This window comes from Quercus robur, chromosome 4 (assembly GCF_932294415.1).
Source record: "Quercus robur chromosome 4, dhQueRobu3.1, whole genome shotgun sequence".
Taxonomy (NCBI): Eukaryota; Viridiplantae; Streptophyta; class Magnoliopsida; order Fagales; family Fagaceae; genus Quercus; species Quercus robur.
The window spans coordinates 6,283,831-6,428,009 of NC_065537.1; the positions used below are offsets into that span (position 1 = coordinate 6,283,831).

Here is a 144,179-nt window from a genome sequence, read left to right on the forward strand (position 1 = left end):
GCGGTTACTTAACTAAAAAATACACTTCCATCCTAAGGGAAAAAATGCATATGAGAAAATTTTAAGAGAACAACCTAAGAAATAACACTTAAGTACTACACCTAAATCTTGCCCTTTTTTTTTGTAATTAGTAAAGAATAAAAAATTTTCCAATATATATATTTTAGGTAACATAAGCCAAACCCATTTAACAATAATATCTCACAAACATATAAAATTAATTAAAGTGCAAATGAACAACTAAATAGTAAATAGGACTAAATTATCCAACTCCCCTACTTTTTTTTTTACTACATTTAACATCTATATAAAAAATTTTAAGAAAGCAAAACAACCTGGAATTTAAGAGTAGTAATAGAAAAACACGCATACAAAATAACAAATTTACAAAAATAATTATCAATACTTACATCAAGAAGATTCTAATTTTTGACTTCAAAACACACCTAGGAAAGTTTTCAAGTTAGCCTTTAGTCAAAAATTAGTAAAGCTAAGTCCATGAGAAATAGGATTGTTATACCATTGTGCCAAAAAGAAGAAATACCTTCTCCAACACAAATAAAAAAAGCAAGTAAAGAAGGGATTTATACTTGCTTGCCAACATAGATGTATACATTTTTTCTTTTTTATCTAACCTCTGTTCTTTTCTTTTTTTAATCTTATTTTATCTATGTGTAGACTTTTATATTAATATTATCTTTCCTAAACATGCTCGTACTAAAATTTTATTTTTTCATTCATTAATTAGATTTCTTTATGCATCCCTGTTTATATATCTTTATACATTTCATTTGTTTATTTTTCAGCAATTTTTTTAATATTAGAATATGATGCAACAGATAACACAACATAATTTTCGTTAGTTTTAATTATCATGGGCCTCCAATGCAAGTGGGGGTGTGTAGGCAACCCGCCAAAACCGACCCAACCTAACCCAAACCCGCCAGGTTGGGTCGGTTTTTTAGGGCTTGGTGGGTTGGGTTGGGTCATAAATTTTTTAAATAATCTACTCTTCCTATCCTATATAAAAGCCAAATAATTCACACAAACACTAGTAAATTACTCTTGTTGTTTAGCCATTAGTGTTGTTTGCTTTTAAGGAGTTGCATTGATACTAATCTTTCGGTTTTTTTAATATATTTATATTTATATTTTTTCCTGCTTAATTTAATAATAATAGTAATAAAAAAATTGTCCAACCTAGGGGTTTAACCCGACCCCTGTGGGTTGGGTTGGGTTGGGTTGAATTTTTTTTAACCCACCTTGGTGGGTTAGGTCAAAAAATCTCTTTAACCCGACCCAACTTGACCCATGTACACCCCTAAGTGCAAGATATCTTTCATTTACTCTGAAAAAGTTGGTCTATTCCCAAGGTTCACTAGTACATCAATGGCCTCTTAATATTAAAAAAGAAAAAAAGAAAAACCAAAACAAAACAAAAAGGTGATAAGATAGTGACAAAGTGAACATAGATCAATGCTAATTATGTCATAATATTCAATAAAAAATCACATTATTTTATTTGTGATTATATTATGCTTTGTTATATAGGAGGAACGATATAATTAATTGGCTTTCTTTTATTATCTTTTAGTAGTTAAAGGCATGTGTGTTGCACGGTTAATAAGAACAAAGTTTCTCTCCAAACTAGTTTGGGGAGAAACTTTTCAAATTTCTCATATATCTCTTTTTTTTGGGGTGAATTTTGAAAATCTAACCGTTGAATTTCATGTTCCTTATGTTCTTAACATGCATATCAAATTTCATTCAAATTGGATATTATTTATTATTTGATCAATAAACTTATTTTTTTATATACAATTTTAGATCATAAAAATTTGAAATTTTAACATTTGTTTGATGAGATAGCAATTGATCTTTGATATTCTTGAAATTTTACATACATGAAGAATATAATAAGAATATGCAATCTAATGGTTAGATTTTCAAAATTCACACTCAATATAGAGATATATGAAGAGTTTGTAGAGTTTCTCTCCAAACTAGTTTGGAGAGACACTTTGTTCTATTAATAATTAGTTAGTCACATTTTTTTGTTTTTTTGTTTTGTCATAAGAATACTAAGTATTTTTAACATACACACGGGAAGAGGGGGAGAATGTTTTTTAAAGAAACTTATAGTGGTGTATTTCCAAAAGGGGTCTAACTCTTGGATACACAACACATATTTTAAGCCTCTTTAACTCACACTCATTTTTCAATGTGGGATTAACCCACAGTTTTTTCTTTTAAGAAAACTAAGTTTTAAGAAAACTAAGTATTTTTAACACACACACATGGGGAGAGGGGGAGAATTCATATAGTGATGAAGAAAGAATAAGTGTATAGTGATCAAGAGGAAAAAAAGTTGATATCAACAATTAAGCATTTGAATCTATCCAAAAATTAATGTAGCAATAGTTTAAAAGTGGTAAACTTACTGGATTTAGTTGAAATTGAATATTAGTGGATATAGAATTTTATATTGTTAAAATTTTAGCTAATAGTGTTTAATCTCAAGTAAACTATCTTCATAAGACTTTCATTAAAAAGTAAAACCAATACTAAACATAAACTCAAACTCAAACTCAAACTCTCTTAATTCAAGGGAAATAAAAAGTGAATTCGTAAAACTTCAACTTTTTCAAGTTTCTAAGCACAATTGATGAAGATAAATAAAATAATATATTTATCTAAAAAATTATAATAACAGAAAATTTAATGATTGATAAAAATCATGTCTAACCATATTTAATGAAAAGTTGATATGAACAAAAATATAATGTTAGTCTAATTTGTGGAGTTAATGTTAGTCTAATTTGTTGAGGTGTGAAGCTGAAATCTAAATCTTATAACATCATGATATCGCTTAATTATTCTCCTTTTTATTAATAAAAATTATACTACTCAAGAAAATTAATTTAATCTAATAACGCACATATAAACATAACACAAATATAAATGGAACCCTTGTTGTAGGAGAGAATACAAAATTTGATAATTCTTAAATAATTAATAGATAAAGCTTATATATTTATAGAGGTTTATATAATGGATTTCATGGATTTGAAATTGCATTTATGACTCAAAAGCAAAACCTTAAAAAAAAAAAAAAAAAAACACACACACACACACACACACACACAAAAAGAAAGTAGAGAAATACATACCTGTAATAGTTTGGATTGTAGGTTTGATAAAGACTTCTACTATGGATTTCAAAAACATCAAATAGCCTAAGAAAAAAAAAACAAAAAACAAAAACAAAGGAGAGTTAGATTTCTAAACAACATAAAAATTGTAAGAGAATGAGAATTATTGATAATGGGGAGAGAAAAGAAGAAGAAGAAGAAGTTGTGCTTAAGAATATATAATAATACACGGTAAAACAAGAGAGAGAGAGAGAGTTTTCAATTGTGAGAAAATTAGATTTCTAATCATTCTAGGAATTATAAGAGAAGAAGAATTAACTTAGGATGTATGTTTATCCAAAAAAAAAAAAAGTCATATAGATTGAATAAAAAAAAATTAGAAGTAATTATCTTTAAAAAAAAAAATGTCAATTAGATTGATTACATTGAATATGTAGTTGAATACATTGCTTTTTTTTTTTTTTTTTGGTGTTTTACACGTAGTAATATAATTTAAATAAAAATAAAGGATTAGATGAAGATTGTTGCAAATTTTTTAATTTTATTTTTACATGTACTATTTTGTTTTTTTTTCATGTGATAATATAATTTAAATAAAAAAATGATTAGATGAAGAGTTTGGATTGTAATTAAATTAATATATTTATCAACTTAGAAATTATAGGAGACGAAGATAAGAACAATTTTTTTTTTTAAATCTAAAAAAATTTATGCAATTTGGTAAAGCCACTTGGTGCAACCATGGCTTCTAAACCCAACTTTTATTATATAGTATTAGTATTATGCCAGTGCGATGTACGGCTTAATCAAAATTTATATGTAAATAATTTTTATTATTAATTTATTTAAAATAAATAATAAAAATAAATGAATTTTTTACTTTTAAGTTGCATAATGAATGCATGTTGTGTGAAATTAAGGTATCATAAAATGCATATATATATATATATATATATATATATTTATATAATGATTCTCAATAATACATTGAACTTTAAGGCTCAATTAATCACATATATTTAAATAGAAAACTCTTAAAATTAATAGTTGAAAAGCAACCAAAACAATAATTGAGATCATGTTTAGGTGAAACCTTAATTCAATAATTAAGAACAATATAAATTATTAAATGTTTAAAAATTTGAAGTAGAGAGAGACTCACATGAGAATTTAATTTTTGTCCTTGAAAGTATGGAAGAAGGCACTGAAACTTGAGTGAGTTTCATCCTACCAAGTTTAAGTTTAAACTTAAAGTTTAAGTTCTATGCGTTATATACATGAAAAATGATCTGAATTTAATATTTATTATAGAAAAGAGGTGGTGTAGTCTTACCCCAGTCTAGCTAATTATTACTATAATTTCTTCATGTAGCGTGTGTATATGCATGAAAATAATCTAAATTTAACATTTATTATAGAAAAAAGGCGGTGTAGTCTTACCCCTGTTTAGCTAATTCTTGTTATAATCTCTTTATTTTGCAGGGAGGGAGAAAACCCTTCTTTAAAAAAAAAAAAAACAAAAAAAAGTCAGGTTTAATATATAATAGCTAAAACATTAATCTTTGGAAGTGGTATCTCATACAGATTAGTATTTCAATTGTGGGTTTTGGTATCTTTGGAAGTGGTATCTCATATAGTTAGTATTTCAATTGTGGGTTTTGGTATTTAGAAGTTAGTACATAGTAGTTAATAATTAGAAAATTACTTTGAAATTTTTTTAAACCAATCCCTTCAAAAAGTTTTAGTAGAGTTTAAATCACATTAATAAATTATCTCTCTATTCATTTTTTTTTAAATCATGTTAATAAAAAGTTACTAATAAAACAATTATTAGTAAACATTTCTCTGGCTTTTCTATTTAGCTTTGTTGTCAAATTTATATAAACTCTTTTATTTTATTTTATTTCCTTTTTTCCAAAGAATATAACACAACTAAAAACCTATAAACAACAATTTACATTCAATATAAAGAATATAATCAAAATTATTCATAATTTAAATTTAAGAAATTAAGACAAATTAGAAACTAAGATATAAATTTAGAAAAAGAACAAAGAATAAACCTGTTTGTTTTCTCTATCACTTTGAGAGATGAAAGTGTGAGTATGTAACTAAAACCCGAATCAATTATTGTAGAAGAGAATAAATGAGTACAAAATTTTAATATTATGAATTTGTTTAAAACATATATGAGAAGTTTTTATTAATTTTTTTGAAGTTAAAGAAAAATAGCTTAAACAAAATGAAAAAATAATAATGAAGAAAGAGTGCATACCTGTCATGGGATTTAGGCATTCACATATTGGAATAAACTTCACTTCAAAAAGGATATATATAAATATATATATATATATATATATATATTAATATATAGGTAGAGTTTCATTTGATATAGAATTTAAATCCTATTGGAATCACGATTTCTAATCAATTTGTTTGTTGCTATCTCATAAATCCCATAAAAAGTGGATTAAAAAAAAGGTCATATGAATAAAAAGAAAAAAGAAAACATTTTTTATTGGAAAAAGGGAACTTTTCTTTTATAACCAAAATAAAAAACAAACAAACGTTTTTTTAAGAAGAACAAACATTCATTATATATAAATAATTTTTTTTTTAGAAGAAAGAGAAGGTGTTTACTTTAAACTGAAATATTTATTACCTTATTTGCAATTTTTTTTAACTTTATCCAAAAAATCTTTTTGGTAAAATTGGTATGAAAAATAATTATCTAAAAAAAAAAAGTCATGTGTGAAGAGGAAGATTTTGCAGTTGAATACGTTGCTATTTTTTTTTTTATAAGTATTATGTTGTTTTTTTTTACACGAAGTAATATAATTTAACTTTAGAAAAAAAATAGATGAAGATTGCTATTGTTTTTTTACGTGTTTTTTTTTTTTTTACGTAGTAATATAATTTAAATAAAAAAAGAATTAGATGAAGAGTTTGAATTATAATCAAATTAAAATTTTTGATCAACTTATAAATTATAATAATAAAAGGATTAGATGAAGAGTTTGAATTGTAATCAAATTAAGGTTTTTATCAATTTAGAAATCAGCCACTTGGCGCTAGCACGGCTTCTAAGCTCAACTTTTATTATATAGTATATGATATGATATTAACCAGTGTGTAGCTCTGTGCATATACATGGATAAAATTATTAATATATTATATGGTTCAAATTATACATTTTTTTTAGAAGAAATTTAAATTATACATGGTATTAGCTTATATTTTTTTTAAAACCATACATTACACATGACTATTTAAATATATATATTTTATATTAAATTCAAATTTTATTTTACATTTAAATTCTTTATTAAAATCTTGGCTTATCATATTTTTTAATTGAATTTTAAATTTTATTCCCTAATTAAATTCCCCTTTATATATGATTATGTTTTTTATGGTTTATTTATATTGAATATTCGTTTTCTACACTAAATTAATTCATTTGTGTTAGGAGCAGAGGAGTTGAATAGTTGAATTCGAGGACAACTATGCCTCCAAGAACAGAGAAGAGATATGAACAGAGAATTAGAGAGAGAGAAAGGACATAGAATTGAGAGAATTGGAATTTATAATGATTTTTCTGATACCAGCTTCCTCCTTTCCAAGCCTCTAATACTCTCTCAATGCCTCACTCTCTAACTGCCTAACGGCCAAGTCAGCTGTTAACCAGCTGCCAATATTCTAACAACTAACCGTTATTAACTAAATCTTATTTGGTACTATTACTAATGTGAATACAGTATATAGCATCAACTAATCAATTACACTTATTATTCTAATACCAGAGTACATACTGGCAGCACTATTGGATGTCGACCTCATTAGCTACTCCTGCATGCCTCATCAGCAACTTGTACACGCCCCTCATCAGCACCCCACATGCAGCATCAGACGCCCCCTCATGCAACAGCATACACATAGCTAAACATCACCACACACCTCACCTACTCAATAACATATTCACACTCAGTAGCATACTCACACATTCTAACAATTCCCTCCCCTTCAAAGCACCTTGCCCACAAGGTGAGGGAACTTCTGTTGCAAAACAAAAAGACTATCCCAAGTAGCATCATCCTTGCTTTCATCTTGCCACTGTACCAGCACCTGAGTGATAAGTCTACTCCTCAACTGATGTGACCTGGTAGCTAAAATAGCCACTGGTTCAAGGTTAGGAATCTGATCCACATTCACAGCAGGTAAAGCAGGCCTAGGAACCACCTGAGCACCCAACTTAGCCTTGAGGTTAGACACATGAAACACATGATGGATTTGAGAGCCTGCAGGCAATTCTAGCTTATAAGACACCTCTCCCACCTTCTACACAACTTGGTAGGGTCCATAAAAACGAGGAGCTAACTTGCCAAACTTCTTGGACTGAACTGAGGACTGCTTGTAAGGTTGCAGTCTAAGATACACCCAATCTCCCACAGCAAAGGACCTATCCACCCGTTTCTTGTCAGCAAACCACTTCATCCTCTCTTGTGCAGCAGTCAAATTTTGCTTGAGTAATGAGAAAAGTTGCTGTCTATCCTGCAGAATTGAATCAACAGCTGCCACCCTTGTAGTGCCTGGAACATAATCCACAAGCTTAGGAGGAGGATATCCATAGAGAGCTTCAAATGGAGTAAGCTTAAGATAAGAATGGAAGTTAGTGTTGAACCAAAACTTAGCCAAGGGAAGCCAGTTCACCCAGGCTTGAGGTCTGTCAGCAGCAAAGGCCCTCAAATAATGTTCCAAACTTTTGTTCACAACTTCAGTTTGGCCATCAGTTTGAGGGTGATAAGAAGATGACATAGCCAAGCTTATCCCTTGCAGTTTCATCAATTTAAACCAGAATTTAGAGGTGAATACTGGGTCTCTATCACTCACAATGGTAGAAGGCAGTCCAATGAACTTAAAAACAAACTGCATGAACAACTGAGCCACCTTAGCAGCAGTGTAGGGATGAGCCAATGGAATGAAGTGAACATATTTAGTGAATCTGTCCACAACAACAAACACCACTGACTTCTGTTGAGATTTAGGCAGGCCTTCCACAAAATCCATGCTAGTGTCAAGCCAAGGCCTATTTGGAATGACCAAGGGCTGTAACAAGCCAGCAGGGAAGCAAGTCTCATTCTTCAACCTTTGACATACATCACATTCCTTGACCAAAGTCTTCAAGTCCTTGCCCATACCAGACCAATAAAAGTTCTTCTTGAGTCTATGAAAGGACTTTAAATATCCAGAACGACCCCCTAAAGGGCTCTCATGTACTTGTTGCAAGGCAAGAGTTTTTAAGGTCTGATTTGAACTTCCCAAATATAGTCTACCCTTATAAAACAACAATCCATTACAAAATGTGAACCCCACTAGAACATTCTGCCCTGACTCAATAGCCTGAATTGTCTGCTGGATAGCTGGATCAGTGACATAGCTTGCTTTGAGATCATCAAGCCAATTAGGAGTAGGGAATGAGATAATGCATAGAGTACCCACTCCACTGCAGTCAGCATCATCATCCCTAGTGGTTTCTCTTCTTGAAAGTGCATTAGCAACTAGATTTTCCTTACCATGCTTATATTCAACTATAAAGGCATAGCCAAGTAATTTGGTGATCCACTTTTGCTGAGGAGGGGTACCAATCTTCTGTTCCAACAAATATTTCAGACTTTGATGGTCTGTTTTGATTACAAAAGGTCTTCCAAGGAGGTAAGGTCTCCACTTCTTCACAGCTACTACTAAAGCCAACAATTCTTTTTCATAAGTGGAAAGGGCAAGTGCCTTCCCCTTCAAAGCTTGGCTGTGAAAAGCAATGGGCCTTTGGTTCTGCATTAAGACAGCTCCAATACCCAACCCTGAAGCATCACATTCCACAACAAATGGTTTAGTGAAGTCGGGTAAGGCTAGCACAGGTGGACTTGACATAGCATCTTTGAGTAATTGGAAGGCATGTGAAGTTGCAGGAGTCCAAATGAAGGAGTCTTTCCTTAACAAAGTAGTTAAAGGAGCTACAATCAAGCCATACCCTTTCACAAACTTCCTATAGTATCCAGTCAAGCCCAAAAACCCCCTCAAAGCCTTCACATCATGAGGAGTAGGCCATTGCTGCATAGCAGCAGTTTTCCTTGGATCTGTTTTCACCCCTTCACTAGAAATTAGATGTCCTAAATACTCTACCTCCTTACAAGCAAACACACACTTTGATTGTTTGGCATACAATTGGTGATTCACCAATGTCTCCAACACCAATTTAAGATGACTAACATGAGCAGCCAAATCCTTACTATACACAAGTATGTCATCAAAAAACACCAAGAAAAATTTCCTTAAGTAAGGTTTAAAAACTGAGTTCATAAGTGACTGAAAAATTGAGGGTGCATTGATTAAACCAAATGGCATCACTAAGAACTCATAGTGACCCTCATGAGTTCTAAAGGTAGTCTTAGGAATGTCTTCCTCCTTCATTCTAATTTGGTGATATCCGGATCTTAAATCCAATTTAGAAAAAACAGTAGCACCAAATAGTTCATCTAGCAATTCATCAATGACAGGTATGGGATACTTATCTTTAATAGTTTCTTGATTCAAGGCTCTATAATCAATACACATCCTCCAAGAGCCATCAGCCTTCCTAACTAGAAGAACAGGTGAAGCAAATGGACTGCTACTATTTCTAATAAACCCCACAGACAACAACTCCTTAACAATGTTCTCAATTTCATTTTTTTGATAGTAGGGATACCTGTAAGGCCTCTGAGATACAGCTTGAGTCCCCTCCTTCAAAATGATATGATGTTCATGATCTCTTAAAGGAGGCAGGCCTTCTGGAGTAGCAAAAACAGCCTTGTAATCCAGTAACAAGGTTGCAATAGCTTCAGGAATTTGAACTTGACCTTCTGCAGACATCAATTTAGGCTGCAACTGGACTAAAATCTGGAGAATCAATCCCTTCTTTACAAATTGTTTCAAAAAGTTATCACCCTCTTGCAATTGAGAAGTAGCACCCTTCAATCCTTGTAATTGAATATGCTTGTAGCCATAAGTAAAACTCATTGTGAGCAATTTAAAATCCCACTGGATTACTCCCAAGGTCCCCGACCATTGAGTGCCCAAAACTAAGTCACATCCCCCCATTGGTAGCACATGTAAGTGTACCAAAAATTCCACCCCTTGCATCAAGATAGGCACTGCCTTACAAACACCCTGAGTTTTAATTACATCCCCATTAGCAACCTTCACTTCCAGAATTTGAGAAGTGTCTACATGGATATGTAACTGTGAAACCAGAACAGCATCAATAAAATTGTGGGTGCTCCCTGAATCAATTAGGATCACAAAGGACCTTTGATTAATCTTTCCCATGACTCTCATTGTACCTGAAGTCGGAGTGCCACTCAATGCATATAAAGTAATCTCTGCATCTTCTTGATCTGTACATCCATTTTCCTCCAATTCAGTCAGGTGCACCACAGAGTTTGCATTTTCCTGAGTCAATTCTACATAATCCAACAGAAATAACGTAGCACTCTTGCACTTATGGCCAGGAGCCCATTTTTCATCACAATTGTAACACAACCCCTTCTTCTTCCTCTCTTCCATTTGAGCAGGGGAAATCCTCTTAATGGGTAGCCTTGGTTTTGACTCCAATAGAGTAGGAGCTTTTGGAGGAGCTCCCAAAATAGAAGGCTTCCCTTGATCCCCTTGAATTTTGGAAAACTTCCTGCAACTCCAATTATACTCTTCCTGAATCTTTTCCAACCCAAAAAGCCTCATTCAGAGATTTAGGACTAAGCATTCTCACTGGTAGCCTTATCTCATCTTTTAACCCACTTAAAAAACAGCTTAACTTGTGAGCAGCAGATAATCCCTTAATCCTATTGGATAGCACCTCAAATTGGGCTCTATACAATGACACTGAAGCAGTTTGTCTCAGCCTAGTAAGCGTTTCCATAGGATCATCATAAGTCGTAACACCAAATCTGATATGCAATGCTTGAATCAATGACTCCCAATCAACAACGAGACCTACTTCTTCACTATCTTGAAACCAGACTAGAGCCTCACCCTCCATATGAAACGAAGCTAGCATCACTTTCTCTACAGCTGGTGTATTGTAATACTTGAAATATTGGTTGGCCCTGTAAACCCAACCTGCAGGGTCTTCTCTAGAGAACCTTGGAAATTCCAATCTCACAGAACAAGACATAACCATTGTTGATGAATTAACATTCCTAGGTTCACCATATGTTGGAGACTGGGGCAATCCTCCTTGGTCAGAGTCATTACGCCTCTGCACCAGAATTGCGAGTTGTTGATTCATCTCGTTCATAGTGCGTGTATGCACTTCTTGGATTGTATGCATTTTTTGAATTTCTTTACCATGATGATCACTTGCAGTCCTTAATGAAGCCAGAGCCTCCTAAGTCGCAGTAGTAGTTGAACGTGTCTCAGCCATGGCTAAGGAAAGCCTTGCTCTGATACCAAATGTTAGGAACAGAGGAGTTGAATAGCTGAATTCGAGGATAACTATGCCTCCAAGAACAAAGAAGAGATATGAACAGAGAATTAAAGAGACAGAAAGGACATAGAATTGAGAGAATTGGAATTTAGAATGATTTTCTGATACCAGCTTCCTCCTTTCCAGGCCTCTAATACTCTTTCAATGCCTCACTCTCTAACTGCCTAACGGCCAAGCCAGCTGTTAACCAGCTGCCAATATTCTAACAACTAACCGTTATTAACTAACTCTTATTTGGTACCATCACTAATATGAATACAGTATATAGCATCAACTAATCAATTACACTTATTATTCTAATACCAGAGTACATACTGGCAGCACTATTGGATGTCGACCTCATCAGCTACTCCTGCATGCCTCATCAGCAACTTGTACACGCCCCTCACCAGCACCCCACATGCAGCATCACACGCCCCCTCATGCAACAGCATACACATAGCTAAACATCACCACACACCTCACCTACTCAGTAACATATTCACACTCAGTAGCATACTCACACATTCTAACAATTTGGCACCAAAAAAAAAAAAAAAAAAACATAGATTAGATAATTATATGGCGTAAAATTAAACTCCAATTGAAATTCATTTTTTACACTGAATTAACTCACTTTGCACAAAAAATGAAAAACTTAGATTAAATGGGACATATGGGGCAAAATTAGTCTCTAATTGAATTCTAATTTAAAATCTAATTGGATTTTCTCTCAGTTTTACCTATTAATATATATATATATATATATATAGATAATTCATAAATGTTAATAAAGATTTTTATTAGTTAATTTAACTAATTTCATTCAAAAAATCAGATTCTTAGCTGTAGTTAATTTGGCCAATTGAATATTTTAGTATTTTAATCACTTTTCTTCAAAATTACAAGGGCTTTGTTGAGTAATATTTCAAAGGCAAGAAGAAAGGTACATTAGCTACCCCCCCCCCCCCCCAAAACCACCATTTTTGTTTTTGGCTTTTGTTTTCATCTTTCCATTTTTTTTCTTTTTTTGAATGAAATTTATTAAATTCCTTTTTTTTTTTGAAACATAAAAATTAGATTGATTAGATTGAAAATGAAATCGGATTACTTTCACCATCATGATTCTCTTTTATAAAATTATAATAGGATCATTATTGTTGTCGTAAAAAAAAAAAATAAGAAAAAAAAAATAAAAAATGAGAATAAAAAAGAAGAAAAAGAAGAAGGAAGAAGGAATATATGTGCTTTAAGAAATTTTATCATCTCCTGTATTCAAAGACACTAAGAAAAAAAAAAGGAAAAAGGAAAAAAATTAAAAAGTAATCTATGCTCTTTAAGAAATCTTTCCATCTCTTCAATTCATTTCTAATAATCAAGAAAAAAAGAAATAAAATCAAGACAAAGACACTTTGAAGAAGTAAGCATAAAATGTTAATTTTTCCGTTATATTGTAGTTCATCATCACTTTGTGTCCTAAAAAAATAAAATGGTGATTGTATATATATATTGTAAAATGGTGTTTGTAGATATTAAAAAAAAAAAAATGAGACATTAATACATCAAATGGTGTTTGTGTGTGTGTATATATATTTTAAATGTAAAGGGAGGTAAAATATATATATATATATATATATATATATATAAGCAAAATATACTTTGAAAAGTCAAGGTCATTACTGGCTCCCTCGGTCCCTACTCCCTCAAACCAGGAGGAAACAAAATGTTTGAGACCCAAAGGCACACTCGGCCCAACCAAGAGCAGTCCCTTATAATCAACCCAATACTGCCAAGGCCATGAAAGCCCTTCAACAAAAAAACCACCCCATCCAGCCACAACTTGATAAAGCCTTGATTAACACAAAAAAAAAAAAAAAAGTTGCTGAAACCTTTAGCAATCTATTATAATTTTTAGCAAAATTTACTTTGAAAAGTTAGGGTCATTGCTGGCTCCCTGGGTCCAACCAATACCAGTCCCCTGTAACCCACCCAATACTGCCAAGGTCATGAAAGCCCTCCAACAACAAAACCAACCCATCCAGCCACAACTTGATAAAGAATTTATTAGCACCAAAATAAAAAGTTGCTAGAACCTTAAATAATCTATTATAATTTTTATGTTGACTAATTCCAAGATGGAAGTTTCATTTTAATTGTTTTAAAAATTCAAATTTCTTAAGAATCTATAGAGTCCCTTCTACTTTGGCGAGAATTTATGTTTTCTAGCGGCAGCAACTCCTTATGCATATGGGATTGCTTGCCAAACCCATTACACTAGTGACTTCTGTTTTTCTAATCATATATATGCCCATAGCTCTCATCTATCTTTACAAGATAAGAAGATTCTAGTATGCTCTTGAGCCCATGTGTACCTTTTCACTAGGCCTAAGTTGCCATTGGTAACATGGTTCGGACATCTGCATTGATATGGTTGTGCTCCATGTAAACCAATTTGCACCAAATTTTTGATAATCTGATATGACTAAGCTATCTTGAAAACTAAGAAGGAAAGTGGATAGAAAATCTCGGACATGTTGGGTTATTGAGTAAGGCAAAAACATAAACATTACACAGTCTAACAATTACCTAAACATTGCAACCTATGCCCTGACTAGCCTACATTAGCTTAATCTGAAGCGGCATTTGAAACTAATTTAACTATCCATTCTAGTATCCTATATTTACGTATTTAAGTATGTTACCAAAATTCCTCCTTAATATCCATATATCTTCAAAAATAGGTTTCAGTCTCCAATATATGCAATCATCTTTGAGGAGCTTTTGCAACAAGTTTTTATTCTCCATTAGCACAATAACACTGTGAATCCATTTCTCTTGACTGCCATCTTCTAATACTTCCATGCAGTTAAACATTCACTATTAGCAAAATTCTACAATGAATTTAGGTTGAACTTGAACATATAGCCTTCAAAATCAACCTTGCTCCTAAAAGCCATATAAATCATAAAATATCCACTACCACAGCCATAATAACTACATTATGAGATTTATTTTCAGACAGAACATTCAACCATCATTCTAATCACACCCTCTTTGATTGGGGTTGCTAAGTGTAAGGTTGAATTTTATCAACCATCTTGTTGACTTTATTTCATGCCAAATTTGCTTGTATTTTAGCAATTAGTAACCCTATATTTAGGTGAGAATTATGTAAGGGTAGTGAGTGAGAGAGTGTGAAGAAATGTTCAAGATTGTGCAAAGATGCAGAGACTTGCGGCTAGACTCGCAGGTGACTCACGACTAGCAAGCCGCCAAAGTTGGCACACGTGCGGAGCATGCAAGGGAGCCAAAGAGTCATGCCAGCTTTTGCACTACAGGACAAAGGTCCCAGGTTGGCTAGGCTGTTAACTCGTGGCTTGAACTCGTGACTTAGCCTAGTTGCGAGGTCAAGTCACCAGACCACCCTGTTTGGGAAAAACTGACTTTTCACATTCCTTCTCACCCTACTATATATATACCCTTATACCCATGATATAGAAAGAGCTTCTAAAGAGAATTTTGAGAGAGAAACCCTAGAGAAAAATAAGATTGATTCATCCATAATCTTCACATAGAGACTCTTCAAATTCCTCTACTCTTTTCCTCTCCATTGTCAAATCCTTGAGAGGTACATTACCAAAACCTTTTCTCACCGTACCCATATTTGTGAGAATGCCATTTGGTGTTTGGAAAGCAGTTAAGAAGGGACCAATTTCATATTGGTTGATGCTATGGTCAAGTAGCGGAATCCAATAAGCTAAAGAAGAAATCGGTTTGGCGTAACCTCGTTGGAGTAGGAGCTTGAAGGGCTTAGGTATATTAGGTAGATTAGGTTTGGAGGGTCTTCTGCTGCTCATATATCCCAATTACATTCTTTAGTAGATTAAGCTTATGTTCATATTCCGCACATTAATTGTTTGACATTAAGCTTGAATTGGTTATTTGTAAATTGGGGGTCTAAACATTCAAAGTGTTTTATACACTAATTGAACTTTTAATTGGTATCAGAGCGGGTACACTTGTTATAGTTTAAATACCTAAGTGTGATCCTTGACCCCTTGTGTTTATTTGCCATGGATAGTGCTTTGTATGCCTCTTTGTATGATTTGGTTAATGATGAATGTAACATGTCATGTGTTTGTGAAAATGCCTCTATGAGTGATAATCCTCATGATTGTGATGCTATGTTACATGAATCTTTGAATGTTGTTGATATTCCTAACATTAAACTCTTAAGGAAAAAGGCTAAGATGTTTAATAAGAATTTGATCAAGTTATTTTGTAAAAAGGATGATTTGATTGCTAAGCTCAATGAATCCAACAAATTGGTTGAAAAATATAAGAAACTTCCTGAAAATTCTATTGAAAAGCTGAAAGAGTTTGAATGTTTGAATATAGACTTGGATGCTAAACTTGTTTTGTCTAACAAACTTATTGATGAGTTAAAATGTGAAAATGAATCTTTTAAGATGCATGCCAAGTGTTTGATTGCTGAACCTATTGTTAAAAAGGATGAAAATATTTGTTGCAATTATGTTGTGGTACCTGATTTTGTGTCTATTGTGTGTTCTACCTCAAAGGACAAATTGGTGTACATTCCTCCACATAAAAGAAATCAAAAGGTGGAGAGAAAGGCTATTAAGTCAAAGCCTCCATTGAGGTCTCAACCTAAGGTTTTGGATGGATCTAAGTTTGTTCCAACTTGCCACCATTGTGATGTGATTGGTCATATAAGGTCTCAATGTCATAAGTTGAAGAGAGAACAAAATCATGTTGCTAGATGCCTTTCCAAAAAGCCTAGTGGACATAAACACATTGTTTGTCACCGTTGTGGTGCTTTTGGTCATTTAAGACCTCAATACTCTAAATTTCATGCTCTTAAAAGAATCAAAAGAAAAGAAAAACTTGAGCTTCTTGGAAGCTATGCTAAAAAAAGTAAACCAGATTTGAATGAAAATAACATGTTGTTAAAGAAAGTGTTTAATGCTCTTAACTCTTTGTCTATGTGCATCTCCAGTTCTCATTCTTCCAATTCTCGTCTCACTTCTCATGAAACACTCATTCCGAACAATTGTTGTGTTTGGATGAGGAAGGGTTTCTATAGTTGTGCTTTTACTCTTTTGGTCCTTGATCTAATTCTTTTGATCTTTAGAGGACCCTTCATGCATTAGATGTTTCATTGTCATGCATTTGTGCATCATGCATCTCTTTATACACATTGTTTTGATTGTTTTTGCATTTAATCTTATTATTTTGTTTTAATTTTGTGTGAGTAAAAAATCCAAAACCACATAAAAAGTGAAAAATTCAAAAAGTTTGATCGTATATGTTTAAGCACATATCACATGTGAGTTTTGCCTTGTACCTTCGTACAAATGGCTTTATGCATTTACGAGCTTAGGTTGTTCTTTATGCACTTATTTCTTTATGGGAAAAATCCTGAAATCTATGTGTGATTGTTGTAAATCGATCTTCAAGCTTGTCATGAATGATTGGTCAATAGTCTTGATGGTTTTGATACTTGCATAGACTTGTGCCTATATATCTTCCCACACTTTTTATTATTTTTTCTTAAAGAGCTCAACAAATGTAAATCTTAAAATGAAAAGAGATAATGAGCTGCAAAAGTTGTCGCACATACTAGTTTTTGACTAGGAAAAAGGGAAAGCGACTTGTATTGAAAATGTATGATGCCCAAAAGCCAAAGGCTCGTTCATCAAATTGAAATATCGAAAATTTCAGGATCAATCTCAAAATGAGATGTATTGATTCAAAATGATCAAATGTTATGAACTGTAAAGAAGCCAAATGAAAAGCTTCAAAGATATGTAATCATTTTCTTGTGGGAGGTTATATATGTTCATTTCTATAATTGAGATAGACCACTTGACTTAGTACTAGTTGTGTATCACTTGATTGAATTGATCATTGAAGCTTCACTCTTGACTAAGGACTATTCCACATTTGATACACACACACAACACACATGCCTAATGTTCAATTAATGCCTTATTCATTTGTTCAATTGTACTTGTTTAAATGTGATGTGTGTGTGCTCAATCCAAAATTTTTTTTGTTATTTTATATGTTTTTGGAAGTGATTTTTATCACTCTTTGTGTACATGTTTAGTGCTTACTTTGTTTTTTATTGTTTAAACATGTTCTGTGTTGAAAAACAAGTGTTAGAGTTTTTTGCGACTCATCTGGCGACTCGCCAGTTGCGAAACCCCAGCCACGAGTTCATCTAGAAACTTTGGTGACTCACTTGCGACTTACTCGCGACTCACTCACAACTCGCGAAAATTTTTGCGACAAAACCTCGCGACTTGCCCAGTCGCAAAATGGCCAGAGACAGCTTTTTAAAGGGCTTTTCATGGGAAAATTATTTTAAACCTCTCCCATCCTCTCTTAAACCCCTCTTTCAATATTTTTATATCAAAACTCAATCAATTTGAATGGTTTTTCATTTCATTAACATCTCTAAGATTTTTTTTAAACTCTTTTCGTTGATTTGGATCCTTAGATTATGTTTTGGAGAGTTTTGTGCTCTTAGTTGGGATTTTCATTATAGGGATTGGGAAAACTTAATTTTTGTCAAATTCTTGTATGTGATTGGTTTCTTTTGATGATTTGCTTTGGATGTTGACCCCTTGTGGCAAAAAGAACATGTATTAAGGGTGGATTTCATGATGTTCATGCATTGTTTTACATTGTTGTTCATAATGTGCAGGCTAGGTGTTTGATAAAATGCCTCTTGGGCATTTTCTCGCTTGTTGGACTCCGATGAATACCAAACTTTAGGGTTTCTCATGTTTCCTCATTAGGAATATGTTTGGTTCATTGGTTGTGTATTTAACACACATTGGCCCACAAGTGCTTTTTTCATGCATTGGTTATGCATTGCACATAGCCACCTCTTGCACACACCTTTGTTACCCTTGTCATGCATTGGTCTATACCTTACTTCTTCATCCTACCATGTCATGTTTACCTTATACTTTGTAGCATTTTACTTTGTCTTAGGTTTGAGCTTCATTTTTTCATTCATCTCGCACCCCTCATGCATTATTATCATTGTTCATACCTTCATCTCTTACTCTCGTTTCTCCTTGACCCTTTGTCTATTCCAGATAAAAAGGGGGAGTGTATACTCTAGAGAGTATACCAGAGTGTTTTTGTCATTTCTATATAACTCTTATGCACATCTTTAGGGGAAGAAATTCTATTTCTCATACATATTTATAGGGGGAGAGATATTCCATAGGGGAGATGCATATACCAAGGGGGAGAAGACATTGAGTTAACAATAAAACTTTATTTTGTTTGTTTCTCTTTATGTTTGTTTTCTTGTATAGCATCGTGTTTGTGTTTTAGACATGCATATATCCCTATGCTATTGTCCTTCATTGAATGCATGTTCGGATGATCATTTGCTTTGCTATGTGATCATTGTAGTCATTTCTATATGACTGTTTTGGCATTTGATCAAGTTGCTCACATGTTTCACATTATGTTTACTTGATTGCAATTTACTTGTTACATTATACTTGTACTTTTATTATTTGCTTTACCTTGATGATGTAATATGTTTTGTGCAAGTGTTTCGGGTTACAAGTATATATGTTCCAAGTGCATCACAGCTTCTCATCATTTTGAAGGGGAGAAACTTTAAGCACTTTTAGTTTATATTGTTTAAGTTTATATTTAGTATTTTGTGTTTATGCCCATGTTGCTTTTGCAAGCTTTCAGGGTTTGTTTCCATGTTTTGTAGGCTTTTATGATTTGTACCTTACTTATGCAGCCTTTTTGTTTTGTTGTCTAATACTTTTAGCTAAATGTTATGCATTTTCTTTAAGTATTCTCACTCTTGTGCCCTTGTAGGATTTTGTTCCTAGATGCATATACTTTTTTTATTGTGCATTGGTTGAGTGTTGGGCATGCAAGTGATTTGCATTGAGCTTATTGGCTTGTATGTCCGGACGTTCATTCCAAGTGTGAATGAGCATTGTGGTCACTATTTTATAGTGATTGCCTGTTTGGTTAAGTCATGGTTTATTTCTCATTCCAATTGTGCATGATCGCATTGTGCTTGTATTATATGCAATTACAAGTTTTTCTGCATACAATGATGATATTGTGTTGTTATGTTTCAGGAGATTCTTATTCATATGATTCAAGAGTTTATCAGATTCTAGAGTTAGGTGTGAGTGAATTTTGTTTAATTATTCCCAACTCACATATTAATTCTAGAGTTTGTTTCAGGGTTTTGTCGCGGAACAGGCAAAGGGGGAGATTGTAAGGTTAAATTTTATCAATCATCTTGTTGGCTTTATTCCATGTCAAATTTGCTTATATTTTAGTAATTAGTAACCCTGTATTTAGGTGGGAATTATGTAAGGATAGTGAGTGAGAGAATGTGAAGAAATGCTCAAGATTGTGTAAAGATGTAGAGACTCGCGGCTGAACTCGTGGGTGACTCGTAACTGGCAAGCCACCAAAGTTGGCCCACGTGTGGAGCATGCAGGGGAGCCAAAGAGTCATGCCAGCTGTTGAACTACAGGACAAAAAGTCCTAGGCTAGCCAGGCCGTTAACTCGTGGCTTGAACTCGCGACTCAGCCCAGTCGCAAGGTCAAGTCACCAGACCACCCTGTTTGGGAAAAATTGACTTTTCACATTCCTTCTCACCCTACTATATATATACCCTTATACCCACGATATAGAGAGAGCTTCCAGAGAGAATTTTGAGAGAGAAACCCTAGAGAAAAACAAGATTTATTCATCCACAATCTTCACATAAAGACTCTTCAAATTCCTCTACTCTCTTCCTCTCCATTGTCAAATCCTTGAGAGGTACATTACCAAAACCTTTTCTCACCATACCCATATCCATGAGAAGGCCATTTGGTGTTTGGGAAGCAGTTAAGAAGAGACCAATTTCATATTAGTTGATGCTATGGTCAAGTAGAGGAATCCGGTAAGTTAAAGAAGAAATAGGTTCGGCGTAACCTCATTGGAGAAGGAGATTGGAAGGCTTAGGTATATTGGGTAGATTAGGCTTGGAGGGTCTTCTGCTATTCATGTATCCCAACTACATTCTTTAGTGGATTGTTTACCGCTTGGAGGGTGGCAGAGAGGTTTTACGCCGAGGGCTTCAATTTCCTCTTCGATAACACATTATGTGTTGTTCTTGTGTTTGCATCTCTCTTCCCTTAATCTTTTCCATTTAATTTCTGCTATGGATGTGATTTTATTTGGTTTAGATTGTTTATCAATTCTGTTTTAAGCTTATGTTCATATTCCGCACATCAATTGTTTGACATTAAGCTTGAATTGGTTATTTGCAAATTGGGGGTCTAAACATTCAAAGTGTTTTATACACTAATTGAACTTTCACTAAGAATCAAACCAAATTGGTCATGCAATTTGACAAGAGAAAAACAAATATGACACATAAAAGCATTATTAGTTTCCTCATATTCACCACACATCACACGTAAAAAGCATTACTAATTATTTTCCACAAAAAAGAAAAAATTGACACTTAAAAGTTTCCAAATGAGAGGATACTTCCAACAAAATCTATCATTATCACTTAGATCTGCAACAATTTGCACAGAAACTCTCATTGAATTTCATGATAACAAAGTAAATCGAAAAAGAGGTAAAAAAGAAAGAGAGAAAGCAACAGAAAATTGATTGAGGAAAAATGAAATTCACTCAATGATAATTAGAACTAGAGATCTATTTACAACCAGTGCACTGAATCTATTGTGATTGTAACATGTGTTCCAGTTTTGACCACGTGTTGTCATTGCAATAGATCGGTTCACTCCAGGCATTCGACCCAAACTTTACTTGTATATATATGCAATTATGTACAAAATAGAGGCTACATGATTAGCTAGAAATTAACTTCCCAAAAATTGTCCAAATTGATCTACCTAAGTAATTAACTAACAAACTAGCCATTGTGGCTATAACAAAATTTACAAATAATGTGGAGCCAATAAGGCATTGACAACTGGAAAGGACCAATAGCTATCAAGCGAAAGCTATCAAATTAATGAAAGGGCATCACTCTACTGTCATGGCATTTAATTAGTAAAAACTATGCCATTTAAAGAAAGCAGAATCATCAACAACTATTGTACAATTCTATTCAAAAACTGTGTTATCGAAGCTAAAGTTCATAAAGAAGTTAGGAGCAATGGTTGCTAGAGATTGAAGCTTTGTCAAAAGACGTCTGAACTCCTCTCCAAACCCAAAACATCTATCAACTGGTTACTAAACATATGAATGTCCTTCATCAGCTCGATCTGCCACCTCTGTGTTACTTCTATTCCAGCCTCCCTAGTCCAGCTCAAACAACCAAAAATGGACCCATCTTTATGTTTACAATCAAAACTGAATGAATCCCCTCCATTTCGTTCTTCTACCCTTGCAACTCTCCTCAAGCAGGATTGGTTGCCAATTGGAAGATTCTATAAAGGTCTAGGCTTTGTGTATTTTACTACTGTGGATGCTATCCTTTAGTTCTTAACTGTTAGCTACCTTGCACATAGAAATCAAATTTTTACTATGCATGACCATATTTGTGGCAAGGAAAGGATCTCCCTTGCCTTGTTCCTACAAGACCAAATAAACCATTTTTTCTTCGATCATAATCTGCTCGAACAAACTATTCTTAAAGCTTGTGGAACTTGTGAACTCTTTGACAGCCCTTAAAATAATCCTTTTATATGTCTAGGGTTGTGAGAAAAGAAATCCCAAACACATAAAACCAAATTGGAGTCAAAACAGAACTGGAATTCTGTCTTTCATAAAGCTCGACAGATACCTGTCTGTAGAGATACTGTCAAGCAGCTGTCGAGCCATGAGGCTGGAATAGCTTCTTAAGCTCGATGGATAGCTAGCTGTCGAGCTTTAATGAACAACACTTCTTTAGATTGAATCTTGGACAGACTTGCATGTCTTCAACACTTAATCTTGAAACACAGCTTCTTAAAGTATTAAAGACATCCTAGATCTACCCAAATACAAGTAAAGTGTGTTTGTCAAAGGATAGCTAGCTGTCGAGCCATGAGGCTGGAATAGCTTCTTAAGCTCGATGGATAGCTAGCTGTCGAGCTTTAATGAACAACACTTCTTTAGCTTGAATCTTGGACAGACTTGCATGTCTTCAACACTTAATCTTGAAACACAGTTTCTTAAAGTATTAAAGACATCCTAGATCTACCCAAATACAAGTAAAGTGCGTTTGTCAAAGGATTAGTCAATTACATAAAATAGTGACATATGATCCTAACAAGTGAATCACATATGTCCTAACATGTTCCTACAAGAACAAATAGACCATAAAATAAAGACAAATGATACCTACAAGAACTTTAAGTTCTTTAAATTTCCCCTGATCAGCTAGCTTTTGATCCATGCCTGAATTTAGTAGGCTGAATGAAATCAGTTCTAATGGACAGATCAAACCCCCCCCCCCCCCCCCAAAAAAAAAGCCTGTTAACAATTCCAAATAAACAAAACCCCTTTGCATACTTTCACATAAAGCAAACCATATTATATGGAAAGGACAAGAAGGAAATATATAAGAATTAGAATTCTAGTTTATTCAGTTTGAACTACCTGTCAATGTGTCATGCCTGTACTAATGACCTTGTGCTTATGGACTTTTAAATAAGGACAACCTAGAAACCTAGTTCTGAATGTAAGAAAAGAACATGGGATAGAACAATAAATCTATATACCTTTGGTAGTAAAAGCTTCCAGTTTCAATGTTTACTTGCTTTCCAACACATGATTTCTATTGCATTCAAAACAGCACAAAGTTCTTTGTCTTGCCATTTTTTTTTTTTTTTTTTTGTACATTTTGAAACAAAAGAACCAAAACAGCACAAGCATAAAAGTGTATAAGATTCAAAGTTTACTGCATGTTATCCAAGCTAATGTTCATAAAGAATTTAGGGGCAAGGGTTGCTAGGGATCAAGACTTTGCAAGGAATCCATCCACCTGTCAAACACAAACATTTGTAAACTGTTCAATGTCCTTCACCATAGCCTCTCAATTGACCAACTCTGCTACCTATTTGTAAATTCTCATAATACTAACAAAGAGAAATCTCAAAGCTTGAAGATGCCATGAAGAACATGCAGGACAAACTAGAAGGTGCTATGTAATAGCCAATAGGGAACATTTGGAAAGCTGGAATATATATTTTTGTTGTTTAGTTGATATGTGTCATTCTCATGATCCCCATTTTTTATTTTTCCTTCATTTTTTAAAAAAAATTTATTTTTTAAATACAAAAACATACACATTTTATTAAGAAGAGGCTGTCATTTTGACCATCCAAATAGTTTGAAGTTAGAGAATGTATGGTATGTCAAGGAGGCTTTCCTGGAGCTTCTAGATCAATAATATATTCTTTTGCTTATCATTTTTATGTAAATAGCATTCATTTTACAATGCTATGAAAAGGTACAAAGTCACTTTTCTTGGTGTTAGGACTTAGGAGCTTCAATATCTACACTAAGCTTTTGTTCATGTATAATATGTAATGGCTTGCATGCGTGCACATACAGTTAAGGGAATTTAATCATGAAAATCTATGGCAATATCTACTACAGGCAATGTCATGTTTAATTTGTGAGTATCCACAAAAAGATTAAAAAGGAAGAAAAAGCTCAGCTGAAACAACCAACCATGGACATGCACCTTCTCTATTTTTTCAAAAGAAGCTTGGATCCCCTGCATTTCCTTCTCTCTAAAGGTCTACACTTGCTTATCCTACTACTATCAAGACTTTTCTTTGTTTTTTGAACTATAAGTTACCCAGCACATTGAAATTAAACTTTTACAATACAAGACCACATTAATGGCAAAGAAAGGCTCTTTCTTTATGGTTTTCCTTGTTCCTACAAGTCCAAATATACCATAAAATAGAGAAAAAGGACAATGAGAAGTGCTTTAAGATCCCCAAAACTCCCTCCCTTCGTCCAGCTCTTCATCCATGCCTGAATCAAGTAAGGTTGAATGAAATTAGTTCTAATGTATAGATCAAACCAAACCAAATTTCTCTAGATAAAAAGAAAAAGAAAAATAAAAAAAATTCTTTCAATATCTTTGACTCAAAGGACCAAGTCCTTAGATGCCTTCTCAATTCTGCCCTAGATTTGGAATGAGGCCTTACGAGTTTGTCAGCAACACAAACAAGAATTTGTAAAATTCTCTCATAATCATTTGGGCTATAGGGTTTTCAAACTAATTCAAAATTCCACCTGAAAGTATCTTTGATTTGCCACAACATGTACAAAAGCTAAGCAATTTCATTTGACATCCCTTTGCCTTTGGGGACATACAATAAAATAAAAACCCTATATATATATATATACTTGGATGTCAATGGAGGTTTATTATCAATTCACTATGAAATGTATTTCATCAGGCTAAAATGTTGTGACAAAACATAAATTTTAGACTTAATGCACTAACAACAATAACAAGTAGTGCAGGGTTTACAAATCTAAGCAAGCTACCTTCTCCAATTTTCAACCTTGTCTATGCAGTTGTTTGCCTGCATGAGTCTAATTACTAAAAGGACAAACATGTGAACTGAGTATGGATGGTTTGCCTTGGTAATGATTTGAAATAAGTCAAGAAAATTTCAAGAATATCAAGAGCCCGAAGCACAAAAGTCATATGGTAAAAATTTCCATAATTAATGATCAATGTTATGTATAAAATGAGTTTAAACTGTTAATATTATAGATCAACGGGGCAATGCAAGTGATAGGCTAATACCAGCCTTTCCATTCAAAATCGACATTACATATATTTTATTAAATTCCTGAATGTCCAAAAAAAAAAAAAAGGTGGAATCCAAATAAAGAAAAGAACAAAAAATCTAATTTACTAAAAGGTGTATCACTTTTAAGTGAGATTCAAATATTATTAAGATCTCACCCATGCTTGTGCACAAGTGTCACATGTGATGATGGGGTGTAAGACGTTTTCCTAACATTGGAAAACAATGGAAGCACATGGCTAAGGCCACTTTGGAACAATAAGTGTTCAATACTATCTATTATTCACAGTATTTGTCGATTTCCATTAGTGACATTGCTACCTTTTTGAACTTCTTCTTCAATCGTAATTATTAATTCATGGTGCGTGTCTCTTGCATCTTCACCATTTGTTGATGACAATTAGTGACATTATTAACTTTACGAATTTTTTCCTCAATCACAATCATAAATTCATGGAATTCTATTTTATTCATTTTGAAAAACCTGTCATGCAAACAAAATGAGGCTGCGGTTGTGGATTTCTAAAATGAGGATAGGGAAGGCAATGAGAAAGGTAGGGAGGGATTCAGAGTTTGCATACTCTACAAATCAAAGTACTAGAATCCTTAGATTTGGGAAACTAGAAGCAGAAGGAGGATTGGGAAAAATTATTAACTATCAAACTCAGACACTAACACTGTAGAAAAGAAGAGACAGAAAAGCAACCCCATCAAAGGTTAGACCGAGCTTTTCTAAAACATGTGGAATTGTGGTGCGAACCACGTGTCAATGTAGAATGGAAGGCATTTGGTGAAGCAACTGATGCACAATATGCATAGGGTACAAGATTGGAAATAGCATAGTGAAAAGTCCAAATTCTGGACATTATATCCACAAAGCCAAGATTTTGATCCTACCACCCAAAGTATGGGCCCAAGTCAAGAATGGGGACAAGAGTTCAGAGATGCCACCACTCGCTTGACAGAACACTTGGGTTAGTATCACTGAGGGAATTTTTTAAGCAAAGGAGAGGAAACTCTGCAAGACCTCACTCTCAAATTTCTCTGCCTCTCTTTCCTCTCTGCACTTGTGGCTTCTCTCTCCTCTCCACACATTTTTCTACTGATTCCAAGCTCTGACTCACTGTGTGTGAGTTTCACTTTGTGGAGTTTCTATGCTTAATGAAAATTTGAGGGAGTGAGAAGTATTGTTTTAAACGGAAGAAAACAACAATAAACCAGTATAACAAGAAGATTTCTGTTGCATTTCTTTGTTTGTTCTATTCAAATTTCTAGGAGTCTCATGGCAACTCTAATCAAATATATGGTGGGCAATCCATTAATATTTGTACACATGAAAAAGAAGAAAGACAGTGACTTACAGAGAAAAAAGTTGATTAACCTTCAATCACCTAGCTCTTCAGCACATTCCTTGTTCTCACTTGACTCCTCACAGTTAGAGTTACCCTGAGCCATAAATTTTGTGACTCTTTCAATCCTTTTTGGGCAAGGTTCGTAATTAGAGCTTCCAGCCCCATCATAGTCATCATGAGTTCACTTGGCTTTGTAACCTTCCACTGCCACTGCTGCTGTCGCCGCTGTCGAATTGTCGAAATTAAGATCTTCAATGTCTTTCTTGTTTACCATTCGCAACCCGCACTTCTTTACCTTTAATGGGATCATTTTTCTCCGTCCCTCCTTGGAAAAGTCCCATACATGGGATTCAATTTCAATTCCAATCCAAATGAATCCATTTGCATCGCATTCACACAATGATTTCATGTCTTCCTTCTCGTAGAATTCAGGAAGAAAATAAAGTAGCCAAGTGTGATCCGATAAAGGAACAAAGGTGGGCATGTTTGGTACGTCAAGCTTTTCTTTTTCCGTTGACTATCAACCGACAGACAAGTGAACCTTCTTTAAGGATTTGGTGATGTGGATGAGAACAAAATACAGCGCAAACATCAATCCCGATCCACTCATTACACAAAAGAGAATTAGGTTCTTGAATACTAACCTCACCCCCAATACTTTGATGAGTAAACCACTTTGGAATTTCACTTCCAAGGATAAAAATGTCATATTTGTGGGAACAGATATCAGAGCGAGGGCACCGAAGGGAACTTTTTATCACTGCAAAAAACAGCAATCCATTGTCAATGAAGCCTTGATTCTCAGCCAATTTACTGCAATTTGTAAGGTAGAGGTAACCCCCAAATGGAGAATTTGGTGGACATAGATTTGGTAGCATTTCTAGTGAGGTACAACCCATTCCCCCAGTATAAAAAATATTTAATGGACACTTTGGCCATGATCGAAGACTCGTATAATTGTTCACCTCCTACCGCTTAAGCCTAGATAGTTGAGCGATGTTTTCTGGAAGGCAACCAAAATTATTTCCATTTAGATATAATTTTTCTAAAGAGAATAAGTGACAAATATCATTGGGGATTGCATTTAGATTGCAATAACTTAGATTCAGTATGGTCAAAGAACGCAAGCCCGATAAAGAAGTTGATAACAAGCCCATGCGACTAGAACTTCTCGACTTAAATCCACCCAAAGCTAGCTTTTTAAGTGTTTGAAAAAGAGCATTAGAATAAGCCATAAGTCCTGTGGCAGTTCCACTCACATCAACCTCCTCTACCCTTTTCTCAGTCACCAAATTTTCCAGTAGTTTTGAGCATCCGAAAAGATTGATATCTTTAAGCCACTTCATATTAAAAAAGGTATTGGGAAGAGACATGAGATTTTTGCAATCTTTTATATTCAATGAAACAAGCCTAGTCAAATTTTCAATTGATGTGGGTAATTTTGTAATAGCAGTGCCATCCAAGTAAAGCTCTGTTACACTTTCCATATTTTCTCCAAACTCTAGAATTCTTTTTAAATTTGAGCAACCAGAAAGAATAAGGATCTCAAGACACTCCATTTGTACCATAGTTCTCCTTATATAGGAGACCAATTAATGGCACTAAGCTACAAGGATCCTAACATTATCATCTTCTTTTGTATGAAGCAATTGGACTAAAAAAGAAAAATAGAAGAAAAAAATAGAAAAAGAAAAAAGTTAAAAACAGGGGTGGAATTGGACTAATCTCACCATATGGGATGGTTTTAGCATGGTATTTCTTTCTCCTAAGAGTCTAAGACCTAAATTTTTTACCAAACTAATTTATGTACTCTCCAGGATGATGAGATGCAAAGCATTAGAAGTCTCACTTAATTCAGCAATTCTAGATCCAAATGTGAAGGGTGGGTTGAGATGGCCTTTAGGGAAAGCATCTTCTTGAGGTAGATATTGTGTGGTGGGGGTTTGGCACACAATAGCTGAAGATTATAAAAGTTTATCATTGAGCCTGAAAGTGAGACATGCTGATTGATATGATTTTAGAACTTCAATTAGGAAAGCTATGATGGTTTTTAGACCCCTTAAAACAATTGATTTAACCTAGGTAATTAGCCAAGTTGTTACTTAGTCCAATTTAACAAATCTAGGTTATCACAATAACAAAGATCATATCATGCAAAGCAGTGGAAAGATAAATAACACAAGATATGATTACCCAGGAAACCAAATTGGTAAAAACCTGAGGATGATTTGACCTAGTTATCCTCAAGGTAAACTTAAATCCACTATCTTGAAAGAATCGAAGTTCATACAATAAGACTTACAAGCCCCCACGCTTGACTTCTTATTGTTACCAACCAGTAGAACTTACTGACACGACCACGTGCAAGCTTCGAATCTACGGACTCCTTCTTTCTTGGATTCACCACCAGATACAAGCAGACCTGCTTGTGTTTTCTTTAAGCTTCAATGGCAGCAACCGAGTTGATCATCAAGATGTAGATAAATCTTCTCCTTGAAAACCCTAAGTTTGTGTAAAGGAAAGCTCCTTTAGATCTCACAAGAGATTTACACAAACCGCAATATGAGCAACACTAAAACGTGGCTAGGGTTTGCTTTTTATACTTAGGACAAATTAGAAAACCCTAAAATGTTTTAAAACAACTAGGGCTGAGTTGGAAAATTTGCGGAAAAAACATTTTACCCGAGCTTCGATCGATCGAACCTAAGTTTCGATCGATCGAGCTAGGCCGAAATGCATAAAACTTTTCTGCATTAGCTCAATTCCAACTTTACATAAATGCACAACTTTGAACAAGACTAAAACACTTCTAAACACATTGTTTTGATCATGGTTTGCCAACAATACATATTAGAGTTCTAAATATATAAATACCTAACTCTTTAGAACCTAACAAGCTACAATGGAGATAAATCTGAAGCTGAAAAACATTGTCTCATTATTACAGGTAAGTAACGTATATAACTGAGATGCTTATTATAAGTGAATAAGGAGCTTAGTCCATGAAATCTAATTGAGGAACAAATGTCTAACTAGATTTGTTTTGTTACATTCTTTCCTGTAAGGACCATTCCATAACTTTACTTCAAATTAAATTTTGTCATCACATCATTAGATTATACGTTCTATTTCATATGACTTAGATATCATTTGCTATCAAATCCATAAATTCATACATTTAATGTTTTTGTGATTTAGTTAAGTTTACTAGCATTTTATAGGAGATCCTAAGTATTTTAGGTTTTATTTCCTTTGATTCCAAGTTAGTGTTTTATTAGTTATTATCTTATTAGATTTTTAGTTTACTAGTCAAACTAGGAGTCCGACTTTAATATTGCTTATGCTTTACTACAGCATATAGATACAAATTGTGATGGGTATCTTTTTCTCTTTCCTTTATTTCTTCATTATGTGTTATGAACTCCTCTTTCAATTTTCAGGAATGGGAGGTTGAGGTTAGTTCGGTTGCTGAGATGCTTAAAGACCACTTGAAATTGATATGGGATCATTTCTTATGCTATGAACATTTTTTGACATGAAGTAGCAAAAAAGGTGGCGAAAAGATAAAAACAGAAGGGACACCATCCGGAAAAGGGCGGTTTGAATATTTTTGATATGTTTATGGTATATTTTATTACATCTTATGGCAATTTGAAGGCAATGGGCATTGATTCAGGATTGTAGTTTTTAGTATAAGATGATACGTCATCTTGTATTGGACAAAAAACTATTAAATCATAGGGTCTTGTTATCAATTATTATAAAAATCCAATAAACTTTGATAAAGAAAACGATTAAACCCACTTCCAAAGACACCAAACATAATCCAATTGAATTTTAAACATAATTAGTTGCATTAATCTATGGGAGAAAACATCGGTACACTTTTGCAAGCTAGAAAGTATTCCAACATGGCATAGGTTGAGTCCAACTCAAAGTGACAAAATGAACCCTTGTTAGTAGGATTTCACACAATAACTTAGCTTGGTTCTACTCATTCAGTTTTTCAATCACCACTGCAGTCCAACAATCAATAGCAAAGACACATTTCACTCATGGTCAAAGCTACAAAATAGCATGCCCAAGTAAGGAGACAAATCAAAAGAGCTTTATATATTAACAACATTACAACAAATAAGTCCTAACAAAATAAATTGTTGTTGCCACCCGATTAGAAACCTCCCTAATTCATTCCAAAGTGCTAAATCTACTGATTGATCAACCTAGAAGGTAACATTATCCTCCTTTCCATGCACTCTTTAAATTAAGATATGTGATAAACCAATTCAAACCATAACGGAGATGAGATCTTTCATAGCAAGCTAGATGTCATATCTGAAATCTACTTAAAATTCCCAACATTTCTACAAGATTATGAAATTTGAGACAATCTATCAGCAACAATTTAAAAAAGAAATTGTGGATGGCATAAGCATATGGTCATTCCTACTGAAGTTTGAATTTTTAGAATTGGTGCTGACTAGTAACAGACTAAAAAAAAAGTCCCTAATCCACAAAGCTCCCACTTTTGTGGGGTCTAAAAGAGAAGATTGGTAGGTAGCTTTACTCCTAATTTTTTTCTTTTTTTTTGGAGAGGCTGATTCCGGCCTCATGACTGGTAACAAACAAATGGACCAAAATCCTAATACTCACATATTATAACAAAATTAAATGATATGGCCTCCAACAATGGATTAGAACTAAAAATTTAAATCCATCAAGAAGTATGAGTAACTTCATTACCAGAGTGATAGAGATAGATTATGCAATGAAGTGATGAACATGTAAAAGCTTATTTTTATAATTTGTCTAACAATTGGAAGACCTCATCTTCCATATTGTAATTATGTGGAAGGAGGTTCCATTGGGTCTGTAACCTGTTGGTTTCATTTTTAACAACACATTTTAGGCCCAAATCCAAATCTTTGTACGGTTACTAGCTATTAATATTTTACTTGTCCACTGCCTTCTACAACTTCATCGATTTTTTTATAGAATAATTTTGGGAAACAACTTTTACCCTTGAAAGACATAGAATTTAGCAACAAATCACATGATTAATTTCTTTTATCAATTCTGCATTTTCTTTGTGTTAGTTCCTATTTAAATTAGGTTGGTATCCAATCCAATGAATGAGCATCCAAAGATGCAAAAGAAACAATGCAACTTAAAAAGGAGACATACCTTGGCATCAAATGCAAAATAAATCGAATGGAAACAATGAAGAAGAAACTTGTTTCAAGGTTGTTTTCAGATGGAGGAATATTTCTTCCAAGTTCGATCAAGATGTTCTCATTTTCTTCGATGGTGGATACAAATTGAAGTCAGAAGAATCATCATCATTGATAAAGTTCTGGGCCATTGAAGAATAACCCAAATCAAACCCATCACTAAAAGTTGAGCCAATTCCTAAATCTGGCAGACCCAAGCGTAAATCGGACCCATATGATGTCATATTATTTGGAAGCTCCATGCTAGATGGCAAAGAAATGTGGCTTGTGTCATCAAGGACAAGGACATGACAAGGACATGGACTTGAGGAGGCTGCTATTTTCTTACCATATGGTGACAGCCCATCAACATGAAAGCCCTTCAAAGGAGAGTCAAACACATTACTCGTTGTTTCAATACTTTATCCGCTGATTCATTTCTTTTCACGAGCATTTTATTAATTTTTATGAAATGTTATAAATTTTTTTGACAGGTATGAAATGCTATAAACTTTGATAAAGGAAATAATTAAATCCACTTCCAAAGACACCAGACATAATCCAGTTGAGTTTTGAAAAAAAAAAAATGTATTGCATTAATTTTATGGAAGAGAAAATGGTGTATACTTTTGCAAGATTTCCACAATTACATAGGCCGTAGTATAACTCAAAGTGATTGCATAAACCCTTGTCAATAGGATTTCGCACAACAACTTAGCTAGGTAGGATTTGGCAGTGTACTAATAATCTGACTTTTCTATTTAAAAATTATAGTTATTTTTCCAAAGATAACTGGATTACATGTCATATGCTTTCTAATACATATTAAAGCAAATCGAATAAACAAAAGTAATGAATAAATGGTCTAGAGCTTGCAATATTTTAGCACATTGAACACTAAATGATTCAGCTCGCCTTGATAGATCTAAGGCATTTTGTTCTTTAAGAGTTTAACTCAAAAAACGTAAACCTGTTTCCAATTTAATTTAATATTATTACAGTAGGAAACGCTAAAAGATTTACAAAGAAAAGGAAAGCAAATATAGAAATTGTCAAAACAAAAATGATGTAATTGCACAGAACAAAGAAATCTCAATGATCTTTAGCTTTTAGCAGTGGTAGTAATGCTCAAAAGCTGCTTGAAACAACTTGGCCTTCCAATCTTTTCTTTATCCCTTACTATCCCAGACTGATTATTCTTCAAACTACTGCCAAAACAATGAATGAAAATCATTTTTAACTATAGTGATTATACATGGGCATTGGGTTAAATTTAATGCATATAAGCAAACAACTATATATACTAATGGCAGTGTATGTTTTTAGATCCTAATAAACTAGATTGTTTAACCTAATTAATTAACCAAGTGAACACTTAGATTTATTATTCAGATCTAGGTTAAAAAAAAAAAGACAATCATATCATGCAAAGCAGCAAAAAATAAAGAACACAATGATATGATAACCCAAGAAAACCTAACCGGTAAAAAAACCTAGGGAGGATTTAATCTAGTTATCCTCAAGGTAAAAAACAAATCCACTATAAAAGAATTGAAGTTTGTACAATAGAACTTAGATCACTAACATTCTATTGCTACCTTGAGTAGAAAACTTACTACCACAACCTCATGATAACTCCGAGTCCACGGATTACTTCTTTATTAGGCCTTTGCAACACAAGCACCCACACTTGTGATAAAAAATACAAACTCTCCTGTTTGTGACTCCAAGACCACCCTTAAAGGTTTAGATCATTAGCACCTTTAATGACTAGAGAAGGTAGCAATTTCTACAACACCAGATCTTGAGATTCTTCAAGGAATAACACTGGTAGAAGACATGAGAGAGCTTTTTGGGTACAAACCCTAGATACACAAGAGGCACACTCTTCTCTCTCTGAAAAGCCTTATAAAAATGTGTTTAGAGTTTCCTTTATATACTAGAAGAAGGTAGATTTGAAACCCTAATCCTTTTTGGGCTTGAACTATTATTTGGGCTTGAACTATTATTTGGGCTTAATTAAAATTCTGCAGATACGAATCTCGATCGATCGAGCCTTAATTTCAATCGATCGAGCTTTGCAATTTTGCACAATAAGTTTTTGCATTTAGCTCGATTCAAACTATAACAAATAAACTTTGAGCAAACCTAGACTCATTGTTTTGATCATAGTTTGCCAACATATACAAAGTGAAGTTCTAATACATTTAGTTCTTAAATTCTTAGAACCTAACAGGTAGTATTCTAGAGACTTCTGAGTGCAAAACACTGCAATCCAAAAGGTTTAGTTGTGTATCAAAGAGTTGCATCAAAGACAAGGAACTTTTAAGTTAGGAACTCATGGGTTCAATAGGACAAAATCCATTCCTGAAATATATTCTTTGTATTATTTAAAAATATAAATGCTCTTAGAGAATGACAATGATTCATATGAATAATTTTTTTTGGGGTACAATGACACAAAGAACAAAAACAGCACTAGAATGATGATGACAACAATGAGGCTTCTTGAGTACTCATTGAACCCATTGGAAATATGTTGGTAAAGTGATAACTTACTTCAAAAGCTGCTTGAAACAACTTGGCCTTCCAACCTTTAATTTTTCCCTTACTATCCCAGACTAAGGGCCCGTTTGGTATATGTATTTAAACAACAGTTTTCAATTTTTTTAGAAATATGTGTGGGTAAAAAAATGTATGGAAATACGTGTAATGTTATTTAAAAACTAAAAACATGTGTTTAAACTTGCATACCAAACGGGGCCTTTCTTCAATCAATTAGCAAAACAACAAATGAAAAGTATTTTTAACGTGATATACCCTTCCCCATGTAATTGGTTGTTTAATTGTTATGGTTCAAGTTAAAAAATCTTTCTTTTTTTTTTTCACTCAAAAGTAAGACTAGAAGTTATCAAATTTATTTATAAAAAAATAAATAAATAAAAGGAAAGAAAAAAGACCAAAGAAAATTTTTATTCTTTCGGAGAAACAAGGCTAAATCTCTCATCCTGGCATCTTTTAGGAATAAAGCGCTGAAAATGAGAGCTAGGAGAAAAGAACATTCATAGAAAGCCTCTTTATTCTTTTGGAGAAATAGGGCTAACTCTCTCTTCCTGGCATCTTCAAGGAATAAAACATTGAAAATAAGAGCTGGGAGAAAAGAACATTCATAGAAAGTCTCTTTTTGACATCAGTTATACCAATTTAAACTAACAACTGTGCCTCTTTATCAATTATAATTTTTAGGCCAAAATGGCCATATATCACTATTTGGCAAAATATGTATGGATCTACCACTGTTTGCAAAATAATTAGGAATCTACCACTTTTTTAAAACTTGAGTTTGCCATGTAACTTGAGTTTCAAAAACTCGAGTTCCATAAAAAAATAGCATGACAAATTTGAAGGCTATTTTTTTAAAGAACTTGAGTTTCACAAACTTAAGTTTCAAAAAGGTGATAGATTGTTAAATATTTCACAAACAGTGGTATACGGCCAAAATTGCTAAATATTTCACAAACAGTGGTATATGGCCAAAATTGCTAAATATTTTATCACATATGGCCAAAATTGAAAGTTTGGAATTTATTGAGTCTTAAAAAAAAAATAACTGTTGTCTAAAAATATGATTTCCACACAAAAATCAAGAAACAAGCTACTGCTACCCAAACATTATTTTATTATTTATTTTTTTATTTCACTTTTCACATTATAATAGTAAGGGAAACATTTTTTATCTAATAATCTCACAACTGCTACAAGAGGGAAAATTCAGACATAAAACAGGAAAACACAAAAAACCCAGAAATTAATTTTACTTTTCTCCCCCTTTTCCACTGTTTTCCCATCACTCAAACACAAATTGAACACAAACCAAATATAAATTTAATATTAAAAAAAAAAGGAAAGAAACAGAGAATTCATAGAGAGTATTGAATAACAAAAGAGTGAGGACCTTGAGGATGCGGATGGATCATGTTGTCAAGGTCAATGAGATGAAGAGAGAGAGGGATAGTCAATTGAAGAGGAAAACAGAGAAAGAAATTATTTAGGGAAAGCTGAAACGTTTGACAATTACCCAAGAAGTGGACTTTTACTGTTATCAATATATATATATATATATATATATATATATAACCGAAGCCTCTGCTCTCTTCACAATTTTACACATCAACATTATTAAAAAAGAAAAAGAATATATTTTCATTTAAAAAAAAAAGCTAAAATCCTAAAACGTATTGGGTTTTTGAAATTTTTCACCATATTTGTTGAGGTAAGAATTCTGATTTGCTCTTCAATTGAAAATCTATCTGCCTAGTTATTACTTCCTATGTGCTGTTCTCTCTCCACTTCAATTGTTCATGGATTTTTTTTTTTTTTTTTTTTTTTTTGGTGGTTGTGGGTGATTTGCTTTGGTGTTTTAGGTTGCTGTGGCTGAATGGTTGGCCTTTGGTTTGCCGGCATTAAAAGGTTTTTTTTTTTTTTTTTTTTTTTTTTTTAGGTTCTGGCGATTTAAGGTGGAAAAATTTATTTTTCCATCTCTATTTTGAACCAAAATTGGGGTTTGGATAGTTTGGGTTGTTGTCTTTGTCTCAATTAATGAAGTAGCTACTATTGTATGGGAAGTTAGGTATTTAGGTTCCTTTCTACTTTGAAGGCCTTGATTTTGGGATTTTGAATTTGATCTTATTATTGATGATAAATTGATAATGTGTGGTCTATGATAAAATACACACACACACACACACACACACACACACACACACATTTATACCTGATAAATGTCAACTTTGGTGTTAGTTTGCATCTTGGTTCTTTTACAAAAAGGCCATCAATTTCGGTTTGTTTACTTCCTACTGCTTAGAATGGTCCTCAGCCACATGGTAAGGTTGTTTTTGCTCACTTGGTAAGGACTTAAACCTATTTGCTGCTTTACGTATAGAAGGTGTTTGAGAAAAAGCCAAGCCCAAAGTAGTAGTAGAAGTAGGCGAATTGTTAATACATCTACTAAAGTACCAATTCCTCCCTTTTATCAAGAACACTACATACAATCCTTTTCTCATGCTTCCCTTTTGTCTTCATTGAATATCAGGTATGCATATGTGATAAAAACTTTTACCTCTCTATAGGTTTTCTCATTATGTGATTTTAAAATAAAATCTTACATAAATCTATGCTTTAGCAATAACCTTACATATGTGATAAAAACTTTTACATCCCTATAGGTTTCCTCATTATGTGATTTAAAAAAAAAAAAATTACGTAAATGTTTGCTTCAGTAATACCCAGTAACTTATGGAAAATGACAACTTATGGGAGCATCCAATGCAATTATTTTTCTAACTTTTGAGCAGGTAAGATATTAGAGTTATGTTCATGCAAAAAATCAACAAACAAGTTGATATGGTCAGGTCAATTGACAATAGAGGAATATCTTTCTCAAAATAACACTCTTCCTAGACTTAAAGTTACATAATTAATTGAAAACCCTTTTGTATATGGTCAAGTCAGTAAGTTTCCCAATTCAAAGAGATACAAACATGCCAGAAGGCTCAAGTTTTTTAATGTTAGAGCTCAAGCTCTAGGTATGTAGTTTTATGATGTTTTCATCACCATAGAGTAGCCAAGGTGTGGCGAGCCATGCCATTATGTGTTATGTGGAACATGTGTTGTGAAGGAAATAAGAGAAGCGGCATCCCTTTGTTGTCTTTTATTGAGTTTTTCCAACTCTATTTCCCTTTGAATTATCTCCCCCCCAACCCCAAAAAAAAAAAAAAAAAAAAAAAACTCTATTATTTCCCTTTGATTTGTATTCTTTGAAATGGGAGTGTATATATCTTTTAATTTTTCCTCTCTTTTCCTTTTCTAATAAAATTATTTAGGGGAAGTCTCAAACTTTACCACAAGGTAGGGTGTTTCTAAATAATGTCAATGGAAGAACCAATGTGAATTTTCTTTAAAAAAAATAGAAATAAATTCATATGGCATGCAATTGTATGGAGCTAGCTATTTAAGTGAGTCTCTATTTTAATTTGTTTTAATAGTTGGGAGTTAAATTCAGTTTTGATTTATTATTATTATTTGATTGAAAAGGTAGAAACTGTATTACTATCAAAAAGAAAGTATGAAAAGTATAACATGGGAATGATCCAAGCCAATGCAGTGGCTTAGGTTCCAGGAAAAAAAATATATACAGGGAAATAGATAGTATGAGTATTAGAGATTCGACCACTAAGCCCCGAAAGCCCACATTGTTAAATTAAAATACCCACAAAAAGCTATGGTAGCCATCTAAGAGTGTTGATTGTTTATTAATGGATTGTCTACAATGCGTTTGATTATAGTTGTCAACAACTCTCACACTGCTCTATTTCAAAATAAATCATCTTGAAGCAACCAAAGTTTAGAAGATGGGACTTCTATAGCAAGGAATTGGTGGACAAAGGTACTAGTATTGATAATGCTTCTTTCTACATTTAGATTGATGTTCCATTCCTCAATATATTTGTCTCTTTCAATATATGTTGTCAATGTTGATCTCAAGGTTAGCATTTGTGGTTTTTGGAATTAAATAACTCTAAAAAACCTTTATTTGGTATATGTAATTGTAGGCCATCTTGACATCGATATAATACTTAGATTAAAGCCATTTTTAATGTCTATATTACTATATATGCATTGTTGTTGTTGTGTAGCCCCTATCAAGGTTTATGAGAGATATAATGATTGGCTGGCACCCAGTAAAGGCTGATGGGGATCATTTGTTTTTATGTACCTTAGTAAAATTATTGATTAAACTAATTAGACACTACCCAAAAAAAAAAAAAAAAAAAAAAAAAAAAAAACTTAAGACTTGAAATAGAGGAATTGATACTTTTTCATAGAAACCTATTGAACTAGCTCTCAATTGACTTGATTTTCTTTGTAGGTAGAACAAAAATGCTATTCCAATAGACATGAATACCTAAAAGAAATACAACATTTACGGGAAGTTTGGATTAGTTGAAGTCTCCATTAAATGACAAATTATTTGTTGTCCATGAATTGATTCTTACCAAAAACTTAAGGATTACAGGGCTGCATTCTTATTGCCTATAGCTTCAAACAATTTGATAAATTGGATTTGGTTTGTTATCTATCTATGCTTTTGAAAATATTTGATTTACGAAAATTGTGCCTATTTAAGAATTGTAACTATGCTTTTTATAATTTAACATAAAAGCCTAGTTTGAAAATTTTAATGCTTTTGTTCTCATGCTGATTTTGATTGTTTGAGATAATTGTAGTGATTGTAAACACCTTCAGGTAAGTAATTATTTGATGACTTTATAATCAGATCTTTGGTAATGAGTAAACCCCAAGGGATACCATAGTCTGTTGGGAACCCTCTTGAAGTGAGGTTAGAAGTTTGAATCTCCCCTTCCCCTTGGGTCTAAACCTTACTAATAATAATAATAATAAAATTGTGACTAAAAATATCCAGTAGAACCTCATTATGTTTGAAGAATTTGCCTTTTTTATGTAATCTTTACATTTATGAATTCATACTGCAATTATGATTAAGGTTTATTTGAGTTGACTAATAGTTGCTTTGTTATTTTAGGTGTTGAATTTTTTTATGCATGTTGAGGTTGTTCCATTTTGTTAGACATCTCCAGCCAAGAGGCCTTAGGCTTTACTTGAGGACTTGTGTTGTGTTGGTTATCTTCGTTTTTGTTCTGTGTGTTTATTTAAATTTCTCAATGAATAAAATTTGTTCTGCACTATTTTCCTGCATAAAATCTGCGTTTTACATCTAAAATCTGCATGTTTTTACAACCAAAATCTGCACTACATTGCACTGTTTCAAACTTTCTACACTGCACTATTTCTCTTCTATTAATGTTTCTTAAATGTTGGCTGGAAATTGGATTCTTATTGTTTTGCAGATAAGGATTTGGCATTTTGTTATCTATAGGTTATTTGGAACTGTGGATCTTTATCTGTGTAGGACTCTTAATACTATTGCAAGATGAAAATAGTCAGGTATTTACCAGTCTTCTCCTTTATTCTATATTGTTTCTTGCATATTTATTGGTAATATGTTTCTAGAAAGAATTTGAAATTGGAATGCAATTGCATATTTAATTTTCTTGGTTATCTCAAACTTAGTTTTATGTACAAATTTGATATTTAACTTGTATATATTGTAACAGTAACTTATCAAGTGAACAAGGTGGTGATTCTACAAAGTTTCAAAAAGTTGATGTTGAAAGCAATGTACAACTCACACCAACATCTGTAATCAAGAAAAACAATAGGAGTTGTTCAGTGACTTCTACGAAGCAACAAGGAAGAAGATACAAAGATTAATTTAAAGTTTTTTTTTTTCAATTTATTTGAAATATTGATTAATTAGTTCTTTAAATTTTTGTTTCATACATTTAATGGATAATTGATGATGTTAAGGATTGGAAGCCTAAGTTTAATTTTAATTTAAGTTTGATTTCTATTTTTCATTATGTAATTTAATATTTCATATCAAGGATAGGAAACTTTGAGACTGAAATCTTAATGTATAATCAAAGATGAAGAGACAAAATTATTTACATCTTCATACACAATAGATTTCCTCTGCATCGCACGGGTTAGTGACTAGTTAGGTCTAATTACAAAACTTCTTCTTACAAACTGAACTTACCAATAGAAACCTACACTTCAATAAAAGGAATTTAGTTTTCTTTCGTTGATTTTGGTTGGGAGAAAAGTGAAAGAGATGACTCATTAGCTTTGTTAAAAAAAATGAGAAGATAATTTTTTTTTAATAATAGAAAAAAATAGAAAATGTTGTTTATATAAACAAACTCACAACTCACAAGCCTTGGTCACACAACATAAGAATATATATTTTTTGGTGACAAAATAGCTTAGATGTTGTTCCTTAGGTTTTCCATCTTAAAATTTATCAATGCAGTTACTTAACTAAAAAATACACTTCAATCCCAAGAGAAAAAAGTCATATGACAAAATTTTAAAAGGGCAACCTAAGAAACAACACTTAAGTACTGTACCTAAATCTTGCATTTTTTTTTTTTTGTAAATAGTAAAGAATAAAAAATTTTCCAATATATGTATGTATATATATATATATATATGTAAATTTGTTATTTACAACTATTTTATGTTGGCTCTAATTCCGTGCCAAATTTGATTGTAATTTTATTCAATCATTTTTCCTTGTATTTATGTGGGATTTGCATTGTAAGGGTTGTGTGTGAGAGAGTGTGAAGACTCAAGTTTAAAGTGAAGAACAAGTGGAATTTGCAAGAAGATCGCGAGAAGTCATCTCGTGAAGTGGCCATAAGTAGAGCTCAAGATTGGAATGCAAAGAGTCATGACAACCTAGAGTTTTCGCAAGTGTCTCACGGGTAAGGCCTTCCCGCGAAATACTCATGAAACATTCTGTTTGGCTATTTTGTCATATTTGCTTTACCAAGTCTTTATCCACACTATATATACCCTTATTACCCACATATTGTAAGGATGCTTTCAAAGAGAAAACCCTAGAAATTACCCTTGAGAGTTAGAGATTGTTATACCTAAAATCCTCTACTCCTACCTCTCCATATCCAAATCCATGAGAGGTTGATAGCGCAAACACTTACCACACCCAATCTAAGTGTAAAGTGAGGTTTTGGTGCTATTGGGAAGCATTGGAAGAAGCCAATCGTTGGCGGATGCAATCGGGCTGAATTGCATGATCCGAGAAAGTTAGAGAAGACAAGGTTTTGTGAAGCTAGTTGGTAGTAGGAGCTTGGGCTCAAGTACTTGGGGTAGACTAGGCTTGGAGGGTCTTTTGTTATTCGTGTACTCCAACTTATTCTCTAGTAGATCAATTTACCGCTTGGAGGGTGGTGAAGAGGTTTTTTGCCGAGTTCTTCAGTTTCCTCTTTGATAACACATCTCGATGTTATCTTGTATTTGCATCATTCTTCCCTACTCTTTTAGCTTTCATTTTATTGTTATTATTTGATGAATATGGCTTAGAGTAGTTTTATCATTTGTTTGCATGCATTTACTCTTATTCCACACTTAGTTTAAGTTAGAGTAAGAGCAACCGAGCCTTAACTTTTAATTGGGGGTCTAAACAAGCACTAGTGTATTCACACAAATTCGAGCTCTCAATATATATATATATATATATATTTTAGGTAACATAAAACAAACCCATTTAACAATAATATCTCACAAACATATAAAATTAATTCTTTTTTTTACTTTAAAACACACCTAGGGAAGTTTTTAAGTTAGCTTTAGTCAAAAATTGGTAAAGCTAAGTCCATGTGAAATAGGTTTGTTATAATATTGTTCCAAAAAGAAGAAATACCTTCTCCAACACAAAAGAAAGAAGAATTAACTTAGGATGTATGTTGCAGATTATTTTATTTTATTTTTATATGCAATATGTTGTTGTTGTCGTTGTTGTTGTTTTTATTTTTTTATTTTATTTTTTTACATGTGATAATATAATTTAAATAAAAAAATGATTAGATGAAGAGCACAAATACAAAAGAACAAATTTACAGAAATTATTATCAATACTTACATCAAGAGGATTCTAAGTTTTGACTTCAAAACACACCTAGGGAAGTTTTCAAGTTAGCCTTAGTCAAAAATTGGTAAAGCTAAGTCCATGTGAAATAGGATTGTTATAATATTGTTCCAAAAAGAAGAAATACCTTCTCCAACACAAAAGAAAGAAGAATTAACTTAGGATGTATGTTGCAGATTATTTTATTTTATTTTTATGTGCACTATGTTGTTGTTGTTGTTGTTGCTGTTTTTATTTTATTTTATTTTTTATTTTTTACATGTGATAATATAATTTAAATAAAAAAATGATTAGATGAAGTGCACAAATACAAAAGAACAAATTTACAGAAATTATTATCAATACTTACATCAAGAGGATTCTAAGTTTTGACTTCAAAACACACCTGGGGAAGTTTTCAAGTTAGCTTTAGTCAAAAATTGGTAAAGCTAAGTCCATGTGAAATAGGATTGTTATAATATTGTGCCAAAAAGAAGAAATACCTCCTCGAACACAAAGGAAAGAAGAATTAACTTAGGATCTATGTTGCAGATTATTTAATTTTATTTTTACGTGCACTATGTTGTTGTTGTTGCTGTTTTTTTTTTTTTTTTTTTTTTTTTGTTTACATGTGATAATGTAATTTAAATAAAAAAATGATTAGATGAAGAGTTTGGATTGTAATTAAATTAATATTTTTATCAACTTAGAAATTATAGGAGAATAAGATAAGAACAAAAAAATTATATATATATATATATATATATACATATAATTTTTTTTTTTTAAATCTAAAAAAATTTCTACAATTTGGTAAAGCCACTTGACACAACCATGGCTTCTAAGTCCAACTTTTATTATATAGTATATAATATTAACTAGTGTGTAGTTTTGTGCATATGCACAGGTAAAATTATTATACGGTTCAAATTATACATTTTTTTTAGAAGAAGTTCAAATTATACATGGTATTATCTTATATTTTTTTAAAACCATACATTACATGTGATTGTTTAAATATATATATATATATATATATATTTAATTAAATTCAAATTTTATTTTCTACTTAAATTCTCTATTAAAATCTTGGCTTATCATATTTTTTAATTGAATTTTAAATTTTATTCCATAATTAAATTCCCCATTATATATGATTATGTCTTTTAAAGTTTATTTATATTGAATTCCTCATTTTCTACACTAAATTAATTCATTTGGCATAAAAATTTAAAAAAAATTAGATTAGATGAAATATGTGACGCAAAATTAAACTCTAATTGAAATCAAATTTTTATACTAAATTAACTCACTTTGCAAAAAAAATTAAAAACTTAGATTAGATGGTACATGTGGCACAAAATTAGACTCTAATTGAATTCCAATTTGAAACCAATTTGTTAGGTTCTAAAGACTTAGGATTTTATGTATTTAGAACTCTAATTTGTATTGTTGGCAAACCATGATCAAAAAAATGTGTTTAGATGTGTTTTAGTCTTGCTCAAAGTTGTGCATTTATGTAAAGTTTGAATCGAGCTTAATGCAGAAAAGATTAATGCATTTCGGCCTAGCTCGATCGATCGAAGCTCGGGCAGAATGTTTTTCTACAGAATTTTCCAACTCAGCCCTAGTTTTTTTACAATGTTTTTAGGGTTTCTTATTTGCCCTAAGTATAAAAGGCAAACACTAGCCACGTTTTAGTGTTGCTCATATTGCGGTTTGTGTAAACCTCTTGTGAGATCTAGAGGAGCTTTCCTTTACGCAAGCTTAGGGTTTTCAAGGAGAAAATTTATCTACACCTTGATGATCAACTCGGTTGCTGCCATTGAAGCTTAAAGAAAACACAAGCAGGTGTGCTTGTATCTGGTGGTGAATCCAAGAAAGAAGGAGTCTGTGGATTCGAAGCTTACACGTGGTCGTGTCAGTAAGTTCTACTAGTTGGTAGCAATAAGAAGTCAAGCGTGGAGGCTTGTAAGTCTTATTGTATGAACTTCAATTCTTTCAAGATAGTGGATTCAAGTTTATCCTGAGAATAGCTAGGCCAAATCCTCCCTAGGTTTTTACTGGTTTGGTTTCCTGAGTGATCATATCTTGTGTTATTTATTTTTCTACTGCTTTGCATGATTTGATCTTTGTTATTGTGATAACCTAAACTTGTTAAATTGGACTAAGTAACAACTTGGCTAATTACCTAGGTTAAATCAATTGTTTTTAAGGGGTCTAAAAACTATCAAGTGGTATCAGAACGGGTTGCTCTTTTGTTGTTGATCCTTTGATCACTGAGCTGATCCTTGACCTCTGTTGTCATGGAACATGGACACTACCTAGTTATTCCTCCCCACTTTGATGGGAATAATTATGCTTATTGGAAAGTAAGGATGAAAGCATTCCTGAAATCTATTGATGAGAGAGTGTGGAACTCCGTTGAATACAGATGGGAGAAGCCCACTACTCCTATTAGCGAGTGGGAAACTTCTCAAAAAGAAGCAGTTGCGTTTAATAGCAAGGCTATGAATGCTATCTTTAATACTATTTCTATGGAGGAATTTAAGAGAATCTCTAATGTTAAGGTTGCTCATATTGCTTGGAATATCCTCTAGATTGTGCATGAAAGCACAAAGGCTGTCAAAATCAATAAATTGCAGCAATCGACTTCTAAATTTGAAAGCATTAGGATGTCTGATGATGAACCTTTTGATGAATTCTATGCTAAATTGAATGATATTGTTAATTCTGCTTTTAACTTGGATGAAATCTATGATCAACCTAAAATTGTTAGGAAGATTCTTAGATCTTTAACTGAGGACTTTAGACCCAAGGTGACTGCCATTTCTGAAAGCAAGGATGTGGACTCCATCCCTGTTAATGAATTTGTAGGATCTCCTCAATCTTATGAGTTGGATCTACCCAAAACTACCAAATCCAAATCAATGGCTCTTAAGTTAGTTGATGATGTTGAAGGTGGTGGATTTGATGATGAGCTCTCTGCTACAGAGATTGCTTACCTTGCCAAGAACTTTAGAAACTTTCTCAGGAACAGTAACAGAAAGGCAAGAGGCACAAACACTGCTGAACCTAGAAACTTTAGGAAGTATGATCCCACTAAGGTTAACAATAATGATAAACCTAGAGAAAAAGTAGGTCAATCTTCTAATAATTCTTTGGGTTCTCAGTGTTTTGGATGTCAAGGGTATGGACACATGAAATCTGAATGTCCTACCTATTTGAAGACTAAGGGTAAAGTTATGGTTGTAACCCTTAGTGATGGTGAAGTTTCTGATAATGAGTCTGATTGTGATGAGGATGGAAACTTCATTGCTTTCACTGCTATTGCTGTAGTCGATGAGAGCATATTTGTTGAAGAGAACCCTTCTGATGGGGAACTCTCTGAAGATGCAGATCTTCAAGAGGCCTATAATAAACTTTGCAAAGTTGCTGCAAAGGATGCTACGAATGTTGAACTTGGCCTGAAGAAAATTGAATCTCTTAAGCTTGAGAAGAAGAATTTGCTTGTTAAACTGTTTGATGCTAATGAACTTTTGAACAATGTGAAAACTGAGAATACTTTTGCTTGGTAAAATTAAATCTTTGGAACTTGATTTATCTGTTAATAGATCTGCTAGTTCTAAACTTGATCAAATGTTGAGTGTTTAAAAGTCTTCTTCTGACAAAACTGGATTAGGTTATGTTGAAAGCATCTCTGTGTTTGCTCCCCATTCTACAAAGTTTGTTCCTTCATCTTCTTCTTCTGAACCTTCTGTGAGTGAGATAGTGAGTGAAACTGTCAAACCCCCTGTGATTGAGGTTGTCAAATCCATAGAAGTTTCATCATCTAGGAAGATTAGGGTTGATCTGAAAGAGTCTGAGTCTAAGAAGCCTACCCTATCTAAGGACAAGACACATGATAAGCCTGCATGAGTTTGTCACTTTTGTGGAAAGTCTGGACACATTCGTCCAAACTGTTACAAGTTACAAGCTGCAAAGAGAGCAAACAAACCAAAAGTACCTGTGCCTCAAGCACAAGATCCTATGGTACTTATTGGTGAATTGGTAAAGGTTTTAAACCTTTATTCCAATCCTGGAGTTAGTAATCATTCCCATGTGAATAAGAACTCCAATGCTCATGGTGCATTTAAAAGGTTTTGGATGCAAAAGACTCGAACTAACTGAGTCTTTCTGACATGGTCCTTGTGGTTTATTGCTCTACTCTTTGTGACCATTGTTCTTTGGTTTTATTTTTTAGGATTTACATTGCATAACATTCATACATTTCATTGTAGGTGTTTTTTTTTTTAATTAAAAGGAAGCAAATTTTGTTTTGTACTATTCTTCTTGATTTTTGAGAACAAGATTGGTCAATTTATTTTCACATAGCATGTCATTTGTACCTTGTTTAGCTTTGATGAGCTTACTTATTACACTTTACTAGTTGAAGCTTTGTAATGTATGTTGTGTGGGAAAGATGTTTATGGTTTTTGATTAATCTGTCTTAATCTTGAAGTCACATGTTTTTTAATGTTGGACTTGAACTTTTAGAGAAAGGCATAAATAACCATCTCACCACTATTTACTAGCCAATCATGAACACCTTAGTGCATATCATAAGATTTTGTACTCGAGAAAATGTAGCACATGCACAAAAAGAAAATAAGGTGAAGCCTCGGTTTAAAATTTCTTAAATACTTAAAATTGGAGTGTACTATTAGGCTTGATGCCAAACTCACATGATTTAAAATTGGTATGTACATTATGAGGCATAAATTCAAGAAACTTACATGATTGCAAGCTTATGATCTAAGAGACGTGGGAGTTATATGACGTAACTCTTTAGGTGACAGTCTCTTTTAAATTCTTTGTGATGAATTTTGTAGGCTTTGTGATTGATTGCTATTCACATATCATCTCACATGTATCTCAAGTTTTTGCTAGTTTCACACACTACACGAGTTACTCTTTGCTAAACTTTGTACATGTTATTGTGTGTGTTTATGGTTTGACCAACCATGTTTTGCAAATACTTTGAATTTTGTGCAAAATTAATTTGTTCCTTGAAAATTTATGGAGAATGCAAGAAATTTAGTTTTTGGGGAATTCGGGCTTAAAATTCTTATTTTTGAAAATCATATCATCACATACTCATGCATTTTGTTCTTAAATTTCAGTGCTTTGAGTTGATTCTAAATGTTTTTCAAAAAAAAAATGTGTTTTCCCTCAAATTTAGTGAGCCTCTGCCCATTTCGATCGATCCATTCTATTTTTTGATCAATCGAAAATTTTTAAATTTGTTAGAGAGAGCCTCTGTCTGTTTCGATTGATCGAAACTGATTTTCGATTGATCGAATTCTTTTAAAATTGTTTTGTTAAAGTCTCTGTCTGTTTCAATCAATCAAGGCTGTTTTTCGATCGATCAAAACTCGTGAATCATGTTTTTTAAAAGTCAGATTGGACTTTTTCAAAGGCACCTTTTCAAAAGTTTTTCAAACTTTCCTCTCTCTCCGACTTGGCTAAGGCTCCACCAAGGATTTTTTGTCGTTTTCTTCTGAAATTTTTGCAAGGTTTTTGTCTTTCAAGGCTGGTAAGTCCTTTTTGCCCTTCCTTTTGCATTTTATTTCATGTTTTCATGCATATTCATTGGGTATTTTCGACACATTTCATATTTTGGGGTTTTTGATGATTCAAAACTTTTTTGGTGAAATTGATCATTGGGTTTTTGTTCTAGGATGTTATTATTATGATTCTTGTAGTTTAATTTGATCAATTTTGTGGTTTTTGAAAAATTGAAAATTATAGGGTTTGAAATTGCTCCAAATTGGGGATTTTGTCAAATTGGGTTAAATTGATAAAATTAGCTTGTTCAATTGATGTATTTGGTCATTAATTTATGAACTCTACCATGTATGATGATCAATTCATCAATATCTTTCAAATTGATCAAGTGGTTTTCCAAATTTTGGTTTTTTGTGTTAATACCTCTATGTTCAAGCAAATTTTGTGAATTTGAACTTTTTTGGACTTAATTGCACTGCATTAGGACATGCATCATACCATTTAATTTGTTCATGCATCATATAGATTTTTTTTCTATATTTTTTTTTGTGCTAACTTGCAATCTGCCCTTGGTTTTGTTTTTTTTGTTTTTGTTCCTTTGCTCTGTGTTTTGGTCCTTATCCTAGCACCATGCCTAGGAAAACTAGAGCCCATAGGACCCCTTCCACTTCCTCTGAATCTCCCTCTAGGAGTGAGGTGTTTAGGAATGATAAGTGCAGAGAAGCCTTTGATACTTTGAACAGTAAGCGTAAGATATGGGCTAAGCGAGCTGTAGTTTTAGATGAGATTGATCTGGCCATTAAGGCTAACTTTGAGTCTAGAGGTTGGTTGCCTCTCTTAGAGATAGATCATCCACCCCTAACCGCCCTGATTAGAGAGTTCTTCTCGAACCTCTCTTGCCACGTCTATGATTCCAACACCCTTGTTAGGAGTTGGATACGAGGTGTTGAGTTCACCATTACCCCTTAGGTAGTGGCTGAGGCTTTTGGGGTTCCGGTTGTTCGGGAGCCTGACTATCCCTATGATGAGTCAACCTTATTAGATGTTGTCATGTCTTACATCACTGGGTCATCTATCTAGTGGGGTTCTAATCCTCAGATCACGTCCACTGAGCTTACCGAGACTGCCTATCTTTTTTGTAGGATAGCGTGTCATTCGTTGTGGCCTATTTCTCATTTCCACACCATCTCTCTAGAGCGATGTGTGTTTTTATATGCGTTCGTTTCTAGAGCGTCTATCAGTTTTTCTTATTTGTTCCTTCATTCTTTGAATGAGGTTCATAGGAGTTCTGCCGTAGGGCATGCGCTTATTCATCCTATTTTCATTCATAGGATTTTGCTCTTTTTAGGTCTAGATGGTTTCCCATCTGGTGATCCTGTGCATGTTGTTACTCCCATAATTGCCACCTTTCTTAGATAGAGGGCTGCTCACTTGAGAGTTGCTCCTCCGCATCCTAGAGGTGTGTCATCTAGTGTTGTTCCCCTTCCTCTCTCTTCTACAAGTGTTGATGCTGCTGAGACATCGAGTGCTGCTGCTGATGCTGATGTTTCTCTACCGACTGCTTCGAATGATTCAAACATTCGACATACGTTGGATCATGTCTTGACCGTTCAGGCGGCTCATGGACAGATTTTGGTGGACATGCTCGATGAGATCCGTGCCTTGTGTGTGGAGTTGACGCAGTTTAGACCACCTCCTTTTTTATGATGGATTTTCTTTGCCCTTTGGCATTCCATCACAAAAAGGGGGAGTACTTTGTAGAGTTTTTGTTTTCAGGGGGAGAATTTTTTCTTTGGTTGGAGCTTGTGGAGTTAAGATTGTATCTAGGTGCTTCACATTGTATTTTACCTTTTTAGCTCTTGCCATGTTTTTGATGGGATATTCATGTTAGGGGGAGTATTTTTTTTGTTGGTATTTTATATGTTTCTTGTTTCAAACTGTTTATTGATTTATATTTATGAGTTATTCATTGATATATGTCTTTATTGTGTGTTGTTTGAAATCAAAAATTTAATTTGTTTACTTGTATTGTTTCCACACATGTGGTTATGCATTTTGTTTAGTGGTTCAGGAAATATACAGGTTCATTCAATTGAGCTACTGTCTACACTTGCAACTAATGGATAGTAGTTAGGATTGAATTTGTTTTATGAGCATTATTTTTGTAAAGAGCTTTTTATTTTGTAAACTTTGAGTTTCTAGTTGTGTTTTGTCATGGATTGCCAAAGGCGGAGTTTGTTAGGTTCTAAAGATTTAGGATTTTATGTATTTAGAACTCTAATTTGTATTGTTGGCAAACCATGATCAAAATTATGTGTTTAGATGTGTTTTAGTCTTGCTCAAAGTTGTGCATTTATGTAAAGTTGGAATCGAGCTTAATGTAGAAAAGATTAATTCATTTCGGCCTGGCTCGATCAATCGAAGCTTAGGCTCGATCGATTGAAGCTCAGGCAGAATGTTTTTTTGCAGAATTTTCCAACTCAGCCCTAGTTGTTTTAAAATGTTTTTAGGGTTTCTTATTTGTCCTAAGTATAAAAGGCAAACCCTAGCCACATTTTAGTGTTGTTCATATTGCGGTTTGTGTAAATCTCTTGTGAGATCTAGAGGAGCTTTCCTTTACACAAGCTTAGGGTTTTCAAGGAGAAGATTTATCTACACCTTGATAATCAACTGGGTTGCTGCCATTGAAGCTTGAAGAAAACACAAGCGGGTGTGCTTGTATCTGGTGGTGAATCCAAGAAAGAAGGAGTCTGTAGATTCGGAGGTTGCACATGGTCGTGTCAGTAAGTTCTACTGGTTGGTAGCAATAAGAAGTCGAGCATGGGGGCTTGTAAGTCTTATTGTATGAACTTCAATTCTTTCAAGATAGTGGATTCAAGTTTACCTTGAGGATAGCTAGGTCAAATCCTCCCTAGGTTTTTACCGGTTTGGTTTCTTGGGTGATCATATCTTATGTTTTTTATTTTTCCGCTGCTTTGCATGATTTGATCTTTTTTATTGTGATAACCTAGACTTGTTAAATTGGACTAAGTAACAACTTGGCTAATTACCTAGGTTAAATCAATTGTTTTTAAGGGGTCTAAAAACTATCACTATTAATATATACTAGTTTGTAATCCCATGCATATGTATGGATATACTTAACAAATACACATTAAGATGCATAGTATAATTCTTTCGTATATAATTTAAATATTATTTGTAAGGGCGCAATTTGATCCACGGCCCAAAAATGACTCGGACAGTGGCCCAATAAGCCCACCACAATAGATTTGTTAGAGAATGGGGTGGATATTGATCACTCAATAAGTTAAAGTTAATCACAGTGAGATAAGATGCAAATGAAATGACTAAGGCAACAAATTATGAAGAAAAGAGGCTCCTCGATCTAGCTCAAGGAATGTTTGTTTTATATATGTGTGTCTTTCTCACTTGTACAAGTATTTCAATTATTGGTTACAAAGTCTCGTTTTTCTCTTTTTCTCCGATCCCTCACATATGGATCTTAATTTTTCTTTTATATTTAAACACAAATCATCTCAATTTTACACTTGGAGGACTAAGATTGCATTCCTAGGACTTCTGTCTCATCTGGAACATACTAGTAAGCCTTTACCCTGATATATTAGCTGTGCCATCACTGTTCATGGTCATTTCTTCATTAATGCGTCTAGGGGAGTAGTTGTCTTGTATTTAATGCAGAGGGGATGACTTCTACACCCTTCTTCCTTCATCCTTCTCGTATTTTGTGCCGAGTCTGCTTTCTTCCCTTTCTGATATTTTAACTTCATGCACCTCTCATAGTTAATGCTTGTCCCTAAGGTCCGAGGTGTATCCTCAAAAATAATCTTGGCAGCCTATTTAAATTAGATTAGGGGTCCTTGTCCACACATTATTGATAGCCATTCTTATTTATTTATTTATTTTTAACTCTTTAAACAGTCTTGTAAGAATGTTATTAGGTAGAAAATGTAAATTGTCCTTTTTATATATATATTTTTATGTTCATTAATTCTATAATCTTTGGTTTTTGTACACAATAACTCACTTGAATAGATATTTATGATATGGTTCCACATTTGATTTCAAAATTAAGAAATAAAACTCTCTTTAAAAATAAATAATTTATGACACATAATGCAAAATTGGACTTCAATTGTAGAATCTAATTGGATTTTTCTCTAAGCTTTATATATATATATATATATATATATATAAAGAGAGAGAGAGAGAGAGAGAGAGAGAGAGAGAGAGAGAGATTTTGAATTGTTTTTAGTCATAAAAAAGGCTCATAAATATAAAATCATTCAAACTCTCTCTTCCTCTAATTTTAATATAGAGTTAGATATATGATTATGTTTTTTTATGATTTATTTATATTAGCCTTCTCATTTTCAACTTTAAATTAATTCATTTGGCATAAAAATTAATATATATATATATATATATATATATATATATATTGACTTATAAACTTGAATTGTTTTTCGTTCTTAAAAAAAGGCTCATAAATATAAAATCCTTCAAAAATTACGTTTTTTATGGTTTACTTATATTGAACTCCTCGTTTTTTATACTAAATTAACTCATTTGGTGCAAAAATTAAAAAACTTAGATTAGATGGGACACATGTCACAAAATTAAACTCTAATTGAAATTCAATTTTTACATTGAATTACTCAAATTAGATAGGACACATGGTGCAATATTAGACACTAATTAAATTCCAATTTGAAATCTAATTAGATTTTCTCTCAGCTTTACCTATTATTATTACTAGCATGTAACTCCATGCAAGCCCATGGATGTATTTAAAATTAAACACAATTTTTATCATAAAATATAGATAATTAGTCAATTTTTTTTAAAAGTAAACGTAATTAGTCACATATTAAAATTCTTATCTAAATTTAATACTAATTATGATCATTTTTTTTTCTAATTTTTAATGAGATAGAACGTGTGGTGATTTTTGTTACGTAGTGATTTTTATTTTATTTATTTTTTGAGAAACATGTGGTGATTTTTATTGATTATATATGATTTTTTTTTAATTTTTTTTATAGTTTTTTAATATTAGATTCTTAGTATTTTGTACTCATTAACTCACTTGACACAAAAATTAGAAAACCTAAGTAGACACATGGCACAAGTTTAAGTGGATAATTATGGTATAGTTCCCACATAAATTTAGACACATGGTGCAAAATTAGATTATAATTTCAAATTCTAATTCAATTTTCTCCAAGCTTTACGTATTAATATATATATAGATGACTTATAAATTTGAATTTTTTTTTAGTTATATGATTATGTTTTTTATGGTTTATTATATTGGACTCATCGTTTTCTACACTAAATTAACTAATTTGGTACAAAAATTTAAAAATTTAGATAAGATGAGACACATGGCACAAAATTAAACTCTAATTGAAATTCGATTTTTACACTAAATTAACTCACTTAGTACAAAATTCTAAAATTTAGATTAGATGAAATACATGGCGCAAAATTAGACTCTAATTAAATTCCAATTTGAAACTTAATTAGATTTTCTCTTTGCTTTACCAATTATTATTATTATTATTATTATATAGATAATTCATAAATGTTAATAAAGATTTTTATTAGTTAATTTAGCTAATTTCATTCAAAAAATCATATTCATAGCTGTGGTTAATTGGCCACTTTAATATTTTATCATTTTAATCACTTTTGCTTCAAAATTACTAAAGAGGGTAAAATTATGGATGACGGGTCCATTTAAATAACCCTGACAGTGCTGGACTAGTGGGCTAACAATGGACGGATCCAAGATGCACAGACGCAAGGTGGATGGATCTCAAGGCCACGTGGCATCCACATGGTTTAAGTGACCTCCAAGTAATCCTAATTAGAAACAACTTGTGTCCCATGATTAACCCTAGTCGATAGTATCACAATAATAGAATCCTAATATGAGGAGAATCTTGTAATATATGCCCATTAATGATGATCTTCTCCATAAGGAAACGCCTTCCTACGCAAGAAACAGAAGTCGGTTCTACATTACTATAGAAACCCAAAGGCTCTCAGAAAACAAGGTACGCATAATTCACCCCAGCTTTGGCACTCTAGAGTTGTGAAAGGTTTTTTGACTTAACCTTCGGAGGGTCTTTGGCCGGTACCACACCGATACTTTCTTAGGGTTTTTCTTTGTTTTTTTCTTACAGTTATCATCTCGAGCACGTGGGTATCGTGTGGCTTATTGATGAATTTCGGCATCATTAGTTGGTGCTGTCTGTGGGGAGTTAGGAGATACGCCATATTCACCGCTTCTTGGACAAAAAGTTGCATGGTACTTACTTATTCGATGGCAATAACCACCAACAATCAGGGTGACAAACTGTGCACCACTGCCCTGGAGAGACAAGTCCAAACCCTCACAGCAGCAGTGGAACGCCTTACCAAGCAGAATCATGACCTAGAGGAATAACTGCGCTAGAAGAACGTAGCGCTAAATACCCAAGAGGAAGACCAAGAAGGCACCAGCGCTGAGAGAACGAACCAAGAAGGGCTGGAAGGTAGCAATGCCCCAAGTAGACCAGAATGATAGGATACTAGCCGACCATCCATCACCGATAGGGTTCCACCTTACATAGTCACCGAGATGCAGATGATGAAGAAACGGATGGACTTTATGATGAACACCCTTAGAGGACGGGTGACTAGTGACCTCGATGACTTGGTCCATCAAACTGATTCACCATTCACAGCATCCATCACTTCATTCCCCCTTACACCGAAATTTCGTATGCCATAGGTGGAAAACTACGACAGATCCAAGGACCCCTTAGATCACTTGGAGTCTTTCAAGACTCTAATGCACCTTCAAGGGGTGTTAGACGAGATCATGTGCAGGGTCTTCCCCACCACGCTGAAGGAATTGCAAGGATCTGGCTCAGTAGGTTGATGCCTAACTCCATTAGTACCTTCAAGGAGTTAAGCGTCCAGTTCGCCTCACACTTCATCGGGGGGCATAGGTATAAAAAGTCCACTGCATGCCTGATGAATATTAAGCAGCGAGAGAAAGAGATGCTAAGATCTTACATAACCCACTTTAATAAGGAGGCCCTCTCGATCGACAAAGCGGATGACAAGATACTCGTGGCGGTATTCACCAATGGGCTACGAAAGGGTAAGTTCCTATTTTCTCTGTATAAGAACGACCCAAAGACTACGTTAGATGTGCTTTATAGGGTGACCAAGTACATGCACTACTGGCCCGAGAAGAGAAGCCCAAGAAAAGGGAAAGACAGGAAGACATACGGCTGGATAGGGGGAGGAAGATGGCTAGGATCGGAGAACGATGGGAGGACAAACGCTCCAAGCCCCCTACAGGGAAGTTCATAAGCTTTATCTTGGTGACTGCCCCGATCGACCAAGTCTTGATGCAAATTAAGGACGAAGGAGCCCTGACTTTTCCCGACAAACTGAAGGGAGATCCTAATAAAAGGTCTAGAGACAAGTACTGCCGCTTTCACCGTGATCACGGCCATGACACTGCTGACTGCTATGACTTGAAGCAACAAATTAAAGCCCTTATTAGGCAAGGAAAGCTGCAGAGGTCTATCAGTAAGGAGAGAGCGAATCCACCTCAAGAACAGGCTCCCCGACAGGAGAATGAGGGTCCTAGGCCACTAATGGAAGATATAAGAATGATTGTAAGGGGCACAATGGCTACTGGGTCGTCCAAAAAGGCCCGTAAGACTTACCTCAGGATGGTTAAGAACGTCTAGCTAACAAGTTCGGTGCCAAAGATGTTATAGATCGACAACCCCATCATCGAATTCTCGGAAGAAGATTCCTAACGTCTTCACCACCCACATGACGACGCACTTGTCATCAGCGTACGAGTAGGGGATTACAACACACACTGGGTTCTGGTTGACAATGGCCGCTCAGCTGACATCCTTTACTATCCAGCATTCCAACAGATGAGGATTGATAGAGAGCAATTGGTTCCGACGAACGCTCCGCTCATTGGGTTTTGTTAGGACATATGTGATTCACTTGTTAGGACATATGTGATTCACTTGTTAGGAACATATGTCACTATTTTATGTAATTGGCTTATCCTTTGACAAAACGCACTTTACTTGTATTTGGGTAGATCTAGGATGTTTTTAATACTTCAAAAAATTGTGTTTCAAGATCAAGTGTTGAAGACATGCAAGTCTGTCCAAGATTCAAGCTGAAGAAGTTTTATTCATTAAAGCTCAATAGCTAGCTCGACAGCTAGCTATCCATCGAGATTAAGAAGCTGTTCCAGCCCTGTGGCTCGATAGCTACTCGACAACATCTCGACAGACAGCTATCTGTTGAGCTTTATGAAAAACAGAATTCCAGTTCTGTTTTGACTCTAATCCGTGATTATGTGTTTAGGCTTTCTTTTCTTCTAACCCTAGACATATAAAAGGATTATTTTAAGGGCCGTCAAAGTGTACACATGTTGCATAAGTATTGAGCAAAGTTTGTTCAAGCAATTTGTAACCGGAGACAAAATTTTACCCTAGTTCATCATTTTGTGAAGAAGTTGTTGTGCATGTGCATTGTAGGGTTTTGTAACAGAGCATCTTCTTGATCTTCATCGTTGGGATGAACTGAAGAATTTGCAGCCAACAACCTTCTCTAGTTGGTGATTGAAGTCGCGTACTGCAATCCGCGCATAGGTTAGTCATGTACTTGGGAGCCGTGCATCGAAAAGGGAAATTGTCACTACAGAACAAGTCCAATTGGGTATTGGGGTAAGGGTTTAACTGTAGGTTGGTATAAGGTACTGGGATTCCTTTACTTGTAACTGCTTATTGTGATAATAGTGGAATTTCGGGAGTGCTGACCTGAAAATCACCCGGTGGGGTTTTTGCCATTAGGTTTTCTCCATTCGTAAATAAATCACCGTATTATTTATTTTTTGCTACATAATTAGTTTATTGGTGATTTGCTACATAATTAGTTTATTGGTGATTTGTTTGTACTACCACGTGTTTGCATGATTAATTAACTTAATTAATTCACTTGGCTAAATTAAATGGTTAATTTATCACAAGGGGTCAATTCGTTTTTTGGACTATCAAATGGTATCAGAGCAAGTACACTCTGATTAGGTTTTGATCTTTGTTGTGTTGATCCATTGACCCCTGTTTGTCATGGATAGAGGACAGTCTTTAATCATACCTCCTTTATTTGATGGCTCTAACTATGCATACTGGAAAGTACGCATGTGAGCTTTTTTACAGTCTTTAGATGAAAAAGTATGGCAAGCTGTGGAGTTAGGCTAGACTAAGCCTACAGAAGCACCAGCCGATTGGGATGATGCCAAGATCAAGGCGGCAAATTTCAACAGCAGAGCGTTGAATGCCTTATTCAGTGCGGTCACCAATGAGGAGTTTAAGAAGATATCCTTAATTGAAACTGCCAAAGAGGCTTAGACTATTCTCCAGACAACCCATGAGGGAACAAAGGCTGTCAAGGATTCAGCTTCAGAGGCTCACTACAAGCTTTGAAGAGATTAAGATGGTGGAGGATGAGTCGTTTGATGAGTTATATGCCAAGCTTAAGGACATAGTGAACTCAGCTTTCAATCTTGGGGAAACCATTCTTGAACCTAAGATTATGAGAAAAGTGTAGATCTCTACTCGAGAGATTCCATGCCAAGATCACCACAATTAAGGAATCAAAGGATATTGACAGGATTCCTTTGACAGAGCTGGTTGGTAATCTGCAGACCTACGAGCTGGGGTTATCAAGGATTGGCAAGTCAGGCAAGAGTAAGAGTATGGCACTGAAGGCCAAGAGCAGTGAGACAAATAAGTCTTCAGATGATGAAGATTCTAAGATGAAGTCCTACATCATCAAGCAGTTCAAGAAGTTTATGAAGAATTCCAATGGAAAGGGCTTCGACAAGGACCGTAGGCAATCTAGTTCTTCTCAGTTCAAAATCCAAGACAAAGGGAAGAAGGATGTAAGGGATGGCGGTCAGTACACTAACCCCATAGCACCTAAGTGCTTTGGGTGTCAAGGCTTCGGTCATATGAAACAAGAGTGTCCTACATATCTCAAGAGCATTGGGAAGAGCAAGGTACTTGCTGCTACTTTGAGCAACACCAAGCCTGAGGATGATTTCGACAATAAGGATGACGGAATCTTGAATGCCATCACTGCCACTGTTAATTCTACTGATCAAATTATTGAAGATGTGGTTAAAGAAGAGGAATTGATAGAGTCCAAGTTTGAGAAGATGGATGATCAAGATAACATCCATACAGCCTAACAGAAATTATACAAGCTTTCTGAAAAACATGAGAAACTTTACAGGCTAACCACCAAGAAGCTCAGTAATGTGGAACTTGATCGTGAAGAGCTTTCCACAAAGTTTGATGAGGCTAATCAGACTATTGGAGCACTGAGGTTCGAGAACAATTTCTTGGCTAAGAAGACCAAGAAACTTGAAGTGGAACTATTTCAAGTCAGAGCTCAATTGGAGAGGACTTCAAGTGCAAAACTTGATGAAATGCTCAGTCTTTAGAAATTTGCTTCTAATCGAACTAGTTTAGGGTATGGCTTCTCTTCCTCTAATATTGCTTCTACTAGTACTACTGTTTTTGTTCCTCCTAGCAATAATGTTGAAATTGAGAACAATGATGTTAAAATTGATTTAGCTAGTGAGAACTTAGACAAAGGTAAATCTATCTTAGGAGCACCCCCTAAGCAAGACAAGAAGGAAGCTAAGAACCCTAGGGCTAAGAAGGCTGACTCTCAAAAGCCTAAACAAAAGAAGCGGCATCTCTGTCATCATTATGGAGTTGCCGATCATATTCGACCAAATTGCTAAAAGTGGCTTGCCACTCAATAGAGCAACGACATGATAGCATCCGGAAGCCATAATCAGCTTCAATCCTCTCTTGCTCCCCTTAGAGATCTTCTCAAAGCCCTCATGTTCCTTTCGAACTTGAATGGTTTCAATTATTCCCCCTCACCACTAGTTCAAGGGTTTAATCAAAGGAAATGTACTTCCAGGGTGTGGAAGAAAAAAGACTCCAAGTGATTCTATCACTTTTCTCTTTTTCTCTTATTGTTTGTTTTTGCATAACTTGTGTGTTTTGCTTTTATTTTGAGTTAGTCTAGTTTTTATGCTTTGCTTTGTTTAACTTGTTTTTGTTTGGTTATTTTTCAGTTTTGCTTTGTTTTGTTTTTCTTATAAAAAAAATTAAAAAATTAGAAAAATAAAAAAAAGAACGTGTGTTTTGTGTACATTGGTACTTGTGTACCTTGGATGGCCATTGAAACAAAGTTTTCTAAACTTTGTATCTCTTGTAGCTTAGATGAACATCTTTATGCATAACTAAGCAAGTGAGCTTTGTGGCTTGTGTTTGCGATGAGTAAGATTAAGTATTCTCTTGTACTTAACACACGTATCACTCTTTTTGACGGGTAGGACTAGAAAATCCTAAGAGAAAGGTATAAATAACCATCTCATCACTGTTGCCCACCAACCATAATATGACACCTGTATGCTTCGACATAGCAAAAATGCAGTGTTAATGATATTTGTGTGCTTCGGCATAGCAAAATTGGAAAGTCAAATGCTTACCATCATTGGGTATTTCTTTCCTCTCTCTTATATGCCCATGCATGATTTGCTTAAATAAAAATAAGCAAAGAAAATGAAAAGCAAAAAGATAAAAAATGCTTTAAATATGATTGCAAGCGTGTATTCCAGGAGATGTGGAAGTTATAGGATGTACCTCGAAGGTGATAGTCCCCATCAAATAGTTATGATTGTGTGTGAGTTAAAGTGATGTTCTCATATCTCAAATCGTCATAACATGTATACACTTATGCAATCTTATGATGTTTTTCACACACAATACGCAATATTCTTTGCTACTCTTGATACATGTGCAAGTATAATGTGATTTGGCCATCACAAGGTTTTACATGTGTTAATGTATGCTCACTAAACTGTCTTGACTTGTTTTTAAAATATAAAATTGGTTAGACTTGGTTAGTGTGTGTGTGTTTTTGGGATCATTGTGCTTAAAATTTTTGTTGAGGGACTTAAAATGTTGATTGGATCTTTGGTTAAGTTACATGCTTGATTGCATTCATATCTGTGTTTTTCCCTTCTTGAAAAATGATTTTTAAGCAATCTCGACACCTCCTAGATACCTCCTCGACACCTGGCTATATGTCGAGCTCTTAAGGTCTTTTCTTATTGCAATCTCGACAGATCGTCGATAGCTAGTGGATCGAATGAGAAAGTTCCTGGATCCTCGATAGCTTATCGACAGTTGGTGGATCGATGGAGCTTGTCTTCTTGTGTCTTTGCTTTGTTTCTCGACACCTTCTCGTCAGTTGTATTTGTCTACGTTGTTTTTCTCGACACCTTTCTCAACAGATGTCTTGACGCCTCTTGACACCTCTATCTGTCGAGAATTACTGAGGAGCTATATATTCTCTCTTTGCTATCCGGTTCTCACTTCTTCGATCTCTCTCAACCTGTCTGCACCTGTTCCTCTCCTAAACACCATCTCTCTCACTCCAAACCTCTTCCCAAGTGATTTTTCAAGCTTTTTCAAGTTTTCCTTCACTTGGTAAGCTTCTAATCTCCTTCATTTACATGCATTTATGTTTTGAAACCTAGGTTTTGGGGTTTTTGAAAAATTTGGGTTTTTTCAAAATTGATGAGTTATTGTTGAAATTTTGGGATGGGATTTTACTTAAATGAGTTTCAAATCTCATGCATTGCATCACATTAGCATAATAACAGTATTATCATACATTTAAATGTGTGCAAATTGATTGTGTGCTGGTAGGACTGGATTAGGCTGAGCCCATGATGTAATTTCTTTTGCATATCACGTGTTTATGCATTCCCCATGCATACGTACTTTCTTTTCAATATACTTGTTCTATTTGAACTGCTTTGGAGCTTTTCTGATTGTCTTTCTTTCTCTCCCTCTCCTTCTATTTACGTTAGTCATGTCTGTGGTACCTAAGCGTAAGTCAGCTTTGTCCCAGAACCCTTTGCGTTCTAGGACATCGTCTTCTTCTGATCCTACTCCTTCACATATTCGGTTCCATGATGAAGATGCCCGAAAGGACTTTTTGGAGAAATTTTCTTGGCGAGGTGTTCATTTGGAACGTCGAGTCATTTTAACGGACTTCACCAACATGGACCTTCTCACTGTCATTCACAGTCGGGGATGGGAGTCACTGTGTGACGTCCTGGTCACTTGTCCGACCGTGCTGATCCAGGAGTTTTACTCCAACATGCATGGTTTTGATATTTCAATACCTCTCTTTTCTACTCATATTCAAGGTATGCGTATTATAGTCACAATGCAGCTTGTTACGGATGTGCTTCATGTTCTGAAGGTAGAGCATCCTAACTACCCCGATTGTGAGCGTTTGCGGACTGTGTCCAAAGACGAGATGATTTCCGCTTTCTGTAAGCGTCCTACAGATTGGGGTGATCGTCAGTTCACACCATGTAGGCCTTTTGCTAAAGGTCCTAGATTCATGAACATGGTGATGACTTTTGTTTTGCACCCACTGTCTCACTATAACTCTATCACAGAGCCTCGTGCTTGATTTTTGCTTTCTTTATTGGAGCACCTCACTATAGATTTTCGTTCACACTTCATTCTTTCTATCTTAGATGTGTATAGGGATACGGTTACCTGTGGTAAGCTCATTTTCCCTTCAGCTATCATATGGATTCTATGCTATTTTTCTGTTCCTTTTCCCTCTTCCAACCATTTTCCTGTCATGTGTGCTATAGACTACGCTACCGTTAAATGTAGCGAGACACAGTTTCGGTCTCGGCAGTTGGATTCAGTAGCTCCTCCCTCCCATTCTGCTCTGTCTCGTTCTACTCCATCCACATCCGCTCCCTCTTTTTGTTTGGACGATGTGACTCTAGGAGACATCATGGCACAGCTGCAGTGCATGGATACTCGCCTTGATACACTCTCTATAGAGTTGTATCAGGTGAACATTCGTGTTAGTCGTATTGCAAGGTGACAGGCGACCATGGGTGGTTATGCTCTTAAGGCTTCTCGTCCACCACCTCCTCCAGTGGCTTCTGATTCTGAGGATGATGATGATGGTGATGACGATGATGCTTCGGATGATGATGATGGAAATGCTAGCTCTACCGATGAGATGTCTACTTGACACTCTTACCCTTTGTCACTCGTGACAAAAAAGGGGAGTAGTTTTGGATGTGAGAGTAGTCATTCTTAGGAGGAGAGTTAGTATAGGACATTTTGTTAGGGGGAGTGTTGATATTTAAGGGATGTAGTAAGGATTACATGTTTCTTTTTCTTTTCTCTATTTTAGATACATTTGTTCTTGTACATGGGTCTTATGACCATTTTTGACATACATTGTACTTATCTTCTTTATATATGTTGATGTATGTTTCTTTCACCTACCCTTACATGTGTTGTTTCTTTTCTCTCTTTATGCACATGCTTCTTATTATGTGTATGCAATTTATTATTTTTGTTTCACACAAAGATGCCTTAATGAGTTTTGTTTAAAGTGTTTCAGAAATACAGGTTGTCAACGTCTACTTGCCATAAACTCTCTTCTTGCAAACTTTTTCAAGAGTTTGTTTTAGGATAGATTTTATTGTATTCAACAAGTGAATATGAGTTGAGTGATTTATGACTTCTCTCATATGTTCATTTGTTTGTTGTGATTTTGTCATAGATTGCCAAAGGGGGAGATTGTTAGGACAAATGTGATTCACTTGTTAGGAATATATGTCACTATTTTATGTACTTGGCTTATACCTTGACAAAATGCACTTTACTTGTATTTGGGTAGATCTAGAATGTGTTTAATACTTCAAGAAACTGTGTTTCAAGATCAAGTGTTGAAGACATGCAAATCTGTGCAAGATTCAAGCTGAAGAAATGCTATTCATTAAAGCTCGACAGCTAGCTATCCATCGAGCTTAAGAAGCTGTTCCAGCCCCGTGGCTCGACAGCTGCTTAATAGCATCTCGATAAATAGCTATCTGTCGAGCTTTATGAAAAATAGAATTCTAGTTCTGTTTTGACTCTAATCCGTGATTATGTGTTTGGGCTTTCTTTTCTTCTAACCCTAGACATACAAAAGGATTATTTTAAGGGTCATCAAAGTGTACACAGGTTGCACAAGTGTTGAACAAAGTATGTTCAAGCAATTTGTAACTGAAGATAAAAGTTTTGCCCTTGTTCATCATTCTTGTGAAGAAGTTACTATGTATGTGTACCGTAGGGTTTTGTGACGAAGCATCTTTTTGATCTTCATCGTTGGGATGAACTGAAGAACTTTGCAGCCAACAACCTTCTCTAGTTGGTGATTGAAGTCGTGTACTGGAATCCGTGCATTGGTTAGTCACGTACTTGGGAGCCGTGCATCGAAAAGGAAAATTATCGCTACAAAACAAGTCCAATTGGATATTGGGGTAAGGGTTCAACTGTAGGTTAGTATAAGATACTAGGATTCCTTTACTTGTAACCGCTTGTTGTGATAATAGTGGAATTTCGAGAGTGGTGACCTAAAAATCACCTGGTGGGGTTTTTGCTATTAGGTTTTCCCCATTCGTAAACAAATCACCGTGTTATTTATTTTCCACTGCATAATTAGTTTATTGGTGATTTGTTTGTGCTACCACGTGTTTGCATGATTAATTAACTTAATTAATTCACTTGGCTAAATTAATTGGTTAATTTATTACAAGGGGTCAATTCGTTTTTTAGCTTATCAGGTTTGGAGGAACAAGGGTGTTCCCCCTTGGTGTAGTCACATTATCCGTAATGGTGGACAACTACCCCCAGCAAATTACTAAGGACGTAACATTCCTTGTGGTCGACTATTCATCTGCCTACAATGTCATCCTAGGACGACCTACCCTTAATTCATGGAAGGCTGTAACCTTGACCAACCATTTAATGATCAAATTCCCTACCGAGTATGGAGTAGGAGAGTTGCGTGGAAATCAAGTGGTTGAACGCGAATGATACACAGCTATGATGGAGATGGACGACCACCTCCAGGCCATGAACATAGAAGAACACCGGACAGTGACAGAGCCCGTTGAAATGCTTGAAAAGATACTTCTCGACGACTCCAAGGCTGATCAAATGACTAGGATTAGTACCTTCACCAGCCTGATGGTTTGCCAAGCACTCACAACTTTCATCAAAGAAAATCGGGATGTATTTGCTTGGAGCCATAAAGACATGTCGAGAATAGACCCTTCAGTCATGGTGCACAGGCTGAATGTGTCGCCTTCTTTCCCACCCATCCATCAGAAGAAGCGAGTATTCACCCCAGAATGGGACCAAGCTATAGCGAAGGAAGTTTGCAAGCTACAAGAGGCGAACTTCATCAGGGAAGTTTACTACCTTGACTGGCTAGAAAACGTGGTAATGGTCAAGAAAGATAGCGGGAAATGGAGGATGTACGTAGACTTCACCGACCTGAACAAAGCATGCCCCAAAGATAGCTACCCGCTCCCGTGGGTTGACGTCCTAGTTGACTCTATGGCTCAACACCAGTTATTAAGCTTCATGGATGCTTTTTAGGTTACAACCAGATCAGAATGGACGAAGCAGATCAGGAGAAGACTTCATTTGTCACTAGACAGGGCCTCTTCTACTATAAAGTAATGTCATTTGGCCTAAAAAATGCGAGCGTAGTGTATTAAAGGCTTATGAACAAAATGTTCGCATAGCAGATTAGGAGAAATGTCTAGGTCTACATTGACGACATGCTGGTGAAAAGCCAAAGGGGGGAAGATCACTTGGAGGATCTTAGGGAAACATTTGACACCCTTCATTCCTACAACATGAAGCTTAATCCAAGCAAGTGCGCCTTTGGAGTGACGGTAGGAAAGTTCCTAGGATTCATGGTGTCTCAGAGGGGTATCGAGGCCAACCCAGACAAGATCTGAGACATAATAGAGATGGCATCCCTAATGAATGTGAAAGAAGTACAAAGCCTCAAAAGCAAAGTAGCAGTGCTGAACAAGTTCATGTCAAAGGCAACGGATAAGTGTCTACCTTTCTTTCGCACACTGAAGAAATCTTTTGAATGGACAACTGAGTGTCAGTAGGTGTTCAAGGACCTGAAGACCTACCTTTCGTCCTCTCCGTTGCTGAGTCCTTCCCAGCCTAGGGAAGAACTGTTCCTCTACTTAGCAGAATCCTTGGCGGCTGTCAGCACAGCTTTAGTCAGAGAAGAAGACAGGGTATAGAAGCCCGTGTACTACACAAGTTGAGCACTTAGGGGCGCAGAGGAAAGATACCCACCAATAGAGAAGCTCGCCTTTGGTTTGGTTATAGCAGCTCACAAGCTGAAGCCATACTTCCAGGCCCACACTATCGTCGTCCTAACTAACAAACCTTTATGACTAGTAATAAGCAGTCCCAAAGTTGCCAGGCAAATGGCGCTATGGGCAATAGAACTGAGTGATTTTGACATACAATATCACCCGCGTACTGCCATAAAGGGACAAGTGGTCGCCAACTTCATTGTGGAGTTCACCAATATGGAAGGCCAGAGGGCTGAAGAGCCTCCTCACGGATGGGTCATCTAACAAGCACACTAGCGAAATCGGTGTAGTGCTCTGCTCCCTAGAGGGAGGCGAGATTGAATGCATGGTTCGACTCAACTTCCCCCACAACAAACAATGAAGCAGAGTATGAAGCCTTAGTGGCAGGACTAGACCTCGCCAAAGCTACAAGAGCGACAAGTGTGATCGTATACTACGACTCTCAGGTAGTCACCAGTTAGGTAAATGGTGACTACGAGTGCAAAGGAGAAAGGATGAAGAAGTATCTAGATCAAGTGTAGAAACGTGTCAACAAACTGCAAGCCAAGTTCTTCCAAATCCCAAGAGAAGAAAACAAGCAAGCTGATCGCCTTGCCAAAGCTGCATCAGTCGAATACATGCTTCTCCCCAGTAAAGTACTTTCCTTTGTTCAAATTTCACCCTTGATAGATGACGTCAACGTGCAGGAAATGAACTCGGAAAGCAATTGGACTACACCAATAGTTTCCTATTTGAAAGACGGCACACTACCCGACGGTAAGGGGGTAGCAAGAAAGCTGAAGGTTCAGGCAGCACGATTTGTCGTGATAAAAGATGTCCTGTACAAGAGGGGATTCTCTCGACCGTACCTGAGATGTTTAAGTCCCGAAGAAATGGATTATGTCATGAGAGAAGTACATGAAGGGATCTGCGGCAATCACTCAAGGTCGGGGTCATTGGTACATAAACTGATTAGAGCTAGATACTACTGGCCTACTATGTAGAAGGACGCCCAAACTTATGTTAAAGCATGTGATAAATGTCAAAGGTTCAGCAATGTCATCAGACAGCTGACAGAAGAATTGACCTCTATGACAGCCCCGTGGCCATTCATTCAATGGGGACTCAATATCATGGGTCCATTCCCAATAGCAATGCGACAGTTGAAGTTCCTTATAGTCGGTATAGACTATTTCACTAAATGGGTAGAAGCAAAAGCCTTGGCTACCATTACGGAGAAGAATGTGAGAAGCTTCGTTTGGAGAAACATCGTCTGTAGGTATAGGATCTCCAGAGTCTTGGTATCAAATACTGGAAAACAGTTCGACAACGACTCCTTTAGAGATTTTTGCTCACAGTTGGGAATCAAGAACCACTACTCCTTCCTCGCCCACCCACAAGCCAACGGGAAAGTTGAGGTCACGAACCGATCCTTGCTTAGAATCATCAAGACTCGCCTCGAGGGGGTAAAGGGTGTATGGCCAAAAGAGTTACCGAGTGTACTATGGGCATATAGGACGACAACAAGGACGCCTACAGGGGAAACACCATTTCGATTAGCTTATGGAAGCGAGGCAGTCATCCTGGTAAAGGTCGGACTCACGAGCTACAAAGTGGTAATCATGATGAAAGAAGGAACGATGAGACTATGCGTCTACATCTGGATCTACTAGACGAAGTCAGGGCAACAGTTGGACAGAGACTCGCACGATACCAAGATCTCATGGCTAAGCACTACAACTCCCAAGCCAAACACCAAGACTTCAAGGTTGGAGACCTCGTCTTGAGGAAGGTAATGGGTGCAGTTAAAGACCCTACCTGAGGAAAGCTCGGCCCTAACTAGGAGGGACCTTATAGAATCACATTGTGGCAAAAGAAAGGCACCTACCACTTGGAGACATTGGACAGATAGAAGTTACAACATCCATGGAACACCAAGCATCTCCAAAAGTACTACCAGTAGAAGATAGCATGAAGAGTGACACTCCTCATTTCCAGTTTATTTCTTTTAATTAAATTTTTGCTTACATTACCTTTTAAGCTCAAAGGGCACGTTTTTTTTTTTTTTTTAATCCTTTTTAAGAACAATTTTTACTTATGCACATGTTTACCAAAAATAAGAGGAGTTATTCAGATACAAGCAGTGTATATTTTCTCTACTAAACTACTTTCACTATAAAGTCCATTAGTGGATGAGTTCTTCCCATAAGGATGAGTTAATATTAGTCCACAAGTGTACGAATTCAAGATTAAGTCCATAAGTGGACGAGTTCACCCCATAAAAGGTGAGTTAGTATTATTAAGTTCACAAGTGGACGGATTCATGATAAAGTCAATAAGTGGACAAGTTCATCCCATGAAGGGTGAACTAGTATTATTAAGTCTTCAAGGTGACAGATTTATGATCAAATCCACAAATGGACTGGTTCATCCCATGAGGATGAATTAATATTGTTAAATCCGCAAGTGGATGGATTCATGATCAAGTCCACTACAAGGATGCTTTGAATGAAAAGTCCACAAGTGGACGGATTCACGAATCTATCCATAAGTGGAGTTCATCCCATAAAGGTGAGTATTATCAAGTCCACAAGTGGACAGATTCATTATAAAGTCCATAAGAGGACAGGTTCATCCAAGAGGATGATCAAAACATTATAAAGTCCATAAAGTGGACGGTTCAACCATAAACCACACGTTGAATTAAAATTACAAGTCCATAAGAGAACAAGTTTATAATCCATAAAGTGGACAGGTTCCATCACGCGTTGAATCAAAGTTACAAAGAGGACAGGTTCATCCAAGAGGATCAGAGAACTATGTGATCCATAAAGTAGATGGATTCAACCACATTGAATTAAAATTACTATTAAGGTGGACGAATCTGACCATAAGCTCAAAAGATTCTTCTACGGGAATAAAAGTAGGCGGATAAAATAAGTAATCAAATATTACTAAAACCCATAAAGGGAGATGTATACATATAGAAAGTAATCAAATATTATTAAAACATAAACTGTTCTTCAAAACCATTACAATTTAGCCATAAAAAAATAAATCTACTATTGGACGGGAGTTTCATTTTTCTCTTCAACCACTACTTCCTCAAGATGACGGGTGTTGTCCTCAACAGTCTTAGCTTGGCTTTCAACTTGAGCTACCTCTCCGTCACCACAAGGGTCCTCGAAGGCATCATCAGCAAATAATTCGTCCGTGCTCTCGGAGTGGACGGGCTGAACTAAGGTCTAGGCTTGGGCATCAACAGTCACATGAGATAAGTCTAGGTTTGGATAAGAAGCTTTGACTTGATGGAGCCAGTCGTCAAAGCCTTCAGCAAAGGATCCTCCAAGCTCTGCCAAAAGGGCATCGAAGTCACGGTACTTATGTATCGCTTCCTCCTTCATTTGATGGAGCCGATCCTTGGCGTCATTGATCTCTTTCTCCTTGTCTGCCAGGACCTACCTCAACAGCTCCGTCTGCTTTTCCAACTTACCCTGAGCTTCCTCTGACTGAGCAAGCTTCTTCTCTTGGACCGTCTTCCAAGCCTTCAACTCATTCAACTCATCCTCTATCAATCTCGCCTTCGCCCGTATACAATCCAACATAGTCTCATGGTTCAGGCAACAACCCATTAACCCATTCATCATTAACATTGCCTAAAGATGGAAGGGTTAGTAACAAGGCAAGTTGATGGGAAGGAAAAGAGAAAGTGGACAAACGTAGTTACCTGAGCAATGCAAAAGAGACCCGTCTCCCCCATGGCCTCAGTTGCATGGTTGCTCAAGTCCTCATAATCATTAGCCGTGATGATGGACGAGAGCTACTCCAACACATACTTAGAGTCCTCACGGAGGAGGATGGTTGCTTTTTCAGTAGCGGGAACAGAACCCATCATGAGTCCTTTTCCCTTTCCTAGGCTAGGCTGAGTGACTGTCTTCTTGGTCTTAGCTTTCAAACCCACGACAGGTTCAAGGATAGTTTTGGGCTTCTTTGGAAGATGGTCGATCTTCTCTTGCTGCTTCCTCTTGGTGGATGGGTTGGACAAACCTGTCCCCTTAGGGGGCTAACCCTCTTGTTGTTTCTTTAAAGTGGCTTGCTGCTTAATGGAAGCCCTTCTCCTAGCGGTGTCCATTTCTACACAAAGAAGGACGGATGTCAGGAGTTTGATAATATAAAAACCATGAAAGAGTATTGGATGACGGATTTACGCTGGTGAACTTGAACATCGTAGCAATAGGCGGCTGTTGTGGGCTCTGGTCCGTCATAATACTAGAAAAGGGTGTCTAGAATGACCAATTTAGCCCTTGTCCTCTCCTCTAGCTTGGTTTTGTTGAACAAGCAATTAAAAGCGTGAATATAGACGGATGCATACCAAACGGGGGCATTATGCCCCATGTTGTGTCAACAGGCATATATTCATGGTCACCAGGATGACACATCCATTCATCACCTTCCATGAAAAAATACGAACTCTTCCAGTTTCTGTTGGAGTTGGGGGTACCACACACGAGCCTCAACAATGGGCTCCTAGGCACAAAGCTATACATGCCCTTTGATTGAGTAATCTCGACCAAATGGTAACAGTGAAAGAATTCTTCCACCGTCAACCTCCGTGCTCCGTCAGTCATGGCCTCGTACAAGACCTCTATGCCAAGGAAGACCCTCTAAGTGTTTGAGGAGATCTGAGTGATGGCCAAACCAAGGTATTGAAGGAGTTGACGGTGAAGTGAACTTAGGGGGAATCTGAGCCCTGCCTTTAGCATCTGCTCATAGACCCTAACCCCCTTAACACCCTTGTAGTAACATTTCTCTCACTTGTAAGGTAAACGGATGGGTATGTTGACGAGTATCTGGTATTTCTCCCTAAGGGTTTTGAAGTGAGATTCTTTGATTGTAGAAATAAAATCATTGATCGTCCATAAAGGTAGCATGATGAATTCCCTAAATCCATCAGGACCTATGACAGATTGGATTGGGGGCTCAGCACCATCTAAGCCGTCATTGGAGTTACCCTCTAACCTATCCATCTCCAAATCCTCATCCCTTGAAGGAGAGGAGGCCGACAGATTCTCTCTTCACTTGAAGTGTTAGGGTCTTTCTAACCTGACGAAAACACTTCATCATAGCCCGCTCCGCCGCGGACACACGATTGGTTACTTGACACACTAGACATCTTTGTCACCTACATGTGACGGTAAATTCTAAGACATTGACGGATCTAATAGATGACGGGAGTACAAAGTCTAAAAGATAAATTTAACGGAAGGAGAAGAGTACTTACCAGTTGAAGATGAGCAGCAAAAAGGTATAGATGACGAATGCACTAGGTGGACGATATGCTCGTTTGTCAAAGGTGACGGTAGCGCTTTGATTGTAAGATTTCTGTGAAAGTAAAAAAATGAGGGTTAAAAAGGGAGGTTTATATAGAGGGAACGACATGGAAGAAAAAGGGACACTTTGTTCCAAGAGATGGACCACTAAATAGATGCCACGTGTCCCTACGACATTAATGACCCTAGGCCAGCTTGTTAGGTTGGGCGAGCTTCTCAGGAGGCAAGGTGAACCATATCCCCACAGGTCCATCCACTCAGAGATCACGGACCCATGGAGCATGGGGACAACTAAAGAGGGTAAAATTATGGACGACGGGTCCATTTAAATAAACCTAACGGTGTTGGACCAGTGGGCTAACAGTGGACGGATCCAAGATGCACGAACACAAGGTGGACGGATCTCAAGGCCATGTGGCATCCACATGGTTTAAGTGACCTCCAAGTAATCCTAATTGGAAACAACTTGTGTCCCACGATTAACCCTAATTGATAGTGTCCCAATATGAATAGAATCCTAATATGAGGAGAATCCCGTAATATATGCCCATTAATGATGATCTTCTCCATAAGGAAACGTCTTCCTATGCAAGAAATGGAGGTCGGTTCTACACTACTATAAAAACCCAAAGGCTCTCAGAAAACAAGGTACGCATAATTCACCCCAGCTCTGGCACTCTAGAGTTGTGAAAAGTTTTCTAACTTAATCTTCGAAGGATCTTTGGCTAGTACCACACTGGTACTCTCCTATGGTTTTTCTTTGTTTTTTTCTTGCAGGTATCATCTCGAGCACGCGAGTATCGTGTGGCTTACTGACGATTTTTGGCATCATCAATTACAATACCTAAGCCCCCCCCCCCCCCCATTTTTTTTCTTTTGTTTTCATCTTTCCTTTTTTTTTCTTTTTTCTTTTTTTGAATGAAATTAGTTAAATTCCTTTTTTTTTTTTTGAAACATAAATATTAGATTGATTAGATTAAAAAGGAAAGTGGATTACTTTCACCATCATGATTCTCTTTCATAAAATTATAATAAGATCATTATTGTTGTAATCAAAAAAATTTAGAAAAAAAATGAGAATAAAAAAGAAGAAAAAGAAAAAGGAAGAAGGAATCTATGTGCTTTAAGAAATTTTATCATCTCCTGTGCTCAAAGAAAAAAAAAAAAAAAAGGAGGAAAAGGGAAAAAAATTAAAAAGTAATCTATGCTCTTTAAGAAATCTTTCCATCTCTTCAATTCATTTCTAATAACCAAGAAAAGAAGAAATAATTCATTTCTAATAACCAAGAAAAGAAGAAATAACATCAAGACAAAGACTCTGTGAAGAGGTACATTTCTGTTCCTTTTCATAGAATCTAAATTATTTTTAAAATAATTATCCCCTAAATTGAATGTTATATTTTGTGTGCCTTAATCATGTTAAATATTGCTATTAAAATTTATTACATCTAGTAAGCATAAAATGTCAATTTTTCCATTATATTGTAGTTCATCATCACTTTGTGTCCTAAAAAAATAAAATGGTGTTTGTGTGTGTGTGTGTGTATATATACACACACACACAAACACCATTTTATTAGCAAAATATAATTTTTATGTTAACTAATTCCAAGATAGAAGTTTCATTTTAAGAGCATCCACATAAGTTCTTTTAAATTTTCTGTCTATTTTACATGAAAAAACCTACTTTTTCTATTTTATACTATCACTTTTACAAAACACCCACATCAGTTTATTTATTTTACAAGATATTTCAATAAAATATTCATCCTTCTCAATTTTTTTATTATTTCTCTCAACTACCCTTTACCTACATACTCCCTCTCTCTCTTTCTACTCATTTTTTCTGAACAAATCACCTCTCTCTCTCTCTCTCTCTCTCTCTCTCTCTCTCTCTCTCAAAAACTACCAACCCAGATCACTTCTTCACTGGCCAATCCACGAACCAAGCTCCACGATGCAGATCCTTTCTTCATCGGCCCATCCACGAACCAAGCTCCATGACCTAGATCACTTCTTCACTGGCCAATCCACGAACCAAGCTCCACAAGCACCGATCTATCTCTCTGTTGGTTTGTCTGTGTGGGTTTGTTTGTGTGTGTGGGTGTGTTTTTGTGTTGATTTGTTTGTGTGGATGTGTTTGTGTGTGGGTGTGTTTGTGTTTACAGAGAAGAGAGAGAAAAATTGTTGCGAACAGAAATTAATAAAATAATAAATACACATGCTACAGTAACCGTGTAAATATACACAGTTACTATAGCTAGTGAAAATATATACACAAGTTTAGAAGTACTGATGCGGAGCAATTTTAAGGCAAAATGTGTAAAAATGGTGTCTTTTTCTATTTTACACATCTTTAGAAGCATTGATGTGAATGCTCTAATGGTTTAAGAATTGAAATTTCTTAAGCAATCTATAGAGTCCCTTCTATTTTGGCAAGATTTTACATTTTCTAGCGCCAGCAACTCCCTATACATATGGGATTGCTTGCCAAACCAATTGGACTTAGTGAATTCTCTTTTTCTAACCATATATGCCCATAGATCTTGTCCTTCTTTTCAAGATAAGAAGAGTCTAGCATGCTCTTTAGCCCATGTGTACCTTTTCACTAGGCCGAAGGTGCCAATGGTAACATAGTTCGGACATTTGCATTGATATGGTTGTGTTCCATGTAAACCAATTTGCACCAAAAATTTTTATAATTTGATATAGCTAAAGCTATCCTGAACAATTAGAAGGTAAAGTGGGTGGAAAATCTTGGACATGTTGGGTTATTGAGGAGTAAGACAACAACATAAAATTATACCTAGTCTGAGAACTACATAAACCTTACAACCTATGCCCTGACCAGGCTACATTTACTTAATCTGAAGAAGCATTTGAAACTAATTTAACTATCTATTCCAATATCCTGTATCTACATATTAAGTACATTACCAAAACCCCTCCTTAATACCCTTATAACTTCAAAAACAGGTTCCAGTCTCCAGTATATGCAATCATCTTTGGGGACTCCTGCAACAAGTTTTTATTCTCGATCAGCACAATGACGCTACAAATCCCTTTCTCTTGACTGCCATCTTCTAATATTTTCATGCAGTTAAACGTTCACTTTCAGCTAAATTCTACAATGACTTTAGGTTGAACTTGAACATACAGCCTTCAAAATCAACTTTGCTCCTAAAAACAATATAAATCATTAAATATCCACTACCACAGCCACAATAATTGTATTATGAGATTTATTTTCAGACAGAACATTCAACCATCATTTAATCACACCCTTTTTGATTGGGGTTGCTAAGAATCAAACCAAATTGCTCTTGCAATTTGACAATAGAAAAACAAATATGACACTTAAAAAACATTGTTAGTTTCCTCATATTCACCACACATCGCACCTAAAAAACATTATTAACTATTTTCCAAAAAAAAAAAATGACACTCAAAGTTTCCTAATGAGAGGATACTTCCAACAAAATCTGTCATGATCACTTAGATTTGCAACAATTTGCACAAAAACTCCCACTGAATTTTACAGTAACAAAATAATACGAAAAAGAGGTAAAACAGAAAGAGAGAAAGCAACAGAAAATTGATAGAGGAAAAATGAAATTCACTCAATGATATTAGAACTAGAGATCTGTTTACAACCAGTGCACTGGATCTATTGTGATGGTAACATGTGTTCCAGTTTTGGCCACGTGTTGTCATTGCAATAGCCGCTAAATTCAAAACAGGAACTTTGGTTGAATTTTCATGTTTTAAATAAAGCAAAATCATAAACAACTATTGTACTATTCTATTCAACTACTGTGTGTTATCGAAGATAAAGTTCATAAAGCAGTCAGGAGCAATGGTTGCTGTAGATTGAGACTCTGTCAGAAGTCATTTGTCCTCCTCTTCAAACCCAAAACATCTATCAACTGGTTTCTAAACATCTGAATGTCTGTCAGCTCGATCTGCCACCTCTTTGTTACTTCTATTCCAACCTCTCTAGTCCAGCTCAAACAACCAGCCATGGACCCAACTCTATTTTTACAATCAAAACTGAATGGATCCCCTCCATTTCGTTCTTCTACCCTTGTAGCTCTCCTCGAGCAGGATTGGTTGCCAGTTGGAAGATTCTATAAAGGTTTGGACTTTGCTTATTTTGCTACTATGGAGGCTATCCTTTAGTTCTTAACCGTTAGCTACCTTGCACATAGAAATCGAATTTTTACTATGCATGATCACATTAGTGGTAGGGAAAGAATCTCCCTTGCCTTGTTTAGTTGTTCCTACAAATCCAAATAGACCATAAAATAATGACAAACGATACCTAGAAGAACTTTAAGTTCCTTAAATTCCCCCTGATATCCTTCAGCTAGCTCTTGATCCATCTTGAATTTAGTGGGCTGAATGAAATCAGTTCTAATGGACAGATCAAAACAAAACAAAAAGCCTGTTAACAGTTCCAAACAAGCAAAACCCCTTTGCATACTTTAAAATAAAGCAGACCATGTTATATGGAAAAGACAAGAAGGAAATATATAAGAATTAGAATTCTAGTTTATTCATAATGCGTCATGCCTTTACTAATGAGCTTGTGCTTATGGACTTCTAAATAAGAACAACCCAGAAGCCTAGTTCTGAATGTAAGAAAAGAACATGGGATAGAAAAATAAATCTATATACCTTTGGCAGTAAAAGCTTCCAGTTTCAATGTTTACTTGCTTTCCAGCACATGATTTCTACTGCATTCAAAACACCAACAAAGTTCTTTGTCTTGCCATTCTTTTTTCATACATTTGAAATGAAGGAACCAAAACAGCACAAGAAGAAAAGACTATAAGATTCAGAGTTTGCTGCCTGTTATCCAAGCTAATATTCATAAAGAACTTAGGGGCAAGGGTTGCTAGGGATCAAGACTCTGCCAGGACATCCATCTACTGGTCAAACCCAAGCATTTGTAAACTGTTGAATGTCCTTCACCATAGCCCCTCAATTGGACAACTCTGCCACCTATTTGTAAATTCCAAGAATACTAATAGAGAGAAATCTCAAAACTGGAAGATTTCTATGAAGGAAGAGTTGGACAAACTAGAAGATGCTATGTAATAACCAATAGGGAACATCCAGAAAGCTGAAATATATATTTTTGTCGTTCTTTTCTATTATTCCAATAGGGAGCATCCAGAGAAATCTCATGATCCCCATCTCTGATTTTTCCTTCTTTTTTTTTTTTTTTTTTTTGAAATTGATATATTAAATACAAAGACATTCACATTTTATTAAGGGGAGGCTGTCATTTTGACCATTCATATAGTTTGAATTTGGAGAATGGATGGTATGTCAAGGAGGCATTCCTAGAGCTTCTAGATCAATAATAGATTCTTTTGCTTAAAAATTTTGTTTATTTTTTTTATTTTATGTTATTTACAATCCTATTTTAATATTATAGCAATGGTGATCACTTCTAGGTGTGATGCCTATCAATTTATATGCGAATAGCTTTCATTTTACAAGTTATGAAAAGTTACAATGTACCTTGCTTGGTGTTAGGACTTACTACTTAAGAGGTTCAAATGGGAATGCAATGTCTACATAGAGCTTCTGTTCATGTGTAATATGTATTTGACTTGCATGCATGCACATACAATTAGTGGAACTTATTCTTGAAAATATGTGGCAATTTTTAGTAGTAGCAGTGTCATGTTTATTTTGTGAATATCTACAAAAAGATTATAAAGGAAGAACAAGCTCAGCTGAAACAACCAACCATGGACATGCACCTTCTCTATTTTTTCAAAAAAAGCTTGGATCTCTTGTATTTTCTTCTCCTACCCTTACAGCTCAACTCCAACAGGATTGGTAGGTAGTAGGTATGCTCTTTAAAGGTCGATACTTGCTTATCTTGCTGTTGTCAAGGCTTTTCTTTATTTTTTGAACTGTTAGTTACCCTACAGAATGAAATCAAACTTTTACAATACAAGACCACATTAGTGGCAGAGAAAGGTGATTTCTTCACACTAGTCTTGTTCCTATAAGTCCAAATAGACCATAAAATGGAGAAAAAAGACAATAAGAAGTACTTTAAGATCCCCAAAATTCCCTCTCTCATCTAGCTCTTCTTCCATACTTGAATCAAGTAAGGCTGAATGAAATTAGTTCTAACGTACAAATCAAACCAAACTAGATTTCTCTAGATGAAAAGGAAAAAAAAAAAAATGGTCTTTCAGTATCTTTGACTCAAAGGACTAAAAGTACTCAGATGCCTTCTCAATTCTTCCCTCACAAGAAGAAAATTCAATAAAATTCTCCAAAGAATGACAATACATAACTGGTTCCAAAGCTTAGGGCCTTCACATATGGTTTTTTTTTTTTTTTTTTTTTTTTTTTTTTAAATTTGATAGGTAATGAGAAAATTTTTAGGGTCTTCACTTATGGTTGTGCCAATAAAGATTAATAAAGGACTTGCCAGCTTGGTTTTGACAATTTCTAGAATGCAACAACCATTATCCTTTTTCAATCAAATAAGACCCAGATTTGGAATGAGGCCTTATGAGCTTGTCAACAACACAAACAGGAATTTGTTAAATTCTCTCAAAAATTCAAAATCATTTTCAGAATTCCACCTAAAAGTATCTTTCACTAGCACATATGCCACAACATTCAGAGAACCTAAGCATTTTCATTAGACATCCCTTTTCCTTTGGGGATATCCAATAAAATAGGAACCGTATACTTGGATGTCTATAAAGGTTTATTATCAATTCACTATGAAATGTATTTCATCAGGCTAAAAATGACAAAACAACAATGAAAATGTGACAATACTTAAATTCTAGACATAATGCATCAATAACAATAACAAGTAGAGTAGGGTTTACAAATCTAAGCAAAATACCTTCTCCAATTTTCAACCTTATCTACACAATTGTTTGCCTACATGAGTCTAATTACTAGAAAGATAAACATGTGAAATGAGCATGGATGGTTTGCCTTGGTTATGATTTTGAATAAGTCTCGAAAATTTCAAGAATATCAAGAGCCCAAACCACAAAAATCATATATGGTAAAAATTTCCGTAATTAACGAGCAATGTTATGTATAATATGAGTTTAAACTATTAATATTACAGATCAACAGGACAATGCAAGTGATAGGCTGATACAAGCTGTTCCATTCAAAATTGACATTGCATATTTTTATTAAACTCCTGAATGTCTGAAAAAGAGAAATCAGGGGAAAACAAAGGAAAGAAAAAAAAATCTAATTTACAAAAAGATAAGTCACGTTTAAATGAGATTCAAATATTATCAAGATCTCACAGATGCCTCTGCACAAGCATCACATGTGATGATGAGATGTAAGATGTTTTCTCAACCTTGCAAAATAGTGGAAGCACATGGCTAAGGCCACTTTGTAATAATTAGTGTTCAATACAATCTATTATTCCTATTATTTTTTGATTTCCATTGGTAACATTGCTACCTTTTTGAACTTTTTCTTCAATTGCAATCATTAATTCATGATGAGTGTTTCTTGCATCTTCACCTAATTTGTTGATTACAATTAGTGACATTATTAACTTCCCAAACCTTTTCTTCAATTGCAATCATAAATTCATGGAATTCTATTTTATTCATTTAGAAAAACCTGTCATGCAAACAAAATGAGGTTGCGCCTGTGGATTTCTAAAATGAGAACAGGGAGGGAAGTGAGGAGGGCAGGGAGAGATGCAGTGTTTGCATACTCTGTAAATCTAAGTACTAGAATCCTTAGATTGTGAAACCTAGAAGAGGAAGGAGGATTGAGAAAAATATTAGAAAGTCAGAGACACTAATATTGCAGAAAAGCAGAGACAGAAAGTCAGCCCCAACAAAGGTTTAGTAATGGTTAGACCGAGCTTTTGCAAAACATGTGGACAGGTGTTGTGGACCATGTGTCAATGAGACAGCAACTTAGGTTAGTAGAAATGAGAGGGGATGTCGCAAGCAAAGGAAAGGGAACTCTACTAGACCTCACTCTCAAATTTCTCTGCCTCTCTCTACTCTATACACTCTAGGCTTCTCTCTCCTCTCCACACATTTTGCTACCGATTCCAAGCTCTGATTATGTGTGGGTTTGTGTGTTTGTGTTTCACTTTGTGTAGTTTTAATGAAAATTTGAGGGAGTGAGAAGTATAATTTAAAATAGAAGAAAACAAAAAAAAAAGCTTTCAAGCAGATGATTTCTTCTAAAGAAACTTTTTGTTGTAATTCTTTGTTCATGCTAGTCAAATTGCTAGGAGTTTCATTGACAACTCTAATCAAACATATGGTGGGCAATCCATTAATATTTGTACACATGAAAAAGATATTGTAGCAACCAACAAAACTTGAATTAAGAAGAAGAAAGATAGTGACTTACATAGAAAAAAGTTGATTAACCTTCAAGGTCACTTTCACTAGATTCCTGCCAATCACCTAGCTCTTCAGCACATTGAGTTACCCTGGGCCATAAAATCTGTGAGCCTTTCAATCCTTTTTGGTTAAGGTTTGTAATTAGAGCTTCCAGCCCCGTCATACTCATCATGGGTTCGCTTGGCTTTGTAACTTTCTGCTGCCATTCAATTGTCGAAATTATGATGGGGAACATCTAAGCCCTCGTAAAGAGTGATGCTGTTATTGCTTCTCTCAGCCATAGTTTGGTGAAGATCTTTAATGTCTTTCTTGTATACCATTCGTAACACACATTTCTTTACCAAACCTGGAATTAATTCCTTCCCCAAACTATCGATTTTAATTTTAATTCCAATCTGACAAAATCCATTAGCATCGCATTCCCACAATGATTTGATTTTTATGTCTACACTCTCGTAGAATTGAGGAAGCAAATAAAGTAGCCAAATGTGATCTGATAATGGAACAATTTTGCTAATGGATGGTGCTAAGTTAATTTGTTTTCTGTTGACTATCAACCAATAGGCAAGTGAACAGTCTTCAAGGATTTGGTGATGTGAATGAGAAGAACATACAACGCAAATGGCAACCCCCATCCACTCATTACACAAAAGAGAATAAGGTTCTTGTATACTAACTTCATCCCCAATACTTTGATGCCTAAACCACTTTGGAATTTCACTTCCAGGAAAAACAATGCTATATCTGGAGTTTATTATCATTGTAAAAAACATGTCAATGAAGACTTGATAATTCTTAGCCAGTTTACTACAATTTAAAAGAAAGAGGCCTTTCAGTGATACATCTGGTAGCGTTTCCAGTGAGGTACAACCAAATCCCCAAATACAAATAATATTTAACGGAAGCTTTGGCCATGACCGAAGACTTGTGCAATTGTTCACCATCAAGCACTTCAGAATAGATAGTTGAGCGATGCCTTCCGGAAGGCAACTAAAATTATTACCATTTAGACGTAAATATTCTAAAGAGAATAAGCAACAAATATCATTGGGGATTGCATTGAGATTGCAATAACTTAGATCCAGTTACGTGAAAGAACACAAACTCGATAACAAGCCCATGCAATTGGGGCTTCTCAGCTTAAATCCACCCAAAGCTAGTTTTTTAAGAGTTTGAAAAAGAGCATTAAAAGTTATAAGTTCTGTAGCAGTTCCACTCACGCCAACCTCCTCTACACTTTTCTCTGACACCAAGTTTTCTAGTAGTTTTGAGCATCCAGAAAGATTGAGATCTTTAAGCCATGTCATATTAAAAAAGATACTAGGAAGAGACATGAGATTTTTGCAATCTTTTACATTCAATGAAACAAGGCCAGACAAATTCTCAATTGATGTGGGTAATTTTGTAATAACAGTGCCATCCAAGTAAAGCTCTAATACAATTTTCATATTTTCTCCAAACTCTGAAATTCTTTTTAAATTTGAGCAATCAGAAAAAATAAGGATCTCAAGAAACTTAATTACAAACTTTCTTGGAAGACTTCTGAGGTTTTTGCAACCTTTTAGATTAAGAAAAGTGAGTTTTTGATGAACTCCAATTGATGGGTGCAAGGAACGTAAATTTATACAACCCTCAAGAACCAATTTCTCAAGATTTGGGATTTCCTTGAAGCCAGGAGTTTCAATCAATTTTAGTTATTTCTTCAATTTGATGAACTTCAAACTATCAAAAGACTGTAAAAATCCAAAAAGGAAAATAAAAAAATTAGCTTCTACAAAATCATATGGTTTAATGAAAACTTAAAATTAAAGTTGTATAAGGTACTTAAATTACCTTTTGTTGGAAACTTGGTGGAAAATATTTTGAAGGGTATTCACTCTAGTCAAGAAATCTCAAGGCATTAGGAAGATATTTGGGCTCGTGCAAAAGGTGAACGTTATCAATTATGAGCAATTTAAGATCATGAACCTTTGAAAAGGATTCAGGATTCCAATATGCCTATTTTTGTTTATGCAACTTTAAGACTATGCCTTGAATTGCTTTTGTTCCCTAGTAATCATGAAGAGAACAGATTAGTGAATTGCAAAATGTAAGATTACTAAAGCTACTCTAAGTTTACTCTTTTAAAGCTTAAATACAAATAAAATACCTTAAATGCAGTTCATTGGGTTTCCCAATAAAATTCGAACTCAGAGTTGAATTTAATTTAATTATCCTTGAAAATGATAACATTGTATTTTATTGGTCAATCCAAGCAAGCAAGTGAATTTCATTTGGAAAATTAATATATTGAACCTAAAGTATTGTATCTAAGTTTTCACCTTGAATAATATAATAGGATACATAATCTACTTTTCTAAATAACCGCTTACCGTATTTTCTATTAGTACAACGTTAATGTCCTTAAACAACCACAGTTTGCCTCGTTTTCCCGGCTCTTTAGGAAAATTTTCATAAACTATGTTCTTGCCCATTTCTTGAAGCAAATCATGCATCCACAAGGTACGACCCCGAAATTTAACAAGAGATTTATCAAAAAGAACCCCCAATCCAATATCTGGAAAAAGGTCAAGATAATTTAGTATTTCTACTACATCTTTTTTCTCCTTATGATTAAAGAAACAAGCAATATTTAGGAATATTTCCTTCTCTGTTTCATGTAGTCCTTCAAAACTTATTCTAAGTACTTGGAGAATATCTTTTTCAGGAAACTGTTTTAGCCTATTTAATGTACTTTTCCATTGATGGATACTTCTACCAAACAAAAAAGAACCCAAAATCTCAATAGCTAAAGGAAGGTTATTAGCATAATATACAAAGTCTTTGGAAAACTCTAGATAATCTTAAGGTGAATGATCTTTTTTAAATGCTTTCAAACTCAAAAGATGAAGAGATTCATCATGAGTCAATCCATTACCCTCATGTATTTCATCTACTCCAACGATCTGTAGCAAATGCTTATCTCTTGTTGTTATCATAACTCTACTACCTAAACCAAACCAAACATGATCCCCTGCTAACTTGTTTAATTGGTCTAATTGATCTACATCATCAAGAACGAGAATAATTTTTTTATGTCGTAACCTATTCTTGATCACAAAAACTCCTTCATTAACATCTTCTACACCCATATTTTCATTCAAAATTTGAAGAATGAGTTGTTGTTGTAATCGAACTAAACCATCTTTTTCACAAACTCCCCTAACATTAGCAAGAAAACAACAACCTTCAAACTTATCTTCAAACATACTTGAAACTATACGAAAAACAACTCTAGCAAGAGTTGTTTTACCTATTCCTCCCATCCCCCAAATCCCTACCATGCGAACATTGTTTGACCCTAAATCCAAACACGATTCCAATTTCTCCGCTTGAGAAATTATTCCAACTAGGTTTCCGGTATATTCTGAGAATGCATAACTTAATTTATGCCACAATTCTCCCACAATGTTCTGGATAATTTGTGACTCAGGCTTGCAATGAAGAAACAAAAATATATAGTTAGTATAAACCACAATAAATACGTTAATAAAAGGTAGAAAATCCAATTTTCTATTATGCTGATTGAAAATTAACTGGCTCAAGACAAAACTTGAAAGAAATACAAACATATATTTAGGTCTACATAAGGTTCAAAATACTGCTGAAAGTTCAAATAGTGTATAAAACACCCTTGAACGTTTAGACCCCTAATTACAAAATAACCAATTCAAGCTTTATGACAAATAACTAGTGTGCGAAAAATGAACACAAGCTATAAACAGAATTGATAAACAATCTAAGCCAATTAAAATCACATCCATAGTAGAAAATAAAAGGTAAAGATTAAGGGAAGGAAGATGCAAACACAAGGAGAACACACGATGTGTTATTGAAGAGGAAACCGAAGCCCTCGGTGTAAAACTTCTCTGTCGCCCTCCAAGCAGTAAGTAATCCACTAGAAAATGTAGTTGGGATTCATGAACAGCAATAGACCCTCCAAGCCTAATCTACCCAGTGTACCTAAGCCCTCCAAGCTTCTTGCTCCAACGAGATTGCGTCGAACCTATTTCTTTTCTAGCTTCCTGGATTCCGCTACTTGACCATAGCATCAACCAATGTAAATTGGTTCCTTCCCAACTGCTTCCCAGAACACCAAATAGCCCTCTCACAGTAATGGATATGGTGAGAAAATGTTTTGGTAAAAGGCCTCTCAAGGGTTTAACAATGGAGAGGAAGAGAGTAGAGGAATTTAAAGAGTCTCTTATGTGAAGATTGTGGATGAATCAATCTTGTTTTACTCTAGGGTTTCTCTCTCAAAATTATCTCTGGAAGCTCTCTTTCTTTCATGGGTATAAGGGGTATTTATACTAGAGTGAGAATGGAAAGTGAAGAGTCAGGTTTTTCAAAACAGGGCTGGCTTTCGGCTTGATTGAGTCACGAGATCCAACCGCAAGATAACAAAACGGCCAGTTGTCCTATTTTGTCTTGTAGTGCTCCAGCTAGCATGATGCTTCAACTTCTGGCATGCCTGACACCTGTGCATCTTTTGGTTGCTTGCAGCCACGAGTCACCCGCGAGATCCAGTCGTGAGTCTTTGTTTTCTTACACACTTTTGAGCATTACAACACTCTATCTCACTCACTACCCTTACAACAATCTCACCTAAATACAGGGTTACTAATTGCTGAAATACAAGCAAATTTGGCACGGAATAAAGCCAACAAAATGGTTGATTAAATTCAACCTTACAAATGCTATATATGAGGTGGGTGTTATGTGAATATTTGAAAGAAAGAAATGTCAAATTAGATTACCTATCTTGTACATGCCATCCTTTGAGATTGGCTACTTCTCTCAAAGCAGTTCTCCTTGCTTACACCTTCTCTATGTAGTCCTTAAAATGTTCTTCAGTTTTAGCAAATGCTTGGGCAAAAGTACACATTTTTTTTCTTATCGTAGATGGATCCACATCATAAAAAATTGGTAGAACCGCCATTTTCATCTCTTTCATGCATCCAATGATCTTTACAAGTTCATCCAAACACCATGTAGAAGATGCATAGTTTCTTGAAAGAATGACAATTGCAAACCTTAATTTTTCTATTGCTTTCAAAAGCTCTAATGATATAGATTTTCCTGTCTCAAGTTTTTCCTCGTCTCTAAAGGTGAAAATGCCCTTTTGTTTTAAGGCATCATATAGATGGTCAGTAAATCTATTGCGTGTGTCCTCACCTCTAAAGCTAAGAAAGACATCGTATTTCCATTGTGGTGTTGAAGAAGAAACTGATGACAAAGATAAGGCAGTTTGTGTGCTAGTGGCAACCATTAGAAATATATTGGCAAATCTTGAACTACAATAAAGATTAAGAAAAAAGTACATTCAATTAAGTTTAAAAGAGAAATTAAAAGGAAAAAAAAAAAAAAAAAAAAAAAAAAAAAAAGAGAGAGAAGAAGAGAATGATTTGATGTGGAGGAATACATCCTCTGTTTTTAGTCAATTCAACAACTCTTTTTTTTTTATTAAAAAAATAAATAAATAAATAAATAAAAAAACACAAAGTAGGCATGCAAGTGCCCTTTACATCCAAGAATTGACCTTGCAAACTTAAAATTATTTAATTGTATTTATCACTACAAAATAAACTATGTTCTTTTAATAAATTTTTTCTAAGTATCAAACCTATTGACCTTTATATATAGGATAAACCCTTCCCCATGTCAATGCATGCTGCATGCACTCATTGTATCCTCACACCACTGACCAATCATAGCTAAAATGATGCATCCTTCTAGTTGTCCAAAAAGAACACTCCATTTGTTCCAAATTCTTGGCCCTTTAGTAGTCCCGTAAGGTTGTCCTCTATTTTGAAGTCAATAAATAAATTTCTCAACTTTCCCTTTATTTTACCTTTTTAATTAAAGACTGTTAAGTTCTAAAGACTTAGGTTTTATGTATTTAAAACTCTAATGTGTATTGTTGGCAAACTATGATCAAAATAATATGTTTAATAGTGTTTAGACTTGCTCAAAGTTGTATCTTTTATGTAAAGTTGGAATCGAGCTGATGCAGAAGTTACTATGCATTTCGGCCTGGCTCGATCGATCGAAGTTTAGGCTCGATCGATCGAATCTGGGGTGGAATGCATTTTTCTGTAGAATTCCAACTCAGCCCTAGTTTGTTTAAAATGTTTAGGGTTTTCTAATTTGTCCTAAGTATAAAAGGAAAACCCTAGCCACGTTTTAGTGTTGCTCATATTGCTATTTGTGTAAATCTCTTGTGAGATCTAGAGGAGCTTTCCTTTACACAAATTTAGGGTTTTCAAGGAGGAGATATTATCTACACCTTGATGATCAACTCAATTGCTGCCATTGAAGCTTAAAGAAACACAAGCAGGTGTGCTTGTATCTGGTGGTGAATTCAAGAAAGAAGGAGTCCGTGGATTCGGAGCTTGCATGTGGTCGTGTCAGTGAGTTCTACTGGTAGGTAGCAATAAGAAGTTGAGCGTGGGGGCATGTAAGTCTTATTATACAAACTTCAATTCTTTCAAGATAGTGGATTCAGGTTTACCTTGAGGATAGCTACGTTAAATCCTCCCCAGGTTTTTACCAGTTTGGTTTCCTGGGTGATCATATCTTTGTGTTATTTATCTTTTCGCTGCTTTGCATGATATGATTGCTTTGATTGTGATAATCTAGATTTGTTAATTTGGACTAAGTAACAACTTGGCTAATTACGTAGGTTAATCCAATTGTGTTTTTTAAGGGGTCTAAAAACTATCAAAGACAATGCATTATTCTCTGTAAAAACAAAAAATACATAGCATTAAATGTTGTTCCCATAAAAAGTCGAATTTCTTAATAGGACCAATGACATAGAATGGAGGTAATAGAAATTTGATCCATTTTACAATCATTCCCTAACATGCCAATAGTTAGATGTGACATAATAATAAAAATATTAAGAGAAAAACGTTTGTAATTTAATATTTGGTATAAAAGGAGAATATATGGACTCATTTTTATTGTGTTGTTTGTTACATTATAGTGGTCAAATAAGTATTAATAGTCACTACAGGTTTACCGTGAATGGATGACATTATCTCTTACTATAAACATACTTTTTTTATGGAAAAACCAAAAAAAGAAACCAAACCGACCAGTTTTAGAGACAACAAGAAAGTCTTAAGCTAGGAACTCATAGGTTCAGCTAGACAGAGTCAAATCATTGGTCCACTAATATGAATAAACATTTTAACTATAATGATTATATACATACACACACACACACACATATAACTGTTATGGGTCAAGCCAACAATTTTTTTAAAAAAAAAAAAACTCAAAACTGAAAAATAAATTTTTTTTTTCAAATTTATTTGTTAAAAAAAATTAAGGAAATAAAAAAGACCCAAGAAATATTTTATTCTTTTGGCGAAACAAAATAGGTATGCAAGTGGCCATCTCTCTTTTCCTGACATCTTCTAGGAAAAACCACTAAAAATGAGATATAAGAGAAAAGAACATTCATAGAAAGCCACTTTTTGACATCAGTTATACAACGTTTTTACCAATTCAAACTAGCAACTATGCCTCTTTATCAATTATAATTTTTATAAATTTGGAATTTTAGTGAGTCTTAAAAAAAAAAAAGAAAAAAAAAACACCTGCCTCCTAAAAATTATGATTACCAAAATCAAGAAAGAAGCTACTACTACACTATTTTATTTTAGTGACATATTGTTTATTTGACAATCTCACAACTACTACAAGAGGGAAAATTCAGATATAAAACAGGAAAACACAAAAAACCCAGAAATAAATTTTAATTTTCTCCCCTTTTCCACTATTTTCCCATCACTTAAACAGAAATCGAACACAAACCAAATAAAAATTTAATAAAAAACAAAGAATTCACAGAGAGTATTGAATAAGAGAAGAGAGAGGACCTTGAGGATGCTGATGGATCACGTTGTCAAGGTCGATGAGATGAAGAGAGTGAGAGAGAGATAGTCAACTGAAGAGGAAAACAGAGAATAGAAGAGAAATTGTGGAGAGTATAAAATGTTGATATAATTGTAGGAGTGGAGTATTACGTAGAAAGATATTATTATTTAAGCAAAGTTGTGAACATGAGAATTACCCAACAAGTGGACTAGTAGGTGGTCCAATTACGAAACTTCTTCTTCTTATCTTAATTATTGAAGCAAAGCAGAACATGATAATTAAACCTGGACTATCATGTTTGGACTTTTGTGAAGGCTAAATTCCAAGATGGAAATTTCTTTGTAATGACAAGTTTTGTTGCATGTATTTGTTTAAGAACTTCTATTTGTAATCGTTCATTCAGTGTAATTAAGGATGAAGACAAAAGTTTGTTGTTCACTCAACTTCTCTCTACACATTTATAAATTTTGGTCAAATGCACTTATGATCAGTCGAGCGATTATGGGTGAGTTTGGTTCAGCTTTTTGTAAAAGTGCATAATGAAAAAAGTGGAGTTTTCAAAAAGTGCATAATTGAAAAAGTGCATTTTCAAAAAGTTGAGTGTTTGGTAAAAGCTGTTAAAAAGTGCTTTTTGAAAAAGCTGAATGTTTGGCTAGTACTTATAAAAAGTGGCAATTTGAGGGATAATACCAAAAAAGACAATGTATATATAAGAGCATCTCCAGCAGGTTAGACAAATTTTTGTGCTGTTTGGACAATCAACAGTGACATTTATCTTTTGCCTATCCACTTTTTAAATTTTTATTTTGTAATCAAATTTATTCTTTTTTAATATTTATTTTTCTTTTTCTATTCTTTCTCAACAATTATATTTTTCAACAAAAAGTGTTACATCCACAATATTTTTTGCAATACTTTCACAAGAATCATAACAAAATCTTATATGAAAAGTTGTTACTAGTTCTAATTTAAATCCATTACTGAAATTATATTTTTGCTCATCAATATTAGCTAATTACTTAAAATTTATTGTGAAAATATTGTGGTAATATTTTGAAATTGTAATTTCTAATACTTTTCCTTTTTTTTCCTCCATACGTTACTTTTTCCTTTTTTTTTTTTTTCTCTTGTATTTTATCCACCACACATGTGTACACTATTTTGTCCACATCCTCTCCTTTTTCCCACACCTCTACTTTCCAGAAGGCTCTATTTCTTTCATTCTTTCCTCTTTCCTTTTTCCTTTTCCATTTGTTTCCAGAAGGCTCTCTCAATTCCAAAGCTCTCCGACTCTCCCAATTTCTTCTCTCTCTTTTTTTTTTTTTTTTTTTTCACTTGATTTCCAAAAGATCTCCACTTCCGCTTCTTGACTTATATGAAGCAAATTGCTCGCGGACCTGAACTGAAAATTGAGAAGCCTCACAACCTGAACTGAACACTGTGGGTTCGGTCTTTCTTCGTCTTCCTCTTCTTTTTCCTCTTCTTCTTCTTTCTTTCTGTCTCTCTATGTGCTTATGGTTGTTTGGCCGTGGGTTTCGCTGTGGGTTTGTGCTATTTGATTTCTGTATTTTTGGATTGTGGTTTGTGTTTTGGGTAATGATTTTTCTGTGTGTTCTTTGGGTTGATTTCTCACAGAGAGGGTAGAGCAGAGAGACTTACGGAGAGGGCAGAGCAAATCAGAGAGAAGAGATGGAGGCGTCATGCAAAAGGAGAGCAAAGATGAGAGATGAGGGGCCTGAGAGAACTAAATAATTGATGGGTATTTCTGTAATTTTAATTTTGCAACGGTAACCCACCGAAAACGCGCATTGCACGTTTTCATTTATGAACCCCTAAGGGTCCATAAAAATTTCAGCATTTCTCCTTATTTTTGGTCTATGCCCAAAACGCAACTTTTATCAAAAAGTTGCGTTTTGGGCTTAACCAAACACATATTTTAGTTTGGCTTTTTTCAAAAATCCCTTTTTGGGTTCAAAATGTGGAAACAAACGTGCACTATAATAAAAAATTAACAAGTTTGGACAAAACTCAATAGTCAGTCGAGGAACAAAGTCATCAATAAGCTCACGGTGAAATTAGCTAACATTTTTGCATGAAACCTCAAACATAATACGAACTAGACTCAAGGCCATAATTCATTAAAAACTAATAATCTAATATGTGATCAAAACTAAAACAATTAAAAAATCTAACAAGAAAGACTGTACAAGAAAATTAAAGAAAGCTATTGGGGTCATGCAACACTTTACTTCTCCATCAATGAGCCTATAGAATTAGAGTCCCACCAATATTGGCAAGAATTTATGTTTTCTAGTGCCAGCAACTCCCTAGACATGTGGGATTGCTTGCCAGACCAATTCCCCTATTGAGAATTCTCTATTTCTAACCAAATGATTCTAGCTCTCGACCATCTTTTCAAGATGTCTAGCACAAGGTTAACCGGGTACTTAGAGGCTTAGCTATTGTTGAAGCTTCAACCTCAAACCTTGAGATCACACCAAGATTTCTTCTTATGCTTCTTCTTAGTCTCACTCACCCCTTATCTCTCTACATTTTTGCCGACTGCTATTTTTGCATTTTCTCTTCCTCTCTGCGTTTTTTTCCTTTGCACTCTAGAGTCTTCTGGTCTAATTTGAAGATGATTCACAACTTGCTTTCTGTCACTCACTAAATACATGCTGTCAACCACATTTTTTTTTATTGGGTTTAATCAATTTTTTAATGCTTTGTACTGCCACTCTCCTAGCTTTTGTGTTTATTTTTTATTTTTAAAATTTTCATAAATGGTTGAATATTCAAACGGGCTTTAGAATAAAACAATTTAGTGGGTAGTCAAATGGGCTTGAGCATGACCTAAGATAATTTAGACATAAGTTGTCATAAAAAGATTAGAAGAGTAAAATATTGAGCTTTAACAAAAAAATAATTTAGGTTTGCTTAAGATTTAATATTTCTTATTTTGCCTTACGAAAGTTATGATATAAAAAAGACATTTGAAAAATATATCTTTATATTTATTTGGACTATTTAAGTTCATTTTTCTACTTTTATTAATTTAATTAATTTATTTATATTTTAAATAATTATTAAATTAATTATGATGTCATCACGATTTGACCTTGATTCAACCTCAAAAACCTTGAATATCTCCCTCTTATGGTTCATTGAACGATCCGGATTTTAAAACTATAAAATGTATAACCTACCTTTTATCATTAGATTTTCTCCCAAAAAAAAAAAAAACTTTTGTCATTAAAAAAAAAAGGGTAAGTTAGATGATGAAAGAATTTTTTTTTCTTATCAAAATTATCAAGATGCAATGGCGATATGTAGATGGGCAGGTTACCCAGATTTATTTCTTACATTTACTTGCAATCCAAAATGGCTAGAAATCAATCATTCCTTAGAATTTATAGAAGGCCTGAAATATGAGGATCGACCAGATATTGTAGCAAGGGTTTCTAAGATAAAATTAGATGAACTATTACATGATTTGAGGCATAAATCTAATTTTGGAAGAGTTATTGCTATTGTGTATACAATTGAATTCCAAAACAGAGGACTTCCACATGCACATATTCTTCTATTCTTGGATCCAAAGGATAAGTGTCCAAATCCATCAGACATTGATGGTATCATTATGGCTGAGATACCAGATCCAGATGAGGATCCTGTTGCTAATGAAGCTGTAAAACAATTTACGATACATGGGCCATGTGGATCTGCAAATCTGAAATCACTGTGCATGATGAATGGTAAATGTACAAAACATTTTCCGAAAAGATTTTATGAAGAAACAACAATTGATGAAGAAGGCTTTCCAGTATATAGAAGGAGAAATGATGGAAAAACAATAGAGAAGAACAGAATTCTTTTGGATAATCGATATGTTTTACTTTATAATGTAGATCTTTTGGTGAAGTACCAATCTCATTTGAATGTAGAATGGTGTAATAGATCTCGATCGATCAAAGTTGTAGTTCTAGGGGGTGATTTTTGACAAATACTTCCAGTTGTGAGAAAGGGAAGACGAGAAGATATAGTCCAATCCTCAATTAGCAAGTCATATCTATGGAATGATTGTAATGTCTTTAAACTCCAAACAAATATGAGGCTTCTACAGAACAGTATGAGTGGAATAGAAACATCATCTATAAAGGACTTTAGTGAGTGGATTCTTAAAATAGGTAATGGTGAATTGGGAGAAGGAGATGGGGATTACAACATTTCAATTCCAAGTGATTTGATTATCCAACCTTCAAAGAATCCAATGCAAGATATTATTAACAACACATATCCAGGTTTGGAAAATAAATACACAGATCCAAGTTACCTACAGGATAGAGCAATTCTTGCCCCTACAAATGAAGTTGTAGAAGAACTAAATGACTATATTGTGTCATCCTTAAATGGAGAAGTTCATGAATATCTAAGTTCAGATTCTATATGCAAGGCTTCTTCAAATGTTCCTGACCAAGATCTCCTCTATACTGTTGAATTTTTAAAGACGTTGAGATTTCCAGGATTGCCAAACCATAAACTGACATTAAAAATAGGTTTGCCTGTAATGTTGCTTAGAAACTTGAATAAGAATGAAGGTCTTTGTAATGGAACAAGACTCATTATAACAAGATTGGCTACATGGGTGATAGAAGCAGAAATCATAACTGGCACAAATATAGGCAAACGTGTGTTCATTCCAAGAATAACATTATCTCCAAGTGATTCAAAATGACCATTCGTTTTAAAGAGACGACAATTTCCAATTTCAGTGTGCTTTGCAATGACTATAAATAAAAGCCAAGGACAATCATTGAATTTGCCAAAACCTGTTTTTAATCATGGGCAATTGTACGTTGCAATGTCTAGAGTTACAAGCAGAAATGGCCCAAAATTCCTCATCATTAACGATGAGACTGAAAAAAAGTCTGAAACAAAAAATATTGTGTATAAAGAAGTTTTTACCAATCTTTGACTCAAGAAACCAACTAATAAAGGTAACATCAATTTATATATATATATATATATATTTCCTGTTTATCTCCTCCAAATTGATTTAGGCACTTCGTATATACTTATTGTTTTGTTAAATTTCATGTCTATAACATAATTGAATACAAGCTAATTACTATTTTCTATCTTTAACAAGCTAATTACTTTTTGGTATCTTTATTATATTGCTTTGTTTTGTTTTATTCTATTAAGTATCTAAATGAAAGATAGAATTTTTATAAACTTTCAAATTTATTAATCTATACAGGTGGGGATCCAAGATGATGCAATATTCTCTCCTTAATCAGCTTTGTATAGACAAACACAAAGAAAATTGGAAAGTCAAGATCAAAATATCAAGGATGTGGAATGCAATCAACTCAAAAAATAATGATATTATTAGTTTAGATATGATTTTAATCGATGAGCAGGTTTGTTTTTCTTCTATAGCTTTTAATATTGTTTGATCGTTATATATACTATGAACTCTATCTTGTTAGTTTTTAGACCGCTTAAAACAATTGATTTAACCTAGGTAATTAGCCAAGTTGTTACTTAGTCCAATTAAACAAGTCTAGGTTATCACAATATAAAATATCAAATCATGCAAATCAGCGAAAAATAAATAACACAATGATATGATAACCTAGGAAAACCAAGCCGGTGAAAAACCTAGGGAGGATATAATCTAGCTATCCTCAAGGTAAAAAGCAAATCCACTAGAAAGAATCGAAGTTCATACAATAAGACTTATAAGCCCCCATGCTCGATTTCTTATTGCTACCAACCAGTAGAACTTACTAACATGACCACGTGCAAACTCCGAATCCACAGACTCCTTCTTTCTTTGGCCTTTGCAAAACACAAACACCTCCGTTTGTGACTTTGAGATTCCATTCAAAGGTTTAGCAACACAAACTCTCCTGTTTGTGACTCCAAGACCACCCTTGAAGGTTTAGATCATCAACACCTTTGATGACTAGAGAAGGCAGCAACTTCTACAATACCGGATCTTGAGATTCTTCAAGGAATAACACCGGTAGAAGACATAAGAGAGATTTTTAGGAACAAAACCCTAAATACAAAAGAGGCACACTCTTTTCTCTTTGAAAAGCCACATAAAAACGTGCTTAGGATTTCCTTTATATACTAGGAGAAGTAGATTAGAAACCCTAATCCTTAATGGGCTTGAACTGCTGTTTGGGTTTAATTAAAATTCTGCAGATACGACTTTCGATCGATCGAGCCTGTCTTTCAATTGATCAAACCAGACAGATTATAAAATCTTCTTCCTGCAGCTTGTATGTTCTTGAATCTTGACTTGAATCACATTGAACATTGTCTAATAAAACCTATAGACTCTAAGATCTATATCTAGACAAGTTTGTGTTCACGATTTGCCAATTGTTCTAAACATTTAGAACCTAACAAACTCCTCCTTTGGAAATTCGTGACAAAACTTTCATACAAAATAAAATGCTCAAATACAAGATCAACCCAATACAATAAAATGCCCAATAACATCACAAATCCCAATCTAAGACTCCTAACCTAGAAGTTGCAAGAAGAGGTAGAAGGTCTTGATTAGAATGCACCTGTCTTTCTTGAAACACTTAACAAACACATCACCGTATGTGTGGAAAGAAAGACATATAAACAATAATATGAAACAGAATATAAAAAAACAAAAGTAAATTCTAACTCTCCCCCTAAGTTAGATACATCAAAAAGTTTTTATATTCTTCCCCTAAACAAAACAAACAGGTCATTTATGTCTCCCCTTTTTTGTCACGTATTGACAAAGTCTACCTAATCAGAAGGTAGATAGAAAACATACGCAACAGAGTAAGAGAAAATAGAGACAACTCCCCCTATTAAGAGCAACAACTCCCCCTAAGAACCACAAAGGTTAAAAAAAATTTCTCCCCCTATAAAAGTAGGAAAAACAAAACAAGTTTTGGGAAAAACAATTTTGGGGAAAAATAAAGGGGTTGGAGACAAAGAAAAAGACACAAACCAAGTTAAAAAAAAAAAAACTAAGTTGAGAATACATATGAAGAAAAATATATTCTCTCTTTCAATAAAATGCAAACATGGCACTATGTGACCCATAAACAGTTGCATGAGTAAAGAAAATATTGGCACATTGACTATCCATCATATCTCTTAAGAAAATAATTTTCTACAATTCACACATAAAAAAGGCATATACTAGAAAGTACATAGCTCAAAAATTAATCAATCAATTTTTTTATCAAGTTGAGTACCCAATGTAGCAAAGTGTATGCATGTTATGTGTGAAAATAATGAGAGATATGAATGTAAAACTACAAGATGGATACAAAAACAATACAATGCATTTGAATCCTAAACATAAATGATGCATGGAAAAATCAAATTTTTGAAAAAACAGAGCAGTTTAATGCAGAAACTCCTCAAAGCACAATATTTCATGAATAAAATGCATGAGTATGAGATTAAAAGTTTAAAAAAACTTGAATTCAACCCAGATCTTCCAAAATCAAGATTTTCAACCAATTTGTCCTCAAAGCGCAAACATTAAACACATTTTGCATTAAAATCAAGGAACTTTTAATCTTGGATGGCCACAACAAAATCACACACAATATAATGTATCAAGTTTAGCAAAGAGTAACTTATGTAGTGTGTGCAACTAGCAAAAACTTGAGATACATGTGAGGTGATATGTGAATAGCAATCAATCACCAAGTTTACAAAATTCATCACAAAGAATTTAAAAGAGACTATCACCTAAAGAGTTACATCATATAACTCCCACATCTCCTAGATCATAAGCTTGCAATCATGTAAGTTTCTTGAATTTATGCCTCATAATATACACACCAATTTTAATTATGTGATTTGGCATCAAGCCTAATAGTACATACCAATTTTAAGCATTAAGCAATTAAACCGAGATTACACCTTATGTTCTTTTTGTGCATGTGCTACACTTTCTCGAGCACAAAATCTTATGATATGCACTAAGGTGTTCATGATTGGCTAGTGAACAATGGTGAGATGGTTATTTATGGTCTAAAGGTTCAAGTCTGACAGTCAAAGATATGTGACTTCAAGATCAAGACAAAGTGATCAAAACCATAAACATCTTTCCCCTACAACGTGCACTACAAAGCTCAAACTAGTAAAGTGCAATACAAGAAGCTCATCCAAGGTAAACAAGGTACATAAACTTGTAATGTAAAGATAATATGGCCAATCCTTGATTATAAATCCAAGCTATGAAATACAAAACACAATAATCTTTTTGGTAAAAAAAAATGATCAAAAAAAAAAAAAAAAAACACATATTATGCTAAATGAACAATGCAAATGCAATGCATGACAGTGCTTAACTAAGCTATAAAGGGTACACAAACAAGAATTATTAATTTCTTAATTAACCCTTGAGTACATGTACAAATTAGTACATACTCACACAAAATCAGAAATAGCATAGCACTTATATAACACATACTATTCAAGTTTCTCCACAATGTCAAGCATGTTCTAAATCAAGAGAGAGATATCATACCTCATGTAATCCTCAAGAAAAATAAAACTAGACACAAAATAAAATATTTTTGTCTTTTTGAAAATTTTTCAATGTTTTTGGATTTTTTTTTTTAATAAAAAACTACCTAAAAAAAACAAAACAACCAAAAACAGAAACAAGACATGTCCACAATTAATTGAAAGAATTAAATCAGGGACAAATTAGCAACACTCATCTAGCACGAGTCTTCGGCTTTGTAGGTGAAAATCCATGAGAAGCAGAGTGTATTTAAGGGATTACACCAATCTTCTGAGAAAGACTAAAATCCTGCAAATTCCTTTCACAAGCCAACAAGCTTAAATTTTTCAAAATAATATGAAACAATTTATATGGACTTATGGCAGGAGAAATATCATCAAAAATCCTAGATTGAAACACAGAATGCTTAAATTTCAGTTTATGACAATTAGCATGAATGTGACCATAGACACCACAAAAGTGACATATAAGAACAAATTTAGGAACATTAGTATTCCTAATAACAAATCTAGTCTCAGATTTTGGGTTTTGCCTTAACAAAGAAAAATTTGGTCTAATATGACCAACAACACCACAAAGGTGACAAGTAGGCACAAAAATAGATTTATTATGCTCTCTAACAGTAGGTTTAGACATAGGTTTAGAAACATCAGCATCAACATCAGAACTTTTACCTTTGTCTAACCTAGCAAAATAAGCCTTTTCTTTATTATTCCTCTTGAAAGGAGGGATATAAATTTTCTCAGTTTTAGGCTTAAGAGAAACAGAAACACTTCTGTTATCAACAGGCTTGGTACTAGTCAAATTTTCAATTTTAGCTTTAGATTCAACTAACTCTTTTTCCAAGCTTTTCATCTTCTCTTCTTGAGAGGAAATTTGATTTCTCAAAAATTCATTCTTTTTATTAGATTCATCTAATCTAACAATCAATTCCTCTTTTTCAAGATTAGCCAATTTTAACTCTTCCTTGAATTTCTTAGCAATTTTCATAGATTTCAATAATTCCTTACGAAGAGTTTCACAGGCATCAATAAAATCAACAGAAGCATGAGCAGAAACATGATCAGAAAGACACTTCAAATTATCCATGACAACAGGGGTCAATGATCAGCTCTTAGATCAAAAGATCTAAAACAAAAGAGCAACCCGCTCTGATACCACTTGTTAGTTTTTAGACCCTTAAAAACAATTGATTTAACCTAGGTAATTAGCCAAGTTGTTACTTAGTCCAATTAAACAAGCCTAGGTTATCACAATATAAAAGATCAAATCATACAAAGCAGCGAAAAATAAATAGCATAACGATATGATAACCTAGGAAAACCAAACCGGTAAAAAACCTGGGGATGATTTAACTTGGCTATCCTCAAGGTAAAAAGCAAATCCACTAGAAAGAATCGAAGTTCATACAATAAGACTTACAAGCCCCCACACTTGACTTCTTATTGCTACCAACCAGTAGAACTTACTGACACGACCACGTGCAAGCTCTGAATCCACTGACTCCTTCTTTCTTTGGCCTTTGCAAAACACAAACACCCTCGTTTGTGACTTTGAGATCCAACTCAAAGGTTTAGCAACACAAACTCTCCTATTTGTGACTCCAAGACTACCCTTGAAGATTTAGATCATCAACACCTTTGATGACTAGAGAAGGCAGCAACTTCTACAATACCGGATCTTGAGATTCTTCAAGGAATAACACCGGTAGAAGACATAAGAGAGATTTTTAGGAACAAAACCCTAAATACAAAAGAGGCACACTCTTTTCTCTCTGAAAAGCCACATAAAAACGTGCTTAGGGTTTCCTTTATATACTGGGAGAAGTAGACTAGAAACCCTAATCCTTAATGGGCTTGAACTGCTGTTTGGGTTTAATTAAAATTCTGCAGATACGAGTTTCGATCGATCAAGCCTGTCTTTCGATCAATCAAACCAGACAGATTATGAAATCTTCTTTCTGTAGCTTGTATGTTCTTGAATCTTGACTTGAATCACATTGAGCATTGTCTAATAAAACCTATAGACTCTAAGATCTATATCTAGACAAGTTTGTGTTCACGATTTGCCAATTGTTCTAAACATTTAGAACCTAACATATCTATATAAAACTGATGCACTTTACTTGCATAATAATTCAATACATGCAATCATTCAAAATAATATTGCTAAAAAGTTCAAGTCTCTTCTGCAAGAAGGAAAATTTTATGAACTCTCTTATTTTCAAGTGGTTAATGGCAATGCATTGTATAGACCAGTAGACAATGACATCAAGATCATGTTCACATTGAAAACTAGCCTTAAGGAAATAAAGGAGGTTGATGTTGATATACCGCATCATAAATTCGAATTTGTTGACTACAATAAAATACATGAACACGTTAATAAACATGTCCAGCTATCAGGTATCTCTATATATATTATGCGTTATATTAAATTTATTAATAATTATGCATTATATTATTGTTATATATGAAAATAATTACATCCACATCTTTCTAAAGCCTAGATATCATTGCAAATGTGATTGCTGTTAGATCGATTGAGCAACCTTGCATCAAAGGATCAAATGTCTCGATGAGAAACATAAATGTCATGACTATAGAGTATGTCTTTTTAAAAAAAAAAATAAATTATTTTCAATACATGCACTTTTTATTTATTTATTTATTTTTGATAAACCAATACATGCACTTATATTATATGAACTTACACTGTAACATTGCAAATTTTTTACAGAGGAAATGAAATAAAGCTTACACTTTGGGGATTAGTTGCAAATGAAGTTGAGGAGAGCTTCTTTACTGAAAATCCAGGCCTTTTTATCATAATTGCTACATGTTTGACTGCCAAGACTTTTAAAGGCAAGTTCATTTCTCTTTTCTAATTCTCTTTATAACCATCTTCTGAACTACATAAGAAATCATCCAATTGTTTGAAATACAAAGTATTTTGGCTAAATTATTATGTAAGCATCCGATGAATCAAGATAATTATGTCTCTAAATTATTGAGCAGAGAAAAATCATTTCAATGTATAAGAATTAAAAAGATATTCATCACTTACTATTGGGGGATTCATTCCCTCCATTTACATTTTTCATTGTTGAAAGAGATTTTTCTTTTCTTTTTTTTTAATCTATTTCAAGAGCATGGTTTTTAGGGTCCTTTGGTTTTCAAAATGTGATAAACATTTTCTCAAGTTTCATTATCTTTATCATCTATGTCTACCATAGCAAAGTTGGATTATTTACCTCTGTATTGTACATGTCTACAAGATACCATGCCCTCTAATCTAGACCTCTCACTGATTACAGTAATCATTTCATTGAAACTTCAATGTACTTTTTTTCCTAATGAATCCTATGCATTCCAGGAGAGTATAACTTATTGTCAACAAGTGGAACAAGAGTTTATATTGATTTGGACATTCCTGAGACCACTGAATTCAAAGATCAGTAAGTGCTTTGTTTTGGATTCACATTTTTAATATATTTACAGTCTCTACAATACTATGTCTAATATCTTTATGTAATATATTAGGCTGGTGGAAAATAACCAACCAATAGTACAAATGCCCAAGCAATTCAAACCACAAGTATCAATTGAAGAAGAGATGAACATCAACAGAAGAACCATAAGTGAAATCAAAAGAGTTATGTGGGACTCTGATAATGAGGTAAGAAAAAAATATACCTTCAACAATAACATTGTGTCCTTAACATTGCATTATGTACTTTAGACTTGCTTTTACAAAATTTAACTATAAAATTATAAATTGATTGATATTAAATTCAATTTCTAGGAAACGATCTTTACCTGTCAAGGAAAGATTATAATCATTGACATAGATCATTCTGGTTGGTACTTTATCTCTTGCAAAGTATGTCGTAAAAAGGTCAAGTCAAAAGATGAATTTTTATGGTGCGACAATTGCAACAAAAAGGCATGCTTCCCAATCCCAAGGTATACAAAATGAAAATGTTTACTTTTTATATTAAAATACACAACAAATAATATGATATTAACATTATATATGTCAATATGATATTAACATTATATATGTCATTTCTTTTATCAGGTATAGAATTCAATTAAAGGTTAAAGATAGCTCAGGAATGGCCACATTCATTTTATTTGATTCAGAAGCAGAAAAATTACTCAACATATCAGCCAAAAACCTTTTGAATAAATCTTTAGAGGTGAGAAAGTCGAAGATAAAATTAGTATTTAATATTTACTAAACTTTACTTCAGTGTACAATTTGAAAAATGTTACTTTTGTTAGGAGCCCGATGAAGTCATCCTTCCTGTGCAAATAGAAAATCTAAAAGGAAAACAATTTATTTTCCAAATACAACTAAATAAGTATAATCTCAACTATGGATGGGAATTCTACACTGTCAAGAAACTTTTTGACTCTTTTGAAGAAACTGACAAACCAATTCAGCTTGATAAAATGACAGAAGTAAGTATTATTTAATTTAGAAAAATTACAAATATGATATTTAAGATGTATATGTTGTAATACATTCCTCAACCTGTTCTGTTGCCAGGTTTACATCAATGATACTTCAAATGAATGTAGCAACAACTTATCAATTGAAGAAGATGGTGATTGTACAAAATTTCAAAAACTTGATGTTCAAACCAATGTGCAACTCACACCAACATCTATACTCAAGGAAAACAAAAGGGCATATTCAGGGACTACTACAAAGCAACAAAGGAAGAAGATACAAAAAACACTTTAAAGTTGTCTTTCAATCTCTAAGATTTTCTATGCACAATTTTGTTTTAATGAATTTGTGATTTTGATACTAAAGATGTATTGGAACAAAGGAAATTTTTTTGCTTTTACACACAATTTGGTTTTAAAGAATTTGTGATTTTGATACTAAAGACGTATTGGAACAAAGAAAATATTTTTTCTTTTATGCACAATTTAGTTTTAAATTGAAACATAGAGGAATTAAACCCTTATATTTAGTTATTTGAGGATTTCTTTTAGTATAGCATTAACTGTTTGTCTATATACATTTAATTTCTAAATATTGTAGTATTCTCTTTACATTTAAAAAACTCATGAGACTCAATTTGAATTGTAACTTATCATGTTTAAATAATTTATTTTGAATTTTAAGTAATTAATATTTGCATTGGTATGTTGTTGAGATTCAATAGTTGTGTCTTTAAAATCAAGAGGAATTGAAAAACAATATCTAAACTTCAATGTTTTTTAAATATAATGAATGCATTAAATATTTAGTGGAAGACATAAAATAAATGAAATTGAAAAATAAGAATGTACTACCAGAGAATCGATGCTGAGTTCCAATAGCTAAGGTCACATCATTTGGAAAAAATTGGTAGCTTTCCCGTGCATCGCACGGGTTAGTGAATAGTATTATATATAATAAAAGTTGGGCTTAGAAGCTATGGTTGCACCAAGTGGCTTCACCAAATTGCAGAAATTTTGTTAGATTTTTAAAAATATATATAATTTTTTTTTTGTTCTTATCTTCTTCTCCTATAATTTTTAAGTTGATAAAAATTTTAATTTGAATACAATCCAAATTCTACATAGAGGCCCACTTATTTAGTATTCTATTTCAAAAAGGGATAGGAGTCCTAAGTGAATTTATAAGGGACGTAAAGATAAAGCAGTTGCTTTATCTTTAAGGTACGAATTTTATGAATTCACAAGCAACTTTAAATTCAAATTGATGGATGTAGTTTCAATTTTATGTGGTTAAAATTATTTGAATCTTTGTATGTTTATAAAAAAAATACGTGAGTCCTATTTGGAATATAGAAGTCTGATGATTTCTTTTGTTTTTTTAGTGGTTACTGAAAATGGTTTAATTGCTCTATTACGTCATTAATCATTGCAACAAACAAATACAAAAGATGAGTGTGGATCTTTCTCAAAAAAAAAAAAAAAAAAATTTGATGAATGTGGATGAATTTTGATTTCCATCGAATTTTGTTCTTCTACCTACAACTATATATTTGTTTAGTCTAATTTTTTTTAATAGGTTTTGTGTATTTTTTTGTCTTTTGTTTAACCTTTTTTTTTTTTTTTGAGAATGGAAAAGGGTGGCTCACGTGTGTTATCACAGCCGACCACACCCCACAGATACATCGCCTGTGGGTACCACCAGCACATAATGGTGCCCGCGACTTGGACTCCACCCTTGTGCTTTGTTTTTTTTTAGAAACCAAAGTCCAAACCCCACACCTGTGGGGTATGAGGACTCGAACCCGCACCTGGCACAGCCATCAAGAAGGGGGCAACCACTAAGCCACACTAGCTGGTGGTTTTTTTGTTTAACCTAATTTTCTTAAGTTTGGTTCAATTTATATGATTATGGTTTGAGAATCAATCATTAAATAAGCTTAAATATGATTTTTATTATTATTTTGTATACCATATAGAATCAATCATTAAGTATGCTTACACATGTTTCTCAAAAAAAAAAAAAAATAGACATGATTTTGTTATTATTTTGTATACCATACATGAATTACACACTACTTTACTTTTTGACTTGGTAGCCAAAGAGATATTCAATGGTGACACATTGTTACACTTATATGATTAATATGGTTAAACATATATGATTTTATCAAATAAAAAGCATTCAAAATGATAATCTTCGCATGATTACATGTTAATTATAGTTAAAAAATATATCATAATTAATATATTTCTTTAAGATTAAGAAAACAATTTGTTATGCTATGAAAATCAACAAAAATCAAGGACTTGCCAAGTCCAATGTTCAGCCACAACCAATTGCATGAAGGACTAAAGATTTTAATAAAGAACAATGACAAACAAGAACAATGATACATTGAAAATATAGTGTACAAAGAGGTATTCAACAATCTCCCAAATGTTCAACTTCTAACATTTTTTTTTCTCATTAATATAATTGTAGCTAATAATATTACAGATTCACTATATACAAAATTTAGATAAAAACAATTTGATACATGTAACTACAAGTCTCATTAGAGAACAATTTGTAAGTTACAAGCTAATAGTTTTTTATTGAGGTGTTATCATTTTATATTTGAAGGTTGTTATACCAATAAAATTTATTCCTTTTGTTATTATAATAATTATTTATTTGGTTATTGTTTCTCTTAAAAATTTTAGCATTATTAGTTCATAATTTTTAGATTTTCAAAAAAAAAAAAAAAAAAGATATAATATTTTGCTCTTATATTCTTTTCTTATAATCCATACTTCCACAAATTAGACTGGCATTAGACTTTTTGTTCATATCAACTTCTTCAATGTAGAGTATAAATATATATATATATATATATATATATATCAAATAATTCATAATAAATACAACTATATGATTTTCTTTTCTTCCCTTCTTCTACTTACAACCTTACAGGTATGTATTTGTTTACACTAATTTTTTTTTATATATTTGTTTAGTCTAATTTTTCATCAAATTGAATAGGTTTTGTGTAATTTTTGTCTTTGTTTAACCTAAAAATTTATTAATTTTTATTTGATTCATATGGTTATGGTTTGAGAATCAGTTATTAATAAATCTAATGATAAATTGTTCTATCTATTTTATTATTTAATTTTACTTAAATTCAAAAATGTTTTCCTATTTTATTTAGTTTATTCATGATTCTTGATTAAGCCGTGATTACGTCAAGTGGTTTCACCAAATTGTAGAATTTTTTTTAGATTTTTAAGAAAATAGATATAATTTTTTTTTAATCTTATGTTCTTCTATAATTTCTAAGTTGATGAAAATCTTAATTTCATTACAATCCAATTTTTAATCATTTTATTATTAATTTATTTTTTACTATTTTTTTCCTCTTCACAATCATACATGGTTACATTTTATTTTTTTTTCTATGGACTAAAAAAAAAAAAAAAAAAAAAAAAAAAACCAATGTGCATAGTTAGGAAGAGTTAGACATGTGCATGAGTTGGAGAGTTATAACTTATATCTACTTGATTATTGAGATAAACCAATCTTCATTGGAATATACATACACATCCAAGTCTACTTAGTAACCCCATAATGTCATTTGTTTATTTATAAAAAAAATAAATTAAAAGTCATTATCTAATTTTTGTATTTCTGATAACTCAAATCTTTTTCCAATAGAGACAGACCAACTAGAGAGAAACATTAACGGCTAGGACCCTTTGAAATTATCAAGTTAGAATTATGGGTGCAATTTACATGAATTGAAAAATTATTATAATTATTATTATTTTTTGAGATTATCTATTAGATGAAGACTTTTGAATACTAATTAGTTAGGATTTCTAATATATATATATATATATATATATATATAGAGAGAGAGAGAGAGAGAGAGAGAGAGAGAGAGAGAGAGAGAGAGAGAGAGAGAGAGAGAGAGTTTTTATTCAGTGTATTCTTCTTCTTTTTTATGGCTTATATATATATATATATATAATAGAAACACTACTTATTATTCTAATCAATTCTCTCCCCCATTACCAATAATTCTCCTTCTCTCATAATATGTGAAATTAATACAAGTTCAAGTTTTAGAAATCCTAAGAGGTTTGAAGGCACAGTTATAGAGAAAATCCAATGTGCTTAGTGAATTGAATTTCAATACTACGTGTTTGTTTGTTTTTTTGTTTTGTTTTTTTTTTTTTTTTTATTTGAGAAACCAATACTATGTGTTTTAGAGCTCATAATAGGATCAAATAGATACGATAATGGAGAATGAGTTATCTATATCATATTATATTGGAAAATGAGTGTGAGTTAAAGAGGTTTAAAGTCTGTGCTGTGTATCTAAGAGTTAGGCCCTTTTGAATATACATCACTGTAAATTTCTTAAAAAAACCTTCTCCCCCTCTCCCTATGTGTGTGCATTAAAAATAATTAGTATTCTCAAAAAAAATATTATATATAGATGCCATGGTTGTGCCACATGACTTCACCAAATTGCAGAAATTTCATTAAATTTTTAGATTTTTAAAAAACTAAAAATAAATAGTATACTACCAGGACTCTAATTCATTCTTATCATTAAATAAAATTAGATTAACACTATTTTTTTTATTTTTTAGGATATATTTCTTAAATTAAGGGATAATATTTAACATACAAAAATTTAATTTAGATAATATATATTATCTAATTAACATTACTTTTTTATTTGTTAGGATATATTTCTTAAAGTAAGGGATAATATTTAACATACAAAAATTTAATTTAGATAATATTTTTTATCTAAATTTTTAAAATTTTTATTCTACTCTAAAATTTCTAAATTTAAATCTCATCCCATGTTTTTGTTGTTTCTATTTTCCTCAAGTTGCAACTTAAATTTTATTAATTATTATTATTATTAAATTAATATTATTTTATCAAAATATCAAGTTACAAAAACTACAAGAAAAAGGGCTATTGCGGCGGGCTAGAACCGCCGCTAAAGCCCAAAAAAGCGCCACTAAAGGTACATTCGACCTATAGTTCCCGTCGATGTTGCAGTGCCGCTATAGGTCGATTGCGGCGGTTGAGAAAAGCGTCACTATAGATGTACCTTTTAGCGGCGGGTGAAGGTTTATTGCAGCGGGCAAAAAACCGCCGCTATATGTGTTCAGAATTCATGGCATTAACTTTTAGCAACGAGGAAATGCCTACCACTATTGGTGTCTACCTTTAGCGGCGGGCAAACAGCGCTGCTACAGACAATTAATCAAAATAGCTAATTGTACTTTTAGGTGGGCAAAAAGCACCACTATAGACAATCAATCAAAACAGCTAATTGTACTTTTAGTGGCGGTGTCATGCCCACCGCTATATGTTTCAACCTTTAGTGACAGGCGATAAGCGCCGCTATAGGTATTTATTTAAAACGAAAAATGTGCACCTTTAGCGGTGCTTTTTGACCGCCGCTATAGGTATATATTATTTTTTTTCCCGTGGGTATTAAAACCACTGTTTGCTAATAAATAAATGGTTCACAAACCTGTTACAAAGAACCTGTAATAGTTTTAGCTTTACTAACACAATACCACAAATGTAACTAATTAACAACACCACAAATGTCTTGAAATTAACATAATATTAACATAGAAATATATTATCAAATACATAACATTGTCTATAACCACCATCTTAAAATTAACAAAAAAAAAGATGTGGTCATTTGAATAAAACAACCGCTGAAATTAATCTAATACTATAATCAAAGTTCCAAAGTGTTTAAAAACATCCTTCAACACTTGCAAAAAATGCGGTTGTTTTTCCATAGTTCTCTGTACACAAAAAAGTCCAAGAACTCCAAGATAAAACTTATAAGCTTCTTGGTTGATGAGATGTGGCTGATGATTTGAGGAGAGCTGGAGATTGTTCGATCAGAGGAGCATCCTACATACAAAGTATGATTACTTAATAAGTGCGTATAAATGAAATAGAATGACAAGAAAATATTACCAAGGTAAAAAATAGGAACAAGTTAAATGAAGACATGTTTCTTGATCTTTTAGGTTGACCATTATAGTTTGTCTTGATCTTTTATGGGAGGACCACCTCTCTTTGCAACTTCCTAGTTTTGAAATTTTGAAATTACAAAGAAGAGGCACAATAAGACAACTGATGGGATCAAATCAAAATGATTGGTGTTGGGAGGTCCCTTGATATAGAATTCAAAGGATGCAGAGGTGTCACCACCTAATTCCATAAACATCTATTAATAACATGGTGTTTCTAGAAATCTTTTTCCTTCACCACCCTTTATCAATGTTACAGATCAATAAATTCATACTATCACAATTCACAAGTAAATACTAATTATTAAATCAATAAATATCTTTCTAGCTAATGTAATTACTAAATATGTAATTATCTTCCCAACTAATTACCACAAGTAAATATTAATTAGCAACCATACATTTAATGTTCCTTTCCTACTCCATATAAATTGACACTCAAGTCATTTATCATACCTAATTGCATTGTGTAGTTTGTTGCATTTGTTCAAACATGCAAGCCATTCTTTGCTCCATTTCTTCGAATTGACTAACTTTTTCCTTCATTTCTTCGAATTGACTAACTTTTCCTTCATTTTGTTAAAACCTACTAATTTCTCCTCCATAGTAGCCAAGAAAGCCTTCAATTGTGCAATTTCGTTGTCCCTTGGTTGACTTGATTGTATTTCACTGTCCGTGAGAGCAATCTTGCTACTTTGACCACTTAGGGTTGGACCAAATCCTACCCCACGAATGCGACCTTTGCTCTCCTTACCCATCAATTTGACAAACACATCATCTGTTGACCTTGCAATACTACCACTTGTGTCAGATGACTGCAATTGATTCTTAGGGTCAACCAACAAATCCTTCATTTTGTCCTGATATGAGTTTGAACAAAAAAAAAAAAAAAAAAAAAGTTAGAAATTATATAGTTAAAATGACCCCGTAACATATATATACATATATATAGGATAGGACAAGCAAGCACCAATAAAACCCAGAACGATGCAAAAATTATGCACACAAAGCTAGTGTCCCCCTCACCACAACCAAAGGCACCAGTGCCAAAATTGTTGGTGCTACTTTGCCACAACAACCAGTAACCCTTAAGAGAAAATTGGCATTCTACAAGCAACTCACCACATGAACCTCTCCAAAAAAAAAAAAGGAAATCATACACATCCATTATGTGATGATTGTGAAACCAAAAAATTTTGGCATTATAAGGTCAACGTATGAATGGAAACAAACAGATTTCAAGGATTACATATGTTAATACCAAAATATATGTAAGATTAAAACTAATAGTAAAATTAAAACATGTATAATTTATTACATAGGGTCTATATACTAATCACTATGCTCATGATTTTTGCATCCACTAATGGTAACAACTGTGATTGATACAATTTAAAGATTCTATACAATTGAAAACATTTTTTTTAACCTTACTTTTTTGATTAAAAATTGGAGACTATTTGTTATGTAGATCCCACATATGGTAGTAGACTATTCTAATTATAAATTTTACAATAGAAGTTATATATATATATATATATATATATATTAAGAACATAATGTGTTCCAAAGTTTCGGGGTGTATATATAATGACTAGAATTGTTGTAATAAAAATCTTAGCAAGTTGTATATATGCTCTAAGATTAATTTGCGGCACTACTAGCAGTAACCTGATATGGTTACACTTTATGTAGGTTGTGACTAATTAATATCTTTACACTTTATGTCAATATATAAGATTGATAAGTTGCCTAATTGTCAAGATGATATAGTGCCACTAGAAAGAAAGAAAGAAAGAAAAAGTATATTATGATTATTGTTTCATATAGTACAATATCACTTTAAAATTTCGTCATCTTTCAATTTTTTGACAGTAGAATCATTCATAACATTATGATTATTGTTACATTATGATTATTGTTTCATAGTATACGATATCACTTTAAAGAATCATTCATAACAATTTTCATTGATTCAAAATAGTTAAACAAGTGTTCAAACAACCACATGGGATTTCATCTTATGCTTGGTTTTTGTCAAAAAAGACATGCTGTTTATACAATATTTTGCAAGACCTAAGACTTGAATTATTTGAACAAAGCTCATCTTTGAGAAAACTTTGCAGGGAAAAACTATAATATTGTTTCTTGAATTCCTATTTTGTTTACCCCCAACTACAATGCAGAAATTACTTACCATTTTTTCTTTCATTACAGGATTAACTGCAGATCCATCTTTACAAGTATGTAGAATTTGAAATAATACTGCACGCTCTACAGGATGTCCATCTGTTTTTGCCTACATTATGAACAACATATTTATGTAGTGATGAATATTGGTTCCACATAAACATAGGAGAAGTCAAAATCATTTAAAAAATAGTCATAATACTTATTATCTTTTTTGCAGCGTGCATAGCATAGTCACACAAACCACCAGTATGTATGTCATCCTGTTTAGAACGACGGTCCTTATTCTTATCTGACTCTATCTACATTCAATAAAATTACATGTTTATATATAGTATGCTTTAAGTATCTAAAGCTACTTTTAGCTAAAGCCAGAATGCTCAAAAATATCATTTGGTATAAAAGAATGAGAGGAACTGCATGCTAAAGGTAATAAGTTTTGGCTGAGCATCTCTTATCATGGAGTGAAGAGACCCAAGTTTCCCATGCTATTTCATTTACAGGAGCATAGCATGTCTATACCTTCCATTTGGACTAGAAGCTTAATGATTGATATAACAATATTGATTTAATGATGAATACTTTTGATAAATGAAAACTAGGCGCTTTTAAGAAAGCTAACTCATTTTAAGAAAAATCATTATAGGCCAAAGCAAAAAATCTTAAAAAAAAAGCTAGAACCTATTAAAAAATCTCCACACCACACACTTGCCTTTGCTTTTGAACCTTGACAAACCAACATTTACTCCAAGACTTCTACCAAATTAAACAAATATGAAATATGAAACACAACTTCGATCTCATATATACCAGTTTCACAAAAAGCCCACATAAAGGTTCTAGCTAATCCTATCTGAAAGCAATCCAATATGTATTCTCTCAATTTCTCAATAATTATTCTACTTTTAGTATGATCCATGATGGAAAAGAGAGAGAAAACAAACATACCACTGCATCATCAAAATACCAATGATCAACAAGTATATTCCAATCTTTTGGTATGCATTTCCTAGGTCCGTTGCTCTTCACCCGTGCTTTATTTCTTGAATGCGATATATAATACTTAGCCTTCAACCTACACTTATGATCTCTCCAAGCCTTCCCAATTTTTTGTAAGGTAAATTTCTTCAGACCCTCATATGCCTTAGGATTATCATTGACTTGGTATTTTTGCTACAATCAAATAGTTGAGTTATCAAATTACAAATGTTTTCATGCTAAAATACTTATGTAAAATCTAGTACAAAATGTCATAATTACAAGTATTATAACTTCTTTAATACCTTTACAAGATGCCAACACTCTTCTTTAAGTTCTTCTGGCATGACCTTCCAATCAAGGTATTTAATCGGGCACATGTGGTGTTTCCGTGCAATTGTACCCAAGAAACCAGTGAAAGTCCTCTCCCCCTCATCAACCGGCCGATGCATACTATTTAATGGCAACTCAATTTCTTGGTCATCGGGAAGATCCCAAATTTCCAAGTACTTTTTTGGCCCTCGAGTGACACGTATAGCTGGTTGCACATCTGATCCTAAAAAGAGAAAATATCCAATGTCAAACAACAAAACATGCAAAGCTAATGATGAATCTAAATATTCTATTAAACAAGTGGTCATTATTTGCTAAAGAATATAAAATATTAGAAACATGTTGACAAACTAATATACTTTGAGAAACAAACAAATAAATTTTGGAACATGGACTACTCCACCATGTCCATTTAGGTTCGTAGAGAGTAATGTTAGTAAAATAGTGATCCACATGGACATGGACATGGACATGGATTGCCCCACCAGCCCATAATATCATTTTGGGACAAGCATAAACATTAGACATAAGCAAGGAATTTGAGAAGATAAAAACCAAAATAAGGACAATTTATAAGGCTCTTAAAAGCCCAGTCCTGATTTATTTTATGAAGGCATGCATTGGGTTTCAATATTAATGGAGTCTTTGTCACAGCCTTGATCAACGCCCGACCAAAACCACGGACCCACGTCTATTGAATACATGTACAGTGTATGGAAAAAAAACACCTTTTTTTTCGTCCACTTATGATTCATGATCATATCTATTTATCAAAATTATCAATTTTCACAATTATCAATTTCGTCCACTTCTTAGCATGGGTGGAATATTATAAATAAGTAACCTTCAAATATTTGTGGTTTAGTCTTAACATTGATTCAAGCCGGCAAAGAAACAGGTAAATGGGAAAAGGTAGCTTCAAAGTTCATAAACAACAACTACAATTTACCTAAACTCAAAAGGCAATGCAATAAAGAAATGAACAATAAGACAAACCGCATAACCAACACCGAAGTGTCATACCTTGAGTAAATCTACCCATACCAAAGAATCCATATAACTTAGATACACAACAGCGAGGCTATTTCGCAAGAACAATATAACATTGAGAATCAAAAAACACCTATTCCTAATAATGCTACTTTAATCCAAATAAAATGCTCATCAAGTCAGTTTGCAAAACAAACGCACTTTTGGGCTCACAAAATGCCTAACCAAATGGACCCTAATGCTACTACGACAATTAAGTTAGTGAATTTTTATTTATTTTCATCTACTATTAATAACTTGACACCTTGGCAACTGTCATATATTTTGTGAAATATATATATATATATATATATTTATATATATGTTGTGTTCTCTTGTCCTTCATTGAGTCATCATACTGTTTTAAGTCCCTAAATTGTACTGACTTGATTTTAAGTTCCACAAAAGGTGACATTAATTATAGACAGTATATTGCTTGTTAGATCGTCTTTTTCAAAAATAAAAATAAAAAACACTGGTTTGTTCATCCTTAGTCTCTAGAGATTATATGGATAGTCCAATGCATAAAGTCCATTATACCTTGCTCTTGCATAAAATATGAATTTCTTGTGCAGATTTATGTGTGGTGTAGTGACGTATACGAGTGCACTGAATAATTTCATAGAGAGAAATTATGGGCTGAAACTTAAATTTTATTTTAGGGAATTAATTGACAAAAACTTGGTTGGTCCCGAACAAAGTGAGGTTGAGCACTTAATTTTCAAGTAAGAAAGTATCAGATGGATCTAATTGAGTAAAAAGTACACAATTGACTATTGTACTTTACTTAATTCATCTTATTTAGCACACTAGCTAGCCAGGTAATTAACAGATGGATTAATTTTTTATTTCAGTTTCACATATATCTTTGACGGTTCCAACCCATCTATGCAAATTAATCAACTCGTACAAGTGTGCAAGCATCAGATACTATTAAAATAAAATAATGCCATAATTAGATTTAGACACAATTAAAAACAATGCTAGCTTTCCCTCTACAAGCAGTTGCAAATCAAAATTTCAATTCAAATGCTTCTACAACTTTCAGATAAACTTGTAAACTAAGGATTTGGTTATAACTGTTGTATTTTAATTGAATTCAAATAATGTCTTATCCCTATATTTTATCCTAATTCCAATACCAATGATTCAGATTTTATTTCATTAATTAACCGTTTTATATTTATTTATTAATTATGTTAAAAAAAAATTTGGGGCGTGCTTACATGCGTGTTCCAATACCAACAGAGTAACCGTAAGAGAAGTGGGATATTAATTTGTCTTTGGAGCATTGATAAAAAAAAGTAAAGGAAAAGGAGTGGGCACAAAATACATGAAGTATCCATTACATTACAATAAGTAGCAAAGCCTCGCTTTTCCAATAGCTATGATCGCCCGGACCACACACTAGAGACAGAGACAGAGACTGATCAGAGAGAATGTGTATTGTTTGTGGATTGACTAATAACTGTGATCTGTGAAACGGTGAAAGGAATTGATTGAGTGAGTGCGCACTTCACACACCTTAATTAGCTAGCTAGCGTTTATCACAAGAAATTCTCTCATAATTAATAAAAACCCATACCCAACCAGCTATCAAAATAAATTAACAGTGACTTACAAGCAAAGCAGTTTTTGAAAACTTTCGACGCTTTAAATTCTACATTTTCATTATATACTAGTATATTTTTTAAAATCTATGTTTGAAATTAAATTAAAAAAGAAAAAAGAAAAGAAAGAAAGGCTTACTGGTAAAAAGCGGCGGGGTTACGATAAACACGATTACAATTTTATTGCGTTGTTTTGAACACCATGTGGTATTGACTCTAGGAACTACTTAATCTTATAAAAATGATATATTGTTATTTCCTAAGGTTGTCTGATATGAAGATAACCATAACTCCACGGGTAATAAATGAAGATTTGTGCCAAATTTCTGAGGTGGCCATAGGACTAATACATAAGCTCCTAACAAAGGTAAAAATATATTGTAATCTTTGTTTTTTAATATTATATTATATATATTTTTATCACTGAGTGAATTAAGGAAGTTATAATATGGAAGTAAACACCATGTGCAAGTTTGATGCTGTATCATCTATCAAAAAAGAAAAGGTTTAATGCTGTGTCAAGCTTTCAACAAATCTAACAATAGAGCCAGGTCGTGTTTTTAGTTATTAGGAAGAAAGACAAGGAAAAAGGAAGTGGTAATGGTGAGAAACTGACTTTGTTTCCTTAGCATTTCCAAGCTAATCTAGGTTGTTTTCCTTTCATCCATTATGGTATTGTTGTTAGGAAGTTTGACTTCTTATTTTGCCAAGTGACCGAAGAATTTGACATTACTAAAGGGTTGCAATCATGATTAATCTACTTCATCAACTAAGAAACTGCCTTCAAATAGTAAGTCTTTTGAGTAAAAAGCCCATACCTTGTGTAGAAGCTTGTGTAGAAACTTGTGTAGAAGCTTCATGCATTTCTTGGTCCCCCACTTCATCCGCATCTTGTGAAGAAGCTCTTTCCAATGTTACACTCTTGGGACGTGTGCGCAGATTTGCCTTTCGCCTTGCCATTTCAACTATCAAAATCTAAAATAAACAAGTATATAAGCACAATGACAAGTAATGGTACAAGTAATTGCAAATACAACAACTCCAACTACTTTCAATACTAAAACAACACAAATTATTATATAGTCATACAATTCAACATTAGAATTTAACAAATACAATGTTGTAGGCTTAAGTCAAGATAACAGGTTTTGGAATTTAAAAAATAATAATAATAATTTCAAGCCCCAATTAAAAAACATGTAATAAAATTACTATAAAGTTCATCTAATAGCAAAAATAATATATACTTAATAAAAAGTTAGTATTTGTCACTTTAACATTCATCCATTCTATGAAGTTCAATGTAAATTGTTACAAAACAACTCAGTTAAGTGTTAAAAATACCTTTTTTTCTTTTCTTTTCTTTTTTTCCCTATTAAGCAATAATGAATTTCGTTAAAGAATGTGCAAGAAGGGGCACAACCTAGTCATCATCACTAGACTCATCATCATTCGACCCATCATCATTGGACTCATCGTCATTAGACTCATAAACACCATCACTAAGCTCTTCATCATCGATAAAGTCTTGTTCAAGCAATTCATCCTCACTAATCAACGGTGTATCATAAATGGTTCCTTCTTCATCAACTCGAGCCCAAGCATGGTTGTCATTTACATCATCACATGCATCATCAGTAGTTACATTATAAGGGACATTCTCTATATATGTATCCACTTCATCATCTAAAGCTTGAATACTAACATCAAACACCTCCCTAGGTTTTGTTCTGACCACTACCACCCAATCTTTATGTCTCACATCCTCCACATAAAACACTTGCGAAGCTTGAGATGCTAATACATAAGGTTCATTAATCAATTGATCACCTGTGTGTATCAATCTTGAAAAATTGACAAGGGGAAATCTCAACTCATCTTTTTTGCATCCTCTCCCACTAATAACATCAGCCCATTGACATTTGAATAATACATATCGATACTTGTCAGAGTAATTCAACTCAATAATATCGATTAGTACACCATAATTAGTAGCACCACCTTCAGTAACAACACAAACTTCACTATTTTGAGTTTTCCTAATTGCCTTAAAATCTTTGGTGCGAAACTTCAAACCATTTATAACATAACACTTGAACCGTTTTGCTTCATTATCTAGATATCGAGCAAGCCATCTAACTTTATCAAAGATTTCCTTTTTCTTAGAGGCATCCATTGACATCACCTATTATAGAGAAAGACTTTTATTATAAGTATGCTATCTAAAGTGTTACAATCGAAAATAGTGCTATATATGTATATATGCTTTACTTACATATTCCCTAAACCAGCTGCAGAATTTCTCTATGTGCTGCTTTTGAATAACATCATCAGTCACATGAGAAGGAAAACCAACCTTGATCTCTGCTATATGTTCACTATGTACATAAACGTGTTAGTGTTAAGCTAGAGTATTGCATTGGAATGTCGTTAAAGGATATGCAAGGACATATCACTTACTCGTGACATGGGGTGATTTCTTCACAATTGAATAGCACATAATGATGTGCTTGGTTCCATGAATTTGAATCTAGTGTAATGCTCACCACCGCACCCATGGAATCCTCAACATTCCTTATAGGCCGATTAAATGTAGTTTCAACAAATTTAAAATAGAGTGAACAGAATGTTAAGCATTCCTCTGCTATATACTCTTCTGCAATGGAACCTTCTGGATAAGTTTTATTATGCACGTAAGACTTAAGCCTTGACAAGTACCTATTGGAAAACCCAAGATCAACAACGGGAAATTGGTCAGTTTAAAAAATAAATAAATAAATAAACAAATAGACCAAGTTCCTATATGTGTTACCTCTCTATGGGATACATCCAACGATAATGAACTGGGCTAGCAACTTTGGCTTCGCTAGTCAAATGCTTGACTACATGTACCATCACTGTAAATAAAGGAGGGAATATCTTTTCCAACTCACATAATGTCACTGCAATTCTCTTCTCAAGAGCCCCAAGTTCCTCCACATTTAGTACTTTGAAACATATCTCCCTAAAGAAACAAGATAAGTCAAATAAATGCCTACTCACTTCAGGGGGCAAAGATCCACGTATTGCTATTGGAAAAAGCTGCTGCATTAAGATGTGATTATCATGGCTCTTCATCCCACTAATCTTGCGCTCTTTGAGATTAACGCAACGTGAGATGTTTGAAGAATATCCATCTGGCACTCTTACATCTTTCAAAACTTGCAGAAAACCATCATTTTCACTAGCATTCATACGGTAGCAAGCATGTGACATAAATGTCTGATCATTCCCAACCTTTTTCAAGTGAAGTTCACTTCTTATACCCATATCCTTTAAGTCTTGGCATGCCTTCAAGTTATCATTTGTCTTGCCATCCAAGTTCAACAATGTGCTAATTATATTATCAACTACATTCTTCTCTATATGCATCACGTCAAGATTGTGACGCAACACATGGTACTCCCAATAAGACAAGGTGAAAAATATATTTCTCTTCTTCCACACAGTTAAGGCTTCCTCCCTTCTTTTCCTTTTATTGGTCAAATTAACTTTTTTCTTTCCAAACACATGATCAGCCATAGCATCCATTTGTAACATGATTTCCCCTCTGGATACTGTAATAAGAGCTGATCTCTTATCAATATTCCCATCAAATGATTTTTTTTGCTTACGGAATCTATGATCACTATCCAAGAATCGCCTATGTCCAATGTAACTAAATTTCCTTCCATATCTTAACCAACGAGATTGATTATCATAGTTACAAGAGGGACATGCAAGAGAACCTTTGGTACTCCAACCCGAGATATCACCATATGCAGGAAAATCATTTATGGTTTACAATAATGCAACATGCATTTGGAATGATTTTTTGGAAGACACGTCAAACATTTCTACTCCAACATCCTATAACTCCTTAAATTCTTCTACTAGGGGTTGTAAGAAAACATCAATATCGTTCCCGAGTGAGGTTGGACAGGGAATCAATAATGATAGAATGAAATAAGATCTTTTCATGCACATCCATGGAGGGAGATTGTATGGGATCAAAATGACAGGCCATGTACTATGAGTAGTACTCATATTTCCATACGGGTTGAATCCATCAGCTACTAATCCAAGCCTTACATTGCGAGACTTGGATGAGAACTCTACGTACTTACAGTCAAATGACTTCCAAGCTTCAGAATCAGCAGGATGTCTCACTAACCCGTCATTCACACGACCATTGGCATGCCACTTCATATGATTGGTTTCAGGAGACATAAATAGTCTTTGCAATCTTGGCTTTAAAGGGAACCATCGTAGAGTCTTTGCAGCTTTATTTTTTCTTTTCTTGGAGGAAGCATTAGTACTTTGTTGACCTTTAGACTCATTACTTTCCCATCTTGAGAGGTTACAATTTGGACAAGTTTCAAGGTTGGCATTCTCCTTCCAATATAAAACACAATCTTTAGGACAAGCATGAATCTTCTCATAACTCAAGCCCAGATCCTTAATAATCTTCTTAGCCTCATAATAATCTTTTGGCAACTTAGCATTTGAAAGAAGAAAATCAAGCAAAAATTGCAGCAACATGGTAAATGATTTGTTAGTTCAACCATTAAGACACTTCATGTGGTACAAATGCACAATGGCTGACAATTTGTTAAAATACTTACAACCTTCATAACAAGGTTGATTAGCATCTTCAAGCAATTTCATAAACTTAAGTGCATCTTCATTAGGACATTCTACAGGACCTTCTGTGGTTATTGCACACTAGGGACTTCTTCCATTGGCCCAGATGCCATATCTTGTATGGGGAACATGTTATGCAATATGTCACAAAGATCGGCATACTCTATTTGGTTTTCTTGGACATAACTACTAGGAATTTCAGTAGAAGCCTTCGCAAACGATAATTCCCCATTAAAAACCCAAGGGTTATAACCCCTACAAATCCCTTTTGACACTAAGTGAGCCTGTACAACATCTATAGGCCACGAATTTGTATGCACGCATTTTTTACACTGAAATGAAATTGTTTCATCCGGGTATGCATGGTTAGATGCGAAATTCAAAAACTATTGAACTCCATCTAAATATTCTTGCGACCTTCTACTGGTATCCATTGCTATAAAGTGATTTGCAAGAAATACCTATAATGTGATTTCATGAAAACACAAACCAAGAGTTAACATACATTTCATTTACACAATTTCACTTTAATTTAAGAAACAAATCATCTTTAATCATTCACTTTTAGCTATGTTCCTAATCAAACAATGAATTTAAATGCATAGAGAAGTTATCAATACATTTGGTAACTATAACATCATTATTAGCAATATTCTTTAGGAATGGACATCTCTTTAAATATGCAATTCCATTTTAACATTCCATATGTGTGAAAAAGATAGAGAGAAGTCCTTAAAATGAATTAATCAAATAAAAACAACTCAACAACAATCATCTTTAATCATTCACTTTTAGCTATGTTCCTAATCAAACAATGAACTTAAATGCATAGAGTAGTTATCAATACATTTGGTAACTATAACATCATTACTAGCAATATTCTTTAGGAATGGACATCTTTTTAAATATGCAATTCCATTTTAGCATTCCATATGTGTGAAAAAGATAGAGAGAAGCCCTTAAAATGAATTAATCAAATAAAAACAACTCAACAACAATCATCCAATATTACACAAAACAGTCAACATTCCCAGTATCAGATAAAACCACCTTATTACTCCATGCAAGCCACCTACTTGCCCCAATTCAACAACACACCACAAACACACACACACACACACACACACACATAGAGAGAGAGAGAGAGAGAGAGAGAGAGAGAGAGAGAGAGAACCTTAAGTCTTTCACCAACTTCACTTGTTTTGATCACACAAACTTATAGTGCCTCTTCTTTTTGCAATCTGCCAACAAGAAAAGAATATATATATATATATAAACCTAAGTTAATTTTAAAACAAGACTCACTTCAAAGCAATTTAGCTGAGAGTGAGTCACAAAGGAAGCATATCTAGAAACAACACACAAGTTTATGCTAGTATATTTGCACCAAAATGATAAATAAATAAATAAAAGAATTTGCTATGAAATTACAGTATAATCTCATTAAATGAAATTACTAATAATCTCATTAATAGCATCCAAAATGAAATTACAGCATAAGGACATGCAGTGTTGCTTGTATTTCTCTTTATATTCCTTGTATTTCTTTCAATTTCTAATAATGAACTGAATGTTATAGATTGGCATGCAAAGAGATTCAACATGGATGGACAGATTCAAAACTGGTAAGAAGTTTTTATTTTATAACCAAAGAAAAATAAAATTAAGGACAATTATAATATTGTTGTGTCATAATATGCAGAGGACTCTAGAAGTCATCACCATAATTATGAGTGCAACACAACTATTGCTATCCATGCTGGGGTTGGAAGTGTTTCATGAAGACCAAGACCCTATGGTGGAAGAGTTTAAGCTACAGTGCTTATGTGTTGATTCTTTTTATAAGTGTGTATATCCATAATGATTGTGGAATAGTATTGTGAGTGGTTTCCTTTTTATAGTTCCCTAGTGAATGTCCCTTTTGCCCCATCACCATATGGATCAAACAAACAAAGTGAAGCTTCTTTCTCTAGATCCTGTGAGTTTTGACTAAAAACAATGGATCTCATTGTAAAATCAAGGTCCAAAGTTAGCTTCTTTATAGACAAACAAATATGAATGAATTTTTTATCAAGTCAAGTCCAAGATATTTATGAGCAATTTGGTGCATTTACAATCCTAGAATTAAGAAATGAGTTAATGGATCTCATTGTATTGAAAAGTAACAAAAGCAAATAAATAATCATTTCTTTAACTAACTCATGTATAGCTCTCCAATTGAATATAATATATAAAAGGAATGATTTGAAGATTTATTTATTGAATAGCATGATCTTGAATTTCTATTCGTCCCTGCCTCTTAACAGTGCTAAAATCACTCTCCATTTCAGCAAAGTCGATTCCCATTTAAAAATAGGAATAAATCCAACCAAAAGATGTGCTATAAATAAAAATATAGGAAGTGGGATCACACAGCCTTGGTGATTGTCAATTAGTCATACATGAGAAATTGATGATAATAATAAACAAATGGAAAGGAGGGTGAGAGGCAGAGAAAAAGAATTTGCTCTATGAGAAAGTTCCAAATTTGGATATAATTTTGATGGGATAATTAAATAAATAACTTTAAATTCTAGTAGTAATAAATAAATAACTTTCTAACAGCTTTTTAATTTTTAATTATAAGAAGAAATCAAATTGATATCTCAATAGTAGTGCTAAGTGCTAATGCTTTAACCTTCAATCCAAAAACCAACCTCCTTTTATATCTTTGAAACATATAAGCGATGTGCAAACCAATACTATTGGTTTCTAAGATGAACTCAAGGTCACTGATATAGTATATTCTAATTTGAAATATATTATTATTTGTTTATTTGATAAAAGGTAAGACAAGATAAAAAAGCGAATTTATGCAAAATAATTGAGATGTAAAATTAATGCTAAACTCTTTGCAATATTAGCCTAGGAGTTATAAGCGACATTATTTCGTCTCTTTTATAAGAGAATCAAGCTTGTATTTTTTTTTTTTTTTCAAGTTACCCTTCCACAGAGTCATAGGGGCTTTTTTCTTTTCTTTTTCTTTTCTTTTTTTCTTTTGAGAAAACGGTAAGAAAAGCCATATCAGTAACCTTGAGTTCATCTTAGAACTCATGCACTCAATGTGTATACTATTACTATTTAAAAAAATTTGGGGGGGAGGGGGGGGGGGCAATGGCCCCCCTCTGCCCCTTACTAGTTCCATCTCTGATTGCATCTCTATTGTATTATATCCTATATTGTATGGAAATCATACCTAACTTATACTTGGGCTTCTCAGAAAGTGATAAATAATCACTCAGCCAAATTAAAAAATAAATAAAAAATAACTCAGCAATCAGCCTAGAAGAACTCTTTTATTTATTTTTTTTTTTATGGGAAAGAACTCTTTAAATCGACACCACTAGAAAAATGTCAGCAAGACCTATCTAAGAAGAGGGAAAAAAAGAAAAGGAAAAGGAAGCAAACATGTCTGGAACCATAGAAAACCAAGTTGTACCCGCCATTAGTGAAGAGGATGAGGCATGCATCCAACCTATTAAACAATTCATGCCACTTTCTATTTTATTAAGGTTGGTGGACTAAGCAAAAAAGCCCGTTGGAAGAGCCCAATGTGGAATGCACTAATATAAACTCTAGCCCAAAAAAAAAAAAAAAAATCCCAAAGCTTTGACTGGTGGCGCATATGTGTAATGAAATCAGCTGGCGCACACGCTGTATAGTTAGGATGCATAGAAACAGGGAGATCAAAAAAGGCAGACATGCATGACCATATGAATTTATGATGCCTATTGAGGGTGCTCAATCTGCGGCCATGGATGTCTACTTTCCAATGCAAATATCTCGCGAAAAAAATTTAAAGGGGTCTAAGAGATATTCAGGAAATAGTGAGTAAAGGTCATTTCTTAGAAATTATTTTCTGCACAATTAACATTATTGGGGGCTCCAAGTAACTCCATTCATCCAATTTCATTTCCTCCAAAACTCACAGGCCCACTAACTTCATTGACCCAAATTGTCAACAATTACCTAAGGAATAAAACCACCAACCTTTACTACCAAGGAGGGGTGCCATATATATGAGCCCTCTCGATTTTGATAAGATGCAAGGTGGAGTATGGAGAGGAGGAATAAGTATAATTTCCCTTTGTCCTGAATTAAAAAAAAATTAAAAAACAAACACCATTTTTTTTAAACTTTTATTTTTGTTTTCATTTTTATATGTCAAACTTCATTAAAAAATGAAACAAATATATATATATATTATTGATATTTTCTAAAATTAAAATTTCTTAAAAGAAAAACAATGACAGAAAGAAAAGAAAAGAAAATAAAGAAGCAAAAGTTTTAATTGAAGAGAAAAAAAAAAAAAAAAAAAAACAAAACAAAAAGGGTTTTCTTCCAAGAGGGTTAAGAGTTCAAATTCTTCATGTGAAAAAATAAAGAAGCAAAAGTTTTAATTGAAGTTAAAAAAACCAAAATTATTTCAGCAATGTTAAGAGTTAAAATCTTCATGTAAAAATTTATTATCTTTCATACAAATGAGTGTACAAGAAATAAAATTTATGCATACAACTAATAGTAACAGCATTTTCAATGTATTTCAGAAAAAACTAAGACCTACGCTTATCCCAATTCCCAAACCCTCCCTAATAGAAAACTAGTTTAAAGCTCAACTACATCAACCTCCATGATTAGGAAGCTAAAATTTGAAGCTTTTAGGGAAAAAACTCTACAATTCACTAATCATGCTTTATAAATCTACCACTTTAAAGCATTGTTTAACGCAATTTCTCAAACACTCAAAAACCAAAAAAGCTAAACAGCTTCTCAGTTAAAACTCTATATTACAAACTACTAAAACTATATAATTAAAACTCTCTTCCTAAAGTAATGCCAAACATGCATACAATTTTATCGATTTCATTTGATTGTCAAAATTTCTCAGTAGAATAGCAAGTTAAAAGTTCAACATTGCAGACAGATCATATAAAAAGAGGTTAACTTTTTAGAAAAACATTCCAAAAAAATCAGTGAATCGAAAAAAATAAAATAAAATAAAACCACTGAATGATCCAAATGCACTATACCAATAGCAGCAAAACAAAAAACAAAAAGTTAAAAAGAGTAAACTTTTAAACAAGTGAATCCTAGATAAACTTCCACATGTTAGATGCATTTCAACCTGGCGGAACCTAAAATTTGCCAATCGAGGATCTCCAGCACCAACACGTGCAACAGATGACATCAGCACTTTGAGAAATCTCCCTTTCAGTTGCCCGCTTCAGTATTTTATATTTTTTCTCATCACAACTAGACAATTCTCCTATACACATTAGGACAAAGAAATAAGAAAAACCAACTTCGAACTCAAAGATGCAGTTTTTATTTGACACTGATTAGGCACGGGAAATTCAAGAAGGATCTACGTTACTAGGTAAAACATTACAAAAAAATGATATCCAAAGAAAGTGATTATGCAGAAATGTCCAGATATCAAAGCTTGCTCAACAAGCTTTATATTTACTTATATGTTTGCTTTATTTCTCACTAACCTGCTTTTTACAGAAGATAATATGAAACAAAAGAGAGAAGATATTAAATCACACACCATCTCACATAACAATCATAATTGTCATATAAAATGAATTAGTGAAACATAATAATAAACCTGTCAGATTAGCAAGCCCTTCATCACCTATCCCACAGGAATCCAAGTTCAAACTTTCCAAATTTGTTAAACCTGCAAAGAAGCAATAGCACACAAAAAGAACTAGTTTGAAGCCACTCCCTAAAAATCCTGGAAGAAATATCAAAGGCAACATAAAAATAGGCCAGTCAGACAATAAAATTTATAGGGAAGAAATACCTAAATTGAAAAAACTGAATACTTGCAAATTAGAAAAATTAAGTAACAGTTATCTCATCATATGTGGTGTTTGACCAACAAAGCATCTATTATTTTTTTATCCAAGCTTCGAACAATTCATTTCAAAACTGCCTTTATCATTTGGACGTCCCATTGTAAAAGAAAATTAAACTATTATAATTTTACAAAGGAAAAAACAGAAAATCCAACAAAACCCAGGCTAGTCCTTTGCTCCAAAAAGGTTTTAAGTATTTCTTTTTCAAACAACCATCACCAATAGATCAAGAGTTCTTCATCCACAATATTTCATTATAAATGAAAATGTAGTGTTCTAAGTCATTTTAGTCAAGGTTGCAAAGAGCTCCCATGTCCTTTCATTACTAAGTGAGGAAAAGAATGAAAAGGTCAAAACTAAGTAACAAGTTAACACAAAAACTTGCTCAGACTGAGCTCACCTGCTCTTTGGATATCTTACATTGGAAAATAGAAAGGAAAAGGTCAAACATTCTGAAAGGAAAAAGAAAGGAGTGGGTGGAGGGAAACAGAGAGAACCTTTAAGATGCACCAAACAGGCATCAGTAATATTGTTGAATCCCAAGCTCAATACCTTCAAGTTTTTACTCCATATAGCAATGCAGTAGACTCAAGATTAACAGCCATGCAACAGTTGTAAAGATAAGAATAAGAATTTTCTTATTATGATGCATTACATCATCCACAAGGCAATATCCAATATGGCATCAATAACCTAAGGTCACTCACCAGGAAATTTCTCCCATCCATCATCATTTAGACTACTACATTTGTTAAGGTTTAAGATGGCTAGGGCAACCAGAGCTGCACCACCCCCCCCCCCCAAAAAAAACAAAATTAATAATAATAATAATAATAATAAATACACATGTTCAAAGAACTCAAAAACTACGGCCTGTTAAAAAAAGAAAAGTGATTTCCCAACATATCATATAATTTGTGGACATGGACCTAAGTGTCATGAATTGTGCCGAATATAGAAGCTATTAAAAATCTACGGTTAGGGACATGGCCGTATATTTGATATACAGCCATGTTGAACAAATAATTTTAAAAACATCATGACTTGATACTTGACAACACCCGAAGGCTTTGGGCAACATTTGACTAGTGAATATATTTTGGCTCTGTGCACCAATGACCAACCAGGGAGAAGGTAAAAACCAACCAGGCAATTGTGAATTGTAATGGTTGATTCAAGGTATCTGGGCCTCCTAAGAATATTAGGGGTAGAGATTAGAGTACAAAAAAGAGAAAACTCAAATTATTATTCTTCTGATGTTCTTCCTTAAAATCATTGCAGCCTTTTAACTAAGCTGCAGCTGAATTGATTAACTAACTCCTTATCTATCACATGCTCTATAATATGTTCAGCACATGCCTAATTAGCCAGGTCATCTATAACTGAATGTGACCTGCCAATAACTACCAAAACATCCTAGGATTCTATATCAATTCCTCATACAATGCTAATAGCTACCAAGTATCACAATACAGCTAACACCAAGTACAACAGAAGCATAGTGCATATAAGCATGTACAACAACAACAACAATGCACAAACAGCAGCACCAGCCTATAATATAGCAGCACAAAATAGCAATGCACACAGGTAGGGAGACCAGCAAGTTGTAATACCTTTGTCATGATACCACATTTTAAGTAAAGGATGCCCTAAATCCTTGCAACTTGGCATTTGATAACTCTTTTCTCTTTATTTATTGCATTGCTTTTATAGTGTTCTCTTATAAGTTATAATAATCCTAAAGTTGCAGCATCTTAGTGTCACATGATTGAGATAGGTTATAAAAAAAATTTATTAAAAAATTTGAAATAAGTACATTGGCATTATACTATCAGCTCAACAAGCTAAGATCTAAAATTTAGTAATTCAGTATATATACTCAAAGGGGAAAAAACCCCCAAAAGAGAGAGAGAGAGAGAGAGAGAGAGAGAGAGAAGGAAAGAAAAGGATTTATAAGGCACATTATATATAAATCTAGGAGTCAAGATCACAAACTAACAAAAGTGGCAGTCAAGGGTTACAAAACCCATTTGCCATTTAAACCAAAACCCCATAATCAAAGGAAAACCCATGCACAATCCTAAGAACCCCAACTATTTTATCTATAAGCAAAAAATCCTAAGAACCATCATCTTCTATTTTCAATCTTAGGTTTCTTTAACTGACACTACAGTTCAACCTAAGAAAGTTGGAACATAAATAGCTTTAAAAAAATTATTCAGAATCTGACTTCTGTTTCTAAGAAAAAAAAAAAAAAAAAAGGTTCATCTTTGCGAAGGCAAGTGACCTTGACTGGGGAACAACAGTAAATTCTAATGCTTTCTGTACCATTTAAACTGAAAAGGTACCAATAATTCATCAAAACTAATTCTCACAATACCAATAATAATCAAACTAAAAATTAAAATAAGTGTAATAAAATAGACTTATAAATATGTTGGGATGGGTCGGGTTAGATGCATTTATCAACCCAAAACTGTGACTAAAAAATAGTTCCAACCCATCAAAAACCAACCCAAGGTGTCGTGTTGGTGGGTTGGATGCACCCCTGGCTGTGTCCCTAGTTTTGATAGTCAAGATGTAGTTTAAAATGGCCAAAAGAAAATTAAAAGGATTTCCAGTTTTGGACGGTCAAGAAAGGCCCAAGAAGAAAAGATATCAAAAATTTGATATGGTAACCATTAGGTCAGCTTTGATTTTTACTCATCTAAGCCCTTACAGCTGGTTGGTCATTTGAAGGTGATTCAGATCAGTTGACATGCATTTATCACACCTTAGGCTATGAATACGACCACAAACTGTTTTGACCAACAAATGGCGCTAGATATTAAAGAAATTTAGATTTGTTTCCCTATCTACTTTCACATATTATGTAGCAGGGCATCACAATAATTATTACTATTTTAATTGTAATATTATTGTGGGTCCTTTTATTTCTGTTGGCTTGATTTTTGAAACTTGGAAGTTGAAAGTAGAAGTGTATTATGTATATATTCACATACAGGTTTGGGTAATAAAATCCAGATCTTGTGTCATATTGTTTCTTGTCAGTTATTTTGGGATTTATTACCTACACAACTACCTTGGACAAATAGAAACACACAGGTACACTTCACTGAGTCACTATTTGAATTTTTCACCGTGTAATTGAAATATAAGGATCCACATATTATGGACAAAGCCTCTAATACAAGCATGCATTGATGTGTAGCAGCATGGAGTGTCTCACCTGATGGGTGTAACAAGCATTTTTATGTGGCTTTTGCTTCTTTTTCGTATGCATACATTTCGATTAAGTTTTGATTGTATTTCTTCATTTAGTTTTACTATATTTTGAAACAGTTACTTCACTGTCATTCAATCTTATGTACATCGGCCTGCCAATGCAGTTGCCAATGAGCTCTAGCACACGTGGTACCTTCTTCCCCTATAAGTATTAGGTGGAGGGTGCGGTTGCAGGTTCAAGACCTACTGGGTGTGTAACTTACCAATCAAAAAAAGGAAAAAAACAGGCCTACCTATGTAGTCTAGATGAACTATGATGGAAACTATCAAAATATGTGTCATTTGACCTAAGACTCAAACAACTATGCTGTGTTACCTATTTGATTCTGTAATATGTTAAATCTGTAATTAGAAATGTGTCTTCCTCTACATAGAATATGTGGTTAAGCAAATCCCAGATTAGTTTTAACTATTTAAAATTAAGTGGAGAATGAGGAGGGTAAAAATTTTTACCCTCCTCATTCTCCACTTAATTTTATTTTGGGTTTTCAATTAGAATTTGTATATAACTAAACGAAACAAATGAACAGAAAAGGACCAACAAATAAGCAGCACAAAGAATTGATATTTTCTAGCTACAAAAAATCAAAGTAACAACTGAATCATAAACAACAAACAACCCAAAACATCAATTTAACTTTAGTACTGATTAGAAAGTTGGCTTTATTTGATAGCAGCATTAGAAACAAGCACAAAAATAAACACATACACTTCACTAAAAATGTGCATTCACATAAAAACAATTAAAAATAATAATTGCAGTTCCAAACTTAACAAGATGGGGATGTATCATCTTTTTTGCTTCTTAGCACCTATAAAGACTGTAATTAAAAAAATAATAATAAAACACTAACCTTTGTTACCATAACATCAAAACCACAAAGAACAGAATTCATATTGAAAAGGAAAGCTTGGGAACCAAAAAAATCACATATGAAACAGAAAATTATACAATACTCCAGGGACTAGGTGTAGCAAACTATATGATACCCCAAATGAAACATGTACATGAATGTATTAAAAGGAAACTAGCTGTTCCTTTAAAAAGAATTAGGAAAATGCTAAAGCTACTATACAAATTATCAGATCAACAACTTAATAACTTTCTTAATTTATTTGTTGTGTTTTGTTTAAAATACAACAACCCAGTTTGTAAGAACTATGTATTTTGTTTTGGGATCATGACAATCTAAATTTTACAAAGCAAAGGAGACAAAAAAAACACACACACACATAAGTACAACAGCATTCCAGAGGCATTTAAGAACAACAACAGAGAAGCTTAATAGACCCAGTAGAGTCACACCATCATAGAACAATTTTTTCACACAAAAATAAATAAATCACAAACAGAGAGAGAGTTTTTCCTTTACCTTTTTAGCAGAGACACTGGAATCGTTGATGGGTATTTAGAACTTGCTGTTTGCAGAGACACTGGCTTTGCAATCTCTGAAATCGTTAACAAAAAAAATAATAATAAGCATACCTGAGAAAGCCCTTACCCACCCATTACCCCTCCATTAATTAAAATTACTTAATTAACCCAAAAAAAAAAAACATCTTTACCTGAGAAAGTGAAGGGTTTACAGTGCCATCGACCAATCTCAACAGCTCTTGAATTTCCTCTAAATCCCTAGTTGCTATTCAAAAACCAAACAAATAATCAAACCAAAATAATAATAATAACAGCAAAGAATCAGAGAGAAATAGAGAATCAGACCAAGTGAGAGATAGATAGAGCGAACAATTTCTCGCGAAGCGTCAATCTGTGCCAAGATGAACCTTGAGGACTTCCTCTTTTGCTCTTCTGACCAGTCTTTCAAACCTGTTGTGTACCAAAGAAGAAATTAGGGTTTCAATAACAATAAACAGAAAAAATAAATAGGAATCGATGAATGCAAAAGAGTTTCATAAGGGTTTTTGATGAGGAGCAAGCCGCCTCCTGTGGTGGCAATGCTGGTTTGGGGTGATGAGATCAGGTAGCTCAAGCCATGGGTTTCTATCTAGAGAGTTCGGATGAGATAGCAAAAAGAGGGAACGTTCTAGATTAGGGGTATGAACCATTAGGTTTAGAAATGATAAGAGAAATGGGTCAAGCTAGACCTGACCCATTTGTTTTTGGACCTAACTAGGCTCGATTTTTGGGTGGTGGTGGTGGTGGTGGCTGTGGCTGTGGGTTTGTAGGTAGTGGTAGAGATGAGACAGTAAGGAGATTTTTGGTGTCTAGGCTCCGTTTGGGAGTTTATAAGGGAATGGAATAGAATGGAATGGAATGATTATAAGGGAATGGAAAAGAATGGAATGGAATGGAATGAACTAAATTTAAGTAAGGGAAAGGAATGGAAAAGAATGGAATGGAATGGAATTAAGTAACCTTGTTTGGATGTTTTAAAATAAAGGAATGGAAAGGAATGAAAATGAATGGAATGTAACTAATCTTGTTTGGGAGCAACATGGAGGGAATGGAATGGAATCATTTTCTGATAATATTACTATTAGACCCTTATTTTAAAATAAAGAGTTGAATATATAGGGGTATTTTGGGAGTTTTAGTAAAAAAATCATTAAATCTAATTCCATTCCCTCCCATTCCTTCCAATTTTGGGGGGAATGAAAATTTGAGGTTTTAAGGGAATAGAGAGGAATGAGTGTTTCCTCCTATCCATTCCATTCCCTCCCACTTAAACTCCCAAACAAGGGAATGAGCTTTCCATTCCCCCCATTAAAACTCCCAAACAAGGGAATGGAAGAATATTCTAAAATGATTCTTTTCATTCCTTTCCATTCCATTCCATTCCCTCCTCCCAAACGATGCCTAAGAGAAAGAGAGAGAGTGTGGGAGACCAACTAAGAATGAAAAGGCGTGAAAAATGAACAGGGACAAAAAAAACAGAGGGAAAATTTAGGTCCGGGTGGGGGAAATGTAAGGGCCTATTGCGGCAGGTCCATGACCCGCCATTATATCTAAGCTTGGGGCCGCTGAAACAGGTATATTATAGCGTGTCATTGGCTTGCCATTGTAGCACGCCATAATAGCTATAACTATTGCGGCGGGCCCATGGCCCGCCGCAATAGATCTCATGTACAATGGCAGGCCCAAAACGCGCTGCAATAAGGCGACCTATAGCGGCTATTTTGGCACCCGCCACAACTACTTGATTTTCTTGTAGTGAAAACTTGATTATTAAGGGATAAGCAAAATCCAAATTCTTCAAGAGGTGATTAATATAAATCTATCCTAAGAAATAGTATATATCTCCATTAATTTGATAATCTTTATCTATGTCAAAAAACAGTATATATCTCCATTAATTTGATAATTTCTACATTGATGAATTTGATAATTTCTACATTGATGACATTTAAGGGAAAAAAAAAAATCTATCAAAATAAGAAGTTTGAGAAACAGCCTCCAAAGGAACACAAGATGTTCGACTTGAAGAAGCTTTCATACGAGGAAAGGAAGGCCAAATTGATTGAGAGATTGAATGCTTTTAACTCCGTAGCCGATGATGATGAAGATGATGAGTGAAAGTAGTGTTGGATTCAGTGCTTAATATTTGTTGATTATCTGTGATACATTTTGTTTTTTTTGTCAACGCAACTAAGAACCTAGCCGTGTTTTTCTTTTTTGTAAAATTTGTCATTTTTGCAGGTTGTCTTTCACCATCTAGATGTTTAACTAGATATGAATTTTTGCATCATTTATATAAAAAAAATATCAACCACCTTCTCTTTCTCTCTTTTTTATTTTTATTTTTATTTTTATTTTTTATTAGCATTACATTGATTCTTCATCTCAAAAATGAGGCTTCCATTGCTACTATGGACATGTATGTATCTCATGCAAGCATATATGAACTTAAATTGCCTTTCAATATTTTGAAAGCTTTATTATTTTGCTAGATGTGATTAGGCTCAAAAGTATATGCTTCATTATTTTTCTAGATTATTTAAATACACTAAAACTAAGTTACAAAGTGAAATAAAGTTTGTCATGTTTTATCATGTTGTTCCATTTTTACTTTTTATTTTTATTTTGAATATCAGCATTTATTTATGTAAAGTGTGCGTAGAATTATGTATCCGTTTGCAACATTAATTGATATTTTTTTGCTAATTATTAGTATAATTTTCTATTTCCAACAAATTCTTAATTAATCTTTTTATATTTTTGGTTTTAAATTGCAAAATTTTGGACCATCATTATAAAATAGTGTACAAATAAGTATTATGATAGGTTCTATAATTAGAACAAATTAAAGGCTATTATTTTTTGAATAGTTCTATCTCTTAAAGTGGCCAATTTTTATAATACTATGTCTAAAGATTTTAATAAAGAACAATGACGAAGAAGAACAAGGATACTCTAAAAACATAGTGTACAAATAAAATACTTCTAACATTTTTTAATCATTGATATTATTTTTAACAATACTTCAAGTCACTAACAAATTAGTACTTATTTTGTTATAATAATTATTAAAATATATAATTATTTATACATATATTTTATAAGTTTTTTCATAAAACCGTGCAACGCACGGGCCTATAACTAGTATATATATATATATATATATATAAGCGAAACCATTGAACCTTTTACAATTTTTCACGCTATCACAATATTTAAATAAAATTATTTTTGTTTAGTCCAAACTTATCTCTCTAACAAGTACAACTTAAACTCAAATTCATCATTATCATTTTTTTTAAACATCTCACAATTTTCCACGTCAGCACAATATTTAAATAAAATTATTATTTTATTTAAATAAAATTATTTTTGTTTAGTCCAAACTTATCTCTCTAACAAGTCCAACTTAAACTCAAACTCATCATTATCATTTTTTTTAAACAAAATTATTTTTGTTTAATTAAAACTTAACAAGAAGTGAAACTCTATCTCTCTAATAAGTCCAACTTAAGCATTATTTAAATAAATAAATAACAAAAAATCTGATTTTATATTTCTAAAATTCTCCTTCTATCTGAATTTTATGAGTTTGAATACTAGAGGCCGTGACATATGAAATCTAATTATCTTGCCATCAAATTTTTACCACTTATCAATTTTTTTATAACATATTTTTAATTTTATAATAATAATATTACTACTAATTTCTTCTTATCTTATTGTTGAATAATAGTTCTTCCCAAGTCTCTTTCCTCCTCACACGGCACAAGGTTTTTTAAGTTAGAAGTTTTACAAAACAAAAGACTACCAATACAGCACAGCATCTCTTATTAACATAAATTCTTGATTCTTTTTTGTTCTTATGAACAAGTTTACTTGGGATAACAAGGTTTTTAAGTTAGAAGTTTTACAAAACAAAAGACTACCAATACAGCACAGCATCTCTTATTAACATAAATTCTTGATTCTTTTTTGTTCTTATGAACAAGTTTACTTGGGATACAATACATATTATACATCATCAAATAAGTTTAAGTGGGAATCTAATTCAATTGTTTAGATTATAAAAAATAAAAATCTCTTTGGATATTTTTATATTTTAAACCAAGATCGTTAATTTTTTGTATATATTTATTTTATTTCATAGATTTACAATGCCATGATACTACTAAATTCTATTAGCTCGGAGATCTAAGTTTATCATACTCCTTCGTAATATATTATATATATATATATATATATATATAAATGTATATATATAATTTTGATCTCAAGTCTCAACAACTAGCTATTATCCTAGGGTATACTTGGTGCTAGATTCAATCCACCAGTAGATTGGTTTATCTAAATAATTCCATTGTGTTTTAATTTCTAACTTTTGGTAAATTTTTTGTAACATTTGAAATTTTCATGCAGATTTCAACAATTATAACATTGGAATATTCTTTTGAGGGTAGAACATCTTTTTTTTTATTTTTTCTTTTTCTTTTTATTTCTCTATGTGTAGTTACATATTCTTTTTTTTGGTTTTTATTTTGTTTCAATAATTTGTAAGCACCGAATTTTCTAATCCTTTAGTTTCATCTGAATTTTTGAGTTTATTTTTTGCATTATCTAAAACTATCTGGCATATTTCAACGGCATCTTTCTCTTACATATCTCTTTTGTGTGTAGTGACTGTAGTCATATATTTTTTCTATTGTTTCAATAATTCTAGGTTTAGAATCTTCTAATTTTTATTTTATTTTTTGGCATTAGGTTTAGAATCTTCTGACTTTTTTGCATTAGTTTTAGAAATATCTGAACATGTTTGGTAGATTTCAGCAACGATACTATGAGTTATTCTTTTGAAGATAACTAATTTTTCTCTTATATTTCTCTATTGTGTAGCCATATATATTTTGTTTTGTTTTAACAATACCTAGGCAATGAATCTTCCGATTCGCTAATATTTTAAGCCTTGACTTCTTCATCAAATTGTAACACAAATTCAAGCCAGATAGGAGCAATTTATGCAATGGTATAGTTTTATAATCAATTTAATATTTCATAAAATTATTTTAGTCTACCATACAAACAAGTAAGTTCCCGTGCATTGCCTAAGTTAGCGGCTAGTAGAATATTCCCAGAGTACTATAAATGCATACTCCTCTCTTTCTCATCCATGTTAGACCCTACCAAGAATGTGAGGGAAGGGAGTACCATTTTCTGAACTCTAGGAGTACCTAAGAATTTCTCCTCTCAAAATAGTGGGATCCACTAATTAAATTTATGATGGGACCTATAGTTGTCAACACGTTATGAAGAGATGGAGGATAGTCCATTTTTGTTGATATTTTGGTCGGATCATCATATGTTGTTGTGGTGGTGGTGGTAGTTGGATGGTGTTGGGTTGCAATGGTGGTTGTACGGTGGTGGGTGGATAGTTGATCAGCTCTCTTGTTTAGAGAGAGAGAGAGAGAGAGAGCTGGAAAATAAGAGAGTGAGGGAGGAGAGATAGATGGCTGACTTTGAGGAAAGAAAAAAGAATAAAATATTGATTTACACAGCTACAGTAACCATATATGTTTACACGGTTGCTATAGCAAATTAGTCATAGACCCATGCAAAACATATTATATGGATTGGGTTAAATTTAATGCATATAAGTAAACAACTACATTTGCTATGGACAGTCCAGAAGGTTTAGTTATGCATCAGAAAGTTGCATCAACGGCAAGGAAACTTTAAGCTAAGAACCCATGGGTTCAGCCAGACAAACTCAATTCCTAAAATATATTCTTTGAATTATTTAAAGATATATATGCTCTAAAAGAATGACAATGATTCATATGAATAAACAATTTTTTTTTTTTTTTGTACAGTGACACAACTAAACAAAAACAGCACTAGAATGATGATGACAGTAATGAGGCTCCTTGAGTACTTGTCAATGCCCGACCTCAATCATAATGGTGGCAGAAAAACCATCGCCTCCGTCGTCGCGGGCCCTCATTTGACCACCCACCATGGTGACAGCTCTCACGCGCGCGGGGTCCCGTTTGAAGGGCCTCTCTTGAAATGATAGTAGTGCACGTGTGTGCTTCGCACGGAGCTTCGGGTGTTTTCTCTCTCGATAGAGGAAGGTAGGTCTACCTTTGGCATTATGGCAAGAATCTAGGCCAAATTTTAAGTGATTACCAAAGGTGAGTGGAGTCACCACCAATCATTGGGTTTTTCTAAGGTGTGATTGGTCACCTATTTCCCTAGGTTAAGAAAAAGGGCATTTTTCCTAATCTAATGTGGATGGCAAAAAATCTTGATTCTTAAGTCCGGAAGTTTGGTTACGTGTGGGAAAGGTGTTAGGCATCCCACAACGCCTGTCCAAGGACAGACCTTTGTTTTGATAAAACCTTAATATTTGGAAATTGATAGTAAAAACATGATTTCGGCATTGGCTTTCAGGGCTTTGCATACATGGAAGCTTTGAGTTTTGGCTTTTAAATAGGTGTGGTCCTAATCTATGCTTTTCTAAGGCATTTGGGCAAAATACCAAATTTCTATGGCAAATATCTGCGACAAGTCACCTTACTTTCACAGCAGAAATTAGACATTGCTTGCCTTAGGTGACACGAACTGTGACAATCACACCGAAGGGGGGGCGAGCAGGTATATATATACATACATCATACATAATGCAAGCACGCAGAGTAGGAAAGTAAATGCCTACATCCCTAGAACATGGCCCAAAATATAGGTGTAGGAAAGTAAATAGGGATCACCATACTCTAGAGATGAGGACAAATGGTACACTGCATGATATACCTAATACAGACCATCTAGGGGAGAAAGGGAGGAGGAAGGAGAGGGTTTTAAAAGAGTAACATAACCAAATGGGAGAGGCTAAACTCCTAAACCTACTGATTGCCCCCACTCAGCTCACATCTACATGCTTGTGCCTGCACCCTTTTTTCTTGCACCTAGGAGATCATGCCCTAGCTCCATGCGTCCTTGCTCCGTTTGTGTACATGCAAAGGAAAAGACAAGAAATCAACAGATAAGCAATGGAAGGAAAAGATGCAAAGTGCATATGAAGGAGACATAAAGCAGATAAGCATGATAGACATGGCAAGCATAGCAGGTGGCAGGAGATATGACAAGCAACAAGACAAGCAGACAAACAAGAAAGCCGACAAGGCAAGAAAGCAAGCGAACAAACATGCAAAAAAGCAAACAAAAGGTGGTGTCCGTGGGGGACAAATGTAGGTTTAGATCGGATATCCATAACTTCATTGTGTTGAAGCATGGACGACACACTAGCAAGCAAGACTCATGCATGAACATGTAAACAAGCGTGTAAAGATGCATATAAAGCCAATAGGTGGCACAAACAAGCATGGTAAGCATATCATCTCATGGAGCGGAAAAGGGGAAGGGTATGCACGGAGTAACCGGCATCGTGGCGATGCCTCCCAAATGTTTACATCCAAACAAGGCTTCATGGGCGTCGGATGTAACCACACAACCACAAACCTGCTAAGGGTGTCAAACGTGGCAAAGCTTAGAGCTAAAGAGGCTAACACAAGCATAAAGCATAGAAGCAAGCAAGCAAGCATAGACATGCAAAATGGGGGTGATCCTAATCCTTTGATATGGGCCAAGGTGTACGGACGATGACAAAGACCATAGAGTCTAGATCGGGTCCTAACCAATAGGCCAAAACACAAAAAAGAAAGATAAAGCAACAAAAGGGCTGCACTAGCAGATGGCATGACAAATGTAACCTAGGTCTAGGCATACAAACATGGCATAGAGTGCACAAGTACATGGAAGACAACATAACGCATGTAGAGAGCATAGATCCAAGCACACAAGCATCAAACACATAGATGTAGGCATATAGGCATAGAAACATGCATGTAAACATGTAGATATTAGCATATAGACATGGTAGGACATGAACCCAAGCACTTAGACATTGTAGAACATGAATCCAAGCACATAGACATGTATGGATGCAGATCTAATCATGAAACATGACAAAAAGTGCATAAACACATAGATCCAGGCAAAAGAATAGCCAATGACATCAAATAAATATTTGAACATGTAACCCTAATCATCAACCTAGAACACAATGAGGTGTAAAACATAGAAAAACATAGCATGAAACCCTAAGCATGTAGATCTAAACATATAAGCATGTGGAAACATAGATCTAAGCATGAAACATGGCATAAGACAAAACCACCAAGAGATTTAAGCTGGAAACACAAATAAAACAAGAAACATGCTAAAGAAAGCAATAAACCATGTTATTCAAGCAAAAATAGCAAGACCAATGCTAGAAAAAGATTTAGAAGGTTAGGGGTATGGATGATAGCTAGAAAAGCTACATCCACACCCCTAAACCCCAAATCCAAAGTGTAGAACTAAGGAAAGGAAGATTGGGTATAAGAATAATACCTTGTGTTTTTGGTAAAGAGAGAAGAATCGAGAAGCTTTGATGTGTTTTTGGGGTGTTTTTTGTGTGTTTTTTGGTGTTTGGAAGAGAGAAAAATGGGCAAAGGACCTAGGTAGAGAGAAAAAAATCAGAAAAATGTGGTCTCTTCAGTTTTGAGGGGTAACTAGGGCTATTTATAGCCCTAGCACGCCTTTTGAGGTGGCAGCCCTTAGAGGGCTACCAACGGCCCTTCAAGGATCGCCGGCCTCAAAAGGCCTACAGAGGAGTTGATATTGACACCCTGGAAAGATTTTGACTTCCTGTTTCTGAAAAGGTATGGATCTTGAAAATCTAACGGACAGATCAAAAGTAATGGCTCTCAAAAGTTTGTGGTGCATCGATTGGTGCGTCATCCCGGTTTTTGTGATATCTCGGCCGTTCTAACTCCGATTTCAACCCATGAATAGTTGTTGGAATGATAATTTTATAATCTACACAATGGCATTGGTTTCAACCCATTCTGGTAGCCGGATCAAAATTAGGGTTTTTTGGCCCACCCAAGACTGACTTTGGGTCAAACTTGGTTAAAGTTGTCAAAATTCTCCGAGAAGCTTGGGTTTGATGTAAAACTATGAAAAATGCTATTTTTGTGAGGGTTTTGACCTTATTTGACCTTCAGTTAAACATAGGGCTAACTAGGGGCATTTTGGTCATTTTAGCTGAAAGGTACTTCGAGTGTTCCGGTGCCCGAACGGGTTGCGCCACGTCATTCTAGATGTTCTCGCAGCCCCACAGAAGGAAATGATATTTTTGGATTTTTCGAGGTTTGGCTTGCAAGTCAAGGGTAGACAAAATACGGTATCAACAGTACCCATTGAAGCCATTGACAATATGTTGATAAAGTGATTACTGGGGAAATAACTAGGAAAGAAAGAATATGATTTGATGTGGATTTTTTAAGCAAAGCTGAAACCTTTGACAATTCAATTACCCAATAAGTGGACCAGTAGAGGGTCCAATAATTACGTAACTGAGGTTTGTTTTCTAAATTTCAATAATTAATTATTCTGCATATATATATATATATATATATATATATATATATATAACTAGTCGCTAACCCATGCGATGCACGGGATAGTTAAATAAAAAATAAAAAATTTTATTTTTCTATTATAACTTGGCTATAAAAAAAATGTTATGGTGATAACTTCACACAATGCTCAACTGCAATTAAATCTACCATTCACTACCAATATAATCTATGTTATCTTGCACATTTGTTTGCATAACAAACAGGTTGTTTTCATCTTTTTAATAAAACAATCTATGATAGAGGAAAGAGATAAATTGTTCCATTGCAGGATGCATGATGAATGTCAACTTTCCCAACTTGTGTAGAATGTTCTCTTTCCTCTTCTTTTGCACTGCACTACATTTGATGGTGACCTATTTCACAAAACTTTTATTTATTTATTTTACAGTGAACATCCTAAAGTTGTTAACCAATACAGAAACTTGTATCCAATCGTATATACCAAGTGGGGTAAATGCCTCTATATCACCTAGAGCCCAATTGTTTTAAAGCATTTTGAATCATAAAAGCATCTGATGGCTAAAGTGCTCTTGCCAAAAATGATCAAATAGTTCTAAGCAACAAACTTTTAATATGCAATCATAGTTCTTGTAAATCTGACAATCTTAGGTAACTGATACTGAATCAATGGGTTATGGATCATCTTTGCATGCAATCTATAATAAATAAACAACCAAAAAAAAAAAAAAAAGGAAGAAAGAAAAGGGTTTAAATTAATCAATAAACAAATTAGGCTAACTAAGTTGGAGAAACATGTTTCATAGAAAGAGAATCTTGTATTTGCTAATTAACCTTTCATGGTGCTACCTCAATACACAACAAAGATACGAAATTTTCATTGATCTAAATGCTCAAAGAAATATAGAGTTGAGAACTATTATATCATTTAATTATATGTGTCTCAAATTACTTCATTTCTATAAGGTTTTGATCTTCACTACTTACATCAACAAAAGAATTGCTAAGCAAGAACCACCATTAAATTTTGGCTTCAAAAAGATTTATATGCTTATATAACAGTGGTTGTGAACATTAGAAAGTGCTGACCATTATAATGTGCATTCTTCTGCTTCCCTTTACTTCTCTAGTTCCATCAATAGACTCAATCTCTATTTCATCTCAACATTGCAAAACATTACTGTGTCTGCCTATTTGTAAATGTTATTTGCAAGCATATAAATTTTCAACTTGTAGTATATTTATAAATGTTCTTCCTCTCTAACCATTTTTTATGTTCTCAATAATAATTTAATACTGAAATGGTTACTTTAATTTAACTAAAATTTTTCTCAAATTTGAATCACATACACAAACCAAAATTCAATAATACATATAATTATTGAAGTATATGGGTTATGGTTAATAAATGCAGGGAAATGTTTGTTTTAGTAACCTTTTCAATTAGGTGTCAAATTGTTTTTCCCACAGACTGATACAATGACAAAAGCCAGACTCTTATCCAACCCATATGCACAAAAAATATAAGGTAAATATTCGATTTTCCTTGATATCTATTTTTCTAGGGATATCTGTCAACTTGCTTAGTAAATCTGCAGTACATGATGAGAGGTATAAGTTCAGTAGAAGATTGTTCCTGAGTGCGTATTTGCCTTCTTTTGTAAGTAGGATTGTAGATGTCTTCGATTTTGCCCTCCTATCAACCTTAATCACAACCAATAACCCAAATAATCAAGGGTGTTACTGGATGAGCAGATAACAGACCAAACAAATCAGCTCATATATCAATTATCAGTAACACACCCAAAATGATAAAAATCTAGATAGATTAAAATGTTAGATTGCAAAAGAACTTAACTGTTTATTTTCAATTCAGTCAAAGAATTAGACAAACAAACAAAAAGAGAAGAAAGATATAATAACTGTTTCCAAAGCTTTGAGGGGCTTTAGCTAAGTCCTCATACTTATACTCCATCTCCACCTTTGCAATATCTTTTAAATTAAAGCATGGACACAATAAAAATGAGTGAAAAAGAACATAAATTTTTGTAAAAAATCAAAATTTTGGGAATTTAGATTTAGATTATGTAATAAGAATAAAACAGTCAAGTATTTTATCTTAAAGGTGCTGTCTAACACAAAACAGATTGGATTGCTGGGTTGTTTTTTCTTTCTTTCCCACTAACAAAAGTAAAGTATTGTTTATGAGAAAAGTTTGAGTTGAAGCCAAGAGAAGAATATTTATAGATACAAAATATTATGGGCAATTCATATTGGAGTGGAAGAGATTGTACCTGTCAAAGTCTCTATTTCAACACCTCTATAAAAAACATCCATTGGGTTTGAAGTTGACCCTTGGGAGCCTGACCAAACTCTGCAGTATTGATTAAAATCTTATTACAATTCTAGATCCTCAAGCAATCATTATTACTTATACAATATCAATTAATCCAATACAGCAACTATTTTGAAGTATCTGTGCTTCCTATTTTGAAGTACCTTTGAAACCTATTATTTGAATTATTTTTCTGTGCAACAACAAGAGTTTGAAAAAAGAATAAAAAATATTATAGTATGGAAGGGTAAAAGTTAAATGTAGAAAGCTTAAAGGAGAAAAAACTCATGATAGGGAACCATATAAAGCTCCTTTCTCAAAGATTAGATTATGGACACGATCAGACCGACAAATCTTTCCCATATAAATAAGACATTGGCAAATACACCATTCGGTAATGACACCACATCCTGCCTATTAACAAAAAATGATGGAAAATCATAACAAAGAAATTGAGGACAAAGCCATGCATATGAAAGAGAGAGCAATAATTTGATTATTAAAGAGAGAGCAATGCGGCCAATAATTGAAATTAGCAAACTCTACTACCGGTTCCAAACCCATCAATCTATGCTAATCATTCAAAAGAAACACTCCCAAATGTAACCCTAAATCATACTTAACAGCCAAAAGCAATAGAACAAAATTTAAAACTTACTAGTAATGTTTTCGGAGAAGTTTTTGGTCTGATTATAAAGTCCCTTAGATTTTTCTCTCCCTCTCTGACTCTCTCTGCCCCTTATTAAGGCTCTCAATGAACAATAATAATGTAAGACTCTTTTGGTTTTTTAAAAAAAACCACAAATTTACTCCAAATAAAGAGAATAGGTAAGGGGGAAAACCTAAAATTAAAATAAAAACATCACTCACCATTCTTTAAAAAGCCAAGAGATGAAGCCCATGTAGAATTAACAATGAAACCTATTTATCTAATTTGTTAGCCACGCAAGAATTAGTATATAACGCAAGGCACAGGTATTTTTATATATCTAAAAATTTGCAACTCAATATCCAAAGTTATATTGAGTGCGCTCCAGGCTGATAATCAATGTAAAAATAATGAATAAACTAATATAGTTTTCAATTTTCAGCTTTTAATTTATATTCTTTTTTCTATTATATTTCCACCAATTTCCTCTGTATTCAATCAACCAATATAATAACCCAAAAAAGATAGCAAGAAAAAGTAATAGATAGTTCAAACGATTCCAAACTAAATATTTTATAATCTTCTACAATTCACATCCAAAATTCAAAGTAACTATCATGAAGAATAAACTTTATAATCTCACTTTCACAACTCCATAAATTTCATCCCTGCTTTCACACGCGTACATACATATATAGAAAATCCTATAATACTTCTACGTATTTTGATGTTATAATTCTCACTATGATCATCGCATCAATTTTCAAAGGTTTTAGTCTCTACCATGTCTTCCTGAATATAAATTAACAAATTAAATTAAAAGAAACTTAACGCAGTTGAGTGATTAAAAGAAAAATCACAGAGACTTGGAGGGTGGCAATCCGTGGTGGCGGCAATCTGTGGTGGCGGCGACGATGGTGGGAGAATCTGAGGGCGGCAATCCATGGTGGTGGCAATCTGTGGTGGCAGCGGCGATGGTGGGAGAATCTGAGTTTTGGGTTTTGATTTTGGAGGAAGGAAAGGGTGAGTTTTAGGTTTAGGGGAAGGAGATGTTAGCGTGTGAGAAAGAGGACAAAATTTTTAGTTTTTTGGTATTAAAGAGGCATTGGGTTTTCTAACGTGTATTTGGTGGGCAGAAATTAGATTTCTTTTTAAATCAAATTTAAAAAATAGAAAAAAAAATTAAATTAAATGCTGACGTGGAAAATTGTGGGAGCTTCAAAAGTTTTGGTTTATATATATATATATATATATAGATGATTGTGAGAATTTAAACCATGTGTTAAAAACCTCACGATTTGCAAGTTAACCTGTAAGGTTATTATTAAGCACATTATCAATTTATTAAATAAATAAATTAGGAACAATTTGTTAAGCACATCATCAAATGAAAATAATCCAAGATTGTGGAGCACCCAATCTATTTACTGGTGGAACACACAGAAAGAACGAGTAGATCCCAAAATTCTGATACGTGTAAATAGCTATTCCATGTTTGTTTATTTATTAATTAGCCAAGCTTAATTTTTTTTTAAGCATATTTAATAATTGAGCTCAATATAAATAATGGGCTTGATAAAGCTTGAAAATAGTCTTGAATTATAAGCCTAAACTATCTTTCTGCGATGCCCCCATTACTTCCATAGTGGTACACATGGCCCATTTGTATCCATTTTTCCCATTTGCCATGTCTTAAAAAAAAAAAAAAAATAAATAAATAAAAATAAAAATAAAAAAATAATTTCTATAGTGATTCACATTTTCTACGCTATCAGAAAATTGAAATTTCCCATCCATGTGAATCTATGGGATAAGAGAAGAAGTCAGGTTTTCATGTAAGTACAATTTTTGAATTTGTAATATTCATGAAAAGACTTGTGTAACTATTTTCCTTTTACATGTTTATTGTCTTGGTCCTCTTGGACTCAGTTTACCTCTAGTTTACTGAAATTGACACAATTACAAATACATGTTTAATTTTTGTTACATGTTCAAATTGTTTTAGTTCCAATGCACTGGTGGAGCCAAACGTTACCTAATTGTCTTATGGTGAAAATTGATAACTCCAAAATATATCATCTAAGGCAAAAAGGCATTGTACAGAGGCAGCATTCATTACCAATACAAACAGTTGGATATCGACATTCATTACCAATATCTACAGTTACTACAAGCAACAAACAAATAGCTTTTACCTCACTTAATGTGTCAAACGTTACACTTAACTCATAAATGCACACCATTTATGGAAATAAACAAGCTAACGACTACAAAGGCTCTCCTATAAAAGGAGATACCACTCCAAATGGAAAGGTACGCTTTTACACAACTCACAATATACTTTACTCGCTTTCTCAGCCTCTCAAATACTGACAAAGGCATCGGAGGGCTTTTGGCCAACACCCCATTGATATTCAAGCCATAGCCTCTTAGCTGTTCTCTTTTACAAGATTTGTCCATCTGGTGCCTAGCTAGACAAAGAAAGCATATTGTAGATTTTAACTCTAACAAAAACAATATTCTACACGTGATGCTCTCCATGTCAATCATGTTTTGTTTATAAAACCAATATGTATTGCCATTCTTCTAATACATCACTCTACCAACCAACTCTCATCTTTACACCGAGTAAAAAACAAAATCCCCTAGCTAAAAAATTTTGTAGCATAACTAATACCTCATAAATCTTGGTGTTTCCAAATAGGTACCTCAGTCCAAATCCTCTTTCTCCAATTGTATATATGAAATTTTAAATAAAAACAAAAAAACAAAACAAAGCAAACCCAACTAAAATCCCACACACACAAAAAATTGTATAAAAAGCAAATTAACAACTAAATATACCTCAAATTTTACTGCATCTAACATCTATATGAAAAATCTTAAGCACGCAAAGCAACCTACCATTTAAGATTAGTAATATAAAGACACATATGCATTTAAACAAATTTAAAGAAGCCATTATCAATATTTATAGAAAGAAAATGAAGTTTATGTTGAATTGGATTATCATACCTTCTCCAACACAAAAGAAAATGAAACAGAGAAAGAACAAAAGAAGCAAGTAAGCAAAAGATTTATGCTTCTTGCCAACTTAGATTTGCATACTTTTCTTTCTTTTTTTATATAACCACTTTTCCTTTTTAAGGAGAAAATGTTTTTTAAAATAAATCTTTCTGTTCTAATGTTTATTTTATATTTTCTTGTCTTGGTAATTTTTTGTTATAATATTTTATGGATTTTAAAAAAAAATTATTTGTTGGTTTTTCATAAATCATATAAGAATAGATTGCGGCCAAATAGGCACTAGATCCCAAGTCCCACCCAAGGAGTTTACACATGGTTTTCTACTTGCTTCTTATATGGGGTAGAGAATTCAACATATCAATTGAGTGTTTTGATTCTATTCCAAATGGTATTAGGTTAAAAGGTTTGTTCTTCCATTACTTTTTAGCAACGAGCACATCTTTCAAAAGTATTAGGATAATGGCAAGCTATTTAATCTAACCCCTAAAACTGAAATCGTGGTTCTGTCAAAATTGTCTAATCTCTGCCAATGAAAAGTAACGACACAAATCAGATTGGTCTTTGTCGTAGACTTGTAGTCACGTCCACAAAAGTCTGAAGGAGTCCCATATAATAATACAAATTTCTGTATCTAGCTCTGCTTCACACTAACATTTCACCAGCTTCCAGCTGCTTGCTTGTCCAAACCAATGAAGCTTCTCAACCCCAATAGTCTTCATGTGATTCTACTCTTTACTATAAGGCGTTTTGCATATTAGATGCTTATGGATGCCCAATGGCAAGATGTGATAGGCAAGAACTTACACTCAATCATATAGCCTAACACTTGGAGTGGCATGGAAGCTTATGGTTCCAAGCAAACTTAAAAATTTCATTGCAGATGCTATGATTTATGGGTGCAGACAAGGTCAGCTTCAATCAATGGATCCCAGTTTATCTTGTGTTGGCCATCTGGTGGACGACTTGAAAAATTGAGTGTTCAATTGAATGGTCACTTAAGTGTTCCAATAGGGCTGTGGTCATTTGTTAGCTTTAGAGGCAAACAAATGCCACGCTAGTAGGATTT

At 33.8% G+C, this 144,179-nt stretch overlaps 1 protein-coding gene and 2 long non-coding RNA genes across 4 annotated transcripts; all 3 read right to left on the reverse strand.

The window, feature by feature from the left end:
• Positions 1–22,156: 22,156 nt before the first annotated feature.
• On the reverse strand, positions 22,157–75,614 carry LOC126720450 (uncharacterized). 2 transcript variants are annotated; one of them, XR_007653401.1, is made up of 3 exons: positions 75,507–75,614; positions 23,030–23,086; positions 22,157–22,200 (listed from the first exon to the last, which is right to left on the reverse strand). It is a non-coding gene; the product is annotated as an uncharacterized LOC126720450 (long non-coding RNA). The 2 variants fall into 2 exon arrangements; XR_007653400.1 differs by having other exon boundaries at positions 22,157–22,204.
• LOC126720449 (uncharacterized) lies at positions 23,550–27,024 on the reverse strand. Its single transcript, XR_007653399.1, has 3 exons — positions 26,829–27,024; positions 24,378–24,676; positions 23,550–23,672 (listed from the first exon to the last, which is right to left on the reverse strand). It is a non-coding gene; the product is annotated as an uncharacterized LOC126720449 (long non-coding RNA).
• A 31,144-nt stretch (positions 75,615–106,758) lies between the features above and the next one.
• On the reverse strand, positions 106,759–113,316 carry LOC126721263 (uncharacterized). Its single transcript, XM_050424317.1, has 5 exons — positions 113,175–113,316; positions 109,690–109,940; positions 109,355–109,579; positions 108,414–108,515; positions 106,759–107,076 (listed from the first exon to the last, which is right to left on the reverse strand). Exons 1-5 carry the CDS (start codon positions 113,314–113,316, stop codon positions 106,759–106,761), a joined length of 1,038 nt encoding a protein of 345 aa, XP_050280274.1.
• Positions 113,317–144,179: the final 30,863 nt, after the last annotated feature.

Coding starts and splice junctions, on each gene's coding strand:
- LOC126721263 (XM_050424317.1), bottom strand. CDS start 113,316: ATGGCAAGGCGAAAGGCAAATCTGCGCACACGTCCCAAGAGTGTAACA. Junction 108,516..109,354: donor GGTATTTTGATGATGCAGTG/GTATGTTTGTTT, acceptor TTCATAATGTAG/GCAAAAACAGATGGACATCC. Junction 107,077..108,413: donor CTGTAATGAAAGAAAAAATG/GTAAGTAATTTC, acceptor AACTCATATCAG/GACAAAATGAAGGATTTGTT.